Raw genomic sequence first — 144,179 nt, 5'->3', positions numbered from 1 at the left:
CCCAATCCTCTTTGCCCCGGCCGGGTCCTGCGAGGAGCAACCCAGCCACCAGGCGCTCTCCAACAGGTCCCGACTCTAGGCCTGGCTCCTGGGTGGGACCCCGGCTCCGCCGTACTGGGCGACGTCACGTGCCTCGTTTGTGTAGTACTCATGAGCGTGTCTTGAATCGCCCTTTGTCTGACCTGTCACCTAGAGCCTGTTTGCCATGGGGGACCCTACCAGGGGCATTTAAGCCCCAGACAACATAGCCTCTAGGATCATTCGGGCACTCAAACCTCTCCACCACGTTAAAGTGGTGGTTCAGGGAGGGGTATTGTGAGAAGTCTTTAAATTAATTATTATTATTATTATTTTAAAAAAAACCTCAGACTTCTGAGGTGTGTATGCTGTCCTAAAATTGTGATGATCTGTTGGACTTGGTTTGGCTGTAAACTGGTTTTTAAATTTGGAAGTTTCATAATAGATTCTGGAGAATTGTGTTTGTGTTAACCTTGGGTTTAGCCATGTTTGTCAGATGTGCTAAAGCCAGGTTTCTCCTCAGCCCCAGCCAAGAACCTGGCCTCAGACTGCACCTGTCTCACCTTTAAATGTTCTGGGGGCGGGAGGTTGACAAGCTATGCTAGGGGGGTCAGTTACAAACCAGCTTCTCCAGTAGCTGTTCTGCCTCCAAAACCCCAGTTGCTTGTAAAAGAGGTGAAGGACACCTCACCTCTGATACTTTAAACCTGTGCTTCAGGTTTTGAACCTGCATATGTTTTGCCTTCGGATCCTGAGCTTTTAGAAGCAGTTGAGGACAAACCACCTGTCCAAGCTCCTGTGTTTCCCACACTCTCAGAGAGACTTAGTGAAGATCCGCCTCATCCAGAGACCCTGAGACTAAACTCACCAGGGCAGCCTGGGGCAGCCTGCCTGCTCTGCGACAATACTTCCACTCTACAGAACATCTTCAACAAGCTGTACGGTCTTCAGGTCACTTTTCTGAGCTTTTCAAGTGGTCCTCAGGCCTCCTCTTTGTATTGAACAACCTCTGGGTTGCACTCCAGAGACCTCATTGGATCAGGTGACCTTGGGTCACTCTACATATACTAGGTAGATCTGGGTACAGCCCTCTAGAACCACTTTGAGGAACACAGAAACCTTCAGGTTACCCACAAGATGTCATAATGGAGCGTTTTTCTTTTAGCTCTGAGGAAAACACTACCACAATTTTTGGGTAGCGTTTTAACAGATTTATTTGTGAAAGAAAGTGAACGAAGGCAAGACAGGAATCCAAGCAGCAACAGCAAGGAGAAAGGTTCTTCTCTGGAAAAGAAGGCGACAGGTTATGGATTATCCAGGAGAATTGGAAGGTGTTTTCTTGAAAGATTTAAACAGGGACTTACAGCCAGCGTGATGATGGTTCCGCTGGGGAGGATAGTCCTTCCTCTGTGATTGGCAAGACGTGTGAGGTAATCCGTAGTTTCTTTTCTTAACCCTGAGCTCTCTAGCGGCGTCCCAACTTGAGCATTCTCACGTTGGAGGGTGGACAGGCAGGTACAACAGGGAATTGATCTCAGGACAAGACCTCCCAGGCCTGGGCCTGTAGCTGAGGAGGTAGAGAGACTCAAAATAGGGGATGAGGAACAAATCCTGGGGCTGGCTCAGAACCTGGTCTCAGGACTGGAATCCTTAAAAGATCCAACAGGCGGGGTCTAGGAGAAATAGACAAAAATCCAATTAGATTCAGAAAAGGTAAGCAAGACACTGCACACCACGGTCAGTTACCACTAAAAAGTAGCGACGGGCTGACGTCTCCATCCTGATCTCAGCTCCTTAAGAAGCCCAGTGATTGGGCCCTGATAAGCAGCACCTGCCAGGGAACGCTGTAGAGCAGAGGGTGAAAAGAAACACACACACAAACTGCGCACCAACACAGAGACCTGACACAAGATCCTATTTATTTTATTCAGCGACCATATGGGCCGCCTATCTTAACTAAGTGTCTCAACTGTAAGTCTCTCATGCCAACTAACCCTCCTGTTCAACCTGGAACATCAGTCACAGGAGTTAACATTTCCTCTTGGCAGTGCTGTATCAGTTTATCCTAAACAGAACTAGTTTTTAACTCAGTTCAGCTCGGTTAAAATGAATAAATTCATGTTCATAGTTCATCACCTAAATATTTCAAAATAAGTTCACAACTCTAACTTCATCTAGTGCTTGTTCATTTATAATAATCGGTCTGAAATAAGTAAATATAAATATATAGGTCATAACATATGGATTGTGCATATGGATTATTCCATTTCAGAATCAGCCTGATTCTGAAACCTGTGAATGAACACACATGTAATTATGTGGTAAACAAAAAGAGTAAAATAACTAAACATTTTTATATTTTAGATTTTTACACAATAGCCACCCTTTGCTCTGATTACAGCTTTGCACTCTTGGCATTCTCTCCACGAGCTTCATAAGGTCGTCACCTGAAATGGTTTTTCAAAGAGTCTTGAAAGAACGTCCGAGACGTTCATTGAGAGACGGCCAAAGGTTAATATTTCAGTCATCACAGCAAAGGGCGGCTACTTTAAGGAATCTAAAATATAAAACATATTTAAAGTTATTTTACAATTTCTTGTTTGCTACATAACTGCATATGTGTTCATTCATTGTTTTGATGCCTTCAGTGAGAATCTACGTACAATGTAAATAGTCATAAACATAAAGAAAACCATTAAATGAGAAAGGTGTTCTAAAACTTTGGACTGGTAGTGTAGATCATCACAAAATATGATTTGGTTCTGCTGGCCTTGCATGTGCACACACTCAGCAGACACTGAGTGCATTCCTTGAGGGGAAATGCAGTGGCTTTTTCTTTGTGAAATATCCAAATCTGACCCTAAAAAATACAGTAAAACTTTCGTTTAACACCAGACAATGCCATTAAATTGTACCTAGATAAAAATTTCTTTGCCAGATGTTCCACTCTTAAAAACCCCATTGTTTAGTTCAAAATTCTCAAAATGATCTGAACTTATGAGCATGTTCTCACACAACACTGCTTCTAACTCCTGCAGAGAGACATTGAAATATCCTGCTCTTCCCAAGATTCACAGTCATTTGTACCACGTGTTGAAACATCAGTGGGTACAGGACATATGATCTTACATGCATTTGGTCCACCAAGTATGCCACCTTGTAACTTTTTCCATTGTTGTAGCTACAGCAACCATCATGTCAGAAAGACCAGTCGGACCACATCTGTAATGTTTTACACAAATAATAATTTGCAATTATATAACTTGTAAATAGAATGGTAGTTAGTAGTAAATAGTGTCTATAAAGTTTAGTACGATTTAAGTTATTGTTACTTTAGTTTAATAAATTCAAATGTTCTTTTTCAAAAGAAGTTGTCTCATAATTTTTGCATGCGTTCTGTTGCTGTTTGAAAAGTGCTGTTGATCTTATATCAGTACAGATTGACAAATACAGGCCAACAGACATTTCAGGCTGATACATTTGCTAGTTATTAATTTCTGGTTTACTGGTGATAACCCAATAAATTATAAAATTTAATAATAATTTTATATTTGACAGTCTTTGGACATTTATTAATAATTGCTAGTAACTAGACTTGCTCCTGCAGTGCATTAGAACTGCATCATAAGAGACATTGGCCAAAAGTGTATGGTTTCCCCATGTGGGGAATCCTTTATCCTAGATTGGGATCTCTGTTTAGCATTTGTGTTTCAAGTTCAGCTCAAAGATTCTTTTTTTTTTTATGTTGCTCCATGTTGTTGTTGCTCCTGCCACTTTTTTGTGTTTCCTCTTTTAAAGAGGCTAAAAGGTGTCTTCAGAATGTTGGGAGATCAATGGCTGAAATGAACTTATCGATCAAGGCAAAGGCTGACAAAAGCCCCAGGGCTTCCTGTTTCTTTCTTTACCCTTTTGTTTTTTATGGAATTTCCTTTTTTTTTTTTAAGTGCACCTCTCATAACATACTTTTCTTTTGTATTTAAGAACTATCTGGAGCAAATATTAAAGGTTTGGGTTCATCATGTGCTTGATAATAATTAACCTGTAAAGACCCTTTTTATTTTAAGACAAAAGCATATCTGAAATCATACATTACACAAAATCCAAATAAGGCAAAAGAAATAACGAGAGGAAACCAAAATCCTCTTTAAACAAGATACGCATCGGTTAAAGATACCATTCTAACCCGCTGCCTCTGGCATAGTGCCTTTCAGCATAAAGTCTCAACATTTTTTGTTAAACTGCCAGAACAGTGTTCTTTCCTGCCAGCTTATACAAACAGAATGGTGGGTCTGGTTGCCTTGTAGTACAAGTTTATCAAACAATGTAGTGAAATTCAGTTTATTATTCGAATTGGTAAAACGTTTTCTATCTAAGGAAACCCAACAGATTGCATTGAATCAGAGACTTGCAGCATTCACTTCTTCTGGATGAGCATGTAGTGACAGTGGACAGTTGCTTGCATTGTGTTGTTGACTTTGTTGCAGTCCTTTATACCGAGCATGCATGTAGCGACAGGGGAAAGAAAAACTCCCGTTTAACAGAAAGAAACCTCCAGCGGAACCAGGCTCAGTCAGTCCCCAGTCGTTCATGGCCATCAGAAGCTCTGATTTAGGAGTACTTTCTGTGTCAAAGAAAAGTAAAACGTTAAAGGGTTTAGTAGCTCCTTCAGTTGCTTAATCTAGAAGAGAGAGACAGGTAAGCAGTTAAGTGCTGAGCCAGTTTTTAAGTCTACAGTATGAGAGAGTGCATGGTCATAGTAAAAGCTCAGCCAGTAGCAATTTCTAGGAGAGAGAGAGACAGGGTTAACCTCTGAAAGACAGGGCCTAGTGTATCATCTGTAGAAGGAAAACATGAAGTTGTTGGCAGCAGTATCCCAGCTGATGCCCCGCTCCAGGAAGGTTTCACAGCTAAACACAGAGCCAAGGCAGGGTTAGCTTTTAAGGAGAGAAAACACAGAGAGTGAACATAAAGTTATAAGATGAAATGACCTGATCTTTCCAAGCATCCATCCTTATTGCCGCTGTTCTGGAAGGCCAACCAACAGAAACAGAAGTAGTTTCCACGTCCACAGCAGCACCAACACCTGTTGAAGCAGCAGCAGCGGTCTATACAGCTGCAGTTCCCACAACTCTGTGTCTCTCTGTCTGCACAATGTTCATTTTCTTCCGTTGTGCTGCCCTTCGGTCTGTTATCCTGCCTCATGGTTCCAGTCCCTGCCCTGCTCTCCGATTGTGCTCTCCATGCCAGTTACCCCTGTACCTCCAAGTTTACCTGCACTTGGGTCCAACTATAAGCACACCATGACATATGCCACTGCAATGTACTTCTTTATGTGTTTTTCTGTGTTTTCATCAGGTAAATTATTTTAAATTGCTGAAATGTGCTATACAAATAAACTTGCCTTGCAGAAGGATACATTTTAAAATTTTTATTTTTTCCAGACAAATCCGAAGTGGGACAGGCATATAAATCCTGTCCCTTTACTGTGATGCTTCAGAGATCTCAGTAAGTAGAATCACATTTTTGAGAAAAAAACCCCCCATAGAAATCCCAGTTTTGAAATGCCAGAACCATGTAAGGGGCACAGCAAGCATGTGAAAGATGAGACAAAACGTCAACCTTTTAGTCAATGTAAATTATGGATGGTTGGAAAGCTAACACTACCCATCAGTCTAAACACACCACTCCCAAAATGAATCATGGTGGTGACAGCATCCTACTATGGGGATGATTTTCTTCAACAGGAACAGAGAAGTTGGTCAGAGTATCATTCTGTTTTAGAAGTTCAATGCAAATATTTAATGAAAAAATGAAAAACTGCTAAAACCTGCATTTGTTGTTGTTATATATACAGTATAAATATATGGCCCACTCAAAGTCCAGACCAAATTCAAATTCAGAATTTGTGACAAGACTTGAAAAAGATTCACGATTCAATCAGACTGACCTCGGGTAAAGAGGAAAAACTCTCAGTCTGTAGATGGGCATGGCTGGTAGAAACATACAGTACTTTGAAGATCTGCAGCTGTAAGCTGCAGTGAAAGACAGTTCTACAAAGTATTGACTTAGGGGTGATGAATACAAAAACCCACATGTTACACATTTTTATTGTGAAAATTTTGAGAGCCAAGTATCCTTTTCATTCCACTCGATAAGTACTGTTTTGGTCCATAATTTCTGGTAAAATACAAAGAGGTTTTGTGGTGGTAAAAGCACAAAGTGCAAATGGTATGCATACTATTGCAAGGCAGTGTATGTTTCTTATTTCTTTTTGTCATTTGTTGCATGGATTGCCAGGAGTTGAGATGCTGAATGATCCTATGAGAGCTTAACACCACAGTAATCAGCAGGAACAGATGATGAAGTTGGCTGCTAGACAAAATTCATTTATGGCTTGGTGATGAAAAGGTAAACAAAATGTGTAAGAAGATAGAAATAAAACTTGAGCTCATTAATCTTGGCTTTAATAATATCTCTCCTTCTGTTTAATTAGTGGCAAGAGCACTGGTTTCTTTATGTTATTGGATGCTACAATATGCTCCCATCGCTGAGAAATACAGATGTTCAGAGGAGGGAAAACTCTGAGAGAAACACCTGCATGCAATAATAATAATAATTTAAATAAAGGCCAGGCATAGGCACACACACAGACACACACAATCCAGGGTGTGTCAGAGTGATGTGTTGTTCTTGGTGCTGATATGGCTTATCAGCAGACTGTGGATGGCATATTGTCTTGACAGAGCAGAGATGTAGATAAACGAATCCTGAACTTGAATAAACACTGAAAGGCTCCCAAACATCCAGACAGGAGCCTGCCTTTAAAATCATCTGTGTGTGTGTGTGTGTGTGTGTGTGTGTGTGTGTGTGTGTGTGCGTGTGTGTGTGTTTCTATTTGTCACATAGTGAGGCCCATTTTCTGAAAATGTATGTTGTTTCCGTGTGTAAAAGTGTATATACCTGTTCTAGGCATTTTAACTTTCTTCAAGGTTCACTTAAAACCAGAAAAGCTATACAATGTTGTACAATATATTTTAGTTGTGTGACTTTGAATGTAGCTGTGTGTGGGAAGAGGGCTTGAATGTGTGTGCAAGTGTGTGTGTTGATGCTCAGTGACAGGGACTGTACTGAGTGGTTTATCAGTACTATTTAAATGTTTCCTGCCACTCATATTTCCTGCTCTGAGCGCTTCCAACCTTTACAGCGTTGCTGTTGATAAAATCAGATGCACTTGCACATACACACGTTGACACAGAGACTTCAATATGCTATTTCTGAAATGTCCATGTGTTTTTTTGTTTTCTAATTCATTAATATCATGTAATGGTGATGCTAAGATTATTTCAAAGTAAGTCACGGTCAGATGAAAAGAAAAACTGTTACCTTAGAAATGATTTGCTTCATACAGAAAAATAAAAATTACTGTTAGCTTTATTATTATAGAACATTTTCTATTATTTGGCCACGTTGGTCATGGTCATTAGTGAAAAGAATAGGTCCAATGTTCCAGGGCTGATTTTAGACCTATATTTAAACCTATCACAGCACAGTTACAAACATCAATTTGAACAAAAACCTACATGATGGGCACCTTGGCACAGTTAAAAGTTGTAATATAATTTTTTTTTATATTTTATTGTTCTTTTTTCTCTATTTTAAAAGTTTTAAAAGGAGGGTCCTGTGGCCGCCGGCATTAAGGCAGGGATGGTCTTTGGGCTACTGTGCCCTCTTGTCTGGCCTGCTTCAGCTCCTGGCTAGTGTGGGCGGGTCCGGTACCCGGGTGGCCTTGGGCTTGCTGTGGCTCCTGAGGGTGTGGCTGCCAGTGCACTGGGTAGGGGGGTGCCTTCTCATCATCCCTGGCCTAGCGGTTAGATCGGTAGCCGCGGTAGTTGGGGCTTGGTGCACTGGGGTGTAGGGCGTTGGGTGGGCCAGGAAAGGGTCTGGGGCTGGGAGTGGAGTGGAGTGGAGGGATATGGGTATATCCGTGTGGACAGTAGGGGTTTGGGTGCAAGGAGCCCCTGCGGTTGCCAGCGCCGTGTCTGCAGTCCTGGCTAGTCTGGTGGATCTCTGGGTCCTGGCCTCGCTTTGCTTGGCAGGCCCAGGTTCTCCTAGACTTCTCCCTCTGGGGGGATCTTATTTGACCAGAGCCACTTCTTCTAAATACAGGCTTCTTTTAGCTTTCTTTTATCAATGTCTTTCTTCTTGCCACTCTTCGATTTCTGGTCCGCTTTAATAGGTGTCCTATCAGATTTTCCCACCTAAGCTGTGTATCTCTACAGCTCCTCTAGAGTCATCATGGACCCTTTTGGTGCTTCTCTTAATAATGTTATCCTTGCCTGTATGCAGTAAATGAATGGCGTCGTCTTGGTAGGTTTGCAGTGGGTTCATACTCTTTTCATGTTCAGATGATAGACAGAATAGAGCTATGTGAAATGTTCAAAGCATTGGATATAGTTTAAGAACTAAACCATGCTTTAAGCTTATCCATTATTGACCCTGACATGTCTTATCTGTTACTTGTTCTTCATCATGTTGTTTGTTCACAAATGTTCTCTAACAAACCTCTGAGGCTAGAAACAGAACAGTTGCATTTATAGTGAGATTAAATTGCACTAGATGGAACTTAATTTTCCTGTTCAGATGACTTCTTAGGCAACTGTTTGCCTTGGATTTAGTCCACTGGTTGGCTTTAATTAAACCCAAGATTTAATATAAGATTTGCTTAGCCTGTTTTAATATAGTTTAACAGTACAGAAAGACAATTGCAAGAATGACATATTGATTGATTTTCACTCTTTTCCTCCTTTGTTTGGAAAGGGACAAATTCATTGGGTTTTCAGATGGATACTGTGAGTTCTGAACAAACCTCGTTGCCAATTGTCAGAGTTAGAGCATCTTGTCTCTTCTACTGTCCTTGCTTCTGTGTTTTTTGTATGCCTGCTTTGTCTTCTCCAAGCCCTAGTCAGTCACAGCAGATGGCCGCTCACCCTGAGCGAGGTTTTGCTGGAGCGTTCATCCTGTTAAAAATGTGTTTTTCCTTTCCGCTGGTACTCCATGCATCCTCAGTATGAGGGATTGCTGCAGCTGTCGCTGTATGATTATTCTGAGGCAATTGCTGCAAAGTCAGTGAGTCGATGCAATCGGCTAAATTTCCATAGATATATGATTGGCTTGACTTTACTACAGGTGCGGCTGTGACTCAGGTGGTAGGAGTTTATCCAAAAACCTGTGGGTTGCGGGTTCTAACTCCCGCTCTGTCCTTCTCCGTCGATGTGTCCTTGTCAAGGCACTTAACCCTGTCTGCTGACGGTGGTCAGAGGGCTCGGTGGCGCCTGTGTATGGCAGCCTCCCTTCTGTCAGTGCGCCCCAGGGCAGCTGTGGCTACATTGTAGCTCACCACTGCTTGTGTGTGAATGTGTGTATGAATGGGTGGATGACTGAGTGTAGTGTGAAGTGCTTTGCAGTCCTCAGACTGGATAAAGCGCTATACAAGTGCAGGCCTTTTATCATTTGAGACAATATTTGTTGTAAATTGGTGCTATATAAATAAACTAAATTAAATGTAACTGTACCATGGCCCTCTTGTCCATTGTGGTGGTGTGCTTGTTTTCCTTCTAATTCTGTCTTTTAAATTCTGAATTCTGTTTTCTTTGACCTGGCATAGTTTGTGCACTTTTCTGGTCCAGTGTTGATAAAGAAGCCTGTAATTTATTGCACCTTCCTTGGAGAGCCATAGTATGGAACTGGGAATGGGATAGTGTTCATTTGGTCCAGAAATGACATGGCTACATGTGATGGTGGTTTGCAGAAGCATAAAATGCCAACATTATTTTGGACACTAATCTGATATAATCAGGGCAATTAAATCCGACTATTTATAGTTAAATAAATACACACGGTGAGCACTGACCTTTGAGGGAATACTGACATTTACTTAGTACTTTCTCATTCTAGTTTTAGTTCCTGATGAGACAGCTAACAGTGTTTTAATTGCTGCAACATATTTACGCAGTTCCCGCAAACACATGAGCTAAGCTAAGTCAGACTGGCATTTACTAACTTGAAATGTCTCCATAAGTGTTTGTTATTTAATTAGTCTTATCAGCTTTTTAAAAGAATACCAAAAAATCTACATTTTTTGTTGATTTTTGGCAAGATCATAAAACATATTTAACTTATTTAACTGTGAAGTAAATAATTGGTTCATGGCTTTCATGATAGGACAGTCTTGACAGATTTATGTACAGCCCCAACACCTTTAGGAAATTGTCCAACTGCTTCTTAAAACTGTTAATGAATTGAGTTTATACTACTGGCTGTTTTCTGCTTAACTTTCCCCCTTGTTTTGGTGTTGCTTGTTTCAGGGGACTGAGCCACATCGCAGGGTAGTGGGTTCCTGACTGGTGGCCTGTGGTTCTATAGGATGTGTCGGATCTGACTGTGGGCCGCAATGAATGCGCCAGGCTCTGGGGAAGATCATATCCTCTTGGTCTCTGTGCTTCTCTGCCGACTTGTGTCAAGCATATGGCTATCATGTGGTACAGCCTGTCTGTCGGTATGGGGCTGCTGCCACTTTCGATGGCCATGGGAATCTGGACTATGCTGATCTCAGGTGTGGAGTGTTGCGAGGTTTCTACAATGTGTTAATTTTAACACAAAATTGATAAAAACTAGCAACAGCAGTTTAACACATAGCATGTGTTGGATATTTTGCATGTTTTTTGTGTTGGTTTGTGCTAGTCAGGGGTTTTTCTGTCTAAAGAACAAATAAGACAAATATGGTGGCTGCATCTTTCGGAATATCATCACCATCTTAAATAGGTATGAGCAATAAGCTCATTTTTGTAATAATGATGTCAGTCTTATTAAAGTTTGTTTTATTAAAGTTTGTTTTAAATGGGGAATCTTAAAGTCTGTTTAATGTCAGTCATTGAAAAGTGGAAAGTTGTACATATCCTACAACAGATATTAAGTGTTTCTTTTTGTTCTCTCTTTTCAAACTTTTCTTATGTAGCTGTATGACAGAATCATCAAAATTATAAGGAATACACACTTTCTGATATTCTTATCTACTGAGATGCACTTGTAGACTTCTTATAAGAAGGATATAATTAAAAAAGTGCGTAGCCAAGACATTGAGCAAAGAACATATTATGAATTAAATTGTTTATGTAAAGTGTCTATGTAAATTACATTGTGTTGTTTAATTAATTTTATTGCTATGTTTTTTTGTACATTGATCCCAGAATGTAAAAAAGCTGTTGAATACCTTTTAAGTTAAGAAGGATGTAGCCATCTGTGACTTGAGTCTATAAAGAACGATTAACTGAACAAGTGAATTGAGAACAAGTCAATAAAATGTATTATTATTTAGATTTTCTTTATAAATACTTTAACTATATAATTAAAATGGAACAGATTCTGTTATATGTAACATATAATCAACTTTAATTCATTTGTTTACTGTTTCCAAAAATGTTCATACAACCTTTTCTATAAAAATAAAATATTTTCAGATATGTGTCAAAACACCTAATTTTAAAACATCTTTGTGTTGCCATTTGAGACACAGTAGTTGTGGACAAACACATTAGTTTTGTCATAAAATGACACAAGTGTTGTCCCTGAGCTGAATCAGCTGTTAAAACTTAACACATCATGTGTTGTTTTCAACACATCAGTTTTAGGAGTGTAACTTTCACAGTATTATAACAAAACACACATGATTCAAATCACTATGGGTCATACAAATACAGTTCCCTATTTTACTGAGGTAGACTGTCTACTTAATGGCAGATGCAGTGTTACTTTATTGGAAAAAATTGTTCTTCTCTTCCTCTACCTATTGATAAACCTATGGTATATCCAGTGATCCAGCACTCCCTTACTGAATGGACTCAGGTTGGGAAAAACCATTGTTTTTTCTTACTTTGTAATATTACGTTATTTATTTCATACCTTTCACCTTGAACAGTATATTCAGGGTTGATCAGGTTTTATTCACTTTAAAGACTGCTTCTCAACCAGTTCAGCGTCTCCTTCCTTTTTCTGTTTTGCAGAACAGGGCTGTTTAGTTAATCAGATTTTATTTCCATAATTTAACCATCTATCCACTTTGATTAGGTACTTGCAGCTTTATACCATCACGCTAATTTTCAGAAACAAAGCCATTAAAACAGCATAATTAATTAGTTCCTTTAAGGTTTTCACCCATCTATTTTATCACCACAATACATATAAAAAATAACAAGAATAAATATTCAATTCAATTCAAAAATACTTTATTAATCCCAAAGGGAAATTAAATGTTGTTGTAGCTCATTATGAAGGTTTCCTCAAAGAGCCGTTGTAGATGCTGATGGCTGTGGGCAGGAAGGATCTCCTGTAGCGCTCCGTCTTACAGCAGATCTGAAGAAGCCTCTGACTGAAGACACTGTTGTTGTAGGACAGTCTGATGAAGAGGATCCTCAGGGTTCTCCATAATGTTGTTCATTTTATGAAGAATCCTTCTTTCCACAATGATCTCCAGAGGTTCCAGAGGAGTCCCCAGAACAGAGCCAGCCTTCTTTATCACCTTGTTGAGCTTTTTTAAGTCCCTGGCTCTGATGCTGCTACCCCAGCAGATGATGGCAGAAGAGATCACACTCTCCACAACAGACTTATAGAAGATATGCAGCATCTTGCTGCAAACACCAAAGGACCTAAGCTTCCTCAAGAAGTACAGTCTGCTCTGTCCCTTCTTGTAGACGGCTTCACAGTTGCATCTCTACTCTAGTCTGTTGTCCAGGTGAACACCGAGGTATTTATACTCCTCCACCACCTCCACTTCTTCTCCCATGATAGAAATAGTTTTTGACTTATTCCTGTTTCTCTTCAAATCTACAATCATCTCCTTTGTTTTAGTCACGTTCAAAATGAGATGATTGTTTCCACACCATGCCACAAAGCGGTCCACCACCTTCCTGTACTCAGCTTCTTGTCCATCTCTGATCCACCCCACGACTGCAGAATCATCCGAGTATTTCTGCAGATGACAGGAGTCTGTCTTGTACTGGAAGTCTGAGGTGTACAGAGTGAAAAGGAATGGTGAGAGTACAGTCCCCTGTGGTGCTCCTGTGCTGCTGACTACCTGGTTAGACTCACAACCCTTCAGTCTCACAAACTGTGGTCTGTTTGTCAGGTAGTCTTTGATCCAGGAGATTGTTGAGGCCTCCACCTGAGTCTTCTGGAGTTTCTGACAAAGAAAATCAGCTTGGATTGTGTTAAATGCACTGGAGAAATCAAAGAACATGATCCTCACAGTGCTGCTGGCTTTGTCCAGATGACAGTGGGTTTGTTGAAGCAGGTGTATGATGGCATCTTCAACTCCAACTCCACAGCGATAAGCAAACTGAAGGGGGTCCTGATAATTTATTGTTTGCTTACTGAGGTGGGCCAACAGGAGTCTCTCTAGGACCTTCATGATGTGAGATGTCAGGGCAACAGGTCTATAGTCATTGAGGACTGATGGGTGAGTTTTATTTGGTACCGGAACAAGACAGGAGGTCTTCCACAACACAGGAACCTTCTTCTGGGCCAGGCTAAGGTTGAAGAGGTGCTGCAGAATCCCACAGAGCTGCTCTGCACAGACCTTCAGGACTCTAGGGCTGACATGATCTGGACCTGCAGCCTTATTCCTATTCAGTCTCTCCAGTTGTGTCTTCACCTGACTTCTTGAGACACACAGGTGGAAGGGGGAAGCAAAGGAAGCATCAGCATCTTCTGATATGGTTGAAGGCAAACATGTAGAAGCAGAAGGGTCTAGGGCTGAGGTGGAAGATAAACAATTTGAGGTGTTACTGGACAGCTGTGGGTCCTGTGGGTCAAAGGAAGATGGAATGTCTGTTTGGCTGTGAGCAGGAGAGGAGGATGCGAAGCTGGTTTCTGAACTGAACCTATTGAAGAATGTGTTCAGTTCATTGGCTCTGTCCAGACCTTCATCGGTCCGATCATCCCTCTGCCTGAAGCCTGTGATCTTCTTCATCCCTGTCCACACATCTCTGATATTGTTTTGCTGGAGCCTGTTCTCCAGCTTCTTCTTGTACACCTCCTTGCTGTCTCTTATCTTGACTTTAAGTTGCTTCTGTAAACTCCTCAATAATTCTCTGTCTCCCTCTTGTAATAAATTTGTAATAAATACAAATATCTTAAATGCCTAACAGAGATTTATGTTAGAAGTATACATTTTCAGTTAAGCATCACTGTGTCCACCAATCCTTTTTACAACGTTAGGCGGTTCACACAGCCCAGTGGCCAAAATCCAAGTTAGCTTGGATCTAACTAGATTTCGGTCCACACAGTGATTGATGTGACAGTAATTATGGCACTCTGATCCACATGTTAGGACCTGCCCTGCTTTAGTACATTTCTGGAAGGAGGTTTGAATAAGGTCACTGACCAGAAACTGACCCTTAATCCTGTACCCGGTCTCTTGGGGAGGGTGGGTGAGGATGGTAAATGTGTTAATTCTGTAACGGGTCAGGTGCTGTCCTCTGGTCTTCTCTCAGCTAGGTGTACTGGTCCCAGCACACTCATCCTCAATGGCAAATATTATTTGCTTTTTCAGTCTTAAACATTAATTGTTTTGCTCTGAATCAGAGTGACAAATTTGAAAAGATCCAGAACTTTTTCCTGACATATTATCCAAACCTTTGATGCAGTAATCTGTTCACTGACTTGATAAGTTTGTTCGGGCTTGCTCATTTACCTTCCGTCAGTTCAGGATCACGGTGTCACATCCAGCTCAGCAGTGATTGATACAGGCCAGAAACAGTCCTTTAGTTTTTTGGATGTAAATAAGATACTACTAAAGGTCAAAAGGTAGTTGGTTATATATGAACAGGTTTGTTAGGATTGGGTTTTTTTTAATGTATGTATGGATCTGTCTGGATCAACGGGTGTTGTGGGTTGTGATGCTTGTGTAATGCTGTCAAAAAGAAAAAAAAAAAAAAGAGATTGAAGTTGCCTATGTAATTATTTTTTATTTTTCCTCGTTGATCTTTTACAGCTCAAGATGGAACACAATAAAAAGACTGTGGCCGGAAATATGGGAGTTTTTAAGAAAATAACCACACAGACACATACACAGAAGCCATCATCTTTAATAGCCTTTCCAGTAGTAGGTTATTACAGGCAGTATTTGAGGAAGGAACTATGGTGCTCTGGCTTCTCCAAACAGACTGAAACACTCCATTAAGCACACACATTAATGTTCTTAGTAAGCTTTTGGCTCCCAAGTTTGCTCAGTGAACAGACAAAGATGAGGAACTGAGACATGCTTGTGCTGGTATCTCCACGTGAGAGAAGATTAGACGCTGGGAGACAAAGACCAGGACAGGTTGTAGAGTGATTTGAGGAAATATAAAGTCTAGTTATGGTCCAAACTGAAATTGTATTTCATATCCTATCCTGCTTTCCACAGTACAGTAAACTCCTTATGCCAGTTAAAGCTTCAGTTCGGGTGGCATGCTTTAAGTATGTGTGCATTGAATCTATGAAATTTAATCAGTCTTAATTTGTTGGGGTTTGTCTTTTAAAGCTGCATTATGTTATATTGCAGCAAAAATAATTACATTTAAATGATTAGATTTAATCCTTTGGTATGGAACCTCAAACCTGATTGTGTCTCTCTCGGCTAATTTAAGTTTACTGTTACATACGCCGTCACTGCATGGCAGTCTCGCAATAAAAGAGGGAGAAATTATATAATGATTTATGACAGAATAATCATGAAATGTATTCAATATCTATTAAGTGATGGCTTTATAATTAAACTTACCAAAAAAAAAAACGTAATTATTATGGGTAGTTTGTCCAGCTTATGGCAAAAACCAGAATCTATAGGTGCTGCGTGTTATCTACTTGTTATGCAGCAGATCCTGTGGTACTTCATGTTCTAGGTTCTTCTTGCTCCGTATCTTCCAGCCATTTTACACAAAAAATGTTTGCTGGAAAATCTGAACATTAATAGAACAATGAAATACTGAAAATAAGATATCTCACATTTTGTCATGTTTTGTGTTCTTTGAATGTCTCAAAGGCAAAGCATAGCATAAAACTGTTTGACTGAATTTAATGATGAATAGTAAAGAAAACGTACAAGATAAAATCCTACAGCACTGGGATATAGCAACAGATGTCTGAAATTAAAAAGCACGGAGTAGACAGCAGACAAGGTTGTTAACAGTGGGAACCAGTGGAGAATAATGAAACCATGGAGTATAAATACTAAGGTGGGATGGAGAATGGACCAATGAACACAGGGAGTAAATCAGAAGGGAAGGAGAAGCAGCTAGTGGAAGAGGGACTGAGGGGGAGTGACTAGTTAACACAAATGAGCATGTGTGCAGGGAGGTAACAGAAAACATCAACGAGAACAGAAATAATTAAACAATGAGAGTACCAAAAAAACTTCAGCAGGAGAAAACAGATCAACAGGAAAATACAGACTAATACATCCGACCTAAGAATCCAGGAAACTAACATCACCAAAACAACAGACTCTAATAAGCATGAATGAACTAAAAAATCAAACTTAAAAACCCCAAACATAGGCCGATCATGACACATTTAATATTTAGTCAAAATATCTGAGAGCATTAATATATGAATAAATGCAGTATCTGTTGAAAGTATGAACACACCTTCGCTATTATTTTTAAATTAGTAGATCTGCCCAAATTGTTGTAGACCTAGATTTTGAATGCAATCATCTGAGTAAGAATGTTATCTTTAAAATGTAGCCATTTCACTTAACCCTCCCACAGTCCTGGAGGAGTCGCACGGACCCCATGTGTGCTACTCGAGTTTTCCTGTCTCTTTTGTGGTTTTCCCACATGCTGGGCTGTAGGGAGCCCTCCACATCACATTTCCGAACAGTGCCCTAGATATTTGGTCCTGCAGGAGCAAGAGCAACCCTGGGTGCAGTTCTTTCAAGTGCCTCCTGTGACATCTGCCTTGCTCTGTACTAGCGCTTGGCTAGGACTGCAGGAGGGTTAAAATTCAGACAAGACAGAGGTTGTTGTATTTAGACTCTTATTTGGATTAAAATGAATTGTAGTACTAAAGTTATCTGTGTAGTACTAAAGTGTTATCTTTGAGTCATTTGATACTAAACAAAACATGTTTCCATTACACCCTTCTTCCATCTTCATAATATTGCCACAATTTGGACTGTAGTGTTCCGGATAGATTTGGAGGTCCAGTTAATGTATTACTTTTATTCTTAGAGCAGTAGTAGTGAATAGACTTCTGTCTATTGTCAACCTTTGGTGGTTGTTGGTAACAAGCAAATGTTTGGCCGTTACCCCACTGACAGACGAATGCAGAGAGGGTGCAGCTGAACAGTTCAGAACGTTTTTCTTCTACTCGCAGCCGGGGAAGACAAGTACAGCTTGCTGGCAGCTAGTTAATACAGGCAACAAACTTATGCTATCTGTAGATTGAAAAACGCACGTTCGTTTTAAGGTCGCATCTACCATTACACTTTACCACTATATAAACCCAAAACATTTTTCGCTACTGCCACACTCCTAAAAGCAGAAGGAAAGAAGAAACCATTTAGAACGTGGTCTTTAACGTGGTCCTAGCAAAAGATGTGGACATGGTTTTCTACCTGTGCATAGAAAATCTCGCCCTTGTTGCAATAAAACTTTCTTATCAGAACTCCATCTTTCTTTAGAGATTCTTTGACTGTGTCCATATGGCTTTGAAGGCAAGCCCATGCAAGGTTGATTTCCCCCTTTAAACATCCAGTCCCATACAGGTGCTATGTCAGGATCAGCCTTTTGAGCAGCAACAAGCTGCTCATTACTAAGGCGATAGAACAGATTACTTTGAGGTTCCTTGCTCACCAGTGAGATGCTTGAATGAAATTAATTTTTACTGTTGCTACTCACACAGGTGCCCCTGACCCCACTAAATGTAGCCTGTGGGAGTTAAAAAGACAGTTTTCACTGGTAAACTACCCGCTGGGTCACAGTACACACCTTATGCTGATGCTGGTTGCTGTTCAAATCTTGCATGTCCAAACTGCATAGGAGATTTACCTGACGACTATCTACATGCTCTCTGGCACTGTCTGCCTGTCTATGGCTTCTGGCTAAAAGCATGTGAAGACCTATCAACATGCCTAGAGTATACAGTTCCTGTCTGCCCCTCACTTTAGCTTATTGGTGGCATCAATAAAGTAGAATTGCAAACAAATAGATACCACATCCTTTTTGCAGTTTTAAACATTGCAAAAAACAACAATTAAAAACTGAACAATAAAAGGAGTTTGAATACAAATGCATTTTAAAAATATGTTATTATACCTTGTTTCTATGTAGAGAATGTCTGATGGTAAGAAAAACCACAGAATAATTTTGAATTGCGTTGGTATCCAGTAACTGAATACATCAACTAGTGGAATAGAAGATATGGTCATTGCCACCTCGGTATCGGGGGCCGGGTAGGGGGATGCTGGTGCTGGGACGGTTCTGTCCCTAAGTAGACTTGGCGTTTGGATGTTGTCCTGGGGAGGCGGTGGGTCTGGTATGGAGGTGTCAACGGTGGGGCAGGGGTGGTGTGGTTTGAGATCAGAACACCTGTTGCTTATGTTTCTAGGACTTGTTATGTGACCCAAGGAGACAAAGCCTTTTCTGCTGTTGCTCCCAAACTCTGTATTAGTATTTTAAAACTAAATGGTTACACTGGCCTACTATCGGGAACAGATAAAACTGTTGAAATAATGAGTTGATTTTAAATTAGTTTTTTGGATGAAGCTAGAAAACTTCTCATAGTTCTTTGGCTCCTGTTTTGATGTGTTCTTATCAGAAACACACACTGAAATCTCAGGCCGGTCTTGATAAGGGTCTCTGTTAACAGCTTGAAAATGTTCATTTGAGAAAGCTCTTGTTGCCTCTTGGGTCCACAATGTTTGAATCTAAATAAAGACCTTCAGCTTACTTCTAAACCTCACTGGACTTTATTCTTTTCTCTCACAGCTTGTTAAGAGTTTCTGTTAAGATTAAGAGCCACTGTGTTCCCACTTTAATGACATCTCCAGATAAAGGAGGATCAATCAGAGATATTGATCTAGATGGGGAAATGCTCAACTCAAGGATTGCAGCTGGAATTAGAATCCTTAATTCTGATAGATCCTTTTGTGTACAAGATATGAATCATCAACAAATCATTGGAGTGTAATTAACATCACGGTATTCATTTAGCCTGAGGATTCTTTATATTTAAAAGACCAAATTTCAAAATAAATCAGAAATGTAAGAAAAAAAATGTTGTTTGAACAATAATTTTACTAATAATTAAACTTTTAAATATTAGTTTTATTACAAGGGAGTGCCTGTTTATACTGTATTTATGTCTCTGAATTAAAAACAACTTGTGAACGCCAAAATGAAAGCAGGCTCTTTGGATAAGAGACTCAAGGGAAAGATCTACAACACAAATCTTCTTGTGCCCATCATTGAGCCTGAGTGGGTTTGAAAAACCTGACATTTTACTTCTGTCAAATCAATAAACGGAAATTAAGGTTATCGAACCTGTTAAAAACATTGCCCTGGAAAAAATGTCTTCTTGCTATAGTTACCAAATAAGGTAACTATAGCAAGAAATTAACTGGTTTCTTTGCTGAGCTGTAAGCAGGATGATACTAGTTTCAAAATTACTGTTCAAATCATTGGGTATGTTTTCATGAAAATCAAATCTGCTAAACAAGTTCAACTGGAACATTTGTACAATCCAATAAAAATATTGTTTGAGGCACTAAACAAAAAGAAAGTGAGGGCCATCAAAAAAATTTGAATATGTACAAAAATATACAATAATCTGTCAGCAGAACTGAGGAATACAGAAATACGACCACCACACTAAAACTTATTTTTTAAGCTTCCAGATTTCTAGAATATTTCTTTATTTTGTGCTTGAACTCATTCGGGTGGTAAATCTTCAGCAACCTCATCTCTACTATCACTACATGTAGTATATCCCAATACTTCATTGTCCGGTAAACATAAGTAGGCCTTGTCTCTCATTATTGTCATCTGACATTAGATTCACAACCCTATCTGTAGGAATTTCTGCCATGTTTTGCACTTCAGCCTTGTAAACTAAAAGAATGCTAACAGCAACTCACGTAAACACAGTAATAGACAAAAATATAGTTTTGGTTGCAAAAAATTGTAAGATACAGTCTAATAACTGTACTGTTGATAAACATGAAAACTGACCTTGAACATACTGATGCTTATACTGAGAATACACATATGCACACATTTCTCTATTTTAAACTAATATTCTTCTATTCCACATAGTGTACTCTTGAGATCTTTCAAATGTAAAAAGGGAAGAGCTGGAAAGAAAGGGTTTGTTTTAGAAAACCTGAATGGATTATGACAAGGGAGTTTTAGGTGGACTGCGGATGGACTGATAATAGATTCTATTTCAAACAGACTCAGGAATTTGGGAGACAGTTTCTTTGAGCAGAACTCGCTGCAGGAGAGCCAACCATTCTGGCCAGAGGAGTACTGGGGGGCAGGAGTGTGTTTGTGTTTAATGATCTATTTGCTTTGTTTAGCAATTCTTTAAAAGTCTTTTTTTGATTCCAAACTCAGAGATAATGGTTGAACAGGTGCCTAACAGATGGAAACTGTTTCTTGTAAGGAGGATGGAGAGATAGTTGGTAACCCAGTTGCTGCTGGGGTGTGGGATTTTTTTTTTTTTTTTTGCATTCTTGATCCATGAAAGGTGAAGTCTCCAGGAGGTGGTAGTTGATGAACACACACAGCACAATTAAGTTCAATTTTCTGAGTCATTCTTTCACATTGTTCGTGGGACTGAGAGTGAAAGCCAGAAAAGAGCTGAGGCTTAGCTCTAATGGCAGAGCAAAAGTCCTTGGTGCAACTCACCCTAGGATGACAAAAGAATTGGCTAGCTTACCCCCAATCCAATTGATTAATTCAAGTCCAAGAAATAGTCCTGTTCAATGCCACAATTCAAATAAGCGAATAGATACAAGGGATTATTTTATGTGATCAGTTGTAAAATGTCAGTAGATACAGTATCTTTAGGCTTTCTAATGCAGGACCCTGGATGGTAAGCATTAGTAAAGGTGCACCGAATGACAAAAACGGCCTATTGTAAATGTGAGGAGTTCGATCTTTTAAAGAATTGAAGGCATTGAAGTTTTTGTGATTAGTCCAGTTAACGATGAGTTTCTCAGTCCCCTCCCCCACCAGTTTTGCCACTCTTTAAAGGCTATTTTTATGTCCATAACCTCTCAGTCCATAATATGTTTGGTGGGAGAGAAGCACAGGGAATAGAAGGCACATGGGAGTTTGTCAACAGACGATGACCTCTGTGAAAGTAGAGTCCCAACTTTACTGTCCAAAGCAACAACTTCAAGACTGAATTGGAGTTTAGTATAGGGATGGACATTCAAGGGAGCATTGGAAAACCTCCTCTTCAATACAGTGAACACTTCTTCAGGTACATGGTTTCTTGATGGAGGTGAGTGCTGTGAAGGGAGATATAACCAGGCTGTAATTACAAATGAACCTTTTGCAGCAGTTAGTGAGTCCAAAAAGCATTGAAGCTGTTTTCCGACGAGGCAGGCTATTCTGAAAAAGCTCACATATTGTGAGGATCGGTCCCTGCCCACCACTCGAAGATACATCCCGAGAAAATGATGGATGGAACTGGCATTTCTCAGCATTAATGAAAAGTCAATTCTCAAGAATCACTTGTCGGACAGGTTTTTGGGAAACCCCAAAACAATGAGTGAATGTTTAGTGGGGAAAATGTAAAAAGAGTTGCTTTTGTAGTTGTTTCCAGAAACTATAAGAGCTTGTCTGATAAGAAATCATTTCAATTCTGTATAGTTCAATAAAAAGGACTGTGCTATCCCTTTTCCACCAGCATGGTTCAGAGCCAATTCTAGTTCCCAAATGGGATTTCGAACCTGTGCCTTGTGTTTCCGCCAATGAAAAGAGGTTCCAAAGCGCAAACTCTGGTTCAACTTGGAGACAGCAGAATTGTCAGAATCCGTGTTGTGATTTTCCTGAAGCTAACCAATTTTACCACCAGGTGCGGTTTTCCGGAGGTCCTGGAGCTGGACAGGTGCAGCTCATCAGGCTCATCAGCTGGGCAGTATATGAAGAGCCTGGTTGGCAGCTGGGGTTATATTTTCATGTATGAAATAGGAGAGCTTTGCCTGTATCAATTGGATCAAGATGAGGTATTTAATGGATCACTGGCTCTGTGTACTCTCACCCACAGCGACTGGGCTGTGTTAAGCTTGCAATCCCGCACCTTAATGATAGCCCTGAAACAGTCTCAAGGCAGGAGAGGGAGGAAGGAGAAGAAGAAAATGAACTGTCTCCTCAACCTGTAAAACGGGCGAGAATGTTTCATATACCATCCGATGGTGAAATAGCTGAGAGAGAACCTCTCTTTAGCGCAGTGTGGGGGTCAAAAACCACAGCAAATGGCCGCTGGTCTTTTCGGGCAAGCAGACGCAGGAACAACCGGACGAGTCCCTCAGATCTGTTTGTGTTGGAGGCTTTCAATCAGGACTGCGGCGTATTCAAGACAATGCTGGCTCTGCCGTTTGAAGCTTGGGCAGAGAAGATGAGTGAAATTGGACATCGTCTTTCCGACCTTTTCCACAAGTCACGAAGTTGGATCGATGTCATGTCAGTGAAAAAAACCCTGACGTTTCCTGTTTTACGTTTAGAACGAACCCTCTTCTGAGGACACGCCCCTTCCTGTGATATATATACGGGGGGATAACTGCAAGCTCACAGACACTGAGAATCGTATCATGAGAATGAGTGGACCGACACCATACAGGGATCTCTACAACCACCGAGCAGAGATCCACTTCTCTCCTGAGCACGATGAAAGCTTCAACATTGGACCATTTCATCCGCCTTCCCCTGACCTCTTCTCACCATCCACCTCAACATCCTCATTCTCAGAGAACCACTTCAGTCCTGCATCACCTACAGGATACAACATGAAATATCTACCGCTTTCTCCAGACCTCTGCTCACCATCACCGCTATTCATGGCTGAGTCTGTAGACGCGAATGTCCTGCCTGAAGACATGAAGGTGGTCGTGGAGGAGGAGGTAGCCACCGGCTACTCACCCTCTACCGAAGCCCCTACACAAACCCTGGAACCGATGGAGGACCCTCAGCCTTCAGCAGAGGATGAGTGTAACCAGGAGGACGAAATTGATGGTTGGTTCTCAACCACCCTCATCAATACGGTGAAAACAGCGATACTTCATTTATTCAACATAACCTCTTTGAACTATCTCAGAGAAACCTGCTATGGATGTATAACGAACCACCCGAGCCAGCGTCAACACCATTGCCTGGAGGTACTGGGGGAGGATTATTACCAAGTCAACTTTCAACGCATCGTACGACGACTCGTAACCCCCAAACCCGTTCCTGCTATTCAGAATCTTCTGGTACTTCGACGCATACAAGCGGATGACTTCAGAGTGAAGACGATTGCCAAGACGGTTTTGTATGAACTGAAATCGGTACAAGGCATCCACAGTGCAATAGCGCACGTTTATGATCGCATGGTCGATGAGAAACATCTCAAACAACTTAACTCTGTTTCAGAGTGCTATGGACTGACAAACTGATCTCACATGTTTGATGACTTGTTGTATCATTTTTTTTTTTTTAGTATTCCAGTACTTTAATTAATCTGCATTATATGATTTTTCTTCTTTTTTCTTTTTACTATTAAATACACTTAAAGTAGGAACATAGTAACCTTTCCCAAAAGTGTTGTTTAAAAGCTAGTAGTGTTTGAATTCATCTGCATTAATCTGCATTTTATCTGATTTTTTTTTTGGTTGTTTTCTTTTAATATTAAATACAAAAATACAAAAATAAAAAAGGATAAATTTACCCTCTTGTGTGTTTTTTCTCATTATTTAACAAGTAATCGGCAGAGTGAGCATAAGGCAGAGATGGCAGGAAGACGGCTGATGAAGAAAGTATATTATAGCCCTTCAAATCCGGGAAGTTTTGGGGGTGTAGATAGGCTGAGGAGGGTTATGCAAGATGAAACGGGAAAGAAGGTTGCGGTTGAAAAAGTTAAAGATTTTTTATCAGGAGAAGATACCTATACTCTACATAAACCTGCAAGAATAAAGTTCCCGAGAAACAGAGTTTTTGTCACCAGACCATTGAGGCAGTTCCAGGCTGATCTCTGTGACATGCAAGCACTGGCCATGGAAAATGATGGTTATAATTATTTATTAACAGTCATTGACATCTTTTCAAAACGGGCGTATGTACGAGTTTTGAAGAGGAAAACAGCCGCTGAGGTGGTAAAGGCATTTGAATCAGTTTTTACAGAAAGTCAGATCCCCAAAAAACTTAAGACTGATGCCGGTAAATAATTTTTTAACAAGAAATTTAAGGTTTTAATGGAGAAACACGGTATTGAACATTTTGCCACAGCGAGTGAAGCAAAAGCTTCAGTGGTCGAGAGATTTAACCGCACATTAAAAACAAGGATGTGGAGATATTTTACAGCTAACAATACCCGGCGGTACGTCGATGTACTGCAAAACCTAGCTAGAAGCTACAACCATTCCTACCACTCCAGCATTAAAATGAGCCCTATGGAAGTGACCCCAGAAAATGCCTTTCAAGTGTTTCAGAATCTGTATGATGTCAAGTCCAACAGATATTGCAAGGACTCAGTGACAACGTTTAAACAAGGGGATCTTGTCAGAATATCCAAGGTCCTTGGAGTGTTTGACAAAAAATACGAACAGAGTTTTACGGATGAAGTGTTTACAGTGTATGACCGGATACCCCGATCTCCTCCTGCATACAAACTCAAAGATTTGGATGGAGAACCTATCGAGGGTTCCTTTTACGCAGAGGAGCTTCAAAAAGTAAAAATATTTAACGACAAGATGTATCAAGTGGAAAAAATATTAAAACGACGTACGGTCAAGGGTGTCAAACAGGTTTTTGTAAGCTGGAAAAACTGTCCTGAGAAATTCAACAGTTAGATCAAGTTTGATGAACTTCGAAACGTATAAAAAGGTTTGCACTAAACCTCACAGTTGACACAGCATCATGAACTGTCAGGTAGAGGATGATGGCTTTTACGTTACTCTTCCATCTAATGCTAGCATGGAAGTGTTTAAAAATAATACCAGTTCAAGTTTCCGTGTAAATTTAGCTCAACATATTGATTTAGAAGGCCAATGGATGGTTGCATTAGCAGAGATTTCATACCCTCATACATGGCATAATTTACCGGATTATGATGCCTACTTTGAATGGAGGAAGGTTGGTGATGTGGAGATCAATACGCAAAGGATCAGAAGTGGCTACTATAACAGCATTATTCAACTCGAGACAGAGATGGAAATGTTTTTCAAAAAATTTAAATCGGGTTTACGCATTAAATTCAGCAAAGTTCAAAAGAGATTTGCATTTCAAGCAAACAGTCCGTATGAAATACGCTTCTTCAGCACTCTAGCTCATATGATGGGCGTGAAACCAGGGGAATGGATTCATGTTTCTGAACCAAAACTGGCTCCTTTTCCAGCGGATATAAAGGCTGGTTTCTATCACCTATACTGTTACAGCGACGTGGTCAGCCCACAAATAGTAGGCGACACTTTTGCACCTTTACTGCGGACCGTCAAAGTACAAGGCAAATTCAGTGATATGATTACTCAGATGTTTAACCCCGCCCAATACCTTCCAGTCTCCAGAAGACATTTTGAAAATATCAATATATAAATTAAATCGGACCAAAACGTTCCTGTAAATTTCGTCTATGGAAAGACCGTCATAAGACTACACTTCAGACCGGTGATATCACAACGTAGCCTGAGATAAATTTTATTTGTATAAACTATTCCAGAGATATGTATATAACCTCTAAGACTGATTGGTTATCATTCATATTATGCTGGTCATTCAACACTGCATCAAGCAGGCAAGAGAGAACATGGCACAGCTAAGTCTGAGACGTGATCCAAATCGCTTTCTAAATTACTATGTAAGTCAATCAGGCTAACCCTAACCCTAACCCTATCTGCCAGGGTTTTATGGGGCCCCGGTCATGTACGGACGCGGAATTGGATCATTATTTTCAAAATGATTCCGCTTCGTATCCCCTCTGGTTAAAAAAGGATTTGCAATTGCAAAACCCCATCTTAAAACGGCTGCATCAAATATCGCTTCGGATGTCATAGGTAGAGCCGTGAGTAAAATGAGTGGTTCTACACACACCGACGGTCAAGAAGGTTCAGGAATTATGGTTTTATCTAAAAGACCCAGAACAAGACCCCCTGGTGATCGTTTAAGGACGGTTAAAAAACAACGACAAACGCGAAAAAGATCAGTCGCAGCTGACAAACGAAGAGGAAGGAAGTCATCCGCAAGTTTTGATATATTTAAATAATGGCTCTTTTACATAACAAATCATCAGAGTGCACGCTGGCAGAGCTGGACTTATTTTCTGCCCCGATGACGCAGCTATCGATCGAAGATAAAATTTACACCGAGATCCAGCCTTTATCAGCAATCACTGATGGAGGCCCGATCGAGTTTTTCATTCCGGGAGACGGAGAAAAGTATCTGGATCTCAACGATACGCTGTTGCATCTCAGAGTGAAAATTACTAACGAGGATGGAACAAACCTGCCAGATGATGCACCTGTAGGGCTCATCAACTACCCGTTAAACACCATCTTCAGTCAGTGTGACGTCACTCTCGGAGATCGAATGATTTCACAATCCAGCGCTACACATCCATATAGAGCCATGATTGAGACATTGTTAAACTTTTCTGAGGATTCTTTAAAAACCCAGTTTAGCTCTGGTCTTTTTTATAAAGACACTGCAGGGGCTCTGAACTCTATTGTTACAACTAACGGCCCTAACCAAGGTCTTAACAGCAGAGCAGGCTTTACGGCAAATTCCAGGGAGGTACATCTCCTAGGCCCCCTGCATGCAGACATATTTTTCTGTGAGAGACTTCTTTTAAACTCTGTTGACCTCAAAATTAAACTTACAAGAGCCAACGATGCCTTTTGTCTCATGGCAGCAAGAGACTCCACTTACAAACTCAGGATATTAGGAGCATCTCTTTTTATCAAAAAAGTTACTGTCTCTCCAGCTGCACGACTGGGGCACGCTTCAGCTTTAATGAAAGCAAATGCTCTGTGTCCACTTTCACGTGTGAATGTAAAAACATATTCCATCCCTGAAAATTCAAGGGTATGCAACCAAGAGAATCTTTTCTTAGGCGTCTTTCCCAAGTATGTGGTGATTGCGTTACTGGATCATGACGCTTTTACAGGAACATGCAATCTCAATCCGTTTGACTTTAATCATTTTGATATGGAATATTTAGCTTTGTGTAAGGATGGCAGACAAATTCCTGCTAAAGCCTTCCAGCCAAATTTTAACCAAGGTCATTCAGTGAGAGAGTAATAATCACATTAAAGCTGGAAAAAAAACAAAGGAATTCAAATTAATTCAGTATGTATGTATGAATTAAAACGTACCGTTCATTAATCCACTCACTAGCGTTGCTCTGCTTTGTAGCGCAGAGAGTCGCTGTCTTTTGGCCGGGGTTAAATATTCTGTAAAAACAGAAGACAATAAAAGTTATCTTACGCTGCACAGCACAGCGTTCATAAATAAAACGAAAATAGTTTTTAAAATACACAAGTTTTTTTTTAATCTTACTCCGATTCTTTGTGGTAAAACCTCCAGATTTCGCTTCTTGTTGGACTGAAACGGTGCCTCTCTGCTGAAAGCTGTCTTGATCTTTGAAAAGCGACCTTCTGGTGGGCGGATTCAATGTGGCATCTTTGGATGTATCTGTAAACAGGTTTATATGACATTTTATTGAACTATGCTTAAAATACATATATATATATGGTTTTTATTTTTTTTTTTAAATTTCTACCCTGCTGCTGCTGCTGCTGCTGCTCGACAGCTGTGTCTTCCACAGAGCTCTCAGTCGAATCTGTAAACAGTTTTATCTGAGGTTTAAAATACATTCACTCTCAAAGAAAAATAGTTAGTTCCTAGGACTTACTTTCTGGAGGTGCCGGTAACTTATCCGGTGTGTCTTCAGGGGAAATGATGATAATTGGCGGAGGAGTATTCAAAGAATCAGTTTTAATTTCTGTGTTAGAAGAAAGTTCAGATGTTGTTGGGGGTTTTTCTTGTTTGGAAATAATTCGCCTTCTCAATTTTGACTGTCGATTCTAGCGGCTGAATCCTCCAACTTGATCATTCGGGTTTACCTCTCTCATCAAATCTATAAATTGAAACATTGTCAAGGGTTAACTGTAATATATATATATACATATATATATATATATATATATATATATTTTATTGCATTTAACATTTATTTACCATAATCTGATTGTGTCAAGATGATATCATCAAGGTCATCAGCGGTGGGTTCTATGACAAAGAAACAAATATATATATATATAAACAATATATATAAACAAAATTAGAGAACATTCACATGCATTTAATAATTTCTTAAAGATGAATACTTACTTACTTACTTACTTTTAAAGATGTCATTGTACTTTTGTGAATTATTACAAGTAGAATCCACAATTTCCAGGTTTCCTGAAATATTTACCGACAATTTTTCTTGTCAGTACTGGTATTTTCAATGTAACAAGTGTTATGGTTCAAAGACATTCAGCATTTGAAGACCCTGACACTGAGGTTAACCAAAGAAACAGAGCCCCCGGAAAACATTTACTCACAGTATTTATACCAGAACATGACAGTGTTATCTGTTGTGGAATTTTCCTAACCATCAAAACTTCTAATAATGGTTTTTGCAGCTTTTCTCCAATAACACAGAGGTTCGGTGGGATGAGGCAATCCAAATGACAGTGTTATCTCAACTGCAAAGACTCTATGTTTTAAGACCAAAACCCTTCTTGAGTTCAAAGGTGATATGGTTATCTAAGAAACAGACCTAACTGCCCTTCCTGACATCGCCCCTAACAGTTGGATATAGAATAACTGAAACGCCATCAATAACCTTTTACTCTAAGATGAAAAGTAAATGTTTTAGAAAAGCTACAGGTAACTAAAATTATCATTCCTTTTTCCTAAAATGGAGTCTCTCATGATTCAAAAACAAACACATCATTGCTAGTCAATTTATAACTTGGAAACAGTATGCTGAAGTTCTTTTTTTTCTGTTAATCTCATATTCGTCTTACCTCTTTCAGCTGCTTTTCCAGTATGTTGACGCAGAAGCTGAAGGTTTTTCTCGTTCCATCGATGTAGTGAAGCACAATCTTTTATTTACTTTTTAGGTCTTTTCTATTTTTGAACTGATTTAGACTGGCTCATATATTCAACAAAATAGGTCCTGCTGTAAAAGAAAAATGAACTTACAATTCTGTCAGGTTACAGAGTTCATTTATTAGGATTTCATGTGATAGGTCAACATTAAGTTGATTATACCTTTAAAATATAAAAGGATGCATGTCTTTTTGTTTTTAGATGTATTAACGCTTGAAAAAACATACAGATTATTAATAACACCCTTAAACACACCCCTGTGTTTTAATTGACTCATTTAAGGTATCGCCCCTAATGACGACAACCAATCAGCATCCACGGTTACGCCCCCTTGGACACACCACCTGCTTGACCACGTGACCTCCTGCCCACATGGCGCCCACATGGCGCCAATCGGAAGTCCCACCCACCTGTCAAAAAGTTTGATGAAAGGGTGTACTTAAATTCTCTTTTGATGTGCTTCACTTCTGTACTGATTTTACCCTGTCCTGACACTTCCAGGTGCATTACTTCTGGATCCGATGGAGTTGACCAGAGACTCGGAGTGAATCAGTTTGAACCGATTCCCGGATTGAACATTTGGGCTGACTCTTCTGTGAGCCTCCAGCTGAGCGAATCCTGTCCACCCTCCCAGCACCTCCTGTTCGGCCCGTCCCGACCACCACGGCGGGTGAAGCTGACCACTCTCTCTCACACCCCAGGATTTCTGACTGTCCTCCCTGGCGGATTTACCCGTGCTTACCTGTAAGCTGCACAATCATTTTTGGTGTGTTTTCTGGGGTCCAGTTTATAATTGTTCTTCTCCCGCAGCCAGAGGATTCCACTCCCATTTCCCGATTCCCAGGATTATTTGCTAAAAATAAATATTTGTCTAAACTTATCTGTCTCTGGTTGTTCTCTGCAAGTGGGTCAGGTCGGCAGTCAACATTATGACAGGAATACTTGGTTATTTTGCGCAAACGTAACATCACCTGTGTATGAAGGGTTACAATAACATAAATTTAGTTGAAATTATGGCTGCACGGTCCTGGGTTCGATTCCTGGCCTGGGGTCTTTCTGCATGGAGTTTGCATGTTCTCCCCATGCATGCGTGGGTTCTCACCGGGTACTCCGGCTTCCTCCCACAGTCCAAAGACATGCCTGTTAGGTTAATTGGTCACTCTAAATTGCCCTTAGGTGTGTGAATGAGTGTGTGCATGGTTGTTTGTGTGTTGCCCTGCGATGGACTGGCGACCTGTCCAGGGTGTACCCTGCCCACAGCTCTCTGTGACCCACTATGGAATAAGCGGTAGAAAATGACTGACTGATGACTAGTTGAAATTAATTAAGGGTATGAAATACTGAAAATGGTAAAATTGAGTGCCGTAAAAACCAACATGTGATTAACATCACCTGTGTAAAAATTAGAATTGGAGATTATTAAAATGATAACATGGTAAATTTTAATGTTATAAATATTAGGGGTATCAAATTTAACATCACCTGTTTTCATTCACTACCTTGATTTTAGCGCCTCCATTTTTACCCCTACAGTTTTATCATTTTTCACGCTCACAGTGTAATTTTTGTTACTTCCAGTAGATCGGAATATGGCAACAGCAGTACTTGTAGTCCATAGCCTTTGGCATGCATTTTCAGTAGTACAGCAGGGATATCGTTGGCCATGGAGTGAAGCCGCAGGGAGTCTCAGGCAAAGAGCAACCCGGTTGAGTCTCCAGACTCTCCACCTAAGTCTGTCTTTAACGCGATGAGCCGGAAATCAGGCACCTTCTCCAGAAGAGGGAGAGAACATTGCTCGGTCGGCTGACAGCTGCCAAAGCCAGCTCGTGCCGAGAAACGCAGAACCTCTTTTTGCAAATGAAGTGGAATCTTAATAAACCGAGTAGATATTTGAGTTCAACAAATGTACATTCTCGCCTAAAAACATCTTAAGTTTATTTGGGGACACAGAAAGCGTATTATTTACATTTTTATTCACAATTTTTGCCACCATCGTCCACTATTGCTGCCCGAGCTCGACCAATCCGATTAGACCCGCAATGAATCATGGGACATTGTGGGACACCGACTACAAAACTCCACTGTCGAACCTAGGCTGCTGCGGGGAGCACCACAGAGAAATTCTATATAGTGAGGGGTCTACAGGTGGCACTGTTGAGCAGATCAGCTTCAGTAAAACTTATTCTAGTGGCTAGAGTTGATAGCTTAGATCAAGAGAATGTGAGGGAGATGTACTCCACACTCTGTGATGGGCTCGGACTGGTTGCCAGATGCTAAGCCATTTTCTTTTAGCATGTTCCATTCCTAAAATAAAAGCTTATGGACAAAGTGAAAAAAGAGCTGGAGAGGATGGAAAGTTTAGGGGTCATCAGCCGTGTGGAGGAACCCATGGCCTGGTGTCATGGCATGGTGGTCGCTCCAAAAAAGACCAATGAGAAAGTGCGAATATGTGTGGACATGACATCCTTAACTGAGTCGGTGTGCCGGGAAAGGTTCGTCCTCCCATCTGTAGACCAAACCTTAGGCATGCTCACTGGTGGACAATATTTCACAAAGCTTGACGCAAACATAGGCTTTTGGCAAATTCCTTTATCTAAAGAGTCCTCTCTCTATACCACTTTCATTATGCCAATTGGACGTTACCACTTTAACTGCCTCCCTTTTGGAATCAGCTCTTCTCCAGAACATTTTCAGAGTAGGATGGTGACAGAGGTTACTGCAGGCCTGGACGGTGTTGTCTGTCACATGGATGATATCATCATCTGGGGAACTTCAGAGGAGCAGCACAGAGTGAGAATGCATACTGTCCTAGAGTGGGTTGAAAAAGCAGGTGTGACTCTCAACATATCAAAGTGTGAATTCAGCAAAAGAGAATTGAAGTTCCTTCACCGTATCATCTCAGCTGACGACCAGATCCGGACAAAACAAGAGCTGTGCACGATATGAAAGCCAACAAACATAAGTGAGCTTAGGAGCTTCCTGGCATGGTAAACCAGCTGAAGTCCATTCCAAACCTGGCTGAAAAGGACAAGCCACTAAGGCATTTGCTGTCCAAAAGAAACCATTGGTGTTGGGGGCACGAGCCTCAAACAGGAACTTTCCTCCACTCCTGTGCTTCAGCTTTATGACCCTAACAAGAAGCTGAAAATATCAGCTGATGCTTTTTCCTATGGATTAGGACCAGTGAGGCTGCAAAAGAATGCCTCCAGATCGCTAACAGACACAGAACAGCAACATGCACAACTGGAAAAAGAGGCACTTGCGCTGACATGGCCTGTAAGAGATTTAGTGATTTCATCCTCGGGCTAAAATCAGACCACAAACCTCTTGTGAGTTTACTGGGCGGCCTGGTTCTGGACACACTGCCACCCCAGATCCAGAGATTCAGGATGCATTTGATGAGGTACTCCTTCTCTATCACACACAAAAACTAGGGAAAAACCTCACAACAGCCGACACACTCTCAAGATCTCCACTTAATAAGGGATTTTACACGAGCGGACAGTGACCTGATGGAGGACACTAACATCTATGTTGAGTCTGTGCTGGAGAATCTTCCAACGAGTGATAGATACCTGGCTTAGCTCCAGACACAGCTGCATAAGGACAGCATTTGTTCTCAGGTCATGGAATACTGCACAGGAGGCTGGCCAGACCGGTACCAGCTACAAGGACCAGTTGAACATTACTGGCATGAGAGGGCAGTCCTGAGCGTGCACAACAAAGTTCTACTGCATGGCACAAGGTTAGCCATACCTGGAAATACAGGTCCTTCTCAAAACATTAGCATATTGTGATAAAGTTCATTATTTTATTATGATGAAAATTTAACATTCATATATTTTAGATTCATTGCACACTAAATGAAATATTTCAGGTCTTTTATTTTCTTAATACGGATGATTGTGGCAAACAGCTCATGAAAATCCAAAATTCCTATCTCACAAAATTAGCATATTTCATCCGACCAAAAAAAGAAAAGTGTTTTTAATACAAAAAACGTCAACCTTCAAATAATCATGTACAGTTATGCACTCAATACTTGGTCGGGAATCCTTTGGCAGAAATGACTGCTTCAATGCGGCGTGGCATGGAGGCAATCAGCCTGTGGCACTGTTGAGGTCTTATGGAGGCCCAGGATGCTTCGATAGCGGCCTTTAGCTCATCCAGAGTGTTGGGTCTTGAGTCTCTCAACGTTCTCTTCACAATATCCCACAGATTCTCTATGGGGTTCAGGTCAGGAGAGTTGGCAGGCCAATTGAGCACAGTGATACCATGGTCAGTAAACCATTTACCAGTGGTTTTGGCACTGTGAGCAGGTGCCAGGTCGTGCTGAAAAATGAAATCTTCATCTCCATAAAGCTTTTCAGAAGATGGAAGCATGAAGTGCTCCAAAATCTCCTGATAGCTAGCTGCATTGACCATGCCCTTGATAAAACACAGTGGACCAACACCAGCAGCTGACACGGCACCCCAGACCATCACTGACTGTGGGTACTTGACACTGGACTTCTGGCATTTTGGCATTTCCTTCTCCCCAGTCTTCCTCCAGACTCTGGCACCTTGATTTCCGAATGAGATGCAGAATTTGCTTTCATCCAAAAAAAGTACTTTGGACCACTGAGCAACAGTCCAGTGCTGCTTCTCTGTAGCCCAGGTCGGGCGCTTCTGCCGCTGTTTCTGGTTCAAATGTGGCTTGACCTGGGGAATGCGGCACCTGTATCCCATTTCCTGCACACGCCTGTGCACGGTGGCTCTGGATGTTTCTACTCCAGACTCAATCCACTGCTTCCGCAGATCCCCCAAGGTCTGGAATCGGCCCTTCTCCACAATCTTCCTCAGGGTCCGGTCACCTCTTCTCGTTGTGCAGCGTTTTCTGCCACACTTTTTCCTTCCCACAGACTTCCCACTGAGGTGCCTTGATACAGCACTCTGGGAACAGCCTATTCGTTCAGAAATGTCTTTCTGTGTCTTACCCTCTTGCTTGAGGGTGTCAATAGTGGCCTTCTGGACAGCAGTCAGTTCGGCGTCTTACCCATGATTGGGGTTTTGAGTGATGAACCAGGCTGGGAGTTTTAAAGGCCTCAGGAATCTTTTGCAGGTGTTTAGAGTTAACTTGTTGATTCAGATGATTAGGTTCATAGCTCGTTTAGAGACCCTTTTAATGATATGCTAATTTTGTGAGATAGGAATTTTGAGTTTTCATGAGCTGTATGCCAAAATCATCCGTATTAAGACAATAAAAGACCTGAAATATTTCAGTTAGTGTGCAATGAATCTAAAATATATGAATGTTACATTTTCATCATGACATTATGGAAAATAATGAACTTTATCACAATATGCTAATATTTTGAGAAGGACCTGTACATGAGAAATGGTGCGCTAGGTATAATACACGAGGGTCACCAGGGAGTGGTTTAATGCAAAGTTTGGATGTCTGATGCGAAAACGCCTGGCACAGGTATCCATACATGACAGCCCACGGTCTCATCTCATTAGGGGACTGCAAGGGACATTGAAGAGAAATCGACAACATCTCATACATATACCGGACCCTGGATCCAAGGATGTGGATCAAGAGGAGCACCAGTCTATGGTGGACTCTTCGGCAGAAGCAAGCTTAGCTACTTTGTCGCCAATGATTAAAATCCACATTATGCCTGGGGTTATGAGAACAAGGTTGGCAGAGAGATTATAAAACCACAGAGACTTAATCTGTGAGGCTGGGTACATTAAAACTGGTTACATGGCTATATGGGGTATAACAGTGTTGTTTGGATTAAAGAGTGAATCCACAGATAAGGTTAATTTTTTAGTTAAGGTGAGAGGCATGTTGTGTATTGATAGAAGTGGGCACGGTTGGAGGACATCACAGGGGGGGTGCGTTAAGACATAGAGCCACATGTTGTAAGAAGGTTACGGCTGAACATGCTCGAATAAAAGAGTTCATAGTAAATCGAAGGTTGTCGTCAGTGTCTGTAAGGAACCCACCACAGCAGAGGTAACACCCATTGTTGATGACGGTTCGCTAAAACTGGTGGATATGCGCTCAACAAAGTACCAAGGTTTGAAGGCAGCAAACTGAGTCGGTTGAAGAATCAGAGTTCTTTCGGTGGAAAAACCCTATGAAGAGATAGTAGTCAGGATTGATTTAATTTCTTAGAGCCACAGTCAATAAGGGCTTGTACTGAAAGAGAGTTGTTGAAGCACAGGATGCTGTGGATGGAGAAGAATACCTTTTTTTGATCCACTTGCCAACACCCCTGCAGTTACTGGTGAGCATGTGCTTTTCGGCAGATAGGACAGTTGGAAATGAGATGCCAGACACTCCATAACATAGACAAGTCCCAGTAAGCAGTCTCCTCTGTCTATGTCCAGGCTGAGATGACTACATCCCATTTGCATAAGTTAAAGGTCTGTGTCTGTGTCTCCAATCTCCTCTGTGTTTGCCTCGGGGAGGAGGACTGTGGCCCCTCACACCTGCTATTGAATATTTTTATGGAGAAACCTTTTATATTTAAGCGTGCTCACACTCAGACCCACAGGTGTTTGGATTCAGGTGTTAACCGATACACAGATATACAGGAGTAGGATAATAAAACTGAAACACCAGGTTTTAGACCACAAAAATTTATTAGTATGGTGTAGGGCCTCCTTTTGCGGCCAATACAGCGTCAATTCGTCTTGGGAATGACATATACAAGTCCTGCACAGTGGTCAGAGGGATTTTAAGCCATTCTTCTTGCAGGATAGTGGCCAGGTCACTACATGATACTGGTGGAGGAAAACTTTTCCTGACTCGCTCCTCCAAAACACCCCAAAGTGGCTCAATAATATTTAGATCTGGTGACTGTGCAGGCCATGGGAGATGTTCAACTTCACTTTCATGTTCATCAAACCAATCTTTCACCAGTCTTGCTGTGTGTATTGGTGCATTGTCATCCTGATACACGGCACCACCTTCAGGATACAATGTTTGAACCATTGGATGCACATGGTCCTCAAGAATGGTTCGGTAGTCCTTGGCAGTGACGCGCCCATCTAGCACAAGTATTGGGCCAAGGGAATGCCATGATATGGCAGCCCAAACCATCACTGATCCACCCCCATGCTTCACTCTGGGCATGCAACAGTCTGGGTGGTACGCTTCTTTGGGGCTTCTCCACACCGTAACTCTCCCGGATGTGGGGAAAACAGTAAAGATGGACTCATCAGAGAACAATACATGTTTCACATTGTCCACAGCCCAAGATTTGCGCTCCTTGCACCATTGAAACCGACGTTTGGCATTGGCATGAGTGACCAAAGGTTTGGCTATAGCAGCCCGACAGACAGTTCTGGTGGAAACAGGAAAGTTGAGGTGCACATTTAATTCTGCCGTGATTTGGGCAGCCGTGGTTTTATGTTTTTTGGATGCAATCCGGGTTAGCACCTGAACATCCCTTTCAGACAGCTTCCTCTTGCGTCCACAGTTAATCCTGTTGGATGTGGTTCGTCCTTCTTGGTGGTATGCTGACATTACCCTGGATACCGTGGCTCTTGATACATCACAAAGACTTGCTGTCTTGGTCACAGATGCGCCAGCAAGACGTGCACCAACAATTTGTCCTCTTTTGAACTCTGGTATGTCACCCATAATGTTGTGTGCATTTCAATATTTTGAGCAAAACTGTGCTCTTACCCTGCTAATTGAACCTTCACACTCTGCTCTTACTGGTGCAATGTGCAATCAATGAAGACTGGCATCCAGGCTGGTCCAATTTAGCCATGAAACCTCCCTCACTAAAATGACAGGTGGTTCAGTTTCATTGTCCAACCCCTGTATCGTTTTTCTCTTTCTTTCTTTCTGCAGGTGTAGAAGCAGACTTCTAAGGTATTATCATGTATTCTCATTATCCTTCTTTATCACCTCTATTATCTCATTCTCTCCCTTTTAACTTTTTGCCCCACCCTTTTCCCTTTCTTTCTTCCTTTTTTTGCTTTTATTTCCGTCTCCATATCCATTGCATTTGAAGTAAGCCCAAAGCAAGTTTTTTATATATATGAAATTATGCATTATAGAGAAAGCTGTGATGCTCCACTTGTGAAACTAAATCTGTAAGGCTTCATGGCACTCAGACTACAATTCTAAGTGCTACCCAGCAGGACAGGACATAAAAAAGAATTGTTAGCTCTGTTTATTGGGGAAAGATTTCGGAGAACAACATAAACACATGAGCACACCTCTGCATTTATCAATCTTCCCTGTAAATAATTCTGGTGCAGGAGAAATGATGTCTGGGAACATGGATACCATATCATTTTTGGTAAAGTATGTATGTAATCTCCATAACCTTACTATGTTTGTGTCTTACTTAGTTTGTGTCTGTAGGTTTGAGTAAACTGAACAGCTGAGGGAAAGCGACAAATTAACAGAAATAACACAGGGTTCAAATAGGACACAATAGAATAAAATAAAAAAAACACAAGGAACATAAAACAAGAAGGAACAAAAAAATCACTAAACAAAGAGTAAACCATGTGTGGAGTGTGTCTGTGGGTGTGACAGAAAACATAAAACAGCAAAAATCCAAAATGATCGGAACATAAAACTAAGGTGACCAGCAACATACCAAGACCTTCAGTTCATGACAAAAAGAGCATTTTAGAGCAGATGCTTCTTTCTCTACAGGAGCAAAACAATTATGGTTCATATTAAAATATAGACTACTGCCATAGAGATGTGGGTCAAGTTACTGTGAGAATATTGTAATTTTGGTTCACACAAAAACAAAAACTTCAACATGGCTGGATGACCCAGTTTGGACCATCTGTAACTTTGTTTCACATTACGCAAGTATGAAATTTCCAATGAACACGACTTTTTCCTTGAGCTTTCTGAGTGACTTGGCCTAAAATGTCATCTGTTGGCTGCATCAGAAACACACAACTAAGTGCGTTGCCGACGCATTACTAATGTCTCTATCATCAGCACCATCTGACGCATTCGGTCTCCTCAATCTCTAAAGCAACCACCCCTACAACCTCCTCCTGGTTTAACCCCTCCCTTCTCTGCTGACACAAAACTATATAAATCAGTTCAGCTGCAGGTTGGAACCAAGGTGCATCGACCTGCAGAGTAAAGCTTCACCGAAGAGAGAAGAAGACTGCACAATCTAGAGCCTCTGCTGCTGTTAGAAACCACCTGTGGCTCCAACTACTACGTGTAACTCCTTAAAGTAAGTCTCCACGCAGCTCAGTCTGCTCACTAAATTTGAACCAGTCAAGGTATCGTTAAATACTTAATTGTGCAACTCTAGAAATGGAACACAGAATCCGCGTTAGCCATGAAGTTGTTGTACCTTTTGTTTCGTGTTTCGTTACTATTGCGTGTTGAGTAAAATGTAACTGAAACTAGGACAGACTTGAAAGTCGTAAAACGGCCGGAATTTTCAGCGGACGCTTAACTGAACCTCGTAGTAAAAACATGATGTCTCTGTTCGATGTGTCAGACACAGCGAGCACATCTGGAGTTTAATGAGCCCGTTGAGAAGGTGCTAGGAGCCCGTTCAGCACCACAGACAGTGGTTTCAGTTCTGTTATGTTTTTGCTGTCTTCCTGTCGCAGAGAAAACATTATTCCACACAGAGACAAGTTGGGCCTTAGCCCCAGCTTGAACTCTGAATTATCTAAACTCTGTGCAGCAGTTTGTTACAGTCACCATCTTCTTACATATAATTAAAATTAAGGGGCCGTTACCGTCCAAAGAGAAGAGCTATTCTTAGAATAAGGGATTTATGTTTTTATTATATCGGACGTTTTGAAACCATGCACGCACGTTTTTTCTCACATTTTTAATAATACTACTAATACTACTACTACTAATAAAAATAGTAATAATAATAATACTTGTAATAATAATAATAAAGGTCCAGCTCAGTTTTTCATTTTATACCCATTTATTTAAACCGTTTATTTTCTTTGGAATAATGAATTTTCCATGAATTGTTGCAATAATTCTATAAATGGGAAAATCTGTTGTATAATTGAATTTAATAGCATAGTATTTTATTTAAAACTTTGTATTACACCCTATTTAAATTGATTTTGGTTCTGGTGTCATTGGGCCAGGTTGTATGACAGATTGCAATCCCTGAGATGGTGTATTTTTAAATCAATATAAAATCAAATAGGAAATAGGAGTCGTGTGTGAGCGCCTTTTTTTTTATCCCACATTTAGCTATTGGTTATGCATTTTAAATAAAATAATTAAAAAGAACAGACAATGAGTATAAAAACAGAACCTTTATCATTTTAAATATTGTTAATAAAAAAAAACATAAACCAAAACGTGAATCTAACCAGTCATAATTAGAAGTAAACACTTTTAAAATGTGGTGAAACCTGAGACCAGCATGTGGCAGATGTTTATAGTTATAATAAATTATATGGACTATAGATCTGCACACATTAAACGGTCTGAGTTGGCTCTTCTGCTTCTTGCACCCAGCAATGATGTTGGTGTTCTAGTTTAGTTTGATATTTAGATGAACATCTAGCCACATGTACTTCTCAGCAACGTCCAAAAATTGTGAGCGATAACAACTGTTGACAGATGTTTTTTTAATTAACAAAACCTGCTTAATAACCCACAAGCTTTTGGATAATGTCCAAATATGTTTTTCTCAACAAAGTGAATCCATTTTATTTTAAATTTTCTTATTGTTCTTTTTCTTTTGTATGTCCTGTCCTGGGGGCACTGACATAAAGTCAATTCAGTGTCTTGAGCTATTTTTTTACCTTTGGAACATACATATATTAATTATATTATATTATATTATATTATATTATATTAAACTCTTACATCTTGTCTGTCACAGATGGTGTTGATGCTGAAACCATGGACAATGCTGGTGGCCACTGTGCTGTGTGTGCTGGTCTGCCTGGGAGCACTAGCAGACGCCTATCCTCCAAAGCCAGAGAACCCTGGTGAGGATGCACCGCCTGAAGAGCTGGCCAAGTACTACACTGCCCTGAGACACTATATCAACCTGATCACCAGGCAGAGGTCTGTATGTGTTCTACATGTCCAGCAGAGCACAGCTGTTTAGGGTGGATGTACAAATCTCATTTTAGTTTTATTGATGATGTCAAAAGGATTGTCATTTAAAACAGTAAAAGAAAAGTTTAAAGAACTATAACATTAAGATGATCTAATTCTGGGGACATTGTAATCTTCTCTTTAGTCTTAATTGATTTTAAGATGGCATTGGAGAAATCAAATTTGACTGGCATTCACACTTTTTCAATCCACATTTTTAAGACTAAATGATTGCCACCGTTTTGGAAGTAGATAAAAAAACTCAAGATGTTATAAAACGTTGAAGTAGCGTTAAAGTAAAACCATCAGCCTTCAACTTAGTTTAGTTTAGTTTTTTTTTTTTTTCTTTTACTTTTACTTTTCTACTTTAGTTGACATATATTTCCTTTTAACTACATCAAAACAGCAAACAGATTCCCACTCCTGCCCACAGCTTTGACAATGTGGAAATTTTTCCGTTCATGTATCTATCCGAAGAGCCACAGATTAGATTATCACCCCTTCGCCTTAACCTCCAGGCCTTCAAATCAACAGCAGCAGAGCAATAAAAGTTATAAAGATGGACCCAGAAAGAATCCCAAATGTAGTTAGCAAGGCCCAAGCCCAGGTTCTCAGGTATATCCTCGGCTGCATGCAAACACCGGGTGTCTGGCTTTTTTATTCAAAGTGGTCTGGCTCATGGGCCATTGTCTTCTCATTCATGAAAGTTAAATAGCTTATTGACATTTGAAAGTGGAAAGATTGCAGTGAAAAACACATTTGTGTTTTTTAATACCTTCCAGGACACTTCCCAAAAACAAATGACCAGTGACCAATAACATAAGTTACTGTTCCCATACTCCTGCTCCATCTACAAGCATTACATTTGAATACTGGTGCTTTACATATTGGAAACTATATAAGAGTGCAATTACTGGTGTGTTTACTGGAAATTAGTTTCTAGTAAACTAGTTTCCAGCTTCCTTTGAATTTTGTGTTTCTGGACCAGTAATGAAATCTTGGAGTTGTCAAAACCAAAACATATGAAAGGATTTTAGGAGTTTAATTATGCTTTTGGCATAAATCAGGCACCAAATCTGAGCCATACCATGTTGCAGTAACAGCTCTTTGGTCCCAGATGTGTTATAGAAAGAAGTATAATCAATGTTAGGCATTTTCACAATAAGGGAGGTGATTCAAAATGAAATCAGAAGAAACAAAGAGCTGTTAGACACTATTTTAAATGTATTTATAACTATGTTTTTAACAGAATTGGCTAAAATCTGTTTCAATAGGTCAATAGTAATAAAAACTGGAGATTAAAAATGGTTTAGAATATCCTTATTGGTGGATTGCTAAATAAAATCAATTCTAAAAATATAAATGGACTGGTTTTTGGGACATCAAAGAAGCTTCCTGAAAAGAGGTACCACCCTACAACACCTTGGAGCTTTAGGTAAGTGTGTTTGCACATGGAGTTTGAAGACCTCAGTTTTTCCCCAAATTCTACTTGGGATGAAAGTGTAAATTATCATGCTGATAGAAAATATGGGCAGGACCAGCATTGGAGATTTATGGCCAATAACTGGCCATTATCAGACATGGCAAACGTCTTACAGTGTGAGATGGTACCAGCTGGGGTTGCACATTTGTATTGCTAGCTTGATTGCCTCCACGACAAGGCCGCACACACACACACACACTCACACACACACATACACTGACAGACTGAGAGGAAGAAGCGGAGCGTAAGATTGGGTGCTGTGGTCATGGGGTCCGTTAATGGGAAAGCAGGAACTGCAGCTCGCTCTGTTGGTGTTGTGTTGTTCGGCTCTGTAGAAAACCACACATACAATCCATTCTCTGGTAAACCAGTGATTTTACATTCATAGGATCCCCTGATGCCACACATTTATCAATTAAATGATAAGGCACAGTCAGACTTGGGAATGTTTTATACACGAGATATACACAGACATGCTCAAATTTAAATGTGACAATTAAACGTAGAGCATTCAGATTACAGGAAATGTTTAATGGCAACACAATAGATTGGAAAGGCTGAGGACAATAGAAACACAGGCCTAAATGAAGCAGCAACCCAGAGAAATATGAGCATTGCAACCTGTTCAGAGATATATGTTTGTAACACAGCTTTCATACCGTTACTCAGAAACATATAATGTGAACATCAGTCCTGGCTATGTGCACCAATAATGATAACATATGTCACATAAGAGTTATTGTAGATTTGAAACCACATTATCTGTGAGGAAACTTGAGGTTTACATGTAATTGGATTTAAGATCAAATTTAATTTTAGCCTTTTCGCCTCCGCAGATACGGAAAGCGCTCGGCTCAGGAGGATGTTGTTGCAGAGCTGCTGTTTGGAGGCGACAGCAGCAGAGATCAGAGGTCAAGGTGAAGCCCCTCATACACCCAGGGATCATGTGATATTATGAAGAAACAGACACTGACAGTCTTTCTCTGTTTGCCTCCCAACAGATACGATGACTCCTTCATGTGGTGACTCCACAACCCTCCTACCTCCTCATTGTGCTTTCCTTCTGAGGACTTCCTGGAATGCACCTGGAGGAGCCATCAGGTGCCTCTCGCCCCTTCTTAAGCCAACAGAATGACCATCACTGACTAGAGCACAAGCTCTTTCTGTCTCGCTTTAATGTCCAACAGTTCTTTCTTCCCAACAGTACTGTGCCATTTGCCAAATTAAAACTCATCAGATCAGAGCAGCCAATCGAAAAGGGGAAATTTGTCTTTGTGTATGAACGTTGTTCTTCTCTCTGTCACTGTTAGTGTGAAGGCATTCTGTTTTGCTGTTGCCACTGCCAAGGGGAAAAACAGAGGATGTAAATAAAACAATTTTTTGTGTGATTAACATTTATGTATGACTTTCTTTTTTTGGGATGAAAGTCTGAAACAAGCAGTGTTGTGTAATTGACCGCAATTAACATTTTTCATAGGTCTGCATGACATTATGCCAGTTGGTGATTAATTCATGATATAACATAATTTATATAATAACTTATATATATAACTTATATAATTTAATTTCCCTTTGGGATTAATAAAGTATTTTTGAATTGAATTGAATTGAACACAAACAGTGCTGTCCCCACTGCCAAAACATCTTTTATCAAAAGATAAAGCAAGCAGATAAAGAAAAAAAGGCAAATCTCTCATCAGAGCTCAAAGGTTTGGCAGGTAGACATCTACTAAAATACAGACAGGCAGGGAATGATGGGAAAATCAAGAAAACAACATGGTTGCTGCTAGGTTGGAGCCTATCCCGGCAGTTATTGGGCCTACAGCCTGCATAGCTGACCAGTCCATTACACAGCTACAGCTGACATACAGGACAGACATAAAGCTGTAAAGGGGCACAAGATCTGAATGGAAAAGTATAAAATAAAATGTAAATTTTTGAGCACATGGATGGTGTGTTCAGGTTAAGGTTGTGGATCGTGAGATATATAAAAATAAGAAACACTTATATAAAAAAAAGTGGCCTACTAGAGTAATGAACGTATGGTCTAAATCACTTGCTTCAACTCTTCTTCAAAACTACATGATCTCTTTTCAAAACGGTACTCCCATTCAAAAGTTCAAAAGTCATATGGACTAACTTATAAATTCCTGTTTTGGATATTGTTAGGTATTATTTAGTCAACTCAGAGGTAAGAACGATACAGTCAGAGTTACTTGCAGCAAGGGTAGCCCACTTTGCAGTGAAACTACCAAGTTTTTGACACCCTATCTCTTTATTTATATACACAGTTCAACAGACAGTTCAGACAGGGTGTGTGTGTGTGAGACAGAAAGGAGGCTGGTTCACACAGAGATAACAATGATCTCACACACACAGGGAGGAAGGCATAGTGCAGGTGCCTTGCAACACAAAGTTTTTACATGAGTGATAACAAGTTTTTGCACCCATCCAACAGTCCCTCCTTTTATCACAAGTAAAAACATTTAATATAAAAACGAATAAGAAAAATACTTTGTATGAGCAGAAACCCACGGACGGTAAACAGATTATATTTTGTGGGAAATACTCATACGGTCCCGCCGCCCTCGGCAACCATTAAAAGTTAAATGTTGATTAATACTCGAAATCATAAAAATAAAAGAATAATACTTGAAATCATAAAAATAAAAGAATAATACTTGAAATCATAAAAATAAAAGAATAATACTTGAAATCATAAAAATAAAAGAATAATACTTGAAATCATAAAAATAAAAGAATAATACTTGAAATCATAAAAATAAAAGAATAATACTTGAAATCATAAAAATAAAAGAATAATACTTGAAATCATAAAAATAAAAGAATAATACTTGAAATCATAAAAATAAAAGAATAATACTTGAAATCATAAAAATAAAAGAATAATACTTGAAATCATAAAAATAAAAGAATAATACTTGAAATCATAAAAATAAAAGAATAATACTTGAAATCATAAAAATAAAAGAATAATACTTGAAATCATAAAAATAAAAGAATAATACTTGAAATCATAAAATAAAAGAATAATACTTGAAATCATAAAAATAAAAGAATAATACTTGAAATCATAAAAATAAAAGAATAATACTTGAAATCATAAAAATAAAAGAATAATACTTGAAATCATAAAAATAAAAGAATAATACTTGAAATCATAAAAATAAAAGAATAATACTTGAAATCATAAAAATAAAAGAATAATACTTGAAATCATAAAAATAAAAGAATAATACTTGAAATCATAAAAATAAAAGAATAATACTTGAAATCATAAAAATAAAAGAATAATACTTGAAATCATAAAAATAAAAGAATAATACTTGAAATCATAAAAATAAAAGAATAATACTTGAAATCATAAAAATAAAAGAATAATACTTGAAATCATAAAAATAAAAGAATAATACTTGAAATCATAAAAATAAAAGAATAATACTTGAAATCATAAAAATAAAAGAATAATACTTGAAATCATAAAAATAAAAGAATAATACTTAATGAAAACAGTGAAACATAATAAAGGAATTAAAAAATCTGCCCTGTTTATGTCATCATTGTACTTTTTCTCATTTCACTTAAGCAACAACTTCTTTCGATTTTCTGCTGTAAGGTCATTTTATGAAATACAATGTATGAGTACACTCAGGCTTTTGATGTGATTTATTTACAACATGTCATCATAATCGTCCCCTTCATTTTCGTGCATTTCTACCTGGTTCAGTGTTGCATATCCCACCGTGAACGATACCAGAAATTCTGTAGGAATGGATGTGCGTCATGTTCTTCCGTCAGTGTTCTGAGATGGGTCCCGTCTGATGTCCATCTCTTCTGGTTCGGTATCACCTCCTGTGGATCCTGCTTTAGACAGAGAAAGAGTCCTGCTACCAGAATTAAGCTCAGGCTTATCAGTCCTGTCCACATGTTACAGAGAGCCATTTTATAATTGGGCGCAGATCAGCTGTTTTCTTCACCGGTTTGAGACGCTGGGCCCTATGGGTCCTCCAACTCCTTTGAACCCGGACTTCCTCTGCTACCCCGTCAGTTGGTTTGGCTCCTGTAACGGCAAAACTGGCTTACAGTGGCTTTTATGGATCCAGGAAGGCCTCTCTGCTATTTTCAGAGCTGTGGGCGTTGTCAGGAGTATTTGAAACGGCCCTTTCCACCGAGGAGTGCTCCAATCCTTCCGGTGGAGTGTCTTAATCGGGACCAGGTCTCCAGGCCTCAGGTCGTTCTGTGGGATAGGAGCAGAGATTATCGCCAGACCACTGGACATTTGTTCTTCTTTTGTCTGCAACATTTTATTCATCCACTCAGCTAATGAAGTTTCCTGTTGTGCTTTCTCTATTTCATTCATGTCAGAGGGCAGAGAAAACGGTCTGCCATGTACTATTTCTTTGAGAATACAAATTCACATCAGCAACTTGGTGTCACGTGATCTCAGACTCAGAATATAGTGGGTGGAGTTATACAATGATGTACAGTAGGTGGCAAATGGAGTAAGACCAGTTTGATTTGGAGTTATTCTCATCCATAATTTAACCAGGGATAGGCATTCGGGTCATGGCCTCCCTGTTTCTTCCATTGTTTTCCTTAATCTTTAACTGAAACCCTAATGCATTAGAACTTAGTTCTATTAATTTATTTATAAAATGAGTTCCATTATCTGACCTTATAATCTGTGGGATACCATATGTGGGGAAGAAATGTGTAACTAGGTTTGTCTATTACAACTAGGCAATATTTCTTCCTCCGTGTTTGCAACAAATTATGCATGATCTGCAAAAATTCTTTGCATAGTCAGAAAAATTTATAGTGTAGCATTAATGCTTTACCAGATGTGACATATTCCCCCCTTGACACGTGGGTCTTCCCAATGTGTCACTGTAGCCGCTGTGTTGTATACATTTTTTGGGAGGATTGGTTTATCTTCTATCTGATAGATGTCATCTTTTCTCTGTGCTCCTCTCTTTAGCCAGGCCTTTATTTCTGTCTTGGTTGCTGACTGTTGGGCGTCTTTCAGCACGTCTGTGTCTATAAATAGCAGATCTGACATTTTCTCTTTAATAGGTTGAAATGAGTTAGTTCTGTCCCTGATGATGTTTTAAAACCTCTATTTTGCCAAATCTTAGCATGGTGATGTACTGATCTGAAAACGTATTGGCTGTCTGTGTATATAGTAAGTATTTGTCCCTCATGTAATTCACATGCTCTTACTACAGCATATAATTCTGCTGTTTGTGCTGAGCATGTATTGGGTAGAGATTTAGCTTCTATTATCTTATCGATGGTTGTTATTGCATAACCAACTCTATTCTTTCCATATTCATCTTTAGATGCTGAGCCATCTACAAACACAACACATGAATCTGGTATAAGGGTTTGAGAAATGTCTTGTCTGGGTTTGGTGTCTTCTTCAACTTTTGCTTTATAAGAATGTGGTTTTCCATCTTCTGCAGTAGGTATTAGAGTACTTGGATTTAAAGGGCACATCTTTTTAGAGTTATGTTTGGCTGTGATAATAATAGCGATGTCAGTGTGATATGTCTTGCATGTAGCGTCAGGTGCTTCTCTTAATATTCCTGACTTCAACATATCTTGTATTACTGGCTTAGTACCTTCTTCAGCTTCTGGCTTTAAGGGGTATTGGCGGACTAATGGCCTTTTTTCAGATATTAGTTTAACCTTGTATGGTGGGAACCCCTTTATAAGCCCTACATCAGTTGATGATTGGGACCACAGTTCAGGTGGGACAGCAGCTAGGACAGGATACATGTTGCTCTCTTTGCTCTCAGCTAAACCCTGTATTTGTCCCTCTGCCTCATCTAAATGTGTCCTTGGATGGACTTTGACTATCCACGCCAGAATGAGCTTCCAGATTCCTGTATTAGGTTCTACCTTTGACAGTGTCAGTGCTGTTCCTGCAGAGGTTTAAAGCCTCTGTTTTTCCAAATTCTTATTATTCTTTTTTATCATATTTTATAAAGTAAGTCCTTATTACATTTAAAAATGAGATCAATATTTTTGGTAGTTGCTATTATTATAAATAATGCTTGGTTTAGTTCTTATTAAAAATAAAAAATAAAAACTCACTCACTGATGAACACAAAAAATGAAGGGCATATTATATCTTATAATCTTAGTTTATCTTACCCAGTTTTATAGATACAACATACAGTTTCAGTCAGCTTTGTATTTAGTTCAAGTAACTAAAGTTTGTTTCAATTAAATCAAGTTTTCTCTATTTCAGTCCAGTCCAGTAATTCTGTTAAGGTTCATTTCATCTTATGTTAAGTTTGAGTCTAATTCAATCATTTTGAACCTGACTGGAAAAAGTCTAAACGTCTGTTAAAATCTTTTTGTTTTACCGTAGAGAACTGACCTAATATTATTATGGTATGTTGAGGACTCTAATTTTTACATAACATAAACAGACATTTATTTCACAAAAACAGAAAGTCAAATACAGACATTTGGCCACATGAAAGTTTAAATAACCTGTTTGTAAAAGAATTATGAAAAATTGAAGACGGATCTATGAACTTTCTTATGGTTATCAGTATTTTTAATACAGGTAGAACCTTTGCCATCTTTATATGATTTTTCGAAAAAGATTCTGGAAACCTTATTAAGATATAAATTTGGCAAAGATCATCAGAACATCAGACCTTTATTAGCGCTTTTAAAGTCCCTCAAAGATGCATTATGATGAAATCAGTCATTCCCATTCACACACATTCACACACTACTTAATTATTTCTCTGTCAGAGTCATTTTATTTGCAAAAATTTGAACATAATTTGACTTCTATTATTCTTAAAATGCACATCGTTTCCTCCCCCTTTTGTTTCCACAAGGTCTGTTTTGAACGCTTCAATTCTTTTTTTTTATTCACCAAGAATCAATAAGGTGGTCTTAGTGGGTCCACCTTAAAGGTGTTACCTGTTGGGTGTCATGTTATCATTGTCAGGTCAGTGAGGTTCATAAGTCAGTCAGAACCTTGGTCATTTGGTCTGTGCTCATAATGTTTCATAGATCCAGCCTATGATTAGTCAGCAAAACTTCCACCTATAGGAGAAAAATTGATTGTTAATGAATGAGCTGCATTTCCTAGGAACACTGTCTTCCTCCTGGATGAGCATCACCTGTTGAAAAACTTTCATCATTGTTTGTTTCACATATTCATTCAGATCTTTATATTATACCAGTAGGTGAAGTTGTTAGTATCTCATGTAGACTGACATATACTGTTGCATTTGGAGAATATCTCAGATTAAATAAACTTAGTTAGAGCTTCAATCCAGGTTCATTTTATGTCTGCAGACTTTAGCCAATTTTTCTTTTCTTTCTTTTTTTTTTATACATAAAGAGCAAGATTCAAAACATTTTCAAAAGGCAGATTGTGGCAGAATGTAGACAAAACTGCTTATTGATTGACAAAATAACATTCAAGCACACAATCACCATATTAAAAGGCTCTACTTCTAGAGAATCACTAAACTTCTGGGGTCCGGTTTTGGCCCGCGGACCTTGAGTTTGACACATGCAGAGGTAGAGTTACAATTTTTTTTCAGACCTTTCAGCAGAGACAGGCTTCTGCTGTTTGCAGAAGTTTTATCTTTTTATTTTCAGGCAGCTGCATCTCTTTGTCAAGGTCGTTTCACAGAGCTGAAATTTAACTTCTCTCAAAGAGGAAAAATCAAGAATGCAAACAATCTGAGCCAAATATGGAATTATTTCCCTGTAAAATGAATCTTTTGCATTTTATCATGATATTGTTGGTAGTATAACACCATAGAATGATTTTTGAAGCACCTGTTTCTCACTAATGCTTGCCTACAAAATCTTTTACTCTCAGATTACTTCTTTAACAACATTCTGTTCTCTCTTCTCTAGTCATTGTTCACTGGGTTGTCCAGTTGGACAGTTTCCATGTTGTCCACATTGTCATCTCCTCTTTTAACTTATTTTACCACGTCCTCTAAAACCATCTCTTAGTCTTTATAATTTGGGGCTACCTTGATATTCTAACCTGGGATGGGTGGCGGTCCGCCCTCCTTTATTTGTTTTCAGTTAAGCTGAAAGTTTTTTTCTGTGCTTTTCTTAAGGCCTCAGTATTATGGCTATGTCAGTTAAAAGCTGCTCTTATTGTTTTTTTTTTATTATTATTCATCTTTTTGTTTTAATCTGTTTATCAACTGTGTGCACTCAGGGACTGAGAGGTCCCCTTTGAAATTATAATCTGGCAAGGTTTTTTATTGTCTCTTGAGTCTTTTGAATGCATAATCTCCAGTTTAAGATCCCCGTGTAGTTTTAGGATTTCAGTGATAATTAAGTTACCTGAAAATCCATATTTTTATGCCATCGTGTACATATTTCTGTTAAATCAGAGATTTTTCTCTGTTCTTTCCCCATTGTTCTTTGTTATTTTTATCTTTTTAGTTTTCATTATTTCTAATTTTAGATCCCCTTGTAATTTTAAGACATCCTTTTGTATCTAATTTGCCCAAAAACCCATGTTTTTTATTTTTTATTCCAGATCATACCTGCTCCTTTTACATAGTTCTCCATAAACTTTACCTCCCCTTCTAAGTCAATTAGTTTACTTTGTTTCTTCCCCATTATGTTTTATGTTAGTTTAATTGTAGTATAAATGTCCCAGATAAAAGGTCATTGGCATGAGACTTTAAGGAGAGGACATTAACACGGCCTTCTACTGCGACTAATTCGCAGCGGTGTTAATTTTCTGGAATGAAATCCGACCTGAATCTCCAAAGTCACCAGTACGTAGTTTTAATCTGGGTAAAATAAAACACAGGACTAGCAGAATCCTGCTATGATTCTATTAAAATGCTTAGTCCTCCATACACACACAACACAGTCACACAGTTAGTTTCAGGTACCTTGTAATTTTTCTAAGTTAACTTGGTGTTATTTTATGAGCTCAGTTTACTCCGTTCTTTTTACTTTTATAGCGCTTATTCTATTCCCTCGCAGGGGAATAACCCTTAGTCGTTTTATTTGGCCCCCTTCTTGGCGGGGCCCTACCTTAATTTGTCACTATTCTTTTCACGGTGGAATAAAACCATTCGAATGCAGCGTCCTTACCGGCGACGCACTACCAACGACTTTTAAGTACTTTTCCTATGAACTGTATTTTAAAACTGTCTCACCTCGGAGTTGACTTCTTGGTGACTCTCTGGACCCTGTGAGAGTCACCCCGCGCCGAGGAAGGCGATAACCCACTGGCCAGGTGTGAATTCACACACACCGGGACTTTCAGCCACTCCGGCTAAAGGAGGCTGTGCAGCGGTGCTTCGCTCGACGTCAGGCTTCCCCCACGGATCCCAGAGTCACTGTTAAAGCAAAGAGAAATAAGGTTATTGAATTAATCCGGCTTCGAAGGACCAATAAATGTTAGGTATTATTTAGTCAACTCAGAGGTAAGAACGATACAGTCAGAGTTACTTGCAGCAAGGGTAGCCCACTTTGCAGTGAAACTACCAAGTTTTTGACACCCTATCTCTTTATTTATATACACAGTTCAACAGACAGTTCAGACAGGGTGTGTGTGTATGTGTGAGACAGAAAGGAGGCTGGTTCACACAGAGATAACAATGATCTCACACACACAGGGAGGAAGGCATAGTGCAGGTGCCTTGCAACACAAAGTTTTTACATGAGTGATAACAAGTTTTTGCACCCATCCAACAGATATCCATACTGTATACAATTTTGAATGTACTACTATGTACAGTGTTGTGAAAATATAAGTGCCCCCTTGTTTCAGATTTGTTCTGTTGTTCCTTTTCTCCACTCTGAAAGGTTTCAGATCATCAAACAAATTTAAATATCAAACAAAGATAACCTGAGTAAACAGAAAAAGCAGTTTTCAAATGACGTTTTATTTTTAAGAGAATAACCTATTCATACCAACCAGGTCTTATGTGCGATTTCACTGTAAAAAACTCTTCGCAGAATCACTTTAAACTGCATTGGGGGGTTTTCCAGCATGAACTGTCTTTTCAAAGTAGTGTGCTTTGGATCATTGCCCTGCTGAATAACCCAAGTGATAAAGCTTAAGGTCTTGAATTAATGGCCAGACTTTCTCCTTCTGCAAGAGAGCAGCATTCATGATTCCATTGTCCAGGCTTTTTGAGATTTTTAGGCCTATTTCATGTTTTCACACAGCTTCCATTTAAGTATTTTCTTTGCTCTACAGGTTGGTGGTAATCAGGTCTGTGTGTGGCTAGTGACACTGAACCAAAACACAAAGAAAATAATAATAGGACTAATTACAGGTTATTACCAAATCTCTTAAAGAAAACCAACATCCTAAAACAGCTTTTGTATTGGTACAGATTATCTTTGTTTGAAAGTAAAATTAGTTTGATGATGATAAGAATTCTCTTAGGGGTAAATATTTTTTCACAGTAAGCAACAGAAAGCTACAGTGTATAATTCTATACCCTTTCCTTTTTATTTTCTCAATAAAATTTTATTATTTAATCTTTTTATGTGGCCACAAGATTTTTTAGAAACTTGGTCAGGAATTTAACTGGGGCACAAAAGTTATATCCTGGGTTCCCTCGTAAAAATGGGAATGGTCACACCTATGCAGACAGCCATGTTCACACACTGACTTGCATAAAGGTGTTTTAGAGAGGTCAGTTATTTTAACTTGCAGGTTTTGCAAGACAAAAAGGATGATGATGTTATCTTGGAGTACTAGCAAAGGGTGTAAAAACACTCAAGTAATAATTTCACAATAGACTTCCTGGAGTTTAAGAAAACAGCAGTGGAGTGTGTGGTGTCTCTTTTTGTCCAAACAGTATATGAGAGGATGCACAAAGTCTCAGACTAAAGAAAACAGCAAGAATGATTAAAGCAAGAGGTAAAAAAAACTATAATAATTACAAATTTAATGAAAGTAAATATTACAGTATATTATGGCAGGGAATGCCATAAAAAATGTTTTTTAAATATGCTGAAAAAGAAACTGATCAACATGCTTTGAAAATGTTGAGTTTTTTAGCTTACGGTACACAACCTCACCCTCAACGCCTCACCACAAGCAACATTATTTTGCCTTGGCTGCAGAAAATTTGGTGGAGATGTAACATCCTACTCTCTCCACTGTGTGGCAGTGTAGCACTGGTTGAAGCAACTTTTCCACAGAAATTGTTTCTGTTAATTCATTTATTGAATTTATTGAATTTGATGAGCAATCAACTTAGCTGGTATTCTGATATATGGTGCTGTGAAAAGGTTTTTGCCTCATTGCCGATTACTTTTTTTTTTGCTTTTTTGTTAATGTAAATGTTCCAGATCATTCAGATAAGTGACATATAAATCATCAACCACACCTTTTTGTTTAAGGTCATACTACTGTATCTGAGTTTGATTTAAGTCCAGACTTTGGCTAGGCCACTCACTGTAACTTCATTTTGTTGTTAGTTTTAGTCATTCAGAGGTGGCCTTGCTACTGTAATGTGGATCATTGGAAACATTTCATGCTTCACATGTTCTCTTTCAACTTGTTTAAGAGATGCCAGTTAAGCCTTATTTCTAGCACTACCGCACTACTGTCCTTCAGGCCCTTTCTCTGGTTCTGTCTCAGTCTCATCTTCTCTCCTGCTCTGTTTGTCAGATATTTAGTTACTCCTTGCCTCCTTTAACCCCTGAATATTTGCCCCAAAATGTCTAAAAACCATGAGCTCCAAATGATTACCATTTGGAGCTCATACAAAAGTCTGGTTTATCTGTAAAGGTAAAACTCACTATTACACATTGTTTGTATATCATCTTTAACAGCAGCAATATCATCATCAAAGCTTTGATAATGAAGCTCCATCATCGGAGCTCTGATTGTTGCATATGTTCCCAACAGAGCACTTGAGCTCTCAGATTGAAGGTTTATTGATGGTTCCTAGAGTTTCATAAAGTGTAATGGGGGCGGATTTTTTCATGATGTTTTTGGGGGGCTTTTGTAGGTGATGCACTGGGTCCTGTGTGTTTAACCCTGCCTCTGTCCTACATAAAACAACTGGATAAGCTAGTCCTGCCACAAATGTAGGCCTACTATGTTCTCAGTTCAATTCAATTCAGTTTTATTTATATAGCGCCAATTAACAACACATGTCGTCTCAAGGCACTTCACAAAGGGTTTGGAATGGTGCGGGGTTGTTAAGGAGGTTAGAATAAACTACTGAGCATTAGAGTTTGTCCATTTTAGAAAGGGTTATATAGGGGTACTAAGTAAAATAATAAACTGATAAAGTTTATCCATCTAGAGCCCACTGGTGGCCGTTGTTATCATAAAAACCACAAGAATTGGGGATACCTCTCTCTGTCAGACTGATTATAACCATTGGAAAAGAGAAGGGGTCGCACAGGTAGCAGAAATGGAGGGTGTGTTTGCACCTCAACCATAACTGAGCTGGTTTAGGCTAAACCTGATTCTGTCATGATTTGTAGGTGTTTTTTGGGTTCTTCTTATTACTATTCTTGGTTGGTTTTGAATCATGCTTCTGTTTATTATTTTTCTGGTCATGCTTGTTATGGATTTTCTTATCAACGTGGGAGAAAAATCAACTCATTAACAAGAGAAAGACCGGACTTTATCTTATAAAGTTTATTCAAAAGTATTCAGCGTTTGAATGACTGTCACTGAGCAAGTCAGAAAGGCAGAGCCCAGAACAAGAGTTTATAGACAGTATTTAAACAGTATGTGGGTGTTACCTCAACTTAAAAGAGTTTTAGAAATATGATCCCCAGACCCCACCTTGGGTCAGAGGTAACAAAGTTATTTATGAGGGCACCCATCTACCATCCCTTGAGGCATACATTCAGGGAGTGTTAACCATAAACCTCCTGATAATGAATTTACAGACCAACTCCTCTAGGATAACAAAACACAGAGGTCAGAGAGGAGATAGGTAAAGAAACGTTCAGAGCACTAAAAAGAATTTTCCCATAACATGCTTTTCTTTTTGTCTTCTAGTTCATGTTTTGTCAAGTAAGGTTTTTGGTTCTGGTTATGCTTTCATTTCATAGTTTACTAGTTGTGTTTCTATTAGTTTGTGTTCAAGAGTTTCTGTTCTGCTCCAGCCACGTTTTGTTCTCTCCTGTCTGTTTTCAATCATCTTCATTCGGTTCACCTGCACCTAGCATTCGGTCTCCTCGTTCCACCTGGTTCTTGCTCCATATATACACAACTATTCTGTTCATTCCTCATGGGAAACATTTTGGATCACCATCTTTGCTCATGTCTTGTCCTGTTGATCATGACCAGCCCGTTTCACCAGCCTGCCTATGTCTGTTTTTGCCGTTACCCTCTGTAGTAAGTTTTTGTTAATTAAATAATTTCATTTACAGTCATGCTGCCTGCTCGTCTGCATTCCGGGGTCCTCCGCTACACAAATCCTGACAGACTCCCCCTTACTCCATTCAACAGGGAGGGAGGAAGGCAGACGTAAAAATAATTGGCGAGTGTTGTTTCCTGTTGCATTGTGTGAAAGGTTGGTAACTTAAAAATGGGCTAAAATAAATTCAATCTAATTACACAGATTTCAAGTCAGATACATACAGGGGTTGGACAATGCAGCTGAAACACCTGTCATTTTAGTGTGGGAGGTTTCATGGCTAAATTGGACCAGCCTGGTAGCCAGTCTTCATTGATTGCACATTGCACCAGTAAGAGCAGAGTGTGAAGGTTCAATTAGCAGGGTAAGAGCACAGTTTTGCTCAAAATATTGAAATGCAGACAACATTATGGGTGACATACCAGAGTTCAAAAGAGGACAAATTGTTGGTGCACGTCTTGCTGGCGCATCTGTGACCAAGACAGCAAGTCTTTGTGATGTATCAAGAGCCACGGTATCCAGGATAATGTCAGCATACCACCAAGAAGGATGAACCACATCCAACAGGATTAACTGTGGATGCAAGAGGAAGCTGTCTAAAAGGGATGTTCGGGTGCTAACCCGGATTGTATCCAAAAAACATAAAACCACGGCTGCCCAAATCACGGCAGAATTAAATGTGCACCTCAACTCTCTTGTTTCCACCAGAACTGTACATCAGGAGCTCCACAGGGTCAATATACACGGCCGGGCTGCTATAGGCAAACCTTTGGTCACTCATGCCAATGCCAAACGTCGGTTTCAATGGTGCAAGGAGCACAAATCTTGGGCTGTGGACAATGTGAAACATGTATTGTTCTCTGATGAGTCCACCTTTACTGTTTTCCCCACATCCGGGAGAGTTACGGTGTGGAGAAGCCCCAAAGAAGCGTACCACCCAGACGGTTGCATGCCCAGAGTGAAGCATGGGGGTGGATCAGTGATGGTTTGGGCTGCCATATCATGGCATTCCCTTGGCCCAATACTTGTGCTAGATGGGCGCGTCACTGCCAAGGACTACCAAACCATTCTTGAGGATCATGTGCATCCAATGGTTCAAACATTGTATCCTGAAGGCGGTGCCGTGTATCAGGATGACAATGCACCAATACACACAGCAAGACTGGTGAAAGATTGGTTTGATGAACATGGAAGTGAAGTTGAACATCTCCCATGGCCTGCACAGTCACTAGATCTAAATATTATTGAGCGTCTTTGAGGAGCGAGTCAGGAAACGTTTTCCTCCACCAGTATCACGTAGTGACCTGGCCACTATCCTGCAAGAAGAATGGCTTAAAATCCCTTTGACCACTGTGCAGGACTTGTATATGTCATTCCCAAGACGAATTGATGCTGTATTGGCCGCAAAAGGAGGCCCTACACCATACTAAGAAATTATTGTGGTCTAAAACCAGGTGTTTCAGTTTCATTGTCCAACCCCTGTACATTCCAATTAATCCTAACTATCAAACAGTGCAGTCAAATTCAGTTTATTATTCAGATTGGTTAATAAGTTTTTCTATCTAAGTCAAGTCAGGTTTATTTATAAAGCGCTTTTCAGGAACAAGGCACTCAAAGCACTGTACATGAGGAAAAACATTACAATGATACAGAAAATCAAACACAGAAAAACTAATCAAAAAATGACACTAATAATCCTCGGGAGTTTACCGGTAAGAGCTGGTTCTAATCCAATCTTTCTAGTAGAGGTAATTAGCTCATTAAGTCCTCTGTGGTAAGGAATTCATCCTGTGCTAGAAGAAAAATGATAATATTAATCCTTAAGGTCGCTGGTATGAGACAGCTGTGGTCCTACCATTCAAATAGTAACAGTCATGGCCGCTCACTGAAGTCTAAGTAGAGAAGCTGGGTCACTGGTAGGTCCAAACTTTTTAAATACTAATAATGTTTGGCTTTCACTGGTATGAAAGTGTTGTAATACAATCCTTCTAAGAAATCTAAAAATCTATAAATCCTTTTAAGAAATCTAAAAATCTATTAATCCTTCTAAGAAATCTAAAAATCTCTGGTCATTGGTGTAAAAACAGCCTCAGTCAAATTTTCAAATACTAATAATAATTGGCTTTTGCTGGTAATCCTTCTGAGAAATCTGAAAATCTATGAAAAGTAATGAAATCACACATTTAGGTAAAGTAAGATAGGAGGGGGAAAAAAATCATATTTCAGACTCTATTCTTAGCAGAATAGAGTCTGAAGTAGTACAAAAAACCTCAGCAGGGGTAAGCAACACACACATAAGTAAAGATTTAGCAAGAGTACAGTGGAATCTTGAGGGTGTGAATGTAAGTCTGAGTGTGTTTGCAAGAATTAGACTGTCAACACTGATAGAAGCGCCATTGTCCTAGAGAAGAGAGGTGGAAGTTTTATCAATTGGCTGGATGAGCATGTAGCGACAGTGGACAGTCACTGGGGTTGACTTTGAAGCAATCATCCCACATATTTTGGTACTGGCTCAGAGCTTAGCTGTTTGGCTTTGTTTCTCCTCTGTAAAAGAACTATCGCTGCCATTAACTCTCTACTACTTTTTTAACTCTTCTACTTTTTTAACATAGAAAGTACTTCTGGACCAGTGCTTCTGTGTTTTCTATAGACTATGTATGCTACTCACACTGAGCCAGGTTCTGCTGGAGGTTTCTTCCTGTCAAAGGGGAGTTTTCTCCTCTTTTGCTAATTGCCTGCTCAGGGGGAGTGCCTGCTGCAAAGTCAGTGATCTGATTTCATTGGCTGTGTTTCCTTAAATAGAAAACTTTACAAATTGCCAAAATAAACTGAACTTGACTACAGTGTTTTATAGGATCAAATTAATATGGTAATTAATGTAAATCAATTTGATAGAATTCTTAGGCTCCTCTTATTTGGAACATCTGTAATCTGTAATTAGTGATTCCATGAACTTTATCTTAGCTGGGCTTTCTTAGATACTATTTTGCTAACTGGCATTTAAAGCTGGTTTTACTGTATTGTATCATAACCAGGATCAAATTAGAATATATCTGTCTAAATACACTTTGATGTTTATGTCATCCTTTAAAACCAATCCTGACAAAATTAAAAATAAAAGCAGAAATATATATATTTTGTTTTTCCTTTTCCTTAGACATGCGTTTTCATCAAGAAATGTATACATTTACTTTTTCCTTTTCCTTAGACATGTGTTACCGTATGCATTTCTCCTTCATTATGCAAATGAGGAGGGCTGCCTTCTTCTCTCCAGCTCCTCTACTATTGGTCAATAAACAGGAAGGAGGAGGATCCATGTGCTGGCCGAGGGTGTGTCCCAATTCAGGGGCTGGATCCTTCCAAGTCCGTACTTGTGGGCCCATTACATCACAGTGCGTCGTGGAAGGTCTGTCAAATGCAGAACACAAATGTGTCCTTCTTTTAACCGATTGGAAGGATGGGTTATGGAGGACCAATCCTGACTAAATTAAAAATAAAAGCAGAAATATATATATTTTCTTTTTCCTTTTCCTTACACATGCCTTTGTTCTTTTTACATTTCCTTGTCTCGTAGTAACTGCTGCCTTGCTTCGCCAGCAAGCTAGCCCCGGAGAGATCTGACCGGACTTTTCAGCACTGAGCTCCTGCTGCCAGTCATCACAGTGAACGTTAAACACAAGTGATTTCTAACAGTTTGTGTTAGTATTATTTTAATGTATTGTGTCATTTGTTCATGTAAGTCGATTTGACATTACAGGTGATATTAAAGTTAACCTGAATAAATGGACAATTTTATGTAATCTTACTGTATCGCTGGAGAGTGTGATTGAGAGTAAATAAGCTTTTAAATATGCATTTTTGATGAAGAAATGTGCTATATGAGTTTTTAAAAGTATATTTATAATTCAGCTAGCATTATAATTCATGATTCCAGGTACAGCTGAAGAGAAATACACTTTCAAATGTAAGCAAATCTCAGTAAAGAAGTGAAAAGTTTGAAAGAGCTTGTTTTAGGCATTTGCATAGAAATATTTTTAATATGTTCTGCAAATTAAGACAAATGTAAAATTAAAAAAGACTTTTTTTACACTGATATTAAGCAAGATGTTTTTTTTTGTTGTTTTTGTTTAGGGACAAAGGAGCAGACGGGTCAGTTTATTAAACTCAGGGGTGAGAATGACCACCTTTTTACTGGAGCTAAAAACTCAGCCACCGTGGCTTGGAGGTACAATAACATTCTTTGCAGTCGGTTTCTGTCCAGTTTCAAAAACTCCTATCTTTCTAACTTTCATAAATATCCATCCAGTGATTAACATACTTCTTTTGGTTTTCCCTCTTTCCTTTTGCTTGTTTAGGACAATTCTGGAGAAGATGGTCCAACAGGGGAAGGTCAGCCCCTTGCAGGCCAAAAGAAAGTGGGACAATATGAAAAAGAAACATAAAGTTTGTTCAGAAGTTCTCATATCACACACAAATAAAAAATATTTCTAAAAGTCTTGTTGGTTTCTCTGTTTAGTAAACTCTTTTTTATTCCCTCTAACTTTAGAATTGTAAGTATCCAGGGTCAGGAGAGGGAGTCAGTGAAAAGCCCACTGCTGCTATTGGCCCTGGTTTGTCCTTAAGGATGAGGTGTTGGGACAGAGGTCTTCCACAACACCTCCTGTCCTAATTGCCTCCATCCCTGAGGACCCTCCAGGGCCAAGCGGAGCGGTGGGCAACCAGATGGAGAAGGAAGACAGTGAGCCAGCAGGAAGTCACTGACTGGATGCAATCTGCTGGGTTTCCTTAGATAGAAAAACTTTGTATCCAATTTGAATAAAAAGCTAACTCCGACTGCACTGTTCAATTGTTAGGATTAATTGGAATGTATGAACCTGACTGTTGTGAAGTGCCTTGAGACGACATGTGTTGTGAACTGGCGATATATAAATGAAACTGAATTGAAGGGCTCAGAAAAGAAAGAGGGACAGAGATGAGGAGATGATGAAGTTGATCAAGGAGGACATGAGGGCACAGAGAATGGACAGACTGTTTTCCATCTTAGAAAGAATGGTACCAAAATAAGATGCTATATAAGAAATAAATAAATATGTTTTGTTCAGATAGTTTCTTAAAGTTTTAAGCTGTTCTAATAAATTTCTAAATTGTTTTTGTCACCAATGTATTTTCTTTCTATCTATCTATCTATCTATCTATCTATCTATCTATCTATCTATCTATCTATCTATCTATCTATCTATCTATCTATCTATCTATCTATCTATCTATCTATCTATCTATCTATCTATCTATCTATCTATCTATCTATCTATCTATCTATCTATCTATCTATCTATCTATCTATCTATCTATCTATCTATCTATCTATCTATATACAGGGGTAGGACAATGAAACTGAAACACCTGGTTTTAGACTACAATAATTTATTAGTATGGTGTAGGGCCTCCTTTTGCGGCCAATACAGCATCAATTCATCTTGGGAATGACATATACAAGTCCTGTACAGTGGTCAGAGGGATTTTAAACCATTCTTCTTGCAGGATAGTGGCCAGGTCACTACGTGATACTGGTGGAGGAAAACGTTTCCTGACTCGCTCCTCCAAAACACCCCAAAGTGGCTCAATAATATTTAGATCTGGTGACTGTGCAGGCCATGGGAGATGTTCAACTTCACTTTCATGTTCATCAAACCAATCTTTCACCAGTCTTGCTGTGTGTATTGGTGCATTGTCATCCTGATACACGGCACCGCCTTCAGGATACAATGTTTGAACCATTGGATGCACATGGTCCTCAAGAATGGTTCGGTAGTCCTTGGCAGTGACGCGCCCATCTAGCACAAGTATTGGGCCAAGGGAATGCCATGATATGGCAGCCCAAACCATCACTGATCCACCCCCATGCTTCACTCTGGGCATGCAACAGTCTGGGTGGTATGCTTCTTTGGGGCTTCTCCACACCGTAACTCTCCCGGATGTGGGGAAAACAGTAAAGGTGGACTCATCAGAGAACAATACATGTTTCACATTGTCCACAACCCAAGATTTGCGCTCCTTGCACCATTGAAACCGACGTTTGGCATTGGCATGAGTGACCAAAGGTTTGCCTATAGCAGCCCGGCCGTGTATATTGACCCTGTGGAGCTCCCGATGGACAGTTCTGGTGGAAACAGGAGAGTTGAGGTGCACATATAATTCTGCCGTGATTTGGGCAGACGTGGTTTTATGTTTTTTGGATACAATCCAGGTTAGCACCTGAACATCCCTTTCAGACAGCTTCCTCTTGCGTCCACAGTTAATCCTGTTGGATGTGGTTCGTCCTTCTTGGTGGTATGCTGACATTACCCTGGATACCGTGGCTCTTGATACATCACAAAGACTTGCTGTCTTGGTCACAGATGCGCCAGCAAGACGTGCATCAACAATTTGTCCTCTTTTGAACTCTGGTATGTCACCCATAATGTTGTGTGCATTTCAATATTTTGAGCAAAACTGTGCTCTTACCCTGCTAATTGAACCTTCACACTCTGCTCTTACTGGTGCAAAGTGCAATCAATGAAGACTGGCTACCAGGCTGGTCCAATTTAGCCATGAAACCTCCCACATTAAAATGACAGGTGTTTCAGTTTCATTGTCCAACCCCTGCACATTCTCATACTACATTCGTTACTGTTATTTCAGTTTTTAACTTTATGTTCTCTCTCTTTTCTCTTCCTAGAAGCAACACCTGGCCTGTTTCTGTATCTACCTGTGACACCTTTCTGGTGTGGGGCATCATCCATACTTCTGCTGGCAACAACTTAATGGTCACCTTCTACTGATGATACACTTGGGCCTGTCTTTCAGTGTTAAACCCTATTTTTCCCCTAGACATAGCTACTGACTGAGCTTCTACTGTGACTAATTATATGTGCTCTCTCTCATACTCTAAACTTGAAAACTGGCTCAGAGAAATCTGTTTTTTTCTTCCTAGATGAAATTACTTAAGGAGCTACATCCATTAACATTTACTTTTCATTCCTATAGAAAGTACTCCTGGATCAGTGCTTCTGTGTTCTTTATCCTTCTCTGCTTTGTTCTCTCAAACTCCCAGTCATTTGTGGCAGATGGCCGCTCACACTGAGCCTGGTTCTCCTGGAGGTTTCTTCCTGTTAAAAGGGAGTTTTCCTCTTCATTGTCGCTACATGCATGCTCAATATGAGGGATTGCTTCAAGGTCAACGCCAGTGACTGTCCACTGTCTCTACATGCTCATCCAAGAGGAGTGAATGCTGCAAGTCTCTGACTTGATGCAATCTGCTGGGTTTCCTTAGATAGAAAAACTTTTTATCCAATTTGAATAAATAATTGAATCTGACTGCACTGTTCGATGGTTAGGATTATTTGGAATGTATGAACCTGACTTGAAATCTATAAAGTGATCAGTGAGGAACCAAACCCATCCCCAATTCACGGCAAAGATATTTAAAAGTCATGTTAATGAAACCCCGGCTCCCTATTACAACAAGTACAAAAGACTTGCTCAGGTGCCTTGAGGAAAGGAAATGACAGCAATTTTTAAATGTCCTTTTTTTTTCTTTCCTGGGAGGTTTAGAGAGAAGCGCTTATCTGTAAGCAAGACATATTTTAGATAGTCTGCCAGCATTACAGAGAATGACGACTGTTAGCACTAATGGGCAAAAAATATGAAATTAAATCAACAGAGAATGACTGACGGAAAGATGATCAGACAAAGGCAGGAAAAAATGCATTTATTTCAAATATTTGTTATTTGACAGTTAAGCTGACAAATCCTCTCTCCTATTCCCTTAATCAGAATCAGAATCAGCTTTATTGCCAAGTTCGTATGTACAAACAAGGAATTTGACTCCGGTACACTTTGCTCTCTGGTTTTTGTTTTTTTTGGGTTTTTTTCACATTAAAGAATATACACACAGCGCCGCAAAACCGCAGACGACTTAATTCAACAAACAGTGACGTGTCAGAGGTCTGATCATCTATTCATTAAACAGTGGATGTGTATTGTCAGACAATGCTCCAGACTTATAGCCAGGAAAGTGCTATTTTCCTCTTAATTACTTTTGACTACAGTTGGTGTGAAGACTGTCTGAGACAATACACAAGATGTCTGCTTTAATTCAATAAACAGTGACATGTCTGAGGATTTTATAACCTTTATTTTTTATTTGTTCAGTTCATTGGTTTCTCTGTTTTAGATCATCTCTACAAGTTACTGGTGCAGATTAGATTGCTCAAACATTTGAGCAGAGGAAGAAAGGTTCTGTTTCTACTTTTTGTCTCCTTGTTTTTTAGATGTAAAAACATCCATCTAAATAACCCGTGTTAAAACAAAATGAATTTACAATTCTGTCAAGTTCTCTCTTTTTATCAGAATTTTGTGTGATGTGCCTGCATTAAATTGACTGTTCCTTTAAAGCGGAGAAACTACATGTTTTGTTTTTAGATGTAAAAAACATCTAAAAAACATACAATTAGAAAGATACGCTTCCTTGTAATGACAACTTCCGGTTAATGACAACATCCGATTAATGATGATATCTGGCTAATGACAACATCCGATTAATGATGATATCCGGTTACGTCACAGGATGTCCCAGTCACCGGAATCCCGCCCACCTGTCAAAATGTTCACACCTCGTTTGATTGAAGGATGTCCTTAATGTCTCTCACTAGTGTGAAAGCACCACCAACATTCAAAAGTGACCAAAACATCAGCCAGAAAGCATAAGTACTGAGAAGTGGTCTGTGGTCCCACCTGTAGAACCACTCCTGTATTGAGTGTGTCTTGCTAATCACCAAAGATTTCCTCCTGTTGTCTTTTCCATTTGAACAACAAGATGTGAAATTGATTGTCAATCAGTGTTGCTTCCTAAGTGGACAGTTTGATTTCACAGACGTTTGATTTACTTGGACTTATATTGTGTTGTTTAAGTGTTCCCTTTATTTTTTTGAGCAATGTATATAGATAGATAGATAGATAGATAGATAGATAGATAGATAGATAGATAGATAGATAGATAGATAGATAGATAGATAGATAGATAGATAGATAGATAGATAGATAGATAGATAGATAGATAGATAGATAGATAGATACAGGTCCTTCTCAAAAAATTAGCATATTGTTATAAAGTTCATTATTTTCTATAATGTAATGATGAAAATTTAACATTCATGTATTTTAGATTCATTGCACACTAACTGAAATATTTCAGGTCTTTTATTGTCTTAATACGGATGATTTTGACATACAGCTCATGAAAACCCAAAATTCCTATCTCACAAAATTAGCATATTTCATCCAACCAATAAAAGAAAAGTGTTTTTAATACAAAAAAACGTCAACCTTCAAATAATCATGTACAGTTATGCACTCAATACTTGGTCGGGAATCCTTTTGCAGAAATGACTGCTTCAATGCGGCGTGGCATGGAGGCAATCAGCCTGTGGCACTGCTGAGGTCTTATGGAGGCCCAGGATGCTTCGATAGCGGCCTTTAGCTCATCCAGAGTGTTGGGTCTTGAGTCTCTCAACGTTCTCTTCACAATATCCCACAGATTCTCTATGGGGTTCAGGTCAGGAGAGTTGGCAGGCCAATTGAGCACAGTGATACCATGGTCAGTAAACCATTTACCAGTGGTTTTGGCACTGTGAGCAGGTGCCAGGTCGTGCTGAAAAATGAAATCTTCATCTCCATAAAGCTTTTCAGCAGATGGAAGCATGAAGTGCTCCAAAATCTCCTGATAGCTAGCTGCATTGACCCTGCCCTTGATAAAACACAGTGGACCAACACCAGCAGCTGACACGGCACCCCAGACCATCACTGACTGTGGGTACTTGACACTGGACTTCTGGCATTTTGGCATTTCCTTCTCCCCAGTCTTCCTCCAGACTCTGGCACCTTGATTTCCGAATGACATGCAGAATTTGCTTTCATCCGAAAAAAGTACTTTGGACCACTGAGCAACAGTCCAGTGCTGCTTCTCTGTAGCCCAGGACTGGGGAATGCGGCACCTGTAGCCCATTTCCTGCACACGCCTGTGCACGGTGGCTCTGGATGTGTCTACTCCAGACTCAGTCCACTGCTTCCGCAGGTCCCCCAAGCTCTGGAATCGGCCCTTCTTCACAATCTTTTTCAGGGTCCGGTCACCTCTTCTCGTTGTGCAGCGTTTTCTGCCACACTTTTTCCTTCCCACAGACTTCCCACTGAGGTGCCTTGATACAGCACTCTGGGAACAGCCTATTCGTTCAGAAATTTCTTTCTGTGTCTTACCCTCTTGCTTGAGGGTGTCAATAGTGGCCTTCTGGACAGCAGTCAGGTCGGCAGTCTTACCCATGATTGGGGTTTTAAGTGATGAACCAGGCTGGGAGTTTTAAAGGCCTCAGGAATCTTTTGCAGGTGTTTAGAGTTAACTCGTTGATTCAGATGATTAGGTTCATAGCTCGTTTAGAGACCCTTTTAATGATATGCTAATTTTGTGAGATAGGAATTTTGGGTTTTCATGAGCTGTATGTCAAAATCATCCGTATTAAGACAATAAAAGACCTGAAATATTTCAGTTAGTGTGCAATGAATCTAAAATATATGAATGTTAAATTTTCATCATGACATTATGGAAAATAATGAACTTTATCACAATATGCTAATTTTTTGAGAAGGACCTGTAGATAGATAGATAGATAGATAGATAGATAGATAGATAGATAGATAGATAGATAGATAGATAGAAAGAAAGAAAATACATTGGTGACAAAAACAATTTAGAAATTTATTAGAACAGCTTAAAACTTTAAGAAACTATCTGAACAAAACATATTTATTTATTTCTTATATAGCATCTTATTTTGGTACCATTCTTTCTAAGATGGAAAACAGTCTGTCCATTCTCTGTGCCCTCATGTCCTCCCTGATCAACTCCATCATCTCCTCATCTCTGTCCCTCTTTCTTTTCTGAGCCCTTCAATTCAGTTTCATTTATATAGCGCCAGTTCACAACACATGTCGTCTCAAGGCACTTCACAACAGTCAGGTTCATACATTCCAATTAATCCTAACCATTGAACAGTGCTGTCGGAGTTAGCTTTTTATTCAAATTGGATAAAACGTTTTTCTATCTAAGGAAACCCAGCAGATTGCATCCAGTCAGTGACTTCCTGCTGGCTCACTGTCTTCCTTCTCCATCTGGTTGCCCACCGCTCCGCTTGGCCCTGGAGTGTCCTCAGGGATGGAGGCAATCAGGACAGGAGGTGTTGTGGAAGACCTCTGTCCCAACACCTCATCCTTAAGGACAAACCAGGGCCAATAGCAGCAGTGGGCTTTTCACTGACTCCCTCTCCTGACCCTGGATACTTACAATTCTAAAGTTAGAGGGAATAAAAAAGAGTTTACTAAACAGAGAAACCAACAAGACTTTTAGAAATATTTTTTATTTGTGTGTGATATGAGAACTTCTGAACAAACTTTATGTTTCTTTTTCATATTGTCCCACTTTCTTTTGGCCTGCAAGGGGCTGACCTTCCCCTGTTGGACCATCTTCTCCAGAATTGTCCTAAACAAGCAAAAGGAAAGAGGGAAAACCAAAAGAAGTATGTTAATCACTGGATGGATATTTATGAAAGTTAGAAAGATAGGAGTTTTTGAAACTGGACAGAAACCGACTGCAAAGAATGTTATTGTACCTCCAAGCCACGGTGGCTGAGTTTTTAGCTCCAGTAAAAAGGTGGTCATTCTCACCCCTGAGTTTAATAAACTGACCTGTCTGCTCCTTTGTCCCTAAACAACAAAAACAACAAAAAAACCATCTTGCTTAATATCAGTGTAAAAAAAGTCTTTTTTAATTTTACATTTGTCTTAATTTGCAGAACATATTAAAAATATTTCTATGCAAATGCCTAAAACAAGCTCTTTCAAACTTTTCACTTCTTTACTGAGATTTGCTTACATTTGAAAGTGTATTTCTCTTCAGCTGTACCTGGAATCATGAATTATAATGCTAGCTGAATTATAAATATACTTTTAAAAACACATACAGAACATTTCTTCATCAAAAATGAATATTTAAAAGCTTATTTACAGGTCCTTCTCAAAATATTAGCATATTGTGATAAAGTTCATTATTTTCCATAATGTCATGATGAAAATTTAACATTCATATATTTTAGATTCATTGCACACTAACTGAAATATTTCAGGTCTTTTATTGTCTTAATACGGATGATTTTGGCATACAGCTCATGAAAACCCAAAATTCCTATCTCACAAAATTAGCATATCATTAAAAGGGTCTCTAAACGAGCTATGAACATAATCATCTGAATCAACGAGTTAACTCTAAACACCTGCAAAAGATTCCTGAGGCCTTTAAAACTCCCAGCCGGGTTCATCACTCAAAACCCCAATCATGGGTAAGACTGCCGACCTGACTGCTGTCCAGAAGGCCACTATTGACACCCTCAAGCAAGAGGGTAAGACACAGAAAGAAATTTCTGAACGAATAGGCTGTTCCCAGAGTGCTGTATCAAGGCACCTCAGTGGGAAGTCTGTGGGAAGGAAAAGGTGTGGCAGAAAACGCTGCACAACGAGAAGAGGTGACCGGACCCTGAGGAAGATTGTGGAGAAGGGCCGATTCCAGACCTTGGGGGACCAGCGGAAGCAGTGGACTGAGTCTGGAGTAGAAACATCCAGAGCCACCGTGCACAGGCGTGTGCAGGAAATGGGCTACAGGTGCCGCATTCCCCAGGTCAAGCCACTTTTGAACCAGAAACCGCGGCAGAAGCGCCTGACCTGGGCTACAGAGAAGCAGCACTGGACTGTTGCTCAGTGGTCCAAAGTACTTTTTTCAGATGAAAGCAAATTCTGCATGTCATTCGGAAATCAAGGTGCCAGAGTCTGGAGGAAGACTGGGGAGAAGGAAATGCCAAAATGCCAGAAGTCCAGTGTCAAGTACCCACAGTCAGTGATGGTCTGGGGTGCCGTGTCAGCTGCTGGTGTTGGTCCACTGTGTTTTATCAAGGGCAGGGTCAATGCAGCTAGCTATCAGGAGATTTTGGAGCACTTCATGCTTCCATCTGCTGAAAAGCTTTATGGAGATGAAGATTTCATTTTTCAGCACGACCTGGCACCTGCTCACAGTGCCAAAACCACTGGTAAATGGTTTACTGACCATGGTATCACTGTGCTCAATTGGCCTGCCAACTCTCCTGACCTGAACCCCATAGAGAATCTGTGGGATATTGTGAAGAGAACGTTGATAGACTCAAGACCCAACACTCTGGATGAGCTAAAGGCCGCTATCGAAGCATCCTGGGCCTCCATAAGACCTCAACAGTGCCACAGGCTGATTGCCTCCATGCCACGCCGCATTGAAGCAGTCATTTCTGCAAAAGGATTCCCGACCAAGTATTGAGTGCATAACTGTACATGATTATTTGAAGGTTGACATTTTTTGTATTAAAAACACTTTTCTTTTATCGGTCGGATGAAATATGCTAATTTTGTGAGATAGGAATTTTGGGTTTTCATGAGCTGTATGCCAAAATCATCCGTATTAAGACAATAAAAGACCTGAAATATTTCAGTTAGTGTGCAATGAATCTAAAATATATGAATGTTAAATTTTAATCATTACATTATGGAAAATAATGAACTTTATCACAATATGCTAATATTTTGAGAAGGACCTGTACTCTCAATCACACTCTCCAGCGATACGGTAGGATTACATTAAATTGTCCATTTATTCAGGTCAACTTTAATATCACCTGTAATGTCAAATCCACTTACATGAACAAATGACACAATACATTAAAATAATACTAACACAAACTGTTAGAAATCACTTGTGTTTAATGTTCACTGTGAAGACTGCCAGCGGGAGCTCAGTGCCGAAAAGTCCGGTCAGATGTCTTCGGGGTTAGCTCGCTGGCGAAGCAAGGCAGCAGTTACTACGGCGGGATCAGAAAACTCCGAACACGTCGGAGCACGTTTGAAATTAAGCAATGTTTTGATAAATCAAGGAGATTTTTCACGTCTACATAGTTATATTCCCGCACTAAAAACATTATAAAAGTTCATTTGTGTCACAGAAAGTGTAATTTTTCACAGTTTACTCACAGCTTTTGCCACTGTGGTCTGCCATGGCTGCCCCTGTTTGACCAAACCGCTTTGACCCGCAATCAATGATGGGAAAAGATGGACCGCGAAGGATACTCACAATGCATCCTTCAAATCGGGTAAAAGAAGGACACATTTGTCTCCCACATTTGACAGATCTTCCACGCCGCGCTGTCACGTAATCGGCCCGCAAGTACGCACTTGGAAGGATCCAGGCCCTGAATTGGGACACACCCTCGGCCTGCACATGGATCCTCCTCCTTCCTGTATATTGACCAATAGGAGAGGAGCTGGAGAGAAGAAGGCAGCCCTCCTTATTTGCATAATGAAGGAGAAATGCATACGGTAAAGGAAAAAGACGAGACAAGGAAATGTAAAAAGAACAAAGGCATGTCTAAGGAGAAGGAAAAAGAAAATATATATACATTTCTTGATGAAAACACATGTCTAAGGAAAAGGAAAAACAAAATATATATATTGCTGCTTTTATTTTTAATTTAGTCAGGATCGGTCCTCCATAACACATCCTTCCAATCGGGTAAAACGACACATTTGTGTCCTGCATTTGACAGACCTTCCACGCCGCGCTGTGACGTAATCGGCCCACAAGTACGGACTTGGAAGGATCCAGGCCCTGAATTGGGACACACCCTCGGCCTGCACATGGATCCTCCTTCTTCCTGTATATTGACCAATAGGAGAGGAGCTGGAGAGAAGAAGGCAGCCCTCCTCATTTGCATAATGAAGGAGAAATGCATACGGTAAAGGAAAAAGACGAGACGAGGAAATGTAAAAAGAACAAAGGCATGTGTAAGGAAAAGGACAAAGAAAATATATACATTTCCTAATGAAAACACATGTCTAAGGAAAAGGAAAAAGAAAATATATACATTTCTTGATGAAAATGCATGTTTAAGGAAAAGGAAAAAGAAAATATATACATTTCCTAATGAAAACACATGTCTAAGTTAAAGGAAAAAGAAAATATATACATTTCTTGATGAAAACACATGTCTAAGGAAAAGAAAAAATATATATATAAATTTCTAAATGAAAACACATGTCTAAGGAAAAGGAAAATATATACATTTCTTGATGAAAATGCATGTTTAAGGAAAAGGAAAAAGAAAATATATAAATTCTTGATGAAAATGCATGTTTAAGGAAAAGGAAAAAGAAAATATATACATTTCTCGATGAAAACACATGTCTAAGGAAAAGGAAAATATATACATTTCTTGATGAAAATGCATGTTTAAGGAAAAGGAAAAAGAAAATATATACATTTCTTGATGAAAATGCATGTTTAAGGAAAAGGAAAAAGAAAATATATACATTTCTTGATGAAAACACATGTCTAAGGAAAAGGAAAAAGAAAATATATACATTTCTTGATGAAAACACATGTCTAAGTTAAAGGAAAAAGAAAATATATACATTTCCTAATGAAAACACATGTCTAAGGAAAAGGAAAAAGAAAATATATACATTTCTTAATGAAAACTTATGTTTAAGGAAAAGGAAAAAGAAAATATATAAATTCTTGATGAAAATGCATGTCTAAGGAAAAGGAAAATATATACATTTCTTGATGAAAATGCATGTTTAAGGAAAAGGAAAAAGAAAATATATACATTTCTTGATGAAAACACATGTCTAAGGAAAAGGAAAAAGAAAATATATACATTTCTTAATGAAAACACATGTCTAAGGAAGAGGAAAATATATACATTTCTTGATTAAAATGCATGTTTAAGGAAAAGGAAAAAGAAAATATATACATTTCTTGATGAAATGCATGTTTAAGTAAAAGGAAAAAGAAAATATATACATTTCTTGATGAAAACACATGTCTAAGGAAAAGGAAAAAAATATATATAAATTTCTAAATGAAAACACATGTATAAGGAAAAGGAAAATATATATATTTCTTGATGAAAATGCATGTTTAAGGAAAAGGAAAAAGAAAATATATACATTTCTTGATAAAAATGCATGTTTAAGGAAAAGGAAAAAGAAAATATATACATTTCTTGATGAAATGCATGTTTAAGTAAAAGGAAAAAGAAAATATATACATTTCTTGATGAAAACACATGTCTAAGGAAAAGGAAAAAAATATATATAAATTTCTAAATGAAAACACATGTCTAAGGAAAAGGAAAATATATATATTTCTTGATGAAAATGCATGTTTAAGGAAAAGGAAAAAGAAAATATATACATTTCTTGATGAAAACACATGTCTAAGGAAAAGGAAAAAGAAAATATATACATTTCTTAATGAAAACACATGTCTAAGGAAAAGGAAAATATATACATTTCTTGATGAAAATGCATGTTTAAGGAAAAGGAAAAAGAAAATATATACATTTCTTGATTAAATGCATGTTTAAGTAAAAGGAAAAAGAAAATATATACATTTCTTGATGAAAACACATGTCTAAGGAAAAGGAAAAAGAAAATATATACATTTCTTGATGAAAACACATGTCTAAGGAAAAGGAAAATATATACATTTCTTAATGAAAACACATGTCTAAGGAAAAGGAAAATATATACATTTCTTGATGAAAACACATGTCTAAGGAAAAGGAAAAACAAAATATATACATTTCTTAATGAAAACACATGTCTAAGGAAAAGGAAAATATATACATTTCTTGATGAAAACACATGTCTAAGGAAAAGAAAAAATATATATATACATTTCTAAATGAAAACACATGTCTAAGGAAAAGGAAAATATATACATTTCTTGATGAAAACACATGTCTAAGGAAAAGGAAAAAGAAAATATATACATTTCTTAATGAAAACACATGTCTAAGGAAAAGGAAAAAGACAATATATACATTTCTTGATGAAAACACATGTCTAAGGAAAAGGAAAATATATACATTTCTTAATGAAAACACATGTCTAAGGAAAAGGAAAATATATACATTTCTTGATGAAAACACATGTCTAAGGAAAAGAAAAATATATATATACATTTCTAAATGAAAACACATGTCTAAGGAAAAGGAAAATATATACATTTCTTGATGAAAACACATGTCTAAGGAAAAGGAAAAAGAAAATATATACATTTCTTAATGAAAACACATGTCTAAGGAAAAGGAAAATATATACATTTCTTGATGAAAACACATGTCTAAGGAAAAGGAAAAACAAAATATATACATTTCTTAATGAAAACACATGTCTAAGGAAAAGGAAAATATATACATTTCTTGATGAAAACACATGTCTAAGGAAAAGAAAAAATATATATATACATTTCTAAATGAAAACACATGTCTAAGGAAAAGGAAAATATATACATTTCTTGATGAAAACACATGTCTAAGGAAAAGGAAAAAGAAAATATATACATTTCTTAATGAAAACACATGTCTAAGGAAAAGGAAAAAGACAATATATACATTTCTTGATGAAAACACATGTCTAAGGAAAAGGAAAATATATACATTTCTTGATGAAAACACATGTCTAAGGAAAAGGAAAATATATACATTTCTTGATGAAAACACATGTCTAAGGAAAAGGAAAAAGAAAATATATACATTTCTTAATTAAAATGCATGTCTAAGGAAAAGGAAAAAGAAAATATATACATTTCTTGATGAAAACACATGTCTAAGGAAAAGGAAAAAGAAAATATATACATTTCTTAATGAAAACACATGTCTAAGGAAAAGGAAAAAGAAAATATATACATTTCTTGATGAAAACACATGTCTAAGGAAAAGGAAAATATATACATTTCTTAATGAAAACACATGTCTAAGGAAAAGGAAAATATATACATTTCTTGATGAAAACACATGTCTAAGGAAAAGGAAAAAACAAAATATATACATTTCTTAATGAAAACACATGTCTAAGGAAAAGGAAAATATATACATTTCTTGATGAAAACACATGTCTAAGGAAAAGAAAAAATATATATATACATTTCTAAATGAAAACACATGTCTAAGGAAAAGGAAAATATATACATTTCTTGATGAAAACACATGTCTAAGGAAAAGGAAAAAGAAAATATATACATTTCTTAATGAAAACACATGTCTAAGGAAAAGGAAAAAGACAATATATACATTTCTTGATGAAAACACATGTCTAAGGAAAAGGAAAATATATACATTTCTTGATGAAAACACATGTCTAAGGAAAAGGAAAATATATACATTTCTTGATGAAAACACATGTCTAAGGAAAAGGAAAAAGAAAATATATACATTTCTTGATGAAATGCATGTTTAAGTAAAAGGAAAAAGAAAATATATACATTTCTTGATGAAAACACATGTCTAAGGAAAAGGAAAAAGAAAATATATACATTTCTTGATGAAAACACATGTCTAAGGAAAAGGAAAATATATACATTTCTTAATGAAAACACATGTCTAAGGAAAAGGAAAATATATACATTTCTTGATGAAAACACATGTCTAAGGAAAAGGAAAAACAAAATATATACATTTCTTAATGAAAACACATGTCTAAGGAAAAGGAAAATATATACATTTCTTGATGAAAACACATGTCTAAGGAAAAGGAAAAACAAAATATATACATTTCTTGATGAAAACACATGTCTAAGGAAAAGGAAAAACAAAATATATACATTTCTTGATGAAAACACATGTCTAAGGAAAAGGAAAAGGAAAATATATACATTTCTTGATGAAAACACATGTCTAAGGAAAAGAAAAAAAAAATATATACATTTCTAAATGAAAACACATGTCTAAGGAAAAGGAAAATATATACATTTCTTGATGAAAACACATGTCTAAGGAAAAGGAAAAAGAAAATATATACATTTCTTAATGAAAACACATGTCTAAGGAAAAGGAAAAAGACAATATATACATTTCTTGATGAAAACACATGTCTAAGGAAAAGGAAAATATATACATTTCTTGATGAAAACACATGTCTAAGGAAAAGGAAAATATATACATTTCTTGATGAAAACACATGTCTAAGGAAAAGGAAAAAGAAAATATATACATTTCTTAATTAAAATGCATGTCTAAGGAAAAGGAAAAACAAAATATATACATTTCTTAATGAAAACACATGTCTAAGGAAAAGGAAAATATATACATTTCTTGATGAAAACACATGTCTAAGGAAAAGGAAAAATAAAATATATACATTTCTTGATGAAAACACATGTCTAAGGAAAAGGAAAAAGAAAATATATACATTTCTTAATTAAAACGCATGTCTAAGGAAAAGGAAAAAGAAAATTGTCAGGTTTAAACAACCTAACAATATTATAACAACACAAAAAGAAAAGAGAGACAAAGTATTAGTTCCTTTTTCTCGCTTTGCGAGGAGAAACGGTCAAGATTTGCTCAGTTACAGATCTCGCACCGCTCTGAACAGCATCTGTCCGCCTCCTCTTTTTATTGTCTTTCGGGGGTCCCTAGTTTACAAAAACATTGTTCTCTAAAGGATGGGGGAAAACAACAACTGCATCGTAAAAAGGTCATAAACAACTTTATACATTAACAACACATTTCCCACAGTCTCCTACAACTTGTAGGGTAAGCTGTGCCTTTTTGTTGAGTGTAATCAGCCTTCATCTTTATGACCTCCTCAACTGGACTGCTTCCTTCTCTGCTAGTTCAGCTCCATTTATTATCCTGCAGACAAACTCATCACATCCTTTCTCACACATACATCATGAAAGGTTATATAATCAAATAGTCAAGTTAAAGAATAGGAGAAAATATAAGATAAATCTATATTCAATTATTCCAACATTTCCCCCCTGTATATCTTATATCTGCTCATATTCTCATATCACTTAACAGCCACTTCTGTCAAATTTTGTAACTGTAAGTTTATCTTCATGAGTACAAAGACAAGAGGTACTTACTGACATTTAAATCACAGAATCATATAGAAATAGATCTGCATACAGGTCAGAAAAGTGGTCAGTACCATCCTCGTCATCTTCATCATCCTGATGTTTAAATAACGGATAGAGTTGTGTAACTCTGCTTTCCATAGGAGAAATAGCTGTGGTGATAAGACGGTTAACAGTACAAAAGCAGGGCATTCAACAATATCCACACAATGTCAAAATTTCAGCAAACACTGCAAAGGAAATTATTACTCATGATACTAAAATTTTATACTTCCCAAACATATCCAGCCAGGAGTCCCACATCGAGGCGTCTACTCCATAATGCTCTTTCATTTTGCCATTTAGAGATCTCAAACCTTCTATGGCTTTCATTTGGCTGCCATCAGCCAGCAGCAGTGTTGTTAGGTATGAATGTGCAACATTTTTCTCTGAAAATAGCACAAACTTCTCCTTTTTCAGCTAACAACATGTGCAAAGCAATTCTATTCTGGAATGACATCAGGGAAGTTGAAGCCAATCAGTCATGGACAGTTCAAACCCGCTTTGTGTCCAATTTCCTAGTTTTTTTGTACATTGTAATGGATATAATTGATCCTGTCTACGTTTCTGTTCATCGTACATCACCAACAGATACTTGATTCAAATCTTGCAGCTACTTGATCAGTTAATTTATATTCATCTATAGCATCTATGTATGTAGAGTCTCCCTCAGTCTGCCAAGCTACTGCTCTGTACTTTCTATCACACCAATCATGTGGATTTAACACTAAATAGTCCATCTGTTACTTCATCTACTAACATAGGATATAACCATAAAGTAATTAAGCACAGAGTCCTGTTACTTTTGAAGGTGATCAATCAAACAACCACCACCAATTGTCTCCTCTAGAGACTAGTTTAAAACACTTATTTACTTTTACAATTGTAATACACCATACTGCAATGAGATTTCCCAATTTATTACCTCTCTCTGTCATATTTATACATGTATAGTTTCCAGTGGTGACTCGCTTATGGAAAACTGATTTATCCTTATCTGCTGTAATTACAGGAAAAACAGAATCCTTATGCTGACACATTTCATTAGGATTAGTTTGATTCATTACTTCCATCATACAGAGTTGTGGTATCACAGCTGGAATTATTTATAATAAAAGCCTGGAACCCAAACACACAACACAATCTCTTTTAGTCATGTTAGCCTCTTGTTCTACCATCAATAATCAGTTATTATTTGTTCCTGATACTCCAGTAATAACCTGGAACTTAGTCATTTATGGTTAACTTTCCTAACATAATTTTTACTCTCTTCGCTCTGTTACCTGGATTACATTATCAGCTTTATGGAGCTTAAACAACTTCTTTTAATAACTAGCATAAGCAGTGGTGCACCACTCTGGTGTCCAATTATTTCCGTCATCAGCTACCATCATGGACCATGAGGTGTCTCTTCTATCATTAGTTAAGTACCATTTATAACTTCTATAATCCTGTCCTTTCCTTCCTCGTTTGGTCAAGCTAATGAGTGGATCAGCACCACAGCTGTGGTTTTAGATTTCACGCACACTTGAATACCATAAGTATAAGAGGTTTGTTTAGTACACATAGTTAGGTTATCATACCTTCCTTGATTTAGCACTACTTGTTTCATATGACTCATAGCAGGTGTTGTTACATTCTGATTCATCTTGACTGGTTTCCAGAAATACCAGAAAAACAAAAAAATCAATATGAGAAAAAAGAAAATATATATATATATAAACACCCAGCATCGGAAAGCATTGCTCATCCATCTAGAAATCATTTTGGCTGAAATTTTCCCTCCTCTAAATGGTTCCAGTGTCTTAATTGTCTTCACTGACTTTCGGGTCTCTCCAGCCTCTAAATGTCTGGGTCCACCCTATTATCAGTCTGTAAATCACTTCCCCTGACGGAGCTTTCAACCAAAATGACCTTTTTACAATGTGTAAGGTGAATCCAGGTTGATCTCTCAGTTATTTCACTGCCCTTGCAGTGGTTAAAAATACCTAATATGGATCCTCCCACTTAGGTGAAATACCAATGTTTCTTCTTTACACTCCTTATTAACACCCAGTCTCCTGGTTTCACTAGTTAGTTTTCCTGCTGGGAAATAGAACATTCCTCATTAGTTTAAATTTATTTCTGTTGGTTTCTAACATACTCCTCATATAATCAACTAGGTTGACTTCTTCATCTAACTCCCACTGATTTTTGAACAGTGGTAATCTATATGGTCTTCCAAATAACATTTCATAGGGTGTTAGCCCTGAGGTGCTTGTAATGTTTAGTTGGAAATAGTTCTATCCGTTTAGAAAATACATCTATAATGACTAAACAGAACTTTTTCCCTTCACTGTGGTTTAACTCAATAAAATCCATATGAATTGTTTGGAAAGGGTATTTTGATTTTGAAAATTGTTCCCTTCGTGGTCTTAAATTCCCTTGAGGATTATGTTTTACACATGCTAAACATGTTTTACAAAAATTTTTAATAAGAATTTTTTAGAATTTAATCAATATGTTATGTAATATTAATATATCTGTCCTACTACTCCCCCCTGTTGAGACATTATGAAACATGATGGCTCAAATATTGCTTCCATTTATAGGTTCTTTGGTAGGACAGGTTTATTATCTGGTCATATATAGTTTTCATCTTTTAATGCAGCTCCATGTTTTTTCCACATTTCTATCTCCTGTAGTGAGCTTTATTGTTGCATCTTTTCTAACACTATATCCATTGTCACCAATGCATATCCTGTTTGTGTCTTCTCCCTCTCATCTTTTTAGAGAAATCATTCACATAAACTATTTCGTGATCCTGCAAATCACTTCTAATTTTTTTCTTCTTTTTTTTTTCTAATTCTGCAGTATCAATGCTGAAACTGCATGGGAAACTCTTAAGGTTAAAAGGTTAAACAACACTATTGTAGCACTGCAACTGTCATTTTAGGCTGCAATTACAGCTCTCACACAATATGGTTGCACACACACAACACTGTCTAAATTTGAAAAGAAATAGGCTATTATTTTCATTTTATCTCCATGTTGTTGAACCAGAACTGAAGTCATAAAATGTCCCTTGCAATCTACCATCTGAACAAACAGTTTACTATAATCTGGTAATGCTAAAGCAGTACTGGAAACTAGAACTTGTTTTATGTTGGTAAATGCTTCTTCAGCTTCTACTCTCCATTTCAATTTAGACGTCATTTTCAGCTCTTCCTCATACATTAATTTGTTTAATGGAGCTACTATTTCTGCATAATTTGGCACCCAGTTTCTACAATAATTAGTTAGTCCAAGGAAGGACATCATTTGCTTTTTTGTTACTGGTTTTAGAACTTGTAATATTGCAGTCTTTCTTTCTTCTACTATTGTGCGTCCCCCTGCACTAAGATTATGACCTAAGTATTTAACCTCATTTTTACACAACTGAAGTTTCTTTTTACTGACTTTGTGTCCTTCTTCTGCTAAATGTTTTTATAATGCTATTGTGTCATTTTTACAGGTCTCCTCATCAGGAGAGGCTTAAACAACCTAACAATATTATAACAACACAAAAAGAAAAGAGAGACAAAGTATTAGTTCCTTTTACTCGCTTTGCGAGGAGAAACGGTCAAGATTTGCTCAGTTACAGATCTCGCACCGCTCTGAACAGCATCTGTCCGCCTCCTCTTTTTATTGTCTTTCGGGGGTCCCTAGTTTACAAAAACATTGTTCTCTAAAGGATGGGGGAAAACAACAACTGCATCGTAAAAAGGTCATAAACAGCTTTATACATTAACAACACATTTCCCACAGTCTCCTACAACTTGTAGGGTAAGCTGTGCCTTTTTGTTGAGTGTAATCAGCCTTCATCTTTATGACCTCCTCAACTGGACTGCTTCCTTCTCTGCTAGTTCAGCTCCATTTATTACCCTGCAGACAAACTCATCACATCCTTTCTCACACATACATCATGAAAGGTTATATAATCAAATAGTCAAGTTAAAGAATAGGAGAAAATATAAGATAAATCTATATTCAATTATTCCAACAAACATATATACATTTCTTGATGAAAACACATGTCTAAGGAAAAGGAAAAAGAAAATATATACCTTTCTTGATGAAAACACATGTCTAAGGAAAAGGAAAAAGAAAATATATATATTTCTTAATGAAAACGCATGTCTAAGGAAAAGGAAAAAGAAAATATATACATTTCTTAATGAAAACGCATGTCTAAGGAAAAGGAAAAAGAAAATATATACATTTCTTAATGAAAACACATGTCTAAGGAAAAAGAAAATATATACATTTCTTGATGAAAACACATGTTTAAGGAAAAGGAAAAAGAAAATATATACATTTCTTGTTGAAAACACATGTCTAAGGAAAAGGAAAAAGAAAATATATACATTTCTTAATGAAAACACATGTCTAAGGAAAAGGAAAAAGAAAATATATACATTTCTTGTTGAAAACACATGTCTAAGGAAAAGGAAAAAGAAAATATATACATTTCTTGTTGAAAACACATGTCTAAGGAAAAGGAAAAAGAAAATATATACATTTCTTAATGAAAACACATGTCTAAGGAAAAAGAAAATATATACATTTCTTGATGAAAACACATGTTTAAGGAAAAGGAAAAAGAAAATATATACATTTCTTGTTGAAAACACATGTCTAAGGAAAAGGAAAAAGAAAATATATACATTTCTTAATGAAAACACATGTCTAAGGAAAAGGAAAAAGAAAATATATACATTTCTTAATGAAAACACATGTCTAAGGAAAAAGAAAATATATACATTTCTTGATGAAAACACATGTCTAAGGAAAAAGAAAATATATACATTTCTTAATGAAAACACATGTCTAAGGAAAAAGAAAATATATACATTTCTTGATGAAAACACATGTCTAAGGAAAAGGAAAAAGAAAATATATACATTTCTTAATGAAAACTTATGTTTAAGGAAAAGGAAAAAGAAAATATATACATTTCTTGATGAAATGCATGTTTAAGGAAAAGAAAAGAGAAAATATATACATTTCTTGATGAAAACACATGTCTAAGGAAAAGGAAAAAGAAAATATATACATTTCTTGATGAAATGCATGTTTAAGGAAAAGGAAAAAGAAAATATATACATTTCTTAATGAAAACACATGTCTAAGGAAAAGGAAAAAGAAAATATATACATTTCTTGATGAAATGCATGTTTAAGGAAAAGAAAAAAGAAAATATATACATTTCTTGATGAAAACACATGTTTAAGGAAAAGGAAAAAGAAAATATATACATTTCTTGATGAAAACGCATGTTTAAGGAAAAGGAAAAAGAAAATATATACATTTCTTAATGAAAACACATGTCTAAGGGAAAAGAAAATATATACATTTCTTGATGAAAACACATGTCTAAGGAAAAGGAAAAAGAAAATATATACATTTCTTGATGAAAACACATGTTTAAGGAAAAGGAAAAAGAAAATATATAAATTTCTTGATGAAAACACATGTGTAAGGAAAAGGAAAAAGAAAATATATACATTTCTTGATGAAAACACATGTTTAAGGAAAAGGAAAAAGAAAATATATACATTTCTTAATGAAAACACATGTCTAAGGGAAAAGAAAATATATACATTTCTTGATGAAAACACATGTCTAAGGAAAAGGAAAAAGAAAATATATACATTTCTTAATGAAAACACATGTCTAAGGAAAAGGAAAAAGAAAATATATACATTTCTTGATGAAATGCATGTTTAAGGAAAAGGAAAAAGAAAATATATACATTTCTTGATGAAAACACATGTCTAAGGAAAAGGAAAAAAAATATATATACATTTCTTGATGAAAACACATGTCTAAGGAAAAGGAAAAAGAAAATATATACATTTCTTGATGAAAACGCATGTTTAAGGAAAAGGAAAAAGAAAATATATAAATTTCTTGATGAAAACACATGTCTAAGGAAAAGGAAAAAGAAAATATATACATTTCTTGATGAAATGCATGTTTAAGGAAAAGGAAAAAGAAAATATATACATTTCTTAATGAAAACACATGTCTAAGGAAAAGGAAAAAGAAAATATATACATTTCTTGATGAAATGCATGTTTAAGGAAAAGAAAAAAGAAAATATATACATTTCTTGATGAAAACACATGTTTAAGGAAAAGGAAAAAGAAAATATATACATTTCTTGATGAAATGCATGTTTAAGGAAAAGGAAAAAGAAAATATATACATTTCTTGATGAAAACACATGTTTAAGGAAAAGGAAAAAGAAAATATATACATTTCTTAATGAAAACACATGTCTAAGGGAAAAGAAAATATATACATTTCTTGATGAAAACACATGTCTAAGGAAAAGGAAAAAGAAAATATATACATTTCTTAATGAAAACACATGTCTAAGGAAAAGGAAAAAGAAAATATATACATTTCTTGATGAAATGCATGTTTAAGGAAAAGGAAAAAGAAAATATATACATTTCTTGATGAAAACACATGTCTAAGGAAAAGGAAAAAAAATATATATACATTTCTTGATGAAAACACATGTCTAAGGAAAAGGAAAAAGAAAATATATACATTTCTTGATGAAAACGCATGTTTAAGGAAAAGGAAAAAGAAAATATATACATTTCTTAATGAAAACACATGTCTAAGGAAAAGGAAAAAGAAAATATATACATTTCTTGATGAAATGCATGTTTAAGGAAAAGGAAAAAGAAAATATATACATTTCTTAATGAAAATGCATGTTTAAGGAAAAGGAAAAAGAAAATATATACATTTCTTGATGAAATGCATGTTTAAGGAAAAGGAAAAAGAAAATATATACATTTCTTAATGAAAACACATGTCTAAGGAAAAGGAAAATATATACATTTCTTGATGAAAACACATGTCTAAGGAAAAGGAAAATATATACATTTCTTGTTGAAAACACATGTCTAAGGAAAAGGAAAATATATACATTTCTTAATGAAAACACATGTCTTAGGAAAAGGAAAAAGAAAATATATACAGGGGTCGGACAATGAAACTGAAACACCTGGTTTTAGACCACAATAATTTATTAGGATGGTGTAGGGCCTCCTTTTGCGGCCAATACATCGTCAATTCGTCTTGGGAATGACATATACAAGTCCTGCACAGTGGTCAGAGGGATTTTAAGCCATTCTTCTTGCAGGATAGTGGCCAGGTCACTACGTGATACTGGTGGAGGAAAACGTTTCCTGACTCGCTCCTCCAAAACACCCCAAAGTGGCTCAATAATATTTAGATCTGGTGACTGTGCAGGCCATGGGAGATGTTCAACTTCACTTTCATGTTCATCAAACCAATCTTTCACCAGTCTTGCTGTGTGTATTGGTGCATTGTCATCCTGATACACGGCACCGCCTTCAGGATACAATGTTTGAACCATTGGATGGACATGGTCCTTAAGAATGGTTCGGTAGTCCTTGGCAGTGACGTGTCCATCTAGCACAAGTATTGGGCCAAGGGAATGCCATGATATGGCAGCCCAAACCATCACTGATCCACCCCCATGCTTCACTCTGGGCATGCAACAGTCTGGGTGGTACGCTTCTTTGGGGCTTCTCCACACCGTAACTCTCCCGGATGTGGGGAAAACAGTAAAGGTGGACTCATCAGAGAACAATACATGTTTCACATTGTCCACAGCCCAAGATTTGCACTCCTTGCACCATTGAAACCGACATTTGGCATTGGCATGAGTGACCAAAGGTTTAGCTATAGCAGCCCGGCCGTGTATATTGACCCTGTGGAGCTCCTGACGGACAGTTCTGGTGGAAACAGGAGAGTTGAGGTGCACATTTAATTCTGCCGTGATTTGGGCAGCCGTGGTTTTATGTTTTTTGGATACAATCCGGGTTAACACCTGAACATCCCTTTCAGACAGCTTCCTCTTGCGTCCACAGTTAATCCTGTTGGATGTGGTTTGTCCTTCTTGGTGGTATGCTGACATTACCCTGGATACCGTGGCTCTTGATACATCACAAAAACTTGCTGTCTTGGTCACAGATGTGCCAGCAAGACGTGCACCAACAATTTGTCCTCTTTTGAACTCTGGTATGTCACCCATAATGTTGTGTGCATTTCAATATTTTGAGCAAAACTGTGCTCTTACCCTGCTAATTGAACCTTCACACTCTGCTCTTACTGGTGCAATGTGCAATCAATGAAGACTGGCTACCAGGCTGGTCCAGTTTAGCCATGAAACCTCCCACACTAAAATGACACGTGTTTCAGTTTCATTGTCCAACCCCTGCACATTTCTTAATGAAAACACATGTCTAAGGAAAAGGAAAAAGAAAATATATACATTTCTTGATGAAATGCATGTTTAAGGAAAAGGAAAAAGAAAATATATACATTTCTGCTTTTATTTTTAATTTTGTCAGGATCGGTCCTAGGAGTACTCTGCACTTAATGCAGTATTTGCAATGTTTACAGTTTACCGAGCACTAAACTTTATCAAGAGTATCTGAGAGTAGCTTTTATTAGCGGTGCATCTCTCCTGAAAGGTGATGCGCTACGTTATGGGAGTGACTGCTGATGTGACTCAGTGGGTGTGTGTTTGGTTGTGTGTGGGGCAGAAGGAGGGACCCACCGGGGCCCCATTCGTTCAGTGCATTGAGTCCAGTGTTGTAATCTTGTTGGGAGACAGGTACAGCGAGCCTACCCTGGTGTTTCATCGCCAATGTCAAAATATTTTATTCTGAAGTTTTGACGGAAGTTGCGGGTATTTATCAGTCCCACTGACATCGTCACCGTTCTTCACGTATTCAAGCAAGACGACAACAAGATACGCACGAGACATCTAGACAACGAAAACGTGTCTCCCTGTGTTCAAAGGTAGGAAGATGGTCTCCACAGACCGAAACAAAGAGCCGGTGTTTGCCGCATTCTGCCTCTCTCCTTGACTTATTATTAGAGATGCGCTATTGGATCTGTTTTGATAAAGGTGCATGTTTGAGTGATTCCATGACTGGATGCAATGATTGCGAGGCTGTAGGTGATGTGGTAAATAGTTTCTTTGTTCTCTATATGGTCAGATTTTTGTTTGTGTGCGTTTTCAAAGTGGGTGTGTCTTTTTTTGTTATATATGGCCTCTGGGACTAATTAGAAGAGCTCTCTGCATCTCCTATTGTGTGTAGCTACATGTTTTAGGTGGGCGTTACACGCAGTGGGTTAAAAAGAGGCATGATTTAAACTATAATTTACTAAAGAAAAGGCACATAGACTTGAAGGAATGACGCAGGTTACCACTTTGTTTGCTGCTAGAAGGTCCCGGGTTTGAGTCCTGGCCTGGGTTCTTCCCAAGCATCCGTGGGTTCTCTCTGGGTACTGCGACTTCCTGCCATAAGCCAAAAAACACGACCAACAACTGGGCTTTCTAAATTGGTGTAGGAATGAGCGTGTGCGTGGTTGTCTGTCCTGTGTTTCCACTGGGATGGTGTACTCTACCTTCCCCCCACCCTCGCGACCCAGCGGGGATAACCAGGTGTAGACTATGGATGGATCTGTGGACTTCTAGATGAATCTGTAAAAACTATTGTGATGTACATGCAGTACCCATGTTTTCTTGTTGGAGACATTAAAATAAAGCTCCAATTATTTGTGTTTTCTCAAAAAGGATTCACAAATCATTTACTTTATTTTAAAGAATCTGTGAGCAGTATTTGTATTTCAACTAAAGCCTAACAAACGTAGTTCTGATTGATCTGATTCAAGTGAAGTAGCCAGTAGAAGTAGAAAGCAGAATGGGGAGCTGCGAATTGAATGCCAACTATGGCATCTTTACATGGTGCCAACCTCAAAAACACTGTGACAGTTACACTGTGATTGTTATAGTCACTGTAAAACAGGGTGATGCAAAGATTTAATTCAATTCAGTTTATGTAGCTCCAGTTCACAACACATCTAATGACACTTCACAAAACAAGAAGTCAATTCAATCGAATCATACAGATTCCAAGTCAAGTGCATACATTCCGACTAAATCTAATGATCAAACAATGTGGTGAAATTCAGTTTATTATTCATTAAGGTTAAAAAGTTTTCTGTCAAAGGAAACCCAGCAGATTGTATCGAGTCATTGTTGACTTGCAGATTAGAGTCGACATTTCAAACTGTCTTTACTATCTTATTAGCAGTAAGGGAATCTAGCTTTCCTAAAAAACTAAAGATTGTAGATCCTTACTTTAACTCTTTCCAAACACCTGCCAATGTTTCCAAGTCAAACACGTTTTATAACTGACCACATTTGAAAGTGCAGGAGGACAAAACGGAGCAACTTTGATGTACTCTGCACAGGCTTCCTATTATGTGCTAAATGTCCCACTCTCTCTTAGTCTAAAAAAACACAGACATGACAAGACATGATTTATACAAAAGTTTCTGCTGTTAAATAGCTTCTAACTGCTTTTGTGCTTCCTCCCTCTTAACTTTTAAACACTGATACTCAAAATAGCTAACCTTGAGTGTTCTGCACTCAATAACAACTTCCACACAGAGAGTGTTGCTGTCAGCAGAATATGATAGCATTTAATGCTGTAAGTTCAGTCAGTCAGTCATCTTCTATACCGCTTCTTCCATAGTGGGTCGTGTGGAAGCTGGTGCCTATCTCCAGCAGTCTATGGGCAGGAGGCCGGGTACACCCTGGACAGGTCACCAGTCCATCGCAGAGCACTTTAGGTTCACTGATCAGAAAATAATCAGTTTTTTGTTTTTTTTCCATTTTCAGCCAGCTGGTTACCGGGCAAGGTCTATTAGACTAAAAATCCTCAGATTCGAGCCACCAGCCACAGTAAAATCTCGACCCCACACTTGGATGCAAACACACCATTATTATCACATCTAAATGAACTGCACATTTAGCATACCTCTTACTACACTTATGTCTTAAGCTGTGGATTAAGATATCTTCTTCTGAATTTGTAAAAGACAGAAAGGTTATAGGAAATGAACTAGGTCATAAGATCTCATTTCCAACAATTATGTTCTTTAAAAATTAAAAAAACTGAGCGAGTAGTCTTAAGTGTGCTGTATAGCTGCATCTATGACATTTGTTTCATGGCTTAGCCAGCAGATGGATAGCGGAGATGAATGGAGGAGGGGGAGTGATGAGTGGGTTGGGGGCGTGTTTGCATAAATAGAATGATAATAGAGGGTGATTGACTACAGAGGGAAAGAGGGGGTTAGCCAGGAGAGCATAAAGAAAAAGAACTAAGGGAGACAATGGCCTATTCCAAGATTAACAAAACTGTAGAAAAGTATGGCATTTCATTTGTTTTTCAGCGTCACTTGTTTCATACATAAAGCAGGGTTGTGACTGTACTGTCAGGAAAAGCAAAGCAAGTGTATTTGTAAAGCACCATTTATACACAGGGTAATTCAAAGTGCTTTACAAGAACAACAAAGAAACAGATCAAAAAACAGGTCAATCAAAAACACAAATAAAGCATCACATAAAAGCATAAAAACGTGAAATATAATTGGATACAAAGAAACAGAATTTAAGCAAATAAAAGGGCAAAAATTGTAGAAATGATAAAGCAATATTCAGCCTCTATGTGGAAGTTTTATTAAACAGTAATGTTCTTAGCCCTGATTTAAAGAAGCCAACAGTTTCTGCACATCTCAGGTTTTCAGGCAGTTGGTTTCAGGAGCATAGAAACTAAATGAGTGAACAGGTGTCTGATAACCAGAGAGTTATGGCTCATACCTGACTAGCAACTATGTAGGTAGGCCCAACATGTTTCAGTGCCTTATAGACCATCAAGATGTAAAATTCTGTCATTTTACAAATGAGGAGCTGAGCAGGGATTTAAGGATAGGCATAATATGAACCATGTTCATGGTGTTGGTTAAGACTTGCAGCGTTTCAGATAAGCAGAAGTTGCCTGATTTATTTATTTTATATAATTGTTTTTTACATAGACCTGTACTGTATATAAATGTGTTGTGTTTTGTCATTTTAAACAGTCCAAGTCTATCTATGACAATTCATTCAGGATTAGGAATGCTGGCAGTCTTTTAGAAATCTCACAGTTAAGGTATGGGCCTACTATTTCTGCAGAGATTACACACAGACCGATGTGTCTTGTAAAGGAATAAATGAGCTATGCTGGGATTCTTTTTAGTCTCTTTTTATCTGTACAGAAAAGTGCCCCATAACCTAGAGGATTTTACAGTTTCTGCAGATATCAAATAATGCAGAAAAAGACAGCTCTACAACTTTGAGATGTATTGTTGCTAAAGTAAAATCAGAATGGGCTAAAATCAGTATTGATAGGTCAGGGCTTCACAAAATCAGTGATCAGACATCATCGACAAAATACCTGAGCAATGCCTTTCAACTGGGAAGTGATGTGGGATATGTCTTTCTACAATAGGTTACAAATCTGGTTTGTGAAGTAAATACTACCCTCATTTATAATAACTTTATGTATGACTTGCATGAGAGCAAGTAGAAAACCCTGGTATAGAGGAATTGATTCAATTTATTTCTTAATAATAAGTATATTGTTAGCCTCATAGCATAATTGCCTAAGTCAAAAGATCTAGGCACTAATGCTATGAGGCTAACAATTTGTTTTTTGTTAAGCTGTGATATACCAATATTTTAACTAATTTTGACCATCAGCCCATACTGATGCAGAAAAGCATAGTTATATCTGTGCTTTTACCTTGTCGTGAGTGGGAGGGGCATTTACTGTTATGTCATATTTATTGTCGCTACATGCATGCTCAGTATGAGGGATTGCAGCAAAGTCAATGCCAGTGACTGTCCACTGTCTCTACATGCTCATCCAGGAGGAGTGAATGCTGCAAGTCACTGACTGGATGCAATCTGCTGGGTTTCCTTAGATAGAAAAATATTTTAACCAATTTGAATAATAAACTGAATCTGACTGCACTGTTTGATAGTTAGGATTAATTGGAATGTACCTGACTTGAAATCTGTGTGATTCAATTGAATTGACTTTGTAAAGTGCCTTGAGATGACGTGTTGTGAACTGCCGCTATATAAATAAAATTGAACTGAAATTGAATTTAATTATTAGTATACAACTTTTTTAAGCAAAGTTGTAGTGTTTCAGAGCAAAGCATGTATCTGCTCTAAATCCACTGAGCAACAGGACGCCTTGGAATAAAGTGTGATTCAGCTGCATTAGTCAGAGTAGTATGATGATGGCTTAACACACACCGGCTCTTAAGGGTTTATGAGCACCTGTGTTCAAAAATACATCAGTAGAACAGTAAATGTACACGGTGGACTCTGCTCTTTATATTTTTGTACATTTGAGGTTATCTTGTAATAATTTGGTCAGACATTTCCTACATTAAAACCCTTGAATTGGCAGAGGTCTTACTAAATTTGCACCCTGACTAAACGTTGTTTTAATTGTAGAGTAATACTTCAGATTTTTTATATTAATACAGAAAGATTTCTGCCTTTCTGATGAGTTATATAATAACTGACATTTTGCTGTACTTAAAATCACAGTTTGGAACTATAGTGTTTTGTATTATTTTGTTGATATCAACTTAAATATTTGTGCAATAAAAGGATGATCATAAAAGGAGTTTTTTTAAAGCTGAAATTATAATTGGCTCCTTGTAGTCTCTTTCACACATTTTTCTTTCTGATCAGTATTTTGCCTCTCAGCCTATCTTGCTTTTGCCTACGGTTTTGTGTAATCCTACTGTAGCAATAAGTAGTGATGTGTGAGTGAAAAACTGACAGATGACCCGTTGCCATGGCAGCCATGAGATTTCACAGCAGCTTTTCATTGCAACAAGGATAGATACATAGTTACATGTAAATGGTTTGTTTTTGTTTGGTCCAAATAACTGTAGCTGTATGAGTTGTCATGGTGAAGTGTAGATTAGTTACAACCACATGCCCCTCCTTATTCCCTCTCTCATCAGTCTGTGCAAGCCTTCATTCTGGAACAATCGTAGAAGCTCCGCCTTCTCTTGCTGACATCACTGCCTGCTCTGTGTGTGTGTGTGTTTTCTGTGTGATGAGAAAAAGGAGGTATATTTCTTGAATAATTCAGAAACATGTAAACAAAGTCCAGTTTGTGCTACATCACAAACTGGACTTTGTTTACATGTCTGACATATATATATGTATGACATAAACATAGTTGTTTTGGCAGTTTCATTCATCAACCTTTTTATAACTCAAGCTGAAGTACCTGAAAGGCATTCATTACCGAATGATTCAGTGCTCAGATTCACCTAAAGTGTTCAGGGACACTATAGTTTAAGGGTTGTTTTTGAGTTTTTTCACCTGCGTAACATCTGATAACACAGGTAATTAGTAAAGAAATGCCGATTGTAAGTTTAGCAAGATGTTTACCAAGTTTTAAGCATAGAGCCATTTTGGAAGGTAGGATAGGATTTATTTAGGAAGATAGGATTTATTTTCTACCAAAATATGCTATCGCTGGTTATTCATTTATAAGTCAGAATAAAAAACAGGAAACTAATTTTCTTTGTGTCAGGCTGATGGTACCAATGTTCCTAAAGATCCAGTTTAATCTAGTTTTTTCCTAAGTTGTCTGTAGACATAACACTGATTCATCTATCTGAACCACCATTACCTGGCTTTTCAGATAGCAAAAGATTCCTACCCCTTGAAATCTTCCACATTTTGCCACATTATGACTAAAAACGTTTAGTGAATTTAATTTTAATTTAATGTGATTAGGCCAAAACAAAGTAGTTCATCATTTTGTAGTGGAAGGAGGCAGAAAAGGATACAGTGATTCAAATTTTTTAAATATAAATCTGAGAAGTGTGGTATACATCTGTATTTAGCCCACCTGAGTCAATACTTTGTGGAACCATCTTTTGCTGTCATGCCAGCTACTGAAAAAACCATCCCCCCTATTATGATGCTGCTTCCACTGTGTATCACTGTGGGGAATTTTGCGTTCAGGGTGATGTGCAATGTTTTTTATCACATAAAGTGTTTTCTATGCAGGTAAAAAAGTTTGGGTCTCATCTGACCAGAGCACCTTCCCCCACATATTTGCTGTGTTCTTTACATGACTTGTGGAACAAACTGCAAACAGAACTTCTTATGGATTTCAACACTCTTCTTCTAGCTACTCTTCCACAAATGCCAGAGAACCGTGTTCCTGTTGGCAGATTGAGATTTCACAACAGCTTTCCATTGCAACAAGGATAGATACATAGTTACATGTGAAAGGTTTATTTTTGCTTGATCCAAATAACTGGAGCTATATGAGTTGTCATGGTGATCTAACATCTGAGCTGGAAATCTCTGCAGCTCCTCCAGAGTTACCATGGACCTCTTGGCTGCTTCTCTAGCTAATGGTATCATTGTCAGTTTAGCTCTCAGCCATTACTTTCTATAGGGTTATACAGGTCCTTCTCAAAATATTAGCATATTGTGATAAAGTTCATTATTTTCCATAATGTCATGATGAAAATTTAACATTCATATATTTTAGATTCATTGCACACTAACTGAAATATTTCAGGTCTTTTATTGTCTTAATACGGATGATTTTAGCATACAGCTCATGAAAACCCAAAATTCCTATCTCACAAAATTAGCATATCATTAAAAGGGTCTCTAAACGAGCTATGAACCTAATCATCTGAATCAACGAGTTAACTCTAAACACCTACAAAAGATTCCTGAGGCCTTTAAAACTCCCAGCCTGGTTCATCACTCAAAACCACAATCATGGGTAAGACTGCCGACCTGACTGCTGTCCAGAAGGCCACTATTGACACCCTCAAGCAAGAGGGTAAGACACAGAAAGAAATTTCTGAATGAATAGGCTGTTCCCAGAGTGCTGTATCAAGGCACCTCAGTGGGAAGTCTGTGGGAAGGAAAAAGTGTGGCAGAAAACACTGCACAACGAGAAGAGGTGACCGGACCCTGAGGAAGATTGTGGAGAAGGGCCGATTCCAGACCTTGGGGGACCTGCGGAAGCAGTGGACTGAGTCTGGAGTAGAAACATCCAGAGCCACCGTGCACAGGCGTGTGCAGGAAATGGGCTACAGGTGCCGCATTCCCCAGGTCAAGCCAGTTTTGAACCAGAAACAGCGGCAGAAGCGCCTGACCTGGGCTACAGAGAAGCAGCACTGGACTGTTGCTCAGTGGTCCAAAGTACTTTTTTCGGATGAAAGCAAATTCTGCATGTCATTCGGAAATCAAGGTGCCAGAGTCTGGAGGAAGACTGGGGAGAAGGAAATGCCAAAATGCCAGAAGTCCAGTGTCAAGTACCCACAGTCAGTGATGGTCTGGGGTGCCGTGTCAGCTGCTGGTGTTGGTCCACTGTGTTTTATCAAGGGCAGGGTCAATGCAGCTAGCTATCAGGAGATTTTGGAGCACTTCATGCTTCCATCTGCTGAAAAGCTTTATGGAGATGAAGATTTCATTTTTCAGCACGACCTGGCACCTGCTCACAGTGCCAAAACCACTGGTAAATGGTTTACTGACCATGGTATCATTGTGCTCAATTGGCCTGCCAACTCTCCTGACCTGAACCCCATAGAGAATCTGTGGGATATTGTGAAGAGAACGTTGAGAGACTCAAGACCCAACACTCTGGATGAGCTAAAGGCCGCTATCGAAGCATCCTGGGCCTCCATAAGACCTCAGCAGTGCCACAGGCTGATTGCCTCCATGCCACGCCGCATTGAAGCAGTCATTTCTGCAAAAGGATTCCCGACCAAGTATTGAGTGCATAACTGTACATGATTATTTGAAGGTTGACGTTTTTTGTATTAAAAACACTTTTCTTTTATTGGTCGGATGAAATATGCTAATTTTGTGAGATAGGAATTTTGGGTTTTCATGAGCTGTATGCCAAAATCATCCGTATTAAGACAATAAAAGACCTGAAATATTTCAGTTAGTGTGCAATGAATCTAAAATATATGAATGTTAAATTTTCATCATGACATTATGGAAAATAATTAACTTTATCACAATATGCTAATATTTTGAGAAGGACCTGTAGATCCTTTCTCCATGTTCAGATGTTGGTTTGAACAGAGCTCTTTGAGATGTTCAAAGCTTTGAATATTGCTTTAGAATCTAGCCCTACTTGAAACTACTCCAAAACGTTCTCATTGATCTGTAAGCGGTGCTCCTTGGTCTTCATGATACAGTTTGTTCTCTAATGCTAACCAACCTCTGAGGTCTTTAAAGAACCCCTGGATTTACGCAGAGATTAAATTGCACACAACTGGACTCTAGTTATTAATTACTGTTTTTGACAGCAAGTGGTTGCACTGGATTTGGTATTATTTTGTGGGGTAAAGGGGGCTAAAAGCAAATGCACCTCACACATTTCAGATTTCCATTTGTTAAAAAAAAAACATCGTTATTCCTCCACCTCCAACTATGCATTATGATGTTGGTCAAATACATAAAATTCCCTAAAATATTGTGGTTCTGATTTGGCTACATTTGAAGAAAAGATGTCAGTATGGAATGCAGATGATAGAAGTTAAGAATAAACTTGTTCTTAAAATCTGTCATATTTTGCTTAACCTTTTCATACATTGATTCTGTTAGCCATCTCGCCACCCTATTTTTCCTTTGTCTATCTCTCTCAGATTGACTGAAGTTCTGCCATGCCTGTGGCCTCCACCAGGACAGAGCCTGGTGAGACCTAACATCCTCCGTCATATTAGCAGTTATCACCATAAAATTATTGTTCTCTGTTTTCCTTTATTAACAAATGCTCCTTCCTTTTGTTCATCCAAAGGCTCTTCTCTGTGCATCAACTGAATTTTAATTCAGGAATGTCTGATTTCCTTTAAAGTAATGTTATTAATGCTCTGAGATGTCTGGTAGGATTTGTATCTTCTAAATGAATGTTTGCATTAAGGCTGCTGTATATGTTTGTGTCAGTTCCCCAGGTATTGGACGCAATGAGTGACAGCACCACCAGTTCCACCATTGCCAATGACCTGGACCTAATCTACCTCAAAGGCATTATGGAAAGCCCTTTGGTGGGGTATACACACAATGGTTGAAATAGAAGTAGGTTTTAAAAAAGATTTGTCTTTTACTTCTAATAACACATCACTGTTGATGAATGTGTTAGGAGCAAGAGGAGAGCCCAAAGGAGCCCCGGTTGTCGCCAGTGAGGGAGAACAATGTAGAGCTCCTGCAGGAAATCCTCAGAGATCTCGATCCATTCACACAGCGCTCTGACACTGCAGCTGAGCTTGCCGGCATTCTCACACAGCCTCACTTCCAGGTGCAGAATGGACAGAAACACATCATGCTGCATTTTAAGGCTTTTAAACAGGAAATAACAGAATTTACAGTAAAATATCTTCTTGTTCATCGGTCATTTGGTTGAATAAAAGTGAATCTGAATATTACAAATGAGTCAAACTAATGTTTCACGTGTCATTTTCCTTCTCTTAGTCTCTACTAGAGACTCATGATTCAGTGGCCTCGCAAGCATGTGATAGCCAACATCCCAGTCCGTGTGATTTTGTTGATCATGAACAAGAAGACAGCCAGGCAACCAATCCAGCTCTGCCTTCTGATGCTATACGCATGGTTGGCATACGTAAAGTAGCCGGGGAGCATCTGGTAAGAAGCGTCAGTGCATAAACACATAGCATTGTATTGTTGTAGTTAAAGATAGTAGTTGTCTAGTTTGACCAAATCAGCAGAGATGTTACATTTTTAATTATGAACTGCCTGGGGTCAAGGTAGCCCTCGCCCCAGGCAGTTCATAAGGTGGCAAGGTGGCTAAATGAAGGCAGGGTACAACATTGGTAGGTCACCAGTCCATCACAGTAAAACAAACCCAGAAACATGAATTCTCCTCTAGCAGAAAATCCTGAAGCTAATCCCTAATGAAATTAAGACTCCTTGGGTTATGTGGCAGGACAATGGTCTGGAGAACGCAAGTCCAGCTCTGCATGACTCAAAAACTGCGAAATGAAGGTTTTTGAGTTGCCTAGTCAAAGTCAGGTGTTACATCTAATTAAGATGTTGAGACATGACTGGCAAGGTGGCTAAATGAAGATAATTCTGCAAAGAGGAGTGGCCAAAATTCTTCCATAGTAATAGTAAGACTCATTTCCAGTTATCACAAATGCTTGAAGGTAGTTGTTACCAAGGGTGGCACAACTAGTAATTAGGGGGGGGTTACTTTTTCATATAGAACTAGGGTGGTTTGAATGGCTTTACTTTCCCTCCCTAATAAATGAAATCATGATTTAAAAACTGCCTGATGTATTTACTCAGATTACTTTTGTCTGATATTAAAATTAGTTTGATGATCTGAAAGATTTAAGTGTGGCAAAAAAGCAAAAATGGAAGAAACCTGTAAGGAGACAAACACTTCTTCACAGCTCTGTACCTGGCAGTCTTCATAAATGTACTTCAGTTCAGCGTTTTATGTGAGAGAAAACAAGCAGTTCTTCTTATAGTAAAATAACAGAGCTTTGCAAATGAATCTAGAACTCATACCATATGTTCTAACTCTTTCCTAGTCTATCTCAGTATTGTGGTTGTGTCCTGTTTAAGTCACTTCCCAGAGATGATGGTGAGGATGCTGCACTCTCCTGTATCTTTACAAATTTTGTTTTGGCAACACTCCACCTGAAAGGGTCCCAGCTCTATATTTTGTTGGTTATTCTATTCTATTATATTCTATTCAGTTCATTTATATAGCGCCAATTCACAACACATGTTGTCTCAAGGCACTTCACAAAAGTCAGGTACATATATTCCAATTAATCCTAATAATTGAACAGTTCAGTCAGATTCAGTTATTTATTCAAATTGGTTAAAATATTTTTCTATCTAAGGAAACCCAGCAGATTGCATCCAGTCAGTGACTTGCAGCATTCACTCCTCCTGGATGAGCATGTAGAGACAGTGGACAGTCACTGGCGTTGACTTTGTAGCAATCCCTCATACTGAGCATGCATGTAGCGACAGTGGAGAGGAAAAACTCCCTTTTAACAGGAAGAAACCTCCAGCAGAACCAGAACCAGGCTCAGTGTGAGCGGCCATCTGCCACGACCGACTGGGGGTTTGAGAGAACAAAGCACAAAAAGAAAAAAGAAGCACTGATCTAGGAGTACTTTCTATGGGAAGGAAAAGTAAATGTTAATGGATGTAGCTCCTTTAGTTGTTTCACCTAGAAAGAAAGAACAGATAAACTCTGATCCAGTTTTCAAGGTTAGAGTCTGAAAGAGAGAACATAGAGTTAGTCACAGTAGAAGCTCAGTCAGTAGCCATGTCTAGGAGAGAGAAAGGGTTAAACACTAAAAGACAGGGCCATGTGGATCATCTGTAGAAGGTGAGCATTAAGTTGTTGCCAGCAGAAGCTTGGACGATGCCCCTCTCCAGAAAGTGTCACAGGTTGACACAGAGTCAGGCCAGGTGTAGCTTCTAGAAAGAGAAAAGAGAGAACATAAAGTTAAAAGCTGAAATAACAGCAAATAATGCAAAATTGGAGAGTAGTGTGAGAATGTATCGAAGAGGGTGAAAGTGGTCATTATATCCTCCAACAGCCTAAGCCTATAGCAGCATAACTACACAGATAGTTTCAGTTCAGTTTATTTATTTATATTGCGCTTATTTACAATAATGTCGTCTCAAGGCACCTCACAAATGGTCCGGAACGAGTGCCAGAGCCAGGCCACCCCAGAACGGGCCACATGTAGGGAAACTAAGTAAAATAATAAACTGATAAAGTTTATCCATCTAAAGCCTACTGATGGCCATTGTTATACTAAAAACCTTAAGGATTGGGATACCTCTCTCTGACGGACTGATTATAACCATTGGAAAAGAGAAGGGGTCATACAAGTAGCAGAAATGGAGGGTGTGTTTGCACCTCAACCATAACTGAGCAGAACTTTGTGCAATTTTTGAATTCACACATACAGCTTTTGTTTGTTGTTACAGGGTGTGACGTTCAAAGTGGAAGCCGGAGAGCTGGTGATAGCTCGCATCCTCAACGGTGGGATTATAGACCAGCAAGGCCTGCTGCATGTTGGAGACGTCATCAAAGAGGCATTTATCCAATTTCTACTTTCCTCCACTTTTTGAAACGGGCTTTTTTTTCTAATCTATATAGTTTCGTAATAAATATAAAGCCATATTGGAGCATATTCTTTACAAAAAAATACATCTATTTGTTTTCTTCTGTCTAAAGGTAACAACATAATTAAAAACCTCTTTAATTATTTATATCCACACTGAGCCTTATCACTGTCAGTGACCACAGACTTACTAGCCTGGTGGATAACCTGAACCACAAAACACACATTAAGACTAGAGATTTACCTTAAAATTGGCTGGTGACCAGACTTTATTTTTTAATTAGAGGCCTTTATTGACAGTTACTAGACAGGAAATGGGCAGAAAGAGAAGGGGGGAAGACATGCAGCAAAGGTCTCAAGGTGGGGAACGGAACCCTGAACAGCTGCATGTAAGACTGAAGCCTCTGTGTATGGAGCCCCCGCTGTAGCCCTACACCACACAACGACCCAAAAATCCAGATCTTTAATCAGTCGTCGAAGCTAACAGGTCATTCCAGAGTGGAAACAGTGAGCAAAGTATAAAGTGCTAGTATAATGCTAAGGCTAGTTTGAAATGTAAAACATTTACTATTTGAATACACCTTGTCCTTGTTTTAAAATATTAAAGCCATGTTTTACAGTAACTGCTCTTTCTCTATCACACACAGTGTGACATCACCACTGCTCCTGGTTTAAGTAATTGAGTGCTCTCTGCAGGAAGTCTATAAAAATCTGATGAATGCTCTTTTTATATCCTGGCACTAAAAGAGAACCGGTTAAAATCAGCATTGATAAGTCAAAGTGTTACAAAATGTGGAGATCAGAAATCAGCAACAAAACGATGATCGGTCCATTCAGCTTTATACTTAATTGTATGTGACAGTTAATTAAAAAAACGCTTTATCCTAGAGACGAGCTTCATGAATAATTTAATTTAGCAGATTTCTTTTTTTTCGTCTGACAGGTGAATGGGCGAGACCTGAGCCAGGACCCCAGAGTGTTGCTGGAGGAGCTACAAGCAGCCAGTGGAATTGTAGTTCTGAAGATACTGCCCAGTTACCACGAGACCATTCCACCAAGACAGGTGACACAAACACTACCAGGTTACAACTCCCATTATAGGCTTTCTGGTGGTCCATTTAAAATTATTTTCATCTCAAATGAATTCATTTCCTGGTAAATCAATGAATGGGGAAAACCATTACATAAAGCCTCCTGTTTGTTTGAATTTGTCCAGGTGTTTTTCAAGTGTCTCTATGACTATGACCCAGCCATTGACACCCTGATTCCTTGTAAGGAAGCAGGTTTAAGGTTTGAAACAGGAGACATCCTTCAGATAGTCAACCAAGATGATATCAACTGGTGGCAGGTATGTATGTACAAAAAAAAAAGAAATTAGTTTAAAAGTTTATAAACCATGAAAATTTCACTTTCTTTGCTTTGTTTGCTTAAAGTGATAACAAGTATTTCTATGTGAAGTTATGTTCACTTATCAGATCATTCACAGGAAATGATATTCCTACATGACAAAAAAGACATACAGCACAGGTTGCTGGGGTTGGGATTGGAACCAGGGACTCCGTAAATGGATAGCGTGCTCTACTGCTACGCCACACGCCTTCTTCATGTTTTTACTCAGAATACACTGTGCAGTTTTCCTAAAGCCTCTGTGGGTGTGGAAATAAAAGCTAATTTAGGAGCTTGTGAACATTACACCCTTTTTTTTTTAAACACACTAATATTTTGAACACCAGTGTATGTTTTGGTCAGGCCCGTCATGTGGAGGGTGGCAGTGCTGGGCTGATCCCCAGTCAGATGTTGGAGGAGAAAAGAAAAGCTTTTGTCAAGAAAGATGTGGAGCTGGCACCTGCAGGTACATGAACCAAAAGAACACGTCAGATTTAAACTCCAATAACTGTGATTTGCTGCCATCTACTGGTATGTTCGCAAGTCTGTCCTGTAAATACGCAGTACAAATACGGCTCCAAAAATTTGAATATCAGGAAAAAGTTCAATATTTTTTGTCAAAAGTCTAGTCAAGTTTATTTATATAGCGCTTTTCAGCAACAAGGCACTCAAGGCACTGTACATATGGAAAAACATTACAATGATACAGGAAATTAAACAACAGAGTTAATTAAAAAAAATAAAAAAAATAACGAGAATAGAATGATGGATAAGAAAATGAAAAGAAAATTGGACTGAAAACTTAACTAATAATGTTTAGATAATACATTCAAAGGCCACTCTAAACAAATAAGTTTTTAATCTTGATTTAAAGCAACTTAGGGTTTCGTCGCTTTTACAGTTTTCTGGGAGTTTATTCCAGATTAGTGGAGCATAAGAACTAAAAGCTGCTTCTCCATGTTTGGTTCTGGTTCTGCAGAGTAGATTTGAGCCAGAAGACCTGCGAGGTCTGGGTGGTTGATACACAGACAACAAGTCTGTAATGTGTTTTGGTGCTAAGCCATTCAGTGATTTATAGACTAACAGAAGTATTTTAAACTCTATTCTCTGAGCTACAGGGAGCCAGTTTAGGGACTTTAGAACCGGGGTGATGTTCTCCACTTTCTTAGTTCTAGTGAGGACGCGGGCAGCAGCGTTCTGGATCAACTGCAGCTGTCTGATCGACTTTTTAGGCAGACCTGTGAAGACACCGTTGCAGTAATCAATTCTACTAAAGATGAATGCATGAATTAGTTTTTCAAGGTCCTGCTGAGACATTAGTCCTTTAATCCTGGAGATGTTCTTTAGGTGATAAAAGGCTGACCTTGTTACTGTCTTTATGTGCCTCTGAAGGTTCAGGTCTGAGTCCATCACTATACCCAGGTTTCGAGCCTGACTGGTGGTTTCTAGCTGTATTAACTGAAGCTGTGTGCTAACTTTTAAATGCTCTTCCTTTGGTCCAAAGATTATTACTTCAGTTTTGTTTTGATTCAGCTGAAGAAATCTTTGGTACATCCATGAATTGATTTCTTCTAAGCATTTACCCAGCGCTTGAATGGGTTCATGGTCACCTGGTGACATGGTAACATATAGCTGTGTGTCATCTGCATAGTTATGATAACTTACGTTGTTGTTTATTAAAATCTGAGTTAGGGGGAGCATGTAGATATTGAATAGGAGGGGCCCTAAGATGGACCCTTGGGGAACGCCACATGTGATTTTTGTGCTCTCTGATGTAAAGTTACCTACTGACACAAAAAAGTCCCTGTCCTTCAAGTAGGATTTATACCAATTGAGTGCCAGAAAGGCCGACCCAGTTTTCCAGGCGCTCTAATAAAATGGAGTGATGCAGCACTAAGGTCCAATAATACCAGCGCTGTGGTTCTTCCACAGTCTGCATTTATACGGATGTCATTGAACACCTTGACAAGAGCAGTCTCTGGACTGTGGTGAGCAGGAAGCCTGACTGGAAGACATCGAAGTGGTTGGTCGTTGTTAGGAAGTTGTTTAACTGCTGAAATACAGCTTTTCAATAATCTTACTGATGAAGAGGAGGTTTGATATAGGCCTGTAGTTCTGTAGTAGCAGCTTGTCCAAGTTGCTCTTTTTCAATAGAGGTTTGATAATTGCTGTTTTCAGGGCCTGGGGGAAAACACCTGACAAAAGGGACGTGTTTATTATTTGTGTTAAATCAGATGTTATTACAGGCAAAGCTTTCTTAAGGAAAGCTGTGGATAAAAGATCGAGACAGCAGGAAGAAGAGCTTAGTTGCTGTACGATTTCTTCTAAGATTTTGCAGTTTATTTGGTGAAATTGGGAAATTTTGTCAAAATCAGTTCTAGTTGGAGACAACTTTGGTACTGGAGTTGATGTGCTGACTGCCTCTCTGATCTTTTGGGTTTTTTCAGTAAAGAATTTAGCAAATTCATTGCAGGCCCTGGTAGAGTGGAGTTCAGATGCTACAGTTACAGGAGGGTTTGTTAACCTGTTGACCGTGGCAAATAAAGCACGAGCATTGTTAATGTTTTTGCCGATGATCTCAGAAAAGAAGGATTCCCTTGCATTTTTCAGTTGTGGGTTATATCTGTATAGTCTCTCTTTATAGATAATATAGTGAACCTGGACTCCAGTCTTTCGCCACCTGCATTCAGCTTTCCGACACTCCTTTTTTTCACTTTTGACTGGTGGAGCACTTCTCCATGGAGACATTTTCTTCCCAGAAACGACTTTCACTTTAATTGGAGCAATTGAATCAATGATGTCCAAGATTTTAGAATGAAAGTTATCTACCAGCTCATCTACAGTGTTACAGGGCAAAGTGGAGGTAGAAGAGTAAATCTGGTTAAAGGTTTCAGCAGCACCGTCCTTAAAGATGCGTTTTCTTATCATGTCTCTTTGGCAAACTGAGTCATTGCAAATGATGCTTTCAAAAATAACAGAAAAGTGGTCAGATAGAGCAACATCAGTTACAGACACCTTGGAAATGTTTAGACCCTTAGTGATGATCAAGTCCAAAATATGTCCCTGTTTGTGCGTTTGCTGTTTAACATGTTGAGTCAAACCAAAATTTCTAAGAGTGTCACATAGATCTATTGCACCTCTGTCTTCAGGATTGTCCATGTGAATGTTGAAGTCTCCCACAATAATTAAACAGTCATAATCAACACATATCACAGATAAAAGCTCATTAAAATCAATGATAAGGTTTGTTTTGGACTTAGGAGGCCTGTAAATATTCAAGAACATTGTTCGGACAGGGCTCTTTACCTGGAGACCCAAATATTCAAAAGAGTCAAATTTGCCCAGAAATACTTTTTTACACTCTAAGAAATCTTTAAACAAAGTGGCCCCTCCACCTTTTCTTTGCTGTCTGCTCTCACAAAGAAAATTGTAGTTCGGAGGTGTCGCCTCTATCAGAATGGGAGCTTCATTAAATTCATGTAACAATGTTTCTGTTAAAAACATAACATCAAGATCGTGGTCAGTAATGAAGTCATTGATTAAAAATGATTTTCTTGACAGAGATCTAATGTTCAATAAAGCCAGTTTATATGACTTAGTTGTTGATATTAACTCTGTGTCTGGTTGTACCTGACAGTTTATGGCTTTTAAGCTTGATTGTTTATTACTAATGGACCCAGTTGTCCAACAGATAGTTATTAATACCCTTAACAGGAAGGGTAAGCCACAAAAGGTCATTGTTAAAGAAGCTGGCATATCAATAAAAAGTTGAGTGAAAGGAAAAAGTGTGCTAGGAAAGGTTTCAGCAACGGAGTAAACCTCAGTCTTGAGAGTATTGTCAAACAAAATCCTTTCAAGAATTTGGGGCATTTTATTTGGTGATCAATGACCCAGAGTCTAGGGGAAGAGTGGAGAGGCACAGCATACATTTTACTTATAGTCCAGTGTGACGTTTTCACAGTCAGTGATGGTTTGGTGTGCCATGTCATCTGCTGGTTCTGGTCCACTGTGTTTTCTGTCTACAGTCCATGCAGCCGTCAATAAGAAAACTTTAGAGCACGTCATGCTTAGTTCTGCTGAGAAGTTTTATGGAGATGCTGATTTCATTTTCAAGCAGGACCTGATACTGGCCCACACTGCCAAAGATACTGAAAGCTGGTTCCATGACCATGGTGTTACTGTGCTTGATTGGCCAACTAACTGGCCTAAACTGAACCCCATAGAGAATCTATGGAGCATTGTCAAGAGGAGGATGAGAGATACCAGAACCAACAATGCAGATGACCTGAAGGCCACTATTAAAGCAACCTGGACTTCAGTTATACCTCAGCAGAACCACAGGCTGTTTGCCTCCATGTCACGCCACATTGATGCAGTACAGGGGTTGGACAATGAAACTGAAACACCTGGTTTTAGACCACAATAATTTATTAGTATGGTGTAGGGCCTCCTTTTGCAGCCAATACAGCATCAATTCGTCTTGGGAATGACATCTACAAGTCCTGCACAGTGGTCAGAGGGATTTTAAGCCATTCTTCTTGCAGGATAGTGGCCAGGTCACTATGTGATACTGGTGGAGGAAAACGTTTCCTGACTTGCTCCTCCAAAACACCCCAAAGTGGCTCAATAATATTTAGATCTGGTGACTGTGCAGGCCATGGGAGATGTTCAACTTCACTTTCATGTTCATCAAACCAATCTTTCACCAGTCTTGCTGTGTGTATTGGTGCATTGTCATCCTGATACACGGCACCGCCTTCAGGATACAATGTTTGAACCACTGGATGCACATGGTCCTCAAGAATGGTTCGGCAGTCCTTGGCAGTGACGCGCCCATCTAGCACAAGTATTGGGCCAAGGGAATGCCATGATATGGCAGCCCAAACCATCAGTGATCCACCCCCATGCTTCACTCTGGGCATGCAACAGTCTGGGTGGTACGCTTCTTTGGGGCTTCTCCACACCGTAACTCTCCTGGATGTGGGGAAAACAGTAAAGGTGGACTCATCAGAGAACAATACATGTTTCACATTGTCCACAGCCCAAGATTTGTGCTCCTTGCACCATTGAAACCGACGTTTGGCATTGGCATGAGTGACCAAAGGTTTGGCTATAGCAGCCCGGCCGTGTATATTGACCCTGTGGAGCTCCCAACGGACAGTTCTGGTGGAAACAGGAAAGTTGAGATGCACATTTAATTCTGCCGTGATTCGGGCAGCCGTGGCTTTATGTTTTTTGGATACAATCCGGGTTAGCACCCGAGCATCCCTTTCAGACAGCTTCCTCTTGCGTCCACAGTTAATCCTGTTGGATGTGGTTGGTCCTTCTTGGTGGTATGCTGACATTACCCTGGATACCGTGGCTCTTGATACATCACAAAGACTTGCTGTCTTGGTCACAGATGCGCCAGCAAGACGTGCACCAACAATTTGTCTTCTTTTGAACTCTGGTATGTCACCCATAATGTTGTGTGCATTTCCATATTTTGAGTAAAACTGTGCTCTTACCCTGCTAATTGAACCTTCACACTCTGCTCTTACTGGTGCAATGTGCAATCAATGAAGACTGGCTACCAGGCTGGTCCAATATAGCCATGAAACCTCCCACACTAAAATGACAGGTGTTTCATTTTCATTGTCCAACCCCTGTACACCTCTTTGCTAAAATGGTCCCTCCAAATCTGGCATTTATAGAAGAGTGGCAAGAAGATAACCGTTGACAAAAGAAAGCCATAGGGCATGTCAGGAACACAGCAAAAATATAAAATTGGGTGTTCTTATTGATGAGCATTTGTCATGGGAACCTTATATAAATAATATAAAAGGTAAAATATCTAAAACCATTGCTTTAATAAATAAGGTCAAGGATATTCTGAACAAAAAGGCTTTTTATATATTGTATAATGAATCGATTGTGCCATATCTGACGTATTGTGTGGAAGTGTGGGGTAGCGCCTGTAAAACATATATAAATTCAAACTTCCTCTTACAGAAAAGAGCTGTCAGTTATTAGTGAAAGTGGATATAGAGATTATACAAATCCACCATTTATACAGTTATATTTACTAAAAATTCATGAGTTGATTGAAATTTGTACTTTAAAAATTATGTACAAAGCTCATAAGAAAACGTTACCAAACAACTTTCAAATCAGACTTATTAAAAGGGAAAAGTAAATATAATTTAAAAGGAACTGAGCTCTTCAAAAAAAAAATAGATGTAGAACTGTGTGGATGGAAAGATTTCAGTTAAGGGTGTTAGTTTGTGGAATGGTCTTGACAGTGAGGTGAAGCACTCTTAATTCTTTTTTTATTTTTACAAGAACAAAAGAAAGAAAAATCTCACTCTGTGTAATGATCTACATAATATATAAGTTCCACTTTCTAAAATGAGTGGCATAAATATTGTTAAACAATATTCAAATTTTTTTAGCTATACTTGTTTTTCTAGTCAGGAGGCCTGATGAGTTGTTCGATACAGCCTTTCAAAAGTATTCACACCCTCATGAGTGTGAATATTTTTGCAAGCACTATATATTCTAGTTTCTGTCTTTGTATATCATTTGATATGAGAACAATAAGAATATATAACATATGGATCATTCCAAAGTGGTATATTTCATTTCCCAATCTGTGTGGTTTCTGTACTTGAACACTTAACACTGAGCTGGTGGAGTGAACCATAAAGCATTTCAATAAGCTAAAGCAAGTCTGGCTACATAAAAGCTGTTTTATGATGTGACAGGAAATCTTTGCACTGGTCTTGGAGTGAAGAAAAAGAAAAAGATGATGTATGTGACCACAAAAAATGCAGGTAAAAGTGGGATTTCTCTATGTGCTGTTTTTTAATTTCCTAGTTCTAAAATTGTACAGTGTCTTGCGAAAGTATTCGACCCTCTTGAACTTTTCAACTTCTTGCCACAGTTCAGGCTTCAAACATAAAGATATAAAATTAAATTTTTTTGTGAAGAATCAACAAGTGGGAAACAATCGTAAAGTGGAATGAAATTTATTGGATGTGTCAAACTTTTTTAGCAAATAAAAAACTGAAAAGTGGAGCGTGCAATATTATTCGCCCCCTTGAGTTAATACTTTGTAGCGCCACCCTTTGCTGCAGTTATAGCTGCAAGTCGCATGAGGTATGTCCCTATCAATTTTGCACATCGAGAGACTGAAATTCTTGCCCATTCTTCCTTGCAAAACAGCTTGAGCTCAGTGAGGTTGGATGGAGAGCATTTGTGAACAGCAGTCTTCAGCTCTCTCCACAGATTCTCAATTGGATTCAGGTCTGGACTTTGACTTAGCCATTCCAATACCTGGATACGTTTATTTGTGAACCATTCCATTGTAGATTTGGCTTTATGTTTTAGATCATTGTCTTGTTGGAAGATAAATCTCCATCCCAGTCTCAGGTCTCTTGCAGAGTCCAACAGGTTTTCTTCCAGAATGAAAAACAGGCCCAAACCATGATGCTGCCACCACCATGTTTGACAGTGGGGATGGTGTGTTCAGGGTGATGAGCTCTGTTGCTTTTACACCAAACATATCGTTTTGCATTGTGGCCAAACAGTTTGATTTTGATTTCATCTGACCAGAGCACCTTCTTCCACATGTTTGGTGTGTCTCCCAGGTGGCTTGTGGCAAACTTTAAACGAGACTTTTATGGTTATCTTTGAGAAATGTCTTTCTTCTTGCCACTCTTCCATAAAGGCCAGATTTGTACAGTGTACGACTGATTGTTGTCCTATGGACAGACTCTCCCACCTCAGCTGTAGATCTCTGCAGTTCATCCAGAGTGATCATGGACCTCTTGGCTGCATCTCTGATCAGTCTTCTCCTTGTTTGAGATGAAAGTTTAGAGGGACGGCCGGGTCTTGGCAGATTTGCAGTGGTCTGATACTCCTTCCATTTCAATATGATTGCTTGCACAGTGCTCCTTGGGATGTTTAAAGCTTGGGAAATCTTTTTGTATCAAAATCCAGCTTTAAACTTCTCCACAACAGTATCTCGGACCTGCTTCTGTGTTCCTTGGTCTTCATGATGCTCTCTGCGCTTTGAACAGAACCCTGAGACTATCACAGAGCAGGTGCGTTTATACGGAGACTTGATGACACACAGGTGGATTCTATTTATCATCATCAGTCATTTGGGACAACATTGGATCATTCAGAGATCCTCACTGAACTTCTGGAGTGAGTTTGCTGCACTGAAAGTAAAGGGACCGAATAATAGTGCACGCCCCACTTTTCAGTTTTTTATTTGTTAAAAACGTTTGACACATCCAATAAATTTCATTCCACTTCATGATTGTGTCCCACTTGTTGTTGATTCTTCACAAAAAATAAATTTTATATCTTTATGTTTGGAGCCTGAAATGTGGCAAGAGGTTGACCAGTTCAAGGGGGCTGAGTACTTTCGCAAGGCACTGTACATTTCTTCCTGAGTGATTCTTAACTAACCTGCATATGTCCTATCATTTAACCTTTCATTTCATTCAGAATTTGATAGACATGAAATCCTGCTGTATGAGGAGGTGGCAAAGGTTCCACCATTTAAAAGAAAAACGTTGGTTCTAATCGGTGCTCAGGGAGTTGGGAGGCGCAGACTGAAGGCCAAGCTTCTGTTGAGAAATCCACAACTCTTTGGCACCACCATCCCATGTATGACATCTGATTTTATTGCTTGACTTGAAGCTTAGTGGATACATTAAGAATAATTTGTCATATTTCTACTCTACCCTTTTATCTTAAATGCTTTATCATTATAAGGACAATAGCTATGCTTTCTTTGAAAGTCTTGGGTTAGAACCTTGATAATAGTTGTGTTTTCATCTCTATCCAGACACCTCCAGAAAGCCCAAAAAGGGTGAACGTGAGAGTCGAATGTATGCTTTCACAAGCCGCACTAAGATGGAGGCAGACATCAAGAATGGCCGCTATCTTGAATATGGAGAGTATGAAGGCAACTTGTATGGTTTAAAGATTGACTCAATACACGAAGTGGTGGAGGCAGGACGCGTCTGCATACTGGTTGCCAACCTACAGGTATGCTGACATTGTTCACATGCTCCTTATGATTTTAAAACCAGTTACTTTATACCAGTATTACTGGCCTAAATTTGTCATCTTTTAATGTTGACCATGGAAGTAAAGGTGTTGTCAGAGTTATTTTCCCAATTTCCAGATGTGGAGCAAAGCTGAGAAATGAAGGTCAGCCATGATCATCCATTTGTTTTTTAGCTGCCATGCCAAGAAGCACCTAAAGCTTGCACTGTACAGGTCCTTCTCAAAATATTAGCATATTGTGATAAAGTTAATTATTTTCCATAATGTAATGATGAAAATGTAACATTCATATATTTTAGATTCATTGCACACTAACTGAAATATTTCAGGTCTTTTATTGTCTTAATACAGATGATTTTGGCATACAGCTCATGAAAACCCAAAATTCCTATCTCACAAAATTAGCATATCATTAAAAGGGTCTCTAAACGAGCTATGAACCTAATCATCTGAATCAACGAGTTAACTCTAAACACCTGCAAAAGATTCCTGAGGCCTTTAAAACTCCCAGCCTGGTTCATCACTCAAAACCCCAATCATGGGTAAGACTGCCGACCTGACTGCTGTCCAGAAGGCCACTATTGACACCCTCAAGCAAGAGGGTAAGACACAGAAAGACATTTCTGAACGAATAGGCTGTTCCCAGAGTGCTGTATCAAGGCACCTCAGTGGGAAGTCTGTGGGAAGGAAAAAGTGTGGCAGAAAACGCTGCACAACGAGAAGAGGTGACCGGACCCTGAGGAAGATTGTGGAGAAGGGCCGATTCCAGACCTTGGGGGACCCGCGGAAGCAGTGGACTGAGTCTGGAGTAGAAACATCCAGAGCCACCGTGCACAGGCGTGTGCAGGAAATGGGCTACAGGTGCCGCATTCCCCAGGTCAAGCCACTTTTGAACCAGAAACAGCGGCAGAAGCGCCTGACCTGGGCTACAGAAAAGCAGCACTGGACTGTTGCTCAGTGGTCCAAAGTACTTTTTTCGGATGAAAGCAAATTCTGCATGTCATTCAGAAATCAAGGTGCCAGAGTCTGGAGGAAGACTGGGGAGAAGGAAATGCCAAAATGCCAGAAGTCCAGTGTCAAGTACCCACAGTCAGTGATGGTCTGGGGTGCCGTGTCAGCTGCTGGTGTTGGTCCACTGTGTTTTATCAAGGGCAGGGTCAATGCAGCTAGCTATCAGGAGATTTTGGAGCACTTCATGCTTCCATCTGCTGAAAAGCTTTATGGAGATGAAGATTTCATTTTTCAGCATGACCTGGCACCTGCTCACAGTGCCAAAACCACTGGTAAATGGTTTACTGACCATGGTATCACTGTGCTCAATTGGCCTGCCAACTCTCCTGACCTGAACCCCATAGAGAATCTGTGGGATATTGTGAAGAGAACGTTGAGAGACTCAAGACCCAACACTCTGGATGAGCTAAAGGCCGCTATCGAAGCATCCTGGGCCTCCATAAGACCTCAGCAGTGCCACAGGCTGATTGCCTCCATGCCACGCCGCATTGAAGCAGTCATTTCTGCAAAAGGATTCCCGACCAAGTATTGAGTGCATAACTGTACATGATTATTTGAAGGTTGACGTTTTTTGTATAAAAAACACTTTTCTTTTATTGGTCGGATGAAATATGCTAATTTTGTGAGATAGGAATTTTGGGTTTTCATGAGCTGTATGCCAAAATCATCCGTATTAAGACAATAAAAGACCTGAAATATTTCAGTTAGTGTGCAATGAATCTAAAATATATGAATGTTAAATTTCCATCATGACATTATGGAAAATAATGAACTTTATCACAATATGCTAATATTTTGAGAAGGACCTGTATATTTAACATATTTGTGTTGCTGTTTAGCAGCTGATGGCACTCAGCTCTTTAGTTCCATGAAAAAGTGTTTGTCCCCTTACAGATTTGTTCCATTTTTGCAATTTATCACAGTTAAATGTTTACAATCGACAAACTTTAATATCAGGCAATGGCATCCTGAGGAAATACAGAAGCAGCTTTCAATTTTAAATCCATCCAAACCAACATGGTCCTCTGTGAAAATATAACTGCCCTCCCTTGTTAAATCATTAAATTACAGTGATTATTATTTGAAAATCTGATTTAGATTTTCCTAACCAAAACTGATCCAGGAGGTCACAAAAAACCCAGCACTGTGGACCTCCCTTGTCTTAGTTAAGGCCAGGGTGGATGATCCAACAAAAAGAAAGAGACTGGGCTAAATGGCATCCATGGGAGAGCTCCAAGGCCAAAACCACTGCTAACCCAAAAGAAGCCAAAGGCCTGTCTCACATTTTCCAAAAAACATCTTGATGGTCCAAGACATTTTATATGGACTAATGAACAAAATTGGAATGGTTTTTGAAGCTGTGTTCCATTACATCTTGTGTAAACCTAAAATAGCATTTATTTAAAAAAGAACCTTGATCGGACAAACTGGTGGTGCTACTGTGATGGTCTAGGGTTTAATTGCAACTTCAGAACCCAAACAACTTGCTATTGATGTAATATAAAACATAAAAAATAATCAATTCTGCTCTCAAACGGAAAGTCAGGAAGGAGAATGTTTGGCCATCTGCTAAGGGATAGTCGGTTTATACAGTAGAAAAATGATCCAAACCACACCAGCAAGTTCACTTCTGGATGGCTCCACAAAAAAAGAAAAAAACAAATGAAAGGTTTTGAAGTGTTCTAGTCAAAGTCTGGATTAAAAGTCCTATCGAGAGGGTGTAGTGTGATCTGAAACCGGGTGTTAATGCTCTAAATCCCCCCAGTGTGGTTGCAATACCCCATACTGTGGACCCGTAACTTTTGCCAGACTCTAAGAGCATTTTAAACAATTTATTTTAACAGATAGACAGGCGGATATCAGGAAACCTCTGCAGGAATGGACAGGAACTTCCACAAGGGGAGATGACAGGTTAGTGGCTGTTAAAGAGTCAGGGTTTTCAGAAAGACTCAAGGGAAAAGCCACTAACCTTTTCACGATCCAGGTTCAGGTGCTGAGGCAGTCTGCCTGTCTCCATCCCCGGAGGGAAGGGGACCACTTCCTGGGTCCAGGTTCTGGTTGCCCCTACGGGGTATCGGCATCCGGACCTGGGAGTATAGAGCATGTATGGGGAGTTGAGTGAGTGTATGGCATCCATTGTTGTTTGTCATTACGTTGGGTGCATGGGTGTGTGTGTTTTTATGTGTACGCACGAGGGTGGGAATGTGTGATTGTGACTGTGTACCTGTTTTTTTGTGTCAGGTTGGGTCTTGGATTGCTCCTTCTCCTGGATCAGTTTAGGGCCCCGATAAAATGTGGGGCCTATTACCTCCCCGCCACACTACCTGCCGGTGGTTGTTGTCTCTGCCCGCTGGTGTATTGGTGGTTCTCGGTGTCCTGGGCTGGGTGCTTTGGTGTGTGCCGGCTCACTCCTGGTGGCTGCTTGCCGGGGCCTGGACCCCTGGGCTCTGTCGGGCCTCTGCTTGGGAAGTGATATGTCCCGGGGTCTCGGGTCTCTGGGTGCATGGCTGTATGTGTTCGGACCTAGACAGGTGCTGCTCGGTGGTTCCCCTGGGACTTTCTCCTGTTCTTCTCTGGGGAGTTGTGGTGGTCCCGGTGATGGGTCTCCTGGGGTTCCGGTACTCTGGGAGGCCTTTGGATGTCTATGGCTCCGATCTCCTCCGTATCTGTCCCAGGTCCAGTGAGGGTGGTATCATGCACCTTTTGGTTAAAAAAAAGCTGTTTATATGAATGCTTCTGCAAGTGTAGAAGCAAGCAGGGTATTGTCTTGTATTCTCTTCATCCTTGTACATCCTTCATCCTTCCTCCATTCTTTTCTCCTTCTCTCCCCTTTACCTTTTTGCCCCACCTCTCTCTCTTTCGTGCTTCTTATTTTTTTCCTTTTCGTTTCTGTCTCGGTGTCCGAAATAATTTGAAATAATCCCAAAGCAGTTTCTAATAAAGTTTATTTTATAAATATCAAACAGAGCTTTAAAGCATCAGCTGTAATGCTCCACTCAACAATTCTGAGCGCTACTCTGCCGGACAGGACACCGTAAAAAAAAATTTAAAACTCCCATAATTTCATACATATGATGGGTCAAAAAAATCCTATGACTGTCAGTAAAGTCAAGAGGAACATGCCGTTTCCCCATGAGCCAACAGCTTGTAGAATAACCTTCTGCAGCAATAACGTGATGCACACCTGCTCATGATCAATGAATCAAATCCAAGACATTATCAGCAGCAGGCTGCTCCTTTCCTTCTTAGATCCTATGGAAGCAACAGGTGTGCACCTATTTTCTTCAATGACTTTAATAACAGTCAGAGAAACTTTCTTTTTTCTCTCTGTAAGATCTGATACCTTTCATGGAGAAATTATTTTGAGAAATTATTAGTCATGACTTTGGCTTCCAATATATGCTCTAATTCAGTTTCAATTCAGTTTATTTATATAGCGCCAATTCACAACACATGTTGTCTCAAGGCACTTCACAACAGTCAGGTTCATACATTCTAATTAATCCTAATCATTGAACAGTGCAGTCAGAGTTAGTTATTTATTCAAATTGGATAAAAAGTTTTTCTGTCTAAGCAAACCCAGCAGATTGCAATGAGTCAGAGGTTTGTAGCAGTCACTCCTCCTGGATGAGCTCTAAGTCAAAGAAAAAGTTCTAACTTTCATAAAATGTGCAGGTTAAATCTAATCTGTCCATGTATTTTGCATGTTGCATATTCCTGCTCCTTCCAGTCTCTCAAAGTACTACGGACCTCAGAGTTCTTGCCCTATGTGGTATTCCTTCAGTCTCCTGACTTCGAGGTGCTCAAGGCGATGAATCACTCTGCTGTAGAGGCAGGGGTGGTCACGAAGGCCCTGACGGTATGAGGAAAATGAATTATGTAATGCATTGAAATATTTGTGTCACAGAACTGTGAGGAAAGCTATGCTGTGTGTTCTCTGTTGCAGGATGAAGAGCTGCAGAGGACCTGCGATGAGAGTGCCAAAATTAAGGCAGCCTTTGGTCACTTCTTTGACCTTACCATCATTAATGAGAACCTTGATGAGACGTATCGCACTGTCAAAGCTGCCTTGGAAACAGTTTCCAAAAACCCACAGTGGGTCCCGGTCACGTGGGTGTTCTAAGAACAGAGAAAACTGCCCACATTTTTTCATCGGTTTCAGCATCCTTGCCATGGATTAGACATCCAGGACAAACTGCCCCTGGACACAGAAAGGACTGTGTGTGTTCATTTGTATGTGTATACAACACAGTCACAATGTGGGGGACTCTGCATCCTTTTGGTACCAAAAGTGGTTTCCTTTTGTAGAACTTAGCCTGTTAGATGGTAAAGGCAGCTTTCATGTGCAGTAAAGTCTCAAAGAGCTGTTAGAAACATTTATGAAGTCTTCTCTAAAAGATTCTGTATGTGCATGAACATGCATGTTTCTGTTAATCTGAGGACTTCAGAACTTTGTATATGTACATGTTACTTATGAATATCAGCAGATTTTGTCATTTGTTACATTTCACAAGAAGATCAGACCTTGATAAAAAAATAATTGGGGTCAGAATTTCACAATGTGCCAAGAGATTCATATCAGACAGAAAATGAATCTTGCCAACAAATATAAAGTATTTTTCTACTTTTTTGTTGATTTTTGTTTTTTATTGTTTTGACTTCCAGACACACAATAATGTAACAAAGTGAATCCAGTTTATTTAAACCCTGTGTTACTTCATCTACCCCCCCCTTAAATTCCAGTATGGCTGCTGTTCCTATAAAACAAAGTGACCCATGTTGCTTACATAGGATCTAGCCTTTATTTAACACCCTTAGGTTTTTAGTTTATTTAATCAGACACTTAACTTCTGTTAGAGAACATGTTGGTTCAGTGTTTAAATGTACAAAACACAGTAACAAATCGTCATGTTAACTGAGCATAACAGTATTTCCCTATGACTCAACAAGTCAGGGATGTTTGTCAGGAAAAGGTCAACCAACACACTGAAATTGGTCAATGGTCTGTGCTTGTATCGCATTTTATCACGCTTTCACACTACAATCGGTTATTGACCCATTTGTACACACATTCACACACTGGCAGTGGTAAGCTACATTGTAGCCACAGCTGCCCTGGGACAGACCTACAGAAGTGGGGCTGCCATACAATCAGCGCCACTGGGTCCTCTGACTACCATCAGCACTATTAGGCAGGTGGTAGTCAGGCTCTCTATGCCTTTAGTATATTTGGTGATACCAATGCAGCATTCATTTTTTCAGAAGGTAAAGAGGTGGTAAGGTGGTCAAGACATGAAGAAATTGCAGTTTTTCCAGTAGCTGGATAGACTATTTATTATCTGGGAGAATATGTTTGCTATGAACCCCTTGCATGCTACAGGTAATACTGGGCAGGTCTAGCAGGTGGTGAGAATTGTATGACAGATTAATAGGGTAATAATCTGTGTGAGTGCTGTTACATGGGTTGTGTGAAATAAAACGGGTAAACATAAAACTGCATTTAATAAAGCCAACTGAAACAGGTTACAATCTGAATGCATTTAGCCATCCCCGATTACTGCCTTACTGTCTGATTAGTTTACAAAGTGCAAGACAACTGAGAAGAACTCTGATATTAGTAACACAGATCATCTAAGGAGCAGGTGTTCTGAGAACTGAGGCATTACATAGTTTGGACTCCCTCATTATAAACCCACATCATTAGGCACATTGTTTCTTTAACAATGACACATCTAATACAATCTGTCATTCCAAGCTGGCACTATTATGTTTTAGTGATCCTCATACTTGTACACAGTTTGTAGGTAGCTTGTACCTAAAGTGGTATACTAGGTACTTATATTAGCTTGAATGACACTTTAATGATCATGTCCAGAAGTCGTTTTTTAAATATATGCCTTTAACCCATGAGTGTAAAACACAGGAACTATGTTGCAATTTTTCACGTTCCCTCCTCAGATTTGTTGTGTTCTCTTGGGTTCGCCTACATGCCACACTGTTCGTGGTGCCAACTGCAGAGATGTTTATCTTTCTACTGAACCCTTTTTACTGGCAGCTACTGAATCATTTTAACACACAATGTTGAGTCATAAACAAGGAAAACTGGTGCTTATCAAATTCTTTATGAGTACACCTGGCATCAGTTGTTTTAGTTTTTCTTATGGAGAGATTTTAGTTACTAAGTTGATATTTATGTTTTAGTTTCTAAAAGTTGCCTAAGAGGAACAGATGTCTTTCTGCCAGCTTTTATGTTCCAGTCAATTTGAAAGTTTGAAAATATCATTATTGCTCTCCTGTGGACATTCCAAAACCTCATTGTGTCCTTTTTCTATAAAATGGATGCATACAAGCATTTTTTTTGCTTTATGCTTTTTTGCTTTCTGAATTTAGGTACATCTTAGGACAGAAGAAGTAACTCAGATTTTACAGGGGTTTTTATTCTGTTCTGTGACTGATGCTTTTCTGTATAATTAATTCAAGAAAGAAGTATCTTCAAATATAAGTTTACAGTACATATGTCTGACAGTTCTAAAATAGTGTGTACTCTAAAGGTAGTAAAAATGTATGTACTTGATATGAGCAACTGAAACATTCCATGATGTATAAAACATGTTCAAAATAATGGCACTATGTGAATTATTTCAAGACAATTTGGCGTTATACATCAGTTTTGTATTAGATTACACTGAACATTGTTTTACGGTCAATTTCTGATCTCTGATATTTTATAAAGCTTTGACCTGCTAATACCAATTTTAGCTGATTTGTGGTTAGAAACTATAATATCAAAAGATATTTAAACAAAATTCTAAATATTTTCTAGCCTTCTGTTTTATTTCAGGAGCAGAGTCAACATCAGGGTGTGTGTGAGACCAGTCACTATAAATAATTTACTATTTTAAAAGAAGGATAAAAAAATATGAAACTGACATTTTAAACAGTCTTTACCATCTTATATTAGCAATTAATGCAGCTAGCATTAATTTAACATCGGCTTCTCTGTGTATTTTGAGACAGTGTAGATCCTGATTGAAACTTTGAAATTTCCAAAAGGCTGCCAACATTTTACATAATCATGGCTGAAAGCTCAAAAGGATCAAGTAAAGCAACTTTGCTGTCCTCTATTCACCCTTCTTGTTATTTTCTGGAAGTCTTGCTCTCACTCACTCTCTCACAGCTTTGCGTTGAACATCTTACTAAGACTAAAAATTGCTAATTTGGGGTCTTCTCTCATTGACAGCATCTACACTGAAGAGCTGTGGTCAGAGTGACTGAGGTGTTTTCACTAATATGAAATAAATCATTTTCCATAATGGCTGTTGACAGCCAATGTCTTGGTGCATCTCTAGTTTTCACAGTTCACACACTGGCTGTCATTTTAGTTGTTGCCGATTTGACCCACATGCAGAAAACACTCAGAAGAATGAAGAAATTTAAAGCGTTTATTTTGCCACAGGAAGGGAGAGGGAATGAACCGCGACAGAAACTTCTCAGCTGCATGGAGAGAAAACAGGTAAGCGATTAATTGTTTCAGTGAGAATGATTTGATATTATTGGCTTACCTTACAGTTTTCAGTAGTGGAGGGTCCACCTGGAGGTCTACCACCGGTAGAAGCTGGTGGTAGGAAGTTCAGATGCTGCCAGCTGGAACTTGACTTGGGGATCCGAACTTAAAGTCTTGGCAGGGGTGAAGCACCATTAATAGCAGGCAAAAACAGTCAACAACTCCCAGACCCCGACACTGGCTATTAGAAACAAAGGTCTAAAACTGCATAGTGGTTCTTTAAAATCACTGTTCTACAAGTCGAATAAACCTTACCAACATGTATGAAGCCACATATAGGAAAATGTTTAGGACCAATAATGCAGAAAGCAAGATATGCGTTTGCTGATTTTAGCATGAAAACATATTTTATAATGTGAGCTTGCCATGAAATAGGCTTCTATCTTTTAGAATAAAAGAATTAAATTATGTGATGTTCTTTCATTTTAATACATGCTTATGAGAATCTTAAATATAGAAAACACACCTTTACTGTAAACTAAACAATATGGGGAATTTCTTAAGTATGCTTTATTATTCTGATCATTATTCCAAGTACCGGTGGAGCAGTTGTTAGCACCATTAACTCAGAGGAAGAATGTCCTGGGCTCAAACTCACTCTATGTGTATGTTCTCCCCGATATGGCCAGTCATTTTCTCTGGGTACCCTGGTTTCAGCCTAAAGACACATGTTTTAAGGAATTATAATTATGTATAAAATACTGTCATCCTCAGTTGTATTTTGTCAAAGGAATGTGGGAGAAATGGAAAACATGAGAAAAGAACTGTCTTTTTCTCAACCAATTTATTATAATTTTTTATTTTTTTTTGCAGTAAGCACAACTATATTGAGATAATTTAAACTTTACAGAAAGATATTTGTGAAAGTGAAAACACTTATCTTTAGGCAAAATAATGGGTGAAAAGATGCTTTTTTTGTGATGATTCCACACTTAAGGTCTGATAAAATGAAGAACAACCAGCTCTCTCTCTCCTGCTGGTCTCATGTTTTGCCGTGAAGAATCCGTTTTCCTGTTTTTTTAATTTCTGAGGTAAAATTCTGAGCATCACATGGTATACCACATTTTACTGACTTCATGTTAATAACCATTAGTCCTCTTCCTTTTACTACTTCCAAATTGAGACTCATTCTTGCAGTTTCTTGCTTTCTTGGAAGATTTGTTGTCTGAGACAGTTTAGCTCCTCCTTTTGCCCACCTCTCAGATTCTCCTTCACTCCTTCCCAGTATATGTTTTTGACCTTCTAAGTTTCTCATCTCTTAAGCATCCCTTCTTCTGATCTTTGTCTTCTCCGTGTAATGTTCTCCTCTGCAATGTGGTGGTGGCTGTTTGGTGTTCTGAGCTGTCTGTTGGTGGCACTGGTCATCATCTTGTTCCTAACCACTGGGCAGCGCTATATGGTGTTCAGTAAGAAGTGTCTGAGACCACCAGGACCCCTGGTCACCAACAGCAAAGAGAGGGATGCCAGACTGAAGAGAGGTAAAAGAAAAAGAATAACTTAGTGGATGTTGGATGGAAGAGAAGGCTGGATACACTGTTAAAATGTTACATTAATGAAACAATAACTGTAATTGGCTCTTATTTTTAATGCATATTGTTGAAAGTTGTTTAATAGTAGTTTGTGCAGTAATGTATTTTACATAAATTTGACAGTAGTTTTTATATATTGCTACAGTATCTACTGACATGAAACTGTGCATAGCAACTAATACCTTGGTACAGCATAATACATCCAACACATTCCCAGAACTTTGAGGCTGCTTTCTGGAACTTACCATGTACTTTCTAAGAGCCTGATCATTAAGTTCCATTAACATTCAAGGAATGTGCCTGTTAAGTCCCAAAAACAACCTACTGTAAGCTCAGGGAATGTTTGGAGGAAAGTAAATGGTTCCAAGAGGAATTTGAAAAGCACATAGTAAGTAATGGAGATTACTTTTCAAGTTCTGGGAAAGTCCTGTAAGCAGCCTCTAGATTCCAGGAAAGTGCCAGTTGTATTATGTACTGGTTTCATATTGTTCAAAGAAATGTGTATAATTTTACAAATATTTATAACAAGACACTATTCTGTATTTTTTTGCTGTTTGGAGTATTGTAACACTGCAGCTTCCATTTAAATAGTTCAAATAATTTCACTGGTCAGAATAATGAATCAATAATATTGCTCATTATTGCTCAATTGCTTGAAGCTAGTTTGTTGATTAGAAAACGTTTCCTCCTAAATTTTCTTCTCAGAAATGTACGAAAGAGATTTTATTTTCAGGGAAACTGTTTTAAAACTATAATAATATTTCATAATACATTTGTCTGGATCCATGACAATTGTGGGGGGAATATGGAGTGACAATTCTATGACTTACTACAATATAACAATAATTAGGCATACATTTATATTACATTGTTGCTAGCTTTAAAATTCTATCATCCCAATTATATTTTCTGTGGCTTTTTGACATTACATGTATTTATTTAATTCTTTTAAAGGCCAACTTTTAAAGTCAGGTTCTGTTGAAAGGTTATAAACAGTTACTATCTTACCCAGTAGCTTACTGGTGTCATCATCATTTAGAATAATCTAGATCATTTTATCTTGGAGGTTGAAGCTGAGGGGCAATGGTCGAAGCAGACTTCTACTTTCTTAAAACAACTCCAGTTTCAAAAATGTCAGAGTAGTTAATAGAAACACTACAGTAGTTTAAATGTAATTCTTACACTGCTTTACTTTTTAGTCTGATTAGAAACACTTTCATTAGCTTCTAATGGTTTATAAACAGTGTTTACATCAAACTGTATGATGGTTTTGAGATTTAAGTTGTATTAAGGCCGTGGAAGACAACTTTGGCCATTTTCAGACTAACCATTATAGCTTCAGCCTCCTAAACCAACTAAATGCCAAGAGAGTTATTTACTGCAGTTAATCCTCATTCGTTTTTTTCATTTCTTTGTTACATATCTTTATATGTTTGATGAAATAAACAAATACATAGGCAATTTCTTCACTAGCACAATGATTTGTTTAATTTGTTCATAGCCTCAACAGCTTCTCCTACATAAACATGATAATGCATTTCCATTAGGGTTCCGTGTGGACCGAGTTCCACCCAATCTGTATGCAGTGGTGATTGGCAGCGGCATTGGAGGTTTGGCAGCAGCAGCCCTGTTGTCCAAAGCTGGGAAGAAAGTTGTAGTTCTGGATCAACATGATCATGCTGGGGGCTGCACGCACACCTTCCAAAATAAGGACTTTGAGTTTGATGTGGGTAAGTTTCCACAGCAAACAGGAGCACCGAAAACATTGTTGTAGTGAGTAAAATGTATGGTAGCACAAAAGGTTAAAATGTTGGCGTGATTCTGATATATTTATATTATGAGTCCAAATAGTGGTAGCCCACGGTGGCGGCGGGTTTATGGTATGGGCAGGCGTATGTCATGAACATCGAACACAGGTGCATTTTATCAATGGCTTTTTGAATGCACAGAGATACCGTGACGAGATCCTGAGGCCCATTGTTGTGCCATTCGTCCATGACCATCACCTCCTGTTGCAGCATTATGATGCACGGCCTCATGTTGCAAGGATCTGTACACAATTCCTGGAAGCTGAAAATATCCCAGTTCTTGCAAGGCCAGCATACTTACCGGACATTTCACCGATTGGGCATGTTTGGGATGCTCTGGATTGGCGTATATGGCAGTCTGTTCCAGTTCCTGCCAATATCCATCAACTTCACACAGCCATTGAAGAGGAGTTGACCAACATCCCACAGGCCACAATCAACAACCTGATCAACTCTATGCGAAGGAGATGTGTTGCATTTGCCTCAGGTAAATGGTGGTCACACCAGATACTGACTGGTTTTCAGACCACCCTAATGAAGAAAAACAGCACATTTCAGAGTGTACTGTTATTGTGGCCAGCATAAGGCACACCTGTGCAATACTCATGCTGACCAAATCAGCAACTTGATATGCCACATCTGCGAAGTGGAATGGATTATCTATGCAAAGGAAAAGTGTTCACTATCACAGATTTAGACAGATTTGTGAACAATATTTGAGAGAAATGTATTTTTGTGTGTATATAGACAATGTTTCAGATCTTTTGAGTTCAGCTCATGAAAACTGGGAGCAAAAACAAAACTGTTGCATTCATATTGTAATGACGCCAACACGGTGTTCCGTTGAACTGGGTTTTTTATTCAACCACAACAATAACTAAAGTCCACGAGCAGCTGCCACAGTTGCTCTTGTTGCGGGGTATTCAAACACCTGCAGTTCTCTGCCCAAATCTTCTGCACCATAGCCAGTGAAGCGTGCTCGGCTGCACCAGGCGACTCCACCGGGGCCATATGATTTGCAGGTGTGAGGGCTGCTGTGGCACCGATCTGGTTAGGCCGAGGTGAAGTGTGTTTAGAAGCTGCAATCAGTGGCTCTGACTGATCCGAAACTGTGGGCATCAGCTGAATGATGGGGCCTTCCTTAAATCTCCATGTGCCCTCTCTTAAATCCAACTGGCACCCTGCAGCACTTAAAAAATCCAGCCACAATATGCACCTGTGTTGCACCTCTGCTACCCACTCTGGGTGGGTGATAGATCTGCCCCCCACAGTAACAGTAAGTGTCCCCCTCACCTTCATAGGTGCCAGGTCCCCTGTGACTGTGCGGAGCTGCACAGTAGTGGGCTGAATCCGAGTCCAGTCTGGCACTAAATCAGGCCTCACCAGCATTACTGTGGAACCAGTGTCAATCAGGGGAGTCAGGGAACTCCTTCCAATGTGACTGGGACATAACAAAAATCACCAACACACGTGCGGCCAACCACTGGAACCACAGTCGCCTGGATATGGCCATCATCAACTTCGGGGGGGTTTGGGGCCCGGGTCCCCCGCCAGCGCCGCTGGGGGCCGCCTGATGGTGACGAAGACTTGGAGGTAACGGCAGGGGTCCGCAACGCCTCCCCCCTGCAGACCCTGTATCATTTCCCTGCTTCTTGGCTGCTTTAGAGAAGATGTCCTGGTAGGCCACAGCCCCAACAAAGAACAGGGATTGCAGATGAGTCCCGTGCTGACTGCAGAGACACAGCTCGAACTAGCTCTGTCAACTCCGAGACCCCCGCCGGCTTCTCCTGGTACAGAACCGTCCCCTCCATAGACCTGCACGCCAGTGGTTGTCCTCTCTGATCACCTCTTGCTGCTACGCCACCCAAACACTCCTTCTCCAGTGCCAAATCCAACGCAACCTGCAGGGATGTCGGGTGCATCAGCTGGACTTGCACCCGCAGCTCTGGAGGTGACAGCGATCTGATGAACTGATCTTTCGCCAGTTCATTCTACACACCTGATGGCAAGTGTGCGTACGCTCTGCGTGTGAGGCTCTCAATGTCATTAGCCAACACGCGCAAAGGCTCATCTGGCAACCTGCTCCTGCTGGTGAGTTTATTTTTAAAGATGTCAGGCTGAACACATTGCCCAAAACGCCTCTTTAAAGCTCCGACCATGGCATCATAGTTCTTTCTGTCCTCCGCACCGAGCAGTAGCAGGCAGTCCAGTGCATTATCCTTCAAGCAGAGGGTTAGCTGCAAGGCTTTATGCTCTACTGTCTATCTTCCTGCCTGAGCCAGCAGTTCAAACTGTGCATGAAACGCTTCCCAGCTTGACTTACTGGCGTTCTTAGGCATCTTCAACGGAACAGCAATGTTATGGAAGCCGCCGACAGTGCCGACGCCGCCATTGCTCTTCCCTCTCTCCTGTGAAAAACAGATTTTCCCCACATATGACTCGGCTGGGTCAGGCACAATGAGTGGAGCACACAGAGTATAATTAGTATTTTCAAACAACATTAAAGTGCCCGAGGGTACAGCATCAACCACCATGGAGAATTCCTGTGGACTAACTGGAAAATTATATATTGATCAGAATTCATTGTAATTGAGAAATCGCCCTTCTTTATTAACTAGTTGAGCCACAGTGGGATCCCATTTTGAACCCAAGTCTCTAAGAAGAGTGACCTGTTTTCAAATAAAATATCTCTGTTGTTCCAGATAAGGTATTTGTGAGGTGAGAAGTTACATTTGTGAATGAGCGTCCATGCTAAGAGCTCCTGCTTATGGAAAGATGAGAGTTTTACAGGAAGTTTCTCAACACTCTAATTACAGTTTAAAATGAAGTTAAAGCCATCTAAGCACAAGAAAACATGATATGGTATAAGGTTCCAGATAGAAGTTGGATTCTTAAGGAAGTGTTTAACCAAATTAATTTTAAATGTGTTATTTAGGGTAGGGAAATCCAAAACGTTAAGCCCACCTGATTCATAAGCATACAGTCAATATCTTTACTAATTTTGTTGTCTAAATGTAAGGGGAGAGCAGCATATGTCAGTCGGGATAATCCTTCAACTTTAGTAATCTATACTCTACCTTTTAGAGGTAAATCCCTCTGCAGCCACTGATTTAGTTTATTTTTGGTTTTCTGTATAATTGGTGTAAAATTAGAGGAGCATCATAGCTTCTGGTCTTTAGAGATTAAAAGTCCTAAATAAGTGATTTCTTGTCTAACTGGGATATTGCAAATGACATTTACTGGGCAATCTTTGATTGCTAGCAATTCACATTTTGTTTAAATTTAAACATAAACCAGAGGCCTTGGAAAAGACACCAATCACATCCAAGGCAAGAGGGATCTGGTTTTTATTCCTTAAACAATTGTGGTGTCATCAGCTAACTGGCTGATTGTAAGTTCTTTATTAGCTATGCAGATTCCTTGTACAGCACTATTGGAGACATGAGTTGCAAGAATTTGTGAACAAAGTAAGAATAAATACAGAGAGATGTGACATCCTTGGGAAATACCCCATTTTAGGTCAAATCTAGGGGTGGAGCTGTTTGGCGTTTTAATAGAACTATTGCTATTGGAGTATAATGTTTTGACAGGGTTACAAAAGAAAGGACCAAAACCACATTTTTTCAAAGATTGAAAAATTAATTGATGTTCAATTGTGTCAAAGGCCTTATAAAAATCCAGGAAAAGAATAAACTATGATCAGACACCAAATATGAGTAAACAAGTAGGTCTAGAAGTAGTCTGATGTTGTTAGAGATGTGTCGGTTTCTCATAAAGCCTGACTGTGTCTCCATCAATAACTGTCCAAGACCTCTTTAATTCTGTTTACAAGCATTAAAGCCATAAACTTATAATCATTATTGAGTAAACATATAGGTCTCCAATTAACAATAAAAGGTGGGTCTTTGTTTGGTTTCGGAATGAGTGTTTTTAGACCTTGAGTCAAAGTAAGAGGCAGAGTGTTATTCTCTATACTTTCTAGAAATACCTGTAAGAAAAATGGAGCTATAAGATTAGAGAATGATTGATAAAACTCAACAGATAAAACATCTGTGCTGGGAGATTTATTGGCTTTCAGTGCACTAATGCATTTAGAAATTACCTCCACTGTAAATGGGCTGCCACAGTAGTTTCTCTCTTTTATGTCAATAGTTTTTAAATTTTGAACATTGTTAAGAAATAATGTTGAAATCTCTTCATTATATTTTGAGCTGTATAAGATAGAGTAAAATTTGGCACAAAATGTTGCAATTTGTCTAGGATTGTTGGAGATAGTGTCATTGATGTTTAGCTGATAAATAGAGTTTGTTTTTGATCTGTACTTTTCAGGCCTGAAAAAGTAAGCAGAAGTTTGCTCTCCCTCCTCCAGCCATCGTTTCCTAGATCTGATGAAGGCACCTTCAGCCTTGTGTTTGTATAAGCCGTCCGGTTTATTTTGATGTTCTATTAAAGTTAACTTATCTTCCTGCAAGATTTGCTCTGGGGATTTTAGGTAATAAGAGGTAATTTTGCTTAATACTTCTTCCTCTTCAGCTTTCCTCAGTTTAGAAATGTGACTTCCATATTGTCTTAAACATCTGTTTCAAACTTGAAAAGTTCCCAATTGCTGCAGAAGGACCTCTCCTTGTTAGCCTTATTCCAATAATATATAATCAATTTATTAATTTGAACTTTAACTATTTTATGCTTTAGCAAGGAGTTATTTAGTTTCCAGTAGGAACATTTGTAAGGTGTATTATCAGGAGCATACATTTGGATGCTAATGTCAATAGCTTTATGATCTGTAAGAGGGGTGGAAAGTATGTTAACAGCAATGTTGTCTTTATTAATAGAATTAGAAATAAGCCGGAAGTCTATACGGGATTGCCTGGATCCTGTTTTATTGCTCCATGTAAAGATTTTGTCACCTGGAAATGTTTCTCTCCAAATATCCATAACATAACATTTCTCCATAAAATGTTTTAAGTTGACACAGTATGAGGTCTGCCGCCCTGGAGGCCACCTATAGATCATATTATCTAAGGTAATGTTAAAGTCCCCGCCAATTAAAAAGATTGAGTCTGGGTAATTAGAAAGCCATAAAGAAATTCTTTCTTCTAAAGACTCAACTAGTTTGTCGTTTTCAGTTTTACTATTGTTACCGTATTTATTAACTACAATAAAGGTATTGTTATGGCATCCAATTACAGAGCAGATGTAGTGTCCTAGGGTGTCACAGTCAAAGTGTAATATACTTCCAGAGAAGTTATTTTTAAGTGTGGTGACACCAGCGGAGCGCTCAGATCCATGAGATAACCAGATTTCATTTCCCCGTTGCAATTTCCAGAAATTAGTGTCAGCGGATGTAGAAGGACTCTGTTGAATGAAACAAAAAATCTGTTTTAAGTTGTTTGCCAAATAAAAATAACGCTTTGTGTTTAAATGCTTGTCTTAAACCCCTGCAATTAAGAGAAACTAATGAAAGAGACAAAGTTACTGGAAAAGAGTAACAAAGAGAACATGTTATAAACCTTTGAAGCTAAGGGTGTGTACACCAAGGAAGGGGACTGAGTGCTGCACACTTTGAGTAGTAGAGCAGTAAGTAACCTGACTAAATACATAAATAGCACTTAGCTATCTGTTTTGGTTTAATGATAGTATTTTTATCCTAAACAAAAAGAACAAGGTAAGTTTTCATAACAAGATAATATATTAACTCAGGGTGAATATAAATTGTTAAAAGGAAACTAAAAGCATAGTCAAGAGACCAGATTCATCATGAGAATGAATTCAAAAATTGATTATTTTTAAAGATTAGGCGAATGTTTATGAGGGAGGGAAGACTTCCACTCTGCTAATAAATCCACGGCCTCCAACGAAGTAAGCTGGTTTACGCTCCTTGCGGGCTTTGTCTATCATGGGCGTTCTCTGTCCTCCTTGGACAGGTCCTCAGTGAATCTCAGTCGGTTGTCCCTCAGGTAGGATGATGTCTTGGCTGCTTTCCATGTAGCATCTCTAAGGACTCTGCAGGTGAACTGAATGATGATCCCTCTGAGTTTGGTGCTTCCTGGTCGTTTAGCTCCAAGTCGATGCACGACATCAATGGCGTCAGGCAGCTTGTGTTTATGTTCAGGCAGAACTGACTGGCAAATTTCCAGCACTTTTCTTTGTATGTCTTCTTTCTCTGTCTCCTCAGCTCCTTGCAGTCTAAGATTTCACCTCCTCGAGTATCTTTCCAAGTCAGCTAACCTCTGCTGGCAGTAATCCACCCGACCTTCCTCTCTTGTAACTTTTTTTTCCAGGTCACTTACTTTCCCCTTTACATCCTTCATTTCATCGCATATAAAGCCAATAGTCTTTTTGAGACCCTCAAACTTTAGCGTATTTTCTTTCACCATGATCTCGATGTTATCAGATCGGCTGTTTATTAGCACAGACAGACTGGGTATTATCTCATTTGTAGCAGATGGGTCAGGGTTGCTACGTTCATGCATCACCTTCTTCGGAGCTAGCGATTTCAGAGGTGTAACAGGAAGGGTTGGAAAGTCATCAATTTCCTGTTCATTCAATGCCAGTGTTAAAGGATTAGCAGCGTAGTTGTGGCAGTTATCGAATTACATGTTGCCGGTTGTAGCCTTAGCCTCATTAGCAATCAACGATGTAAGCCTGGACTTGGACGATTCTAGTCCTCTTTTCGCTCCCTTCTGGTTCGGCATTCTGTTGTAACTGTTGTGTCTGTTATCTTTTAAGGAATTATTAGTGCTATTATTCAGATATTCATGCTTTACTGCTTTTTAAGAGCTTTTTGTGCAGAGCTCGGTAGAGAGTTTCTACACACACTGCCATCTTGGCCGTCCCCCCTTTCCTACTAGTCATACTGATTTTTGGAACACTTTTTACAGGCGCAGGCATGAAAAGCATTTTCCTCTAGTTATTTATTTAGTTGTATCACACAATGAGCAGTCTTGAAGAAGAAAATGAAAACGCAGTTTGAAAGATCTATAAGCAATTTCATTTATGAGTCAAAAATGCAGTATTTCTGTTAATACATTTTAATTTTCAAATTTGACATTTCAAAATGAGTTTTGGTCACTTTTTGCTGGGACATCATTTGAAGAGGAAATATTGAACGTTATTTTATTTATCATTTTAATTAATTTATAATCTGAGCAGTCTTGGAGAAGAAAATGCAGTTTGAATTATTTATTTTTCATTTTATTTCCAAAAATACAGCTTCATTTTGAAAATGAAAAAGCATTTTATTAATACATTTTAATTTGAATATTGAGACACATTTGCTTCTGTAAATGGCAAACTGTAATTTAAAACTTGCTGAGACTGGCATGTCGAACACTGAAAAATCAGATGAGCACTTTAATGCATAAACGGAGATTATCCTATTTCAGTGATCCTGCACTTAGTTTTTTCTCCTTAATGTGTTGCCGTTTTCAGGGGAAAATAAAGAAATTAGGCAGGAAAAGTTTTATCGGTGCAACGCAAAAATATCACCTGTCCTACTGCCATCAGGTATCCATTATCTGGGCCAACTTCATGAGAACAGCTTGTTGAAGGTTGCTTTGGATCAGATCACAGAGGGACAGTTACAGTTTGTAAAGCTGGAGTAACATTACGATACTGTGCTCCTTGGACAACCTGACCATTGCAGGTATGCCTTGCCATATCATCATCAAAGTGTTTTTTTTTTTTTTTGTCTGTTAAGTTGTTCTCTTGACAGTTTTTCTAATGTGACAGAAAGCCCATCCTTATGAAGACTGCACACAATTGTAACACTGTTTGAAACCATCTACCGGTCATTACAAAATCATTATGCATCTGTTTAATTTTCGGCAATGGTTTCATCACATTTTATGGTGCTAGCACAGGAAACCTGAGCAAAAAAAGTCACATCATCCGTACTTTATCTTGCTTTCCTTGTTTCCCTCATACATCTTGTCCTCAGGGAGTATCATATCCATGCAGGAAAGACAGAGATGGCAGCTTGCCTGAAGAGACAGTTCCCAGGAGAAGGGGAGGCCATTGAAAAGTTCATGAAACTGATGAAGGTGTGTGTGATAACAACAATGATCATGGCACATAAGGCAGTTATGGTGTGAATAGACAATAGGATACAGGAAGGGTATTATAACGTAACAAAATTATTTGAGGAAAAAGAACAACTTTATGGACACACAGAATGCCAGACACACCACCCAATTTATATTAAATGATAATGTTTCTGTGTTTCTTTTCAGCAGATCTAGTGGGTATCAATCAGCAAGCAATCAATCAGCATCCCTAATAATAATTTAAACAGCCACTTGTTCTCAACCTCTCAGTAGACCACCCTGTGCAAAATCTTTTTTTACACACCCAATAAAGAAGCAGCTACTAGCTATTCATATGATGCTGATTCCTGCTAATAAGTTGTTTTTGATACAGAAAAAAGTGGCATTCTGAAACAGTGTTTATACTGAAAGCAATATAAGTGGTCACATTAGCTCACTTCATACAGGCAGCTTCATTAAAAATGGCCAAGTCGTACGTATGCAATTAAATATGTTTTGAAAGGACAACATGTATATAACTCTGATGAATAAATTCTGACTTTCTGCAGCATGCCTCACGGAGAGCTCCACTTATTGCCATGTTGAAAATGCTGCCCTACCAGGTGGTGAACGTCCTGATTCAGACTGGCCTATTGGATAAAATATCTTCGGTGTTTCGCCTAGCAACAACTAGCCATTCAGAAATGATGTCCCGACTCACTCAGAACAAGGACCTGCGGGCACTCTCTGCCTACTTGTTCTATGGTGCTCTTCACTTACTTTCAAATTATTAGCCATGTACAGCAAACCCTGCTCACTGTTCTTCTGTCTTCTCCTAGGTGTCCCTCCTAAAGAGTCAAGCTTTCTTATCAATGCTCTTCAACTCCACCACTACAAACGTGGGGCATATTACCCATATGGGGGTGCCAGTGAAATTGCCTTTCATATCATACCAGTCATTAAGCAGGCAGGTGGTGAAGTACTGGTCAGGGCTCCTGTACAACGCATCCTCATCAACAGCCAGGGGAAGGCCTATGGTAAGCAAGAAGGGGAAGACCTATGTCCTAGTTTCAGTAAGCTTGTTTAACAGTTTAACAGCTGAGTTTCATCTGCATAGAGGTGAAACCAAAGGTGCAAGAAACCACATAATAGAAATAGTGCAGATAGGAGTGGCCAGTTGTGCCACAGAGGGAATACACTCATTTCAGCAGTGACTAGGGCATTCCATCAAGTACACAGACTCATATAAAGTAGTAAGATGTCCAACAGTCTAATGGATTTGGTTTGATTAAGTGGGAAATGCAGAAAAGTTTCAAACCTTCATTTGATTTGATTCACCTTCTCACAAAATGTTTTTAAGTGGACCAAACTACCTGGGCAATTTTGTACAGTTACAACAGCTGCTTGTATGTAACAGTATCGTCCAAAGTAAGCACTGACCAAGAGTAAAAAAAAAAAAACGAAGAAGAAGAGGATCATCTTTAGCCATCTTGTTTCCAACAAAAACAAACACCTGAGCAACACCAAGACTGAGGAATTGAACTCTGGTCTGTTTAAAGCAGACCAATCAGATCTGGAAAGAAACAACCGATTACCAAAGTAATGCAGAGCACAGAAGACTGCAGCCCCTCTCACAGAACAATTTGAAGTTAGATCTAAGACACCTTCTTTATACTTTACAATGATTGCGTGACAACAGATGCTACATGGTGGTTTGAAGGTAATCCAGTGTCGTTACATGCATGGCAACAGAACAAACAACTGTTCCACCATGCCACCCCAAAAACATGAATGCCTGCATGATTGTTTGAGGCCCTCGTGCGTGTTTTTGGACCATACAATTTTCCCAACATACAGTATGAAATGGCACAATGCAGCTGCAGTTTAATAAAAATCTTGGTGATGCATACAGAGTCATATACCATATAACACGACATTTTGAAATGTAGAGAACAACTTGTGGAGCATGGTTAGGACTTTATTGTGCTTTTAAAGTACTTTAAAAGATGACCTATAATAAAAAAGAAATTCCTAATAATTCTCTTACCAAAAACTATGCTTTCATGACTCAAACTTAGTGTTAATATTTTTAATTTAATTCCGTTGATTTATGTAGTGCTGATTCACAATACATGTGGTCTCAAGGCACTTTACAAAGTTAATTCAATCAAATCCTACAGATTCTGAATAAGTACATACAAACTGGTTAGAAACTGGTTAAAAAACTGGTTAAAATGTTTTTCCATCTAAAGAAACCCAGCAGATTGCATTGAGTCACTGACTTGCAGCATAATAGCAGCTCGTTATGACTTTTTTGCACCCCTGTCTAACATCTGCTGCATTTCTTCAAAATCCAAATCTTCCCAAGATTTGGCAGTGCCACCAGATCCCTCACAAGGCCTTTCCTGTTGGAAACTGTTTAGCAAACTGCGGCCGTGAACTGATTTGACACATTTCTGTTGTCCTTGATGAAAACACGTCTATAGCCTGAAATATTGGCTCATAATGATTAATTTATTTTACTGGATATTTTTATTTTATACATTGAACGTTTTGTCTGGTTTCATGCAAACATTTCAAAAATGGTTCCAAACTGCTTGGAACAAAATATGGTCCTAGTGACCAACAATGGACATTTGTTTTTAAACACCACCATATGTATTTTGTACGTATGCAAGGTGTGACAGTTCTTAAAGGGCAACAAGAGATTGAGGTCCATGCCCCTGTTGTCATTTCGGATGCTGGAATCTTCAACACCTTCCAGAAATTTCTACCTCAGCATATTCAGGAAAATGAGTGGAAAATGTTTCCACTCATTTAACTCTGCATGTTTCTGATTTTCCATCCTGTTTTACTGCTTGTGATATTTATTGACTTTATTTTGTATTCATGTGTATTGTGTGTAGAAATCAAGTCACTGCTAGGTTTGCTTCGTCATGGTATGGGTTCCTTCTTAGTATTTGTCGGTCTGGATGGGACCAAGGAAGAGCTGAACATTGTTTCTAAAAACTTCTGGATGTATAAAGGCAACGACTTGGACTTACTGTATGTTTACTTCCACATTTTCAATTCTTTCTGACAGAACATTACATTACGGTTTAAGAAAAAGTTTAGCTTATTCTGATTTTATTTACCTATATATATATATTTTCACTTTAAAAACTCGAGAACGTTTAGTATGTTGTTTTCCAGGGCCTTAGCATTCATCACCTTTGAATTATTTCAGTTTGTAACATAACATTCATAAACTTTAATGTATTTTATTACAATTTGATGTGATAGACCAACAAGGGATGCATAACGGTGAAATGAAAGAAGATTAGTAAATGGTTTCCAACATTTTTCCAACATTCCAATCTGTAAAGGATGGCCTGCATTTGTATCCAGTCCCTTTTTAACCATTTGCCATTGGAAAACAGGAATTTAGCAAATAGTCCACTTGTGAGTGTTTACATTTCAGTACAACTCCAGCTACTTTGAGAAGGCCTCATCAGTCTGTTAGAGAACATTAGAGAACAAACCGCATCACAAAGAAAGTTCTGGTCAGTGTAGGGAGAATCAGAGAAATTCCAATCCATCATCATCCAGCAGAGATCCACAGCTCAGGTGGAAGAATCTGTCGACAGGACAACTATCAGTAGTGCACTGCATAAATCTGGTTATGTGGAAGTGTGGCAAGAAGACAGCCATTGTTGAAAGTAACCGTAAGAGGTTGTCTTTGGATTTTGCCACAAGCAATTTAGGAGGAAAAACAAACATGTGAAAGAAGGTGTTCGGCTTATATGAGGTCACACTGGAACCGTCCCGCCCATGTCCAAATGCTACAAAAATATGGAGGAAAACTAGCATTGAACATCATACTGAACACAATTCCCACTAACAAACAGTGGTGGCTGCATCATGCAAGCCTTTCTTCAGCAGGGACACGGAATCTGGTCATAGTTGATGGGACGAAGAAAATAACTAAATCAGGACGATCCTGGAAGAAAACCTGCTGCAGAAGATTTCTGACTGAGGTGGAGGTTGACCTTCCAGCAGCTCAACAACCCTAAACTTCCAGCCAGAGCTACAATGAAATGTGTTGGAATGGCCAAGTCAAAGTTAAAATACACTGCTCAAAAAAATAAAGGGAACACTTAAACAACACAATATAACTCCAAGTAAATCAAACGTCTGTGAAATCAAACTGTCCACTTAGGAAGCAACACTGATTGACAATCAATTTCACATGATGTTGTTCAAATGGAAAAGACAACAGGGGGAAATCTTTGGTGATTATCAAGACACTCAATAAAGGAGTGGTTCTGCAGGTGGGACCACAGACCACTTCTCAGTACCTATGCTTTCTGGCTGATGTTTTGGTCACTTTTGAATGTTGGTGGTGCTTTCACACTCATGGTAGCATGAGACGGACTCTACAACCCACACAAATGGCTCAAGTAGTGCAGCTCATCCAGGATGGCACATCAATGTGAGCTGTGGCAAGAAGGTTTGCTGTGTCTGTCAGCGTAGTGTCCAGAGCCTGGAGACGCTACCAGGAGACAGGCCAGTACACCAGGAGATGTGGAGGAGGCCGTAGGAGGGCAACAACCCAGCAGCAGGACCGCTACCTCCACCTTTGTGCAAGGAGGAACAGGAGGAGCACTGCCAGAGCCCTGCAAAATGACCTCCAGCAGGCCACAAATGTGCATGTGTCTGCACAAACAGCTAGAAACCGACTCCATGAGGATGGTATGAGGGCCTGACGTCCACAAATGGGGGTTGTGCTCACAGCCCAACACCATGCAGGACGCTTGGCATTTGCCAGAGAAAACCAAGATTGGTAAATTTGCCACTGGCACCCTGTGCTCTTCACAGATGAAAGCAGGTTCACACTGAGCACATGTGACAGACGTGACACAGTCTGGAGACACGGTGGAGAGAGATCTGCTGCCTGCAACATCCTTCAGCATGACCGGTTTGGCAGTGGGTCAGTAATGGTGTGGGGTGGCATTTCTTTGGAGGGCCACACAGCCCTCCAAAGAAATGCCAAATCCAGGCCTCCATTGGTTAATAAATTTGATTTCCATTGATGATTTGTGTATGATTTTGTTGTCAGCATATTCAACTTGTACAAAGTATTCAATGAGAATATTTAATTCATTCAGATCTAGGATGTGTTATTTGAGTGTTCCCTTTATTTTTTTGAGCAGTGTAAATGGCAAGACTTAAAAACTGATGTTCAGAGATGCACTAGATCTAATCTGACTGAGCTTGAGCTGTTAAACAAAGGAGAATAGACACAATTTTCTGTCTCTCAATGTGCAGAGCTGGTAGTGACATACGGCAACGAGTTGCAACTGTAAATGGCACAAAAAGGTAGTTCTTCAAAGTATTGAATCAAAGGGGCTGTAAACAAATGCAAGCAATAATTCTGAGATTTTACTGAGATTGTATTTGTAAAAACATTTTGATAACCATGTATAATTTTTTTGTTTTACTTTGTAGTTCTGTCCTATTTTGTGTTTGTCTATCATTCAAAATTGTAAAGAAACACTGAAGGTTTATGCATGAAAATATCAGAAAAAGTTTATGGGGTGTGAATACCTTTGCAAGGAACTATAACTATGATGTATTGCTCACATGTCTCTTTTTATGTGCACATTACCACGGTTGCAGTCTGGAGGAATACTCTTCTCTGAAGAGAGAGCAGGTATTAGGAAACATCCCTATGATGTTCATCACCTTCCCATCAGCTAAAGACCCGACAGCTTCCATCAGACACCCAGGTAACACATTCACTTTGCCACAGAACTGTTGTGTATTTCCTTAATTGTTGATTGAGACGGCTTACACGTCATTGTTTTTGCTAAATCTAATTTCTATTTTCTATAACTCCTCAAATCAAAAGCCTCCTCTTTCATGTGTTGCTCTTTTTTATTCACTTGTTTTTACAGGTAAGTCCTGTATGACATTACTTACCATGGCACGCTATGAGTGGTTTCAGGATTGGGAGGAGACCAAAGTTGGAAAGAGGGGTCAGGAATACCTAAATCTGAAAAACAGCATAGCCCGAGAGCTGCTGGAATGGGCTCTAACCATCTTCCCTCAACTTCGAGACAAGGTGTGTCACTAGTTGATTCAGCATGCATTTCTGATGCATTTGTCTTGAATCAGTAACAAAACAAGAAACGTATTGCTGAGGTTCTTCCTCTGCTGACTGTGATAAAAAAAAGAATTCATTTTTAAGAAATTCATCTGAAATTATTTAGATGGACATAATCTGTTCACTACATGATTTTAAAAGAACTCTTCTGTAAATCAAAGCGTTTTTTCAGTCAAATATGAGTTCATCTATCGACTACTAAAACTTGAATAAAAACTAGCTGAATTTAAATACAGCAGGTAATCTACAACAAAATAACCAAGGAGAGAATTGTGGTATATAGCCCAGTCAAAGACTAGATCTCTGCCTGATTGAAATATTTTAATGGCACAATAATAGTGTAAATGAAGAAGTGTTTGCAAACTTCCAAAACTAAATTAATGTTGTAAAAGAAGAATGGGCCGGGTCTAAGGTTCTTCAGAACCATGTGGGAAACGGATAAAGTCACACAGAACATTTCTTGGATGCTCAATAATTTACTGAATGCTGAGGTTTTAAAACCCTATGTAGAATGGACTGGGAGGTCTTTTTTAACAAGAGTTAGGCTGATCAAAAACATTGTTAAAAATTAGCTGTTGTGTGATGTCAAGAGGAGTAATACACTGAGGGTCTAATTTGAGGTTTAAGGACATTTCTAATCTAAGAAGGGATATTACAAAGAGAAATTGGGTAAAGAAAAATTAAAAGTGCTCCAAATAAAAAAAATAAAAAAAATAAAATGCCTGGTCTGCCCATGAACTGGGCCTGAGCTTTAGGGATAGAACAGTATAGGATGTGCATACTTAAATAACACACAATAAAACGAAATACACAAAAATCAAATTTATACTAACACAATATAATCATATGGACTACAGTAAAATGAAATAAATGTAATAAAACAGTCAAATTTAGATCATAATCCAATTTGGTGAAAACCTTTCTTTGTAAGGAAGTCCAGTAAACTTGTGTGATTATTTGCAGCAGTCCATCAAACTAGGCAATCAAGTAGATCAGTAGAATGGACAAACTTTTGGAGGACAAGGAATTAAAGCCAGCACCAGATCTGTTTGGACCTTTGTCTAAGAAAGAAACATACATTAACAGAATCGCTGGCCAGTAGATCTATCAGATGAAAAACAGAGTACACAGTTAGCTTCAGCATTAGCTCCTTCAATGGCTCTGTCAAGGAAAGAGACTAAATAAAAGCTCCAAAGACTGACCAGGTCATTGAGAATCGGTTGAGCCAGTTTCTGGTTTGGATGAAAACTTTGTTCCGTCTGAGTTTTTGTGTCATACTCAGAAAACAAATGTTCGCATCTGAAATGGACTCACTGAAACGGATTTTAACTAACATCAAAGCAATGTGGCATCATACAGAAACATGATTGTCCAATGACCAGGTTCTTCCTCTATAAAACCAGAGAATCTTACAAATGTGCAACTTTATCTTAAAAATTCTGAAAATTCAAAGCATTTCACTCATAAAATCATTCTACTAAACACCGTTTCCCAGGAAATTTAACATAGTAAACTTTCAACATTACAACTTATAATGATAATTTTCTTTAATTATTTTAATTAAAAAGAAATACCACCACAGTGATGTAGTTGGTAACACTGTATAAGTTAAACATTCAGCTTTAACTGCAAATTTAGCTGAAATGATTGTATGCTCTTCTTGGAGAACCATCCTCAGCAAATCAATGACTAAAAACGTACTTGTTTTTTTGCTACCGTAATATGACATTGTGTCTATGATTGTGTTCAGGTGGTAATGGTAGAAGCTGCCACCCCTCTAACTAATGTCCACTATTTGGGTGCTCCAAGAGGTGAGATGTATGGTGCGGAGCACAACTTGGAGCGCTTCAGTCCAGAAACAGTTGCTAAGACACGGCCACACACACCAGTCAGCGGGCTCTACTTAACAGGTAACATGACCAACACTGCCACAGCAGATTGCCCACAATGCAATTAGAAGTACATTTTAAGGTAAAAGCTTCAGAAATCCATTAAGGCTTTTGTAAAGTTAGCCTGCTGTTAAGCTCATTCACAGGAAATGTTCTTCGGTTTTATAGCCCCAAGTTATACCAAATATCAAAACAAACAGATTCAACTAATATCCAGTTATAATAATATAGTCACAGATGCACAGATTCAGATTCAATTATATATGGTCCAATTGGATTCCTAATTATACTATAGTACAATCAAAATCAGTTAGTTATATAGGTACTTTGGTAAATACAGCTTCAACCAGATATACACGTATAAAACGACGTGCAAGGAGTACCAAGATTATTTCAATTTTATAAATGCTACAATAATGAGAAAGAGAAGGTCTTTATATTTTTTTAAACTTTAATTTCAGAATTTCACACATCCCCTAAGTATTTGGTAGAATTGCCTTTTAAACTCTCTAGCCCCTTTTCCACTGAAAGCCCCAAATTTAAAGCCCCAGGATTTATTTTTGCTAAAAAGACCTACTCCAGAGTAGAACCATTTAACCATGAAAATAAAGCCCCGGGAAAGTGAAATTACCTGGGTAAATTTGTATTGAAACCTGTCTTGAGCTTTCAAAAGCCTGGAGCTTTCCACAAGCAATGGAAAGGGTGCTAATGACTTGGGTCAAATGTTTGGGTATCATTCCACAAGCTTCTTGTTTGTTGTAATTTTGCCCCATCCTTTCTGACAAAACTGGTATAACTGAGTCAGGTTTGTAGGCCTCTTTACTCACACACTCCATTTTAGGTCCGCCCCCAAATTTTATGCTGTAGGACTGTTGTAAATATGAATCTGAGAATATTATTTAATATTTAATATTAATATTTTTATTTTAATATTTTATCAAATAATATTCCGGTCTGTTAAGGGTTGTCCTGTGAATACCAGCCCCATTAAGGCGATGGTATTAGGACAGAATAGAAAGGTGTGAGACAAGCTCTGGCATTATTGAACAGCATAAACTCTGCACATATATGGAATTAATTCACACAATTTCTTAAAATACAAGAATTTATTAACAAAAATAAGTCAACTTAAAGTCAAACATATTTCAATCAACAAACTCTTTACTATGCTAAAACAATCCAACTAAACTACCAAGCAGAATTAAAGAATAATCAAGACTAATGGGCTATGTACAATATAAACAAGATGATTAAAGATGACGGGAAATCATGACCAAAAAGAGTGATGCAACATTACCATGCAATGTTTATGTTTGAGAACCAAGGATTATCTTGAAGAATCTGGAAATGAAGTTAAGTTAGTCTTGGAACCAACTTAGACAATAATCAGCAAACGTTTAGACAACCCTTCACAATGCAAGATCAGGTAAAATATTATTTTAATAAAATAATGTTTTAAATAATGATCTGTCGAATAAAACCAACCTCCTGGATCACTAATTCTCAACGGTGTCTAATTAACTGCCTTTATTTATTGAAATAATATTTGAAGAAATATTATTGGGTATTTTGGAAAAGAGCCAAATCTTTCTGGAGAAATGGGGCTTAATGGTGTTTACTTAGTTATCAACTCTAGTAAATTATGTTCAGGGACTATTATCCACTAGCTTGAAAACCAACTAGCCTTAATGCTAGCACACACGTGTTCTTACCATTAGCAGTTAAGCTAGCAAGAAGCGGATAGCTTAGCACCAGAATCAATACATAACTTTAAAATACCAGGGTTAATAAAAGGGTTAAAATGCATAAGCGCGGACGGCGCGTTATGAGCGATCTTCTGTTTAAAATCACCCTTTAAATAAAGTTTATCTTAACTTTACAACATACAAACATACAGAACCGGCGCGTGCCGTAGCTAGCCTACTAGTTCTAAAGATAGCCAGGTTCCACACAACAAAACTTCATAACATGAAAACGTTTAGATCATTTCATCCTAAACCTATCTGTTAATCTGCCCAAACCTAACCTCTGACCATGTTGAGGCAATATTGTCCAAGGGCGATGTTTGAAGAAGGTATCCAGTCAACAAGCGGTTGGCTCGGTAGCTAACCTCTGCGTTCGCTCTGTGAACAAGAGTTAGCTCCGGAGAGCTGGCGGCTCGGCCTGTCCGCTGCACAGCTGTTCGTTACCGTAACACGGTTGTGCAGGCCGTAGTAACTTCCTTCAGACTGGGCTTGTAGAAACAGCTTCTCCACCAGGGTCACTCCTCTACACAGGTTTGCTTCTGTGGGGCCTCGAAGAGAAAATGTAAGCAACTCTTACACCTTAATTTCTCCGTTCATGAATGAAAATACCGGATACACAGACAGTATTTCATTCTACTTAACTTTGCATATGATCAATGATCGTATGGTTTTGGATCCAGTTGAATTTATGTCTTTTTACTTGGCCTCTCCTGAACCGTCCTCCTCGAAGGCCGTGTGGAAAGAGAGCGATATGTGGGAAGGGTGGGGGTCTTATACGGGCAGTGGCATCAATGGGACGTCCTCTGCTACCCCTCTTCTCCCTTCGGAGTTGTGCTTTTATTTGGGTAATGGCGCCACAGGAAGTCCGCAGTTATCCCCTTTTCTGGCTGTGTCGGAAGAAGGTTAATGCACTTTATTTTGAAAAGTTCCAGGAATGTCCGTACCAGAGTTTTAGTTGAAATCCATGGCTGTGGTCCCAACAGGACTGACATCTGGGCTTTCTGATGGACCCTCCAAAACATTGAGTTCATGTACCTTAAGCCACTTTGGAACATAATTTGGCGGTATGTTTAGGGTAATTGTCTGTTTGGAAGGCCCATTAGCTTTAACTTTTTGGCTGTTGTCTCGAAATGTTTCTTCAATAATTCCACATAATGTTCTTTTCTCATGATGCCACCTATTTTATATAGTTTCCCAGTGCCCTTAAGAAAATGCTGCCACCAGTGTATTTCACAACTAGGTAGGAGTTTTTAGGCTTGCATGTTTCCCCCTTTTTCCTCCAAATGTAATGATTGGTTATTATGGCAAACACTTCCATCAAACTGTAATCTACCTTTTTATGGGGTTTTTGAAAAAATGGCTTCTTTCTCTCTGAGTGACCTTTCAGACCATGTCAATCAAGTCCTCCTTTTCAATGACACTTACCAGCTTCAGCAGCATCTTTATAAGATCTTTTGGTTTTGTCCTATGGTTGATTCACACAGGTAGTACACATTTAGCACAGAAACATCTCACCGACAACATAACCTTCGCCTTCCAGGACTGTGTGATGGCTGGACGTTCCAGTGCTGTTTTTAGTACTCGTGTATAATTGTTTGAATTACATTTTGGCTGATATTATTTGAGTTTTCCATGACGTCACTCATGAAAGCATTGTGATTGAAGTATTAGCCTGAAATACATCCACAGGTGTGCCTCCGCTTAACTCAAATGTAAATGGCCTGCGCTTGTATAGCACTTTATCAAGCCCAAGGACTCTGAAACACTTGACACTACAATCAGTCATCCACCCATTCATACACCGACAGTGGTAGGCTACATTATAGCTCCAGCTGCCCTGGGGCAGACTGACAGAAGTGAGGCTGCCATACAATCGGCACCACCGGGCCCTCTGACCTCCATCACCAGGACATGAGCCACCATCAGTAAATTAAGTGTCAACTGCTTAGAAAGCCACAATATCCTCATGGGCTTCTGTTTAAAGGGCATAGTATCTAGTATCATAATTTATACAAAGTTGTGACATTGAAGAAAATCTTGTTAGAAAAATGTTGTGTTTTTCTCTGTTGTAATGTGGGTTTCTGTTGGACCAATATGCGGGGAAGAACTCCTGAAGCTCGAAGTTTGCAGATAAGATGACACTTTATTGCTCATGGCTGCACCAGGCATGCACACAAACACAAACAACACATAAGGAACCAGCGGGGAACAAAGGAAACAAACGGGCTTAAATACAAAACAGGACAGCAGGGGAAACCAATGATACACGTGACCAGACAATCAGGGGAAAACACAGAGCAGGTGTGGGCTTGGGGTGCAGAGAGACGGAAAACTAAGGACTAGACCAGGTAATTAAACAAAACACAAACTCAAGAACTCAAAACACAAGCAGGTATGACATTCTCATTATATTTGCATTTAACAAATAGAAATCATTTTAGTTTTTCAGCTTGATCAAAAACAGGAAATGTTTACTTGGAATTAATGACAATGAGGGAAAAAAGGTCATTTGTCTTTTTCTACGGTGTATGTAAATATCTGCAGATTGCACAGAGTTATTAACTTCTCTCCAACTATTTTAAAAGCTGTTACTTCTTTTACAATGCCATTATAATCTCCTTTCTCAAATCTACGGCGGAGGTTGTTTCTCTAATGCCAGGCACCAGTTCAGTGTTACAAGGTGAGAGATTGTCTACTTTCTTGTCCATTAGAAAAACTCAGTGTGACAGTTCATGTCATTGTTTGCGTTCAGGTCAGGATGTATTCTACAACGGCATGGCTGGGGCTCTGCACGGCGGCCTGCTCTGTGCCTCGGCTGTCCTCAATCAAATTCTCTACCTCGACTTTGTTGCTCTGAAAACACACCTTAAGCACCAAAACACCAACAAGAAAAAGACCTGGTAGTAACATGAGAGCATTTAAAGTTTTAGATTTTTATGTTTTTTATTATGTTTTTCTATCCTTCCAGAAAAACTGTTTTGACAGAGTGGTCTTTTGTGTATTTCAGATATGCAGAACGTGCCTGAAGGCCTGAGGAAAGAGGAGGCAAAGTGTGGAAGACATAATCAGTCAAAGCTTCTAAACTAACTCTGCCCTCTTCCAACAATCTTGACATCAGCTTCCTAATTTTATCAGCATCAGAAGCGAGTTTATAAATAAAGTTTTTAAACCGTCCCCAAAGTCATTGTGTACATTCACACAAATGCCATAGTTCTGTGCTCAATCAGGCTTTCATTGTGTTCTTTATGCACTGCTTTTACAGAACAATAGAAACCTTATTAAACAAACCCCAGTGTACTCATTTAGTCAGCTTTAATGATTATTCACAGAAGTTTATCTAATATTAATCTAGCTATTTGCTCTGATCAGCACCAATAACAATGCCATGTGTGTTGGTTTCTATGAGAATATTCCCAATATTTCTAACTTTTTTTACTTTTTTCTCATACACTAAGTTGTACTTATGCAGTCTGCCATCTCCTGTAACCGTAACAGTTTATCACTTTTATCCAAAGTGAGTTTCTGTAAAGTGGCTGACATTAAACAGATCAAATCTATTTTATTGAGTATCTCAAAAATAATAAATTTTCCAAATGCCTGTTCCACTTAAAAATTCACAGGAACATTTTAGAAACAGTGGATCTGAAATAGTTTAGCTGTGTATAATCTGCAAAAAGATAACATTCCACACTATAAATAAATAAATAACTCTTACACTGTTTGCACAAAGGAAGCAGGACATGAACCAGCGAAGTACAAACAGGCAGGCGAAACAAAACGATGGAAACATACAGGGGTTGGACAATGAAACTGAAACACCTGTCATTTTAGTGTGGGAGGTTTCATGGCTAAATTGGACCAGTCTGGTAGCCAGTCTTCATTGATTGCACATTGCACCAGTAAGAGCAGAGTGTGAAGGTTCAATTAGCAGGGTAAGAGCACAGTTTTGCTCAAAATATTGAAATGCACACAACATTATGGGTGACATACCAGAGTTCAAAAGAGGACAAATTGTTGGTGCACGTCTTGCTGGCACATCTGTGACCAAGACAGCAAGTCTTTGTGATGTATCAAGAGCCACGGTATTCAGGGTAATGTCAGCATACCACCAAGAAGGACGAACCACATCCAACAGGATTAACTGTGGACGCAAGAGGAAGCTGTCTGAAAGGGATGTTCGGGTGCTAACCTGGAATGTATCCAAAAAACAAAACCATGGCTGCCTAAATCACGGCAGAATTAAATGTGCACCTCAACTCTCCTGTTTCCACCAGAACTGTCCGTCGGGAGCTCCACAGGGTCAATATACATGGCCGGGCTACTATAGCCAAACCTTTGGTCACTCATGCCAATGCCAAACATCGGTTTCAATGGGCTGTGGACAATGTGAAACATGTATTGTTCTCTGATGAGTCCACCTTTACTGTTTTCCCCACATCCAAGAGAGTTACGGTGTGGAGAAGCCCCAAAGAAGCGTACCACCCAGACTGTTGCATGCCCAGAGTGAAGCATGGGGGTGGATCAGTGATGGTTTGGGCTGCCATATCATGGCATTCCCTTGGCCCAATACTTGTGCTAGATGGGCGCGTCACTGCCAAGGACTACCGAACCATTCTTGAGGACCATGTGCATCCAATGGTTCAAACATTGTATCCTGAAGGCGGTGCTGTGTATCAGGATGACAATGGACCAATACACACAGCAAGACTGGTGAAAGATTGGTTTGATGAACATGAAAGTGAAGTTGAACATCTCCCATGGCCTGCACAGTCACCAGATCTAAATATTATTGAGCCACCTTGGGGTGTTTTGGAGGAGCGAGTCAGGAAACGTTTTCCTCCACCAGTATCACGTAGTGACCTGGCCACTATCCTGCAAGAAGAATGGCTTAAAATCCCTCTGACCACTGTGCAGGACTTGTATATGTCATTCCCAAGACGAATTAATGCTGTATTGGTCGCAAAAGGAGGCCCTACACCATACTAATAAATTATTGTGGTCTAAAACCAGGTGTTTCAGTTTCATTGTCCAACCCCTGTACATACAACAGGAGAAACCAGCAAAGAACAGAGAGGATATACAGGTCCTTCTCAAAATATTAGCATATTGTGATAAAGTTCATTATTTTCCATAATGTCATGATGAAAATTTAACATTCATATATTTTAGATTCATTGCACACTAACTGAAATATTTCAGGTATTTTATTGTCTTAATATGGATGATTTTGGCATACAGCTCATGAAAACCCAAAATTCCTATCTCACAAAATTAGCATATTTCACCCGACCAATAAAAGAAAAGTGTTTTTAATACAAAAAAAGTCAACCTTCAAATAATCATGTACAGTTATGCACTCAATACTTGGTCGGGAATCCTTTGGCAGAAATGACTGCTTCAATGCGGCGTGGCATGGAGGCAATCAGCCTGTGGCACTGCTGAGGTCTTATGGAGGCCCAGGATGCTTCGATAGCGGCCTTTAGCTCATCCAGAGTGTTGGGTCTTGAGTCTCTCAACGTTCTCTTCACAATATCCCACAGATTCTCTATGGGGTTCAGGTCAGGAGAGTTGGCAGGCCAATTGAGCACAGTGATACCATGGTCAGTAAACCATTTACCAGTGGTTTTGGCACTGTGAGCAGGTGCCAGGTCGTGCTGAAAAAGGAAATCTTCATCCCCATAAAGCTTTTCAGCAGATGGAAGCATGAAGTGCTTCAAAATCTCCTGATAGCTAGCTGCATTGACCCTGCCCTTGATAAAACACAGTGGACCAACACCAGCAGCTGACAAGGCACCCCAGACCATCACTGACTGTGGGTACTTGACACTGGACTACTGGCATTTTGGCATTTCCTTCTCCCCAGTCTTCCTCCAGACTCTGGCACCTTGATTTCCGAATGACATGCAGAATTTGCTTTCATCCGAAAAAAGTACTTTGGACCACTGAGCAACAGTCCAGTGCTGCTTCTCTGTAGCCCAGGTCAGGCGCTTCTGCCGCTGTTTCTGGTTCAAAAGTGGCTTGACCTGGGGAATGCGGCACCTGTAGCCCATTTCCTGCACACGCCTGTGCACGGTGGCTCTGGATGTTTCTACTCCAGACTCAGTCCACTGCTTCCGCAGGTCCCCCAAGATCTGGAATCGGCCCTTCTCCACAATCTTCTTCAGGGTCCGGTCACCTCTTCTCGTTGTGCAGCGTTTTCTGCCACACTTTTTCATTCCCACAGACTTCCCACTGAGGTGCCTTCATACAGCACTCTAGGAACAGCCTATTCGTTCAGAAATGTCTTTCTGTGTCTTACCCTCTTGCTTGAGGGTGTCAATAGTGGCCTTCTGGACAGCAGTCAGGTCGGCAGTCTTACCCATGATTGGGGTTTTGAGTGATGAACCAGGCTGGGAGTTTTAAAGGCCTCAGGAATCTTTTGCAGGTGTTTAGAGTTAACTCGTTGATTCAGATGATTAGGTTCATAGCTCGTTTAGAGACCCTTTTAATGATATGCTAATTTTGTGAGATAGGAATTTTGGGTTTTCATGAGCTGTATGCCAAAATCATCCATATTAAGACAATAAAAGACCTGAAATATTTCAGTTAGTGTGCAATGATCTAAAATATATGAATGTTAAATTTTCATCATGACATTATGGAAAATAATGAACTTTATCACAATATGCTAATATTTTGAGAAGGACCTGTATACTGAGGCAGGGGAGTAAAATGACAATCGGACCAGAAGAGCTAATCAGGGAAAATGTGGAGCAGCTGTGGCAGAGGGAAGGCAGAGCAGGTGAAGAAGGGAAAGAAATTAGCCAGAGCATAGTAGAAACAGAAAAACAAAAAACCCCAGGGGAGATGTATAACAAATATAAGTCTAGATGAATAAAAGCATCCAAACACAAAAGAATTAACATGGAAAATATCAAACAAAATATAACACAGTGAAATAAATGTAAGAAAGCAAGACCCAAAAAACAAAATAAACAGCAAAGAAATGGTCAAAATACTTGCACAAAAGAAAATCAAAACCTAACACCTCAGGATTTCAGCAATCACAGTCTGCAAGATGTTTGTTTTGGTCTTTTTAATTTGGCAATAGTAGACATATTGCAACTGTTTCATGTTTCAGTCACTATACACCACAGCTTATCAACGTTCTCGTCTTAGCAGTGGTCTTTCAAAGTCTGTCTGTGGGCTTAAGTAAGGTCAATTTCTTTGGTAAGGTCCATATTTGTTGACTGGAGCATGTCAGACAAGAATTGTTGTTTCACCTAGGACTTTTCTGTAGACCACCAGCAGTCCTATAAAATTACAGTAAATCTGGCAGTGTAATCGACTTGTTTGTGCAGCTCTTTGTGGATAGTCTCACCTTAAATTTCCTCCAGCATTCTCATTATTGTAATCAACCCATCCAGAAGGTTTTTAAACACAGCATATAACAAGCCCACCTAGTGTCACTTAGTTTGGATAGTACTCATGATGACAC

The 144,179-nt window shown here is 38.8% G+C and overlaps 2 protein-coding genes and 1 pseudogene across 4 annotated transcripts; all 3 read left to right on the top strand.

Moving 5' to 3' along the window:
* The first annotated feature begins 38,417 nt into the window (after nt 1-38,417).
* On the top strand, nt 38,418-43,372 carry LOC124864619 (peptide YY-A-like). Of its 2 annotated transcripts, none has more exons than XM_047359469.1 (4): nt 38,418-38,635; nt 40,277-40,464; nt 42,817-42,891; nt 42,982-43,372. In XM_047359469.1, exons 2-4 carry the CDS (start codon nt 40,277-40,279, stop codon nt 43,004-43,006), a joined length of 288 nt encoding a protein of 95 aa, XP_047215425.1. In that variant the 5' UTR covers nt 38,418-38,635; the 3' UTR covers nt 43,007-43,372. The 2 variants fall into 2 exon arrangements, with proteins under 2 accessions (XP_047215425.1, XP_047215423.1); XM_047359467.1 differs by having other exon boundaries at nt 42,817-42,897.
* Nucleotides 43,373-84,009: 40,637 nt separating this feature from the next.
* LOC124863842 (MAGUK p55 subfamily member 2-like) lies at nt 84,010-114,620 on the top strand. 2 transcript variants are annotated; one of them, XM_047358357.1, is made up of 14 exons: nt 84,010-84,307; nt 93,071-93,119; nt 93,369-93,469; nt 93,565-93,720; nt 93,894-94,064; nt 96,402-96,509; nt 97,482-97,601; nt 97,755-97,886; nt 98,288-98,390; nt 104,668-104,736; nt 106,421-106,582; nt 106,764-106,966; nt 111,729-111,857; nt 111,945-114,620. In XM_047358357.1, exons 2-14 carry the CDS (start codon nt 93,089-93,091, stop codon nt 112,119-112,121), a joined length of 1,662 nt encoding a protein of 553 aa, XP_047214313.1. In that variant the 5' UTR covers nt 84,010-84,307; nt 93,071-93,088; the 3' UTR covers nt 112,122-114,620. The 2 variants fall into 2 exon arrangements, with proteins under 2 accessions (XP_047214313.1, XP_047214314.1); XM_047358358.1 differs by lacking the exon at nt 84,010-84,307 and adding an exon at nt 84,370-84,475.
* A 2,254-nt stretch (nt 114,621-116,874) lies between these two features.
* Nucleotides 116,875-139,606, top strand: LOC124864848 (annotated as a pseudogene).
* Nucleotides 139,607-144,179: the final 4,573 nt, after the last annotated feature.

Source organism: Girardinichthys multiradiatus, chromosome Y, assembly GCF_021462225.1.
Source record: "Girardinichthys multiradiatus isolate DD_20200921_A chromosome Y, DD_fGirMul_XY1, whole genome shotgun sequence".
NCBI classification, from domain to species: Eukaryota; Metazoa; Chordata; class Actinopteri; order Cyprinodontiformes; family Goodeidae; genus Girardinichthys; species Girardinichthys multiradiatus.
Note: the sequence above shows the minus strand (reverse complement) of the source record. Positions and strands in the feature narration are given on the sequence as shown.

Excerpts from the sequence above, each read along its gene's own strand:
- LOC124864619 (XM_047359467.1), top strand. The coding sequence starts at position 40,277 with ATGGTGTTGATGCTGAAACCATGGACAATGCTGGTGGCCACTGTGCTG. Across the intron at positions 40,465-42,816 it reads AACCTGATCACCAGGCAGAG|ATACGGAAAGCGCTCGGCTC; the intron begins GTCTGTATGTGT and ends TCGCCTCCGCAG. Across the intron at positions 42,898-42,981 it reads AGCAGAGATCAGAGGTCAAG|ATACGATGACTCCTTCATGT; the intron begins GTGAAGCCCCTC and ends GCCTCCCAACAG.
- LOC124863842 (XM_047358357.1), top strand. The coding sequence starts at position 93,089 with ATGCCTGTGGCCTCCACCAGGACAGAGCCTG. Across the intron at positions 94,065-96,401 it reads AAGTAGCCGGGGAGCATCTG|GGTGTGACGTTCAAAGTGGA; the intron begins GTAAGAAGCGTC and ends TTGTTGTTACAG. Across the intron at positions 97,887-98,287 it reads ATGATATCAACTGGTGGCAG|GCCCGTCATGTGGAGGGTGG; the intron begins GTATGTATGTAC and ends TGTTTTGGTCAG.